This window comes from Scyliorhinus torazame, chromosome 22 (genome assembly GCF_047496885.1).
Source record: "Scyliorhinus torazame isolate Kashiwa2021f chromosome 22, sScyTor2.1, whole genome shotgun sequence".
Classification (NCBI taxonomy): domain Eukaryota; kingdom Metazoa; phylum Chordata; class Chondrichthyes; order Carcharhiniformes; family Scyliorhinidae; genus Scyliorhinus; species Scyliorhinus torazame.
In genome coordinates this window covers 69,848,573-69,953,799 of record NC_092728.1, presented here as the reverse complement: position 1 = coordinate 69,953,799, position 105,227 = coordinate 69,848,573, and the positions used below count along the sequence as shown (strand labels likewise).

General features: G+C 43.9%; 1 protein-coding gene across 3 annotated transcripts; it reads left to right on the top strand.

The window, feature by feature from the left end:
* Positions 1 to 26,038: 26,038 nt before the first annotated feature.
* On the top strand, positions 26,039 to 96,115 carry LOC140399117 (ER degradation-enhancing alpha-mannosidase-like protein 3). 3 transcript variants are annotated; one of them, XM_072488293.1, is made up of 21 exons: positions 26,039 to 26,512; positions 38,083 to 38,128; positions 41,333 to 41,433; positions 46,428 to 46,467; positions 49,540 to 49,731; positions 51,451 to 51,563; positions 54,020 to 54,173; positions 54,483 to 54,617; positions 60,892 to 60,997; positions 67,852 to 67,949; positions 72,978 to 73,103; positions 75,702 to 75,785; positions 77,567 to 77,650; positions 79,280 to 79,404; positions 81,250 to 81,415; positions 83,564 to 83,718; positions 86,848 to 87,010; positions 88,113 to 88,304; positions 88,960 to 89,125; positions 89,506 to 89,697; positions 94,386 to 96,115. In XM_072488293.1, exons 1-21 carry the CDS (start codon positions 26,415 to 26,417, stop codon positions 94,679 to 94,681), a joined length of 2,832 nt encoding a protein of 943 aa, XP_072344394.1. In that variant the 5' UTR covers positions 26,039 to 26,414; the 3' UTR covers positions 94,682 to 96,115. The 3 variants fall into 3 exon arrangements, with proteins under 3 accessions (XP_072344394.1, XP_072344395.1, XP_072344396.1); XM_072488294.1 differs by lacking the exon at positions 49,540 to 49,731 and having other exon boundaries at positions 26,043 to 26,512; XM_072488295.1 differs by lacking the exons at positions 26,039 to 26,512; positions 38,083 to 38,128; positions 46,428 to 46,467; positions 49,540 to 49,731 and having other exon boundaries at positions 41,332 to 41,433.
* The last annotated feature ends 9,112 nt before the right edge of the window (positions 96,116 to 105,227 follow it).

The following is a 105,227-nucleotide window of genomic DNA, read 5'->3' as shown; positions in this document are numbered from 1 at the left end:
AGTCACTATATTGGGGCTCCTGCTGGTAAACTACCATTTCTGCCCTTGCCATCTGGGAAGGGTCGTTCTCTGTCCAATTCATGTTATTACATTTCACAGCAGTAACCACTGAAGGTGGTAGGCAATGCATTAACATAGCACAATATTGAGGGGAATTCTGACCATTTTGATACAGCAAATCGCCTGACTGCCCCCGGTAGATTTCATTAAAACGCTCCAGAAATTCCTCTGGCTCTTCAGTCTTCTTAGGTTTTAGGTCTAAGATAACAGAAAGATTTATGGGCCTTTGAAATGTGCTATTCAACGCATTCAAGATCTGTGTCTTTCTATCGTCGTCTAACGCATAGGCCTGCTGAAGTGCGGCATGAGTAGCATAATTCAGGTGGTTAAGATAATTGCGGTACTCTGCTGGGGTTAAAATCTGCTGGACTAGGGCCCAGAGGTCCCTGAAATTAGCTTGATAAATTGAGATGGTAGTTCTCAAGGAATCCATGAAGGCAGCAGGAGATTTTTTCTATCTGGGATTGTAGACATAATAGCCATCATCTCACTGGGTGTCCATGGGAAGTAAACATCTATCGTGGGGTTCGCTCCCGCAGTCACTGCGTCGGGGTTTCGCATCTTCCTAATCGGTAACTGTCTCCGAATGTCACCAGGGGGCACTCTAGCTATTTCCCCTGGTTGTTCCAGGACTTCAACATCTCTCCCTGTCACTAGGGGGAGTTCTTTCTCTTCAAAATAATCTGTTTCAGCTTCCTTTGTTCCCGAACCTTGTGGTTTCTGCTTAGTTTGGAGAGACTTAGGTGGTATGCTTACTTTTCCAAATTATTGAATTTTTCTTTTTCTGTCAATTCAAGGCCAGCCATTGAACTACGTAGCTCATCTCTTGTTTGACCCGCGTCTTTCCTCTACTTGCGCTTTTTTAAAAAAACTTAAAAATGTTTGAAAATTCAAATTGAATTACTGCAACTTGCAAGCTTAGCTCTGATCTCAACTCAGAACTAAATTTACAATTTGCTTAACACAAACTTGTATAACATTTACAACTTAATTATTTCTTTATCTTAACAATTTTTCTTTTAACAAGTTTTTTTTCTTTTACATACACATAAGTATTAGCAAAATCAACTATCATCGCCAGATTTACACTTTTTAAAATGGTGTCCATGATCTTCTTTAAGTTTCTATTAATCTCCAGATAAAATGAGATAAACCTTATTTCAAGTAAGTAAAACTTAAGATTCTGGCAATTTCAATCAATTGCTTTCGAAAATAATAACTTTTATCAAAGAGGTGGAGAAACCCACTGGTTTCCATTAATTAATTCAAAACGTAACTTTGCTGGTGTTCACTGACTCAAAGGAAAGGTATCCGATTACACTACAGAGTGGTGCTGTTATCTCAAGGCCTGAGTGAGAAGCACTGTCAGTCTTTAACTTTGCCTGCTGCTGTTAACCCTTTGAGAGACTTCTGCTTCAACCAATATGCAGCATTCCCCACAATCTCAACTAGTCCTCGGAACTGCGTTTTTCGCCAATACAGTCCAAGGAGACAATTTTAGCTTAATCAACTATATATTTAAAACACTCACACATAGAGTTGAACCATCTTCAGATTTAAAAACAGTTATACTGGACTGAACCTTCAGTACTGAAGTCCCATCAGCCCCTGAACCCATATAATAGACTGAACCTTCATTACTGAAGTCCCATCAGCCTCTGAACCCTTATACTTGGAATTGAATCATCATTTGAGATGTCACATCAACCCAAAACCCTAACCCAAGCCGAAACAACAATATGAAATCCCATCAATTAAATTGCTAATCCCCAGACCTGTGATTTCGTCGAGGCGGTCTTTCTGTGCCAACCGCGAGTGACCAGACTAATCAGACGATAAGAAGAGGGGAACAATCAATGCGCGGTCGTTTTCCAGTTCTACATTGAGGGCCCTTTGTTCCCCATCTTCCTGTTCATAATCAGTCTAATTCTGATTTCGCAGTTGGATCAGGATCGCCCAGAGAAATCCCGGTTTTCGGCACCAAATGTAGATCTCCAAATTTCTTTCTCTGTCAGTCTGGCCTCAATAAAAGTTGAGACGGATTTGCAAGTAAAAAGAAGTTATTTTATTCAGCTTGCAAGCTACCTAGTCCACAGTGATACAGATAACATGTTGCTTTCTGCAGCCCCGGGAACTAAGTGAAGGTCCCAGACAAAGAGATCAGTACTCATACATTCAAATGGCATCAAGTTTCACATACTCGACACCCATAGGTCATCCTATGTCCCTCCTGACTTGTTTGATCTATTCTGATTGGCTCACTTCCAATCCCTTTCTCCGGCCCCTATCAATGCAGCATCACTCTCATAGACACACCTCTTCCTGCTTTTTCCATGCGGTCTAAAATCCTTTGTCTCTACTTGCCAAAATCAAAGTGGCTTATTTCTACATTACATTAACTAATATCTCTAAAGTAACTATTTTATATCACATTCGTCACTGGCTTTACGGTCCAGGAATCTCCCAGTCTCCCGCTGGCAGGAGGTCCTTCCGGATGCACTCCGCTCCATCCGATCACTGCTGTGTACCACGATCAACGAAAAACCTCACGAACGGAGGCTTTAGAGAGGGTGCAGAAGAGATTTACCAGAATGTTGCCTGGTATGGAGGGCATTAGCTATGAGGAGCGTTGAATAAACTTGGTTTGTTCTCACTGGAAAGAAGGAGGTTGAGGGGAGACCTGATAGAGGTCTACAAAATTATGAGGGGCATAGACAGAGTGGATAGTCAGAGGCTTTTCCCCAGGGTAGAGGGGTCAATTACTAGGGGGCATAGGTTTAAGGTGAGAGGGGCAAGGTTTAGAGTAGATGTACGAGGCAAGTTTTTTACACAGAGGGTAGTGGGTGCCTGGAACTCGCTACCGGAGGAGGTGGTGGAAGCAGGGACGATAGTGACATTTAAGGGGCATCTTGACAAATACATGAATAGGATGGGAATAGAGGAATACGGACCCAGGAAGTGTAGAAGATTGTAGTTTAGTCGGGCAGCATGGTCGGCACGGGCTTGGAGGGCCGAAGGGCCTGTTCCTGTGCTGTTTCTTTGTTCTTTGTCTCCTTGTCTTCCCTAGGAAGTCCTCCTCCGGGACCTCGTTCCCAACCTGGTTGGCAGCTCCTGGACCCATTCTGCTCCCCAAACACGTGCGGGCGCACAAGTCGGACCCATTGGTCGAGAGGGTCCACCTTCTTCACGCTAACCCTCAGTACATCTACGTGGCGTTCCCCGACGGCCGACAGGATACGGTCTCCCTACGGGACCTGGCGCCCGCTGGATCCCCATCCACACCCCCCCCAACCAACCTCACCCTCCCTCCCACCGGCACACCCCACGGCCGCCGCCTTCCCAGGTGGATCGGTTCTCCCACTGGTCCCATCTAGGAGCGATGAAGCTACCGAAGAAGCCGAAGTCACGCTCCCGGAGGCACGGATGCCCGAGCCGGTGCCTGCATCACCGCCGAAACTGCGATGATCACAGGGGACGACCAGGGCCCCCGATCGACTAATTGCATCATTTTGATATGTACATGTAAATAAATACTGTAAATAGTTGTGACATGTAACAAGGCAATACACTGTACTAATGTATAACAGGTACCACCATATTTGCAACCTCTACCACTGTATAACGTGACGCCAACCCCGGACGCCGGACTCCTTTTTATAACAGGGGGTAAGTGTGGTAGTCAGTATTAAGGGTATTACGGTACCCAGATTGATGCTGTAAGACCATTGGTGTGGGAGGTACCTGAGACAGCAAGATCATTGGTGAAGCCTGCTTGCTGGTTCCGCCCAATAAGGTGGAGTATAAGAGTCTGTGTCTCCCCAGCTGCTGCATTCTGTACCTGCGCTGCTGGGGGAAACATCTAGTCTGATAAAGCCTTCAATTGTCATCCAATCTCGCTTCTGGAGTCATTGATCGAGCATCACACACCCCCGGCCCAGCGCCACTCTCTCCTTCCCCGGCGCACCCAGCCGCAACCCCCGCCCCAGGACAATCCGTCCTCCCCCTGCTCACACCCGAGGATGGAGAGGACTTCAACACGCTCCCAGAGTCACCGAAGACCAAACCGACACCGGAATCGCCGCCAGCACTGAGGCGCTCCCAATGGCAGATCAAGGCTCCGGACCGACTGAATCTGTAACATAACCTGGAGTTTTAAAACACCATCCCTCTGTACATAATTCCCTCCCCACCCCGCTGTACTCAATTTTTTTCGCTCTGTACTTTGAAAAGTCTAACTGTATATAGTTCTCCACCACCCCCGCCGGACTCAATCTTAACAGGGGTGAATGTGGTCGCCACCACTGATGTATATATTGTATATAGAGGATGTTGGTGTAGGTGTTTTGTGGTAAGGCCCTATACCACAGGTACGGGAGTAGTTCCCTGCCTGCAGGCTCCGCCCAATAGACGGAGTATAAATATGTGTGCTCCCCGTACCGCAGCCATTTCGCCAGCTGCTGTAGGAGGCCACACATCTTAGTGTAATAAAGCCTCGATTGCATCCAACTCTCGTCTTTGTGTAATTGATCGTGCATCAGCCAAAAAATTGGATACACTCCAGTGTAGAATTATGTCACAATTCTCCCAATGGCAGGTTCATGGCGAGTCGGTCTTCGCACTGGCTGGTAGTGTGGTCGCCATTATCATTCATTTGCATCTCACGGATGTTCATTAAAACAGCTGCCCACTGGTGACCTGTGAGGCCTCCCAACCTTGCGTCAAGCCAGCAGGAAATCACATTAGCATCAAACCTGATTGCTAAAGAGTGGCGTGCATAAGATTGTCCTCAGGTGTCTAGAGACTTTGAGGTGACTGTGACAAAGCCTTTCTCTGCCATAATGCTGCACTATTCATGATACACTGTACACCACTCTGCCGGGGCAGACTGGTCCCTGTCCTCCATCTCCATGCCGAGCTAGACTCATTAACAGCACCATGCTGTTAGATTTGTGGACCTTCCTGTGTCACCTTCTTGGATCTGTACTGACCAGGGGTTGAGGAGTACAAGGATCTCCTTCCCCCTGGCACCACACACCACTATCTACCTGGACAGCACTCTGCTGTGATACTCATGCAGCCACCTCAATAAAAAGGTCTGAATTTCGACCAGGGTAGAATGTGAGGTGAGTACGGAGAGTGGCTGGCCTTACAAAGACAAAAGGAACAAAGAGGGTTGTGCACGGTGGTTGTGGGGGAAGGGTGAGGGCTCACGATGGCAGGCAGAGGGGCAAGGAGGTGGATGAAGAAGATGAGCAGTGAAAGGCAGAAGGAAGACTGAGGAGAGGGAAGCTGGACGGCGACATTGCTGCATGGAAAGCTCACAAAGGAGTCAAAGTGATATCACATTGTTTATTGGAAGGGGATGGATGAAGATTCCATGCTTTGGGTAGAGGTCCATGTGGGGCATGGCCGCCGCACAGGTGACGGACTCAGGGAAAGGTGGTTGAATCGGTGAACAGACTTTGTCTTGTTATCCTTTTCCCTCTGGGTTGATGACGTCCTGCAGTCTGATGAAGACAGGTGGGCTGGAAAGTGTGATATGACGGGTGGTTGAATCAGCTGCCAGCCTGCCGGGAGAATTGGAGGGGAACTGACCTGTGCATAATATGAGGTTCGAAGTGCAGTATGTGGCATGGGGTCCCACCATTCTGGTTGGTGGAACAGGCTCCATTGGAGCCACTTGCTCCTGGAGGCACTTAAGTGTTAAAATGGGAGAATTCCATCGCCAGTTTAAGTGAATTATGTTCAGACACACACACACACACACACACACACACACACACAGTCTCCACAAACGTGCTTCACAGAATGCCACCACGGACCCCCAATTATTTTTTAAAATACCCTCGTCTTCACACTTACCCACTTTTAATTATTAGTTCATGTAGTCAGTGGAAAGATATATGTTTCGTGCCATATCAGAAAATCAGCAGGACTGAATATCTGGGACAATCTAGGCAATTTTATTTTTTGGCCCTCTTTCTGATGCACTGCAGTGAGCATTTTTTTTGGAAACATGATTAAATTTATTCTTCATATGAACTACAAGTTGTATGAAAAGTGCTGAAACAAATACAGTGGCATTCCATTATTTGAAAAATAATGTACCTGTTATGAGTTGCTATACCACTATAATAGAGCTTAGAATTTGCTGGTTGAAACCTTTGTGCGAACATCAAGGGATGTGGTCATTGCTGGGTAGGTCAGCATTTATTGCCCATCCCTAATCGGCCTTGGTGATGGTGGTCTGCCTTCTTGAAATGCTGTGGTGCAGATACACTTTTGTGGGCGGCACGGTAGCACAGAGGTTAGCACTGTGGCTTCACAGCACCAGGTACCTGGGTTCGATTCCCAGCTTGGTTCACTGTCTATGCGGAGTCTGCACGTTCTCCCCATGTCTGCATGAGTTTCCTCCAGGTGCTCCGGTTTCCTCCTACAAGTTTGACTCATTGATATTTATTGTCACATGTACCGAAGTACCGTGAAAAGTATTTTTCTGCGGCCAAGGGAAGGTACACAGTATGTACATAGTGGACAAAAGAGTAATCGACAAATGGTACATCAACAAATAGTGATTGGTTACATTGCGGAACAAGGGCCAAACAAGAGCAGCATAGGGCGTCGTGAATAGTGTTCTTACAAGGAACAGATCAGTCCAAGGGAGAGTCATTGAGGAGTCTAGTATCTGTGGGGAAGAAGCTGTTCCTATATCTGGATGTGCGGATCTTCAGACTTCTGTATCTTCTACCTGCTGGAAGGGTCTGGAAGAAGGCAATGCCTGCGTGGGAGGGGTCTCTGATAATGCTGTCTGCCTTCCTGAGGCAGCGGGAGATGTGGACTGAATCAACGGGAGGATGGCAAGCTTGTGTGATGCGTTGGGCTGAGTTCACCACACTCTGCAGTTTCTTGCGATCTTGGGCCAAGCAGTTGCCATAACAAGCTGTAATGCAGCTGGATAGGATGCCTTCTATGGCACATCTGTAGAAGTTTGAGAGAGTCGATGCAGACATGCCGAATTTCTTTAGCTTCCATACGAAGTAGAGATGTTGTTGGATCAACTAGAGTGGACCAGGACAGACTGTTGGTGATGGTGACCCCCAGGAACTTAAGGCTAAAGTCCTGAAAGACGTGCTTGTTAGGTGAATTGAACATTCTGAATTCTCCCTCAGTGTACCCGAACAAGCACCCGGAGTGTGGCGACTAGGGTATTTTCACAGTAACTTCATTGCAGTGTTAATGTAAGACTACTTGTGACACGAATAAAGATTATTATTACAGTGCTGTTGGGAGGAAGTTCCAGGATTTTGACCCAGTGACAGTGAAGGAACAACAATATATTTCCAAGTAAGGATGGTGAGTGGCTTGGGGGGGAAACTTCCAGGTGGTATTGTTCCTATTATCTGCTGCCGCTGGATGCTCGTGTTCATGGGTTTAGAAGGTGCTGGCTAAGGAGCCTTGGTGAGTTCCTGGATTGTTTCTTGTAGATGGTACACACTGCTGCACTGTGCATCGGTGGAGGGAGTGAATGTTTTTAAAAATTAATTTGCTGGATGTGGACGTCGCTGTTCCACGTTATTGCCCGTGCCTAATTGTCCTTCAGCAGGTGATGGTGAGCTGCCTTCTTGAACTGTTGCAGTCCCTGAGGCAATATATTTCCAAGTTATCTGGTCTCTATCCAGGTATCTTTCACTCTTGTCCTTTTAAATGGTTGTAGTCATGGGCCCAGGAGCCTTGGTGAGTTATTGCAGGCATCTTGTAGCTGGCACGCATGGCTGCCACTGTTATTCAGTGCTGGAAGGTTTTAATGTTTGTGGAAAGGAGGGCTAGCAATCAAGCGGGCTGTTTTGGCCTGGATGGTTTTAAGCTCCTCGAGTGTTGTTGGAGCTGCACTCATCCAGGCAAGTGGAGGGTATTCCATTACACTGTGACTTGTGCCTTGTAGATGGAGGAGAGGCTTGGGGGGGGGGGGGGGGCGTCAGAAGGCGAATTACTCACCATAGAATTTGAACTGCCCTGGTAGCCACAGTATTTACATTGCTAGTCGTAATAATCCACAGGAGGCAGGGGTCCCGTCACTACACCAGTATTTATTTGCAATAACTATATACAAGAGCAGCTCCAAACTGTGCTGCTAGCATTCCAGTCAACCTAAGACTGCCTCACAAAGCCTACACAGGTGCTTATATGGGCCCCTTCAATGAGCTATCAATAATTGGATAGCAATGAGCTATCAATAATGCCAATTGGAGGTCATTACACCCCTCCTCCCCCTCCTCCCCAAGGTCCGAGGAATTCCTGACAGCTGGCATTCCTGAGCTTCTTCCTGCTCCTCGTGTCCGGGTCTGTCACCTGTGTCGTCCGCCGGGTCGTTCTCTGACGTGGGTGGGGTGTACCTTATAGGTGCTCGTCTTTTCCTTGACGACCTCCTTGGAAGTTGTACTTCCTCCTCCTCGGGGTGAAGTGTCGCGGCGGCCTCGTTGAACGTGTCCATCTCCGACTCTGACGACTGGATCTGGAGAAATTGCTCGGGGCTGGGGTGTGGGTATCTTTCCCGTCTGGGCTATCCCAGCTTGAGGCGGTCCTGCTTCACCTGCCTCCAGATGTGGTTCCGCTGCCCTTATTTGGTCTAGGTGTTTCTTCAGCACCTTACCTCCTATCGAAACTTCATATGATATGGGCCTTGTTGCTAACTTTTGGTTGGTTCAATTGGCTCCGTTTTATAACCTTTTCTCTCGAGTCGCAATGTATCTTTATGATACCACCACGAGGTTCAAGTTATGATCAATAACTCAATACACCAATTAGTAAGATTCAAATCAAAGTACATTTATTATACACAGTAAATCGCTACCCATGCATAAATTCTACTTCAAAGCTACTAGCGTTGACTTAAGGCTTACGGTCATTTGGCGGCAGCTGAACAGGTCACGGTCAAGGGTTGGTTCGGGTTGCTGAGTGACCCTGTCAAGAAAGAAGATTTGAACTTGGGGGCTTAACTTTATAGTCCCCAGGGGCTTCCCGCCTTTCGGGGTGGACCGTGTACCTGGTTCCAAGTGATTGGACTTCATTCCATTCGCTTGGTTCGATTTCTCCAATACTGGAGCGGTTCCCTGATCGATGGGCGGTCTGGAGGTGTCCGTTAACCTCTTTTGTGTTGGCTCCTGCTGGTGCCGAGGAGTCTGGCTTGGCCTGGTTTATCCCAAATGTTTCGATTGTTCCCGGGGATTGCTCATTAGTATGTAGATTGCTGCTATATTATGATGCAGATGGCTGCTTGTATTGATGCTGTCTGGGCTTTTGCAGAGTTTAATACACAGTAAACATGCACCTGCTAGTTTCTGCCTCTGTTGGCTGAATTTCCCTTCAGCCTTTGCTTTTCTCCATTTTACGTCGGGAGTTGGCCAACCCAGGTGGCTACAGCCCTGTTTGTGACTCTACCATGCCTTTGACCCACGTTGGTCCATTCCCATAATTCTTGACCCAAACCGGTGTCCCCACCTGGAAATGTCTCTGCTGCCGACTATTATCATGCCCCCTACGTTGGACCTCCTGTTGCTTCTCCACTTTCCCCGTTAAATTTGGGAAAAGGAGACTCAGCCTCGTTCGCAGCCGCCTTCCCATTAATTGTTCAGCTGGCAGTATGCCCGTTGTGGAATGCGGTGTGGTCCTGTAATCAAACAGCCAGCGGGAGAGCTTGGTGTCCATTGGCGCTGCCGGCTGCTTCTTGAGTCCCGCTTTTAGTGTCTGGACCGCTCTCTCTGCCAGGCCGTTGGACGCTGGATGGTAAGGGGCTGTTTTGATGTGGCGGACTCCGTTTCCCTTTAGGAATTTTCCGAATTCCCCACTTGTGAATGCCGTTCCGTTGTCCGACACCAATACCTCCGGAAGTCCATGTGTTGCAAACGAGGCCCTGAGCTTTTCAATTGTCGATGCTGTGCTTGACGCGTTTATCCGGTGGACGTCTAACCATTTGGAGTGGGCGTCCATTATTACCAAAAACATTGAGCCCATGAAAGGGCCGGTTGGTCATGGATCCACGGTCTGCCTGGCCATTCCCACGGTTGCAATGGCGCAGCTGGTGGCACTCTTTGCCCCTGTTGGCACTCCTGGCACCGACGTACCAAGGCTGCTATGTCGGTGTCCAATCCTGGCCACCAAACGTAGCTTCGAGCTAGCATCTTCATTTTAGACACCCCTGGGTGTCCGTGATGTAACTCAATTAAGATTGCCTGACGGCCCTGAGCTGGGACTATTACCCGGGCTCCCCATAGTAGGATACCGTCTTCTACGGTTATTTGGTCCCTTCTGCTCCAGTATGGGTGCATCTGGGGATCCACTGGTCTCTCCAGTTCCTCTGTTAGCAGTAAATGTTTCATCTTGGCTAAAACTGGGGTCTTTTTGCATCCACAACCGAATATGTTGTGCGTGCACTGGTAGGGTGTCCAAAACATTTAGAGTCAATACTGTCTCCTTTACTTTCGGTATTAGCGGCGGGGTGTCTGGGAGGGGAAGTCTGCTCAAGGCATCTGCATTTGCTACTCGCGTTCCCGGTCTGTGCTCCAGAACGTATCTATACGCCGCCAGTAGCAACGTCCAGCATTGGATTCTAGCTGATGCAATCGGGGGTATTGATTTGTCTTCTTTTAATAACCCTAATAACGGCTTATGGTCCGTCACTATGGTGAATTTCCGCCCGTACAGATACTGGTGAATTTTTTTACTGCAAATATCACCGCCAGTCCTTCCTTCTCGATTTGGGCGTACTTTCTCTCAGCCATCGCCAAGGTCCTCGAAGCATAGGCTATTGGCCGCTCTTCACCATTCCTTCCTCTATGGGCTAGGACGGCTCCTAGTAAGGTGATGTGTCACACGTGACCACCAACTCCTTCCTTGGGTCATAATGCTCTGGGACATTTTTGGAGGACAGCTATTCTTTAATGTCCCTAAATGCTCGGTTTTGGCGGGCGGACCATTTCCATTCTTGTCCCTTTTTTAGTAGCTGGCAGAGGGGTTCTTGGATGGACGCCCTATTTTGAATAAATTTGCCATACTATGTTACCAACCCTAGAAATGATCGTAGCTCCTGGACCGTGGTGGGAGCTGGGGCTTCTTTTATTTTATTTACTCGGTCTTCCAATGGGTGTAAGCCTGACTCGTCTACTTTATATCCCAGGTACGTCACTTGTGGGGCCAGAAAAACACATTTTTCTCTTTTCAGCCGTACGCCTGCCTTTGCGAAACGCCTGAGCACTTCCTCCAGTTTCCTTAAGTGTTCCCTGTTTGTCCTACCCGTGATTAAGACATCGTCCAAATAAATCTCCCCCTGTGGTAGTCCCTGCAGAATATTTTCCATCGTACGCTGGAATATAGCGCAGGCTGACGACACTCCGAAGGGTAGCCTAGTATAACGAAAAAGTCCCTTCAGGGTTTTGATCGTAGCGAACTTCTGGGCGTCCTTGTCCAGTTTTAACTGCAGGTAGGCGTGGCTCATGTCCAGTTTCATGAACAAAAGTCCACCTGCCAATTTGGCATATAGGTCGTCTATTTTCAGGATCGGGTATTTGTCCAGCAGTGCGTATTTGTTTACCGTCTATTTGAAATCTCCACAGAGACGTATCGAGCTGTCTGGCTTCAAAATTGGTACCACCGGCATTGCCCATTCCGAGAACTGTACTGGTCTGATAATGCCGTCACGCCGTAACCTTTCTATTTCGACATCTACTTTCTTCCTTAATGCAAAAGGTACCAGCCTGGCCTTACAAAGTTTCGAAAAGGCTTCTGGGTCCATGTGCAAAGTTGCTTTGGCGCTTATAATTTCCCCCAAACCTTCTTGGAAGACCTCCGAGTATTTTTGGAGTGCTCCACTCAACTGCCCGCTTCCACTCTGGCAAATTTTCATCCAATCTAAGTTTAGGTCTTTCAGCCAGTTCCGTCCTATTAAGTTCGGTGCGGAGCCCTCTACCATCGTCAATGGTAATCTGAGCAATTGTTTGTCATATTCCACGGGTACATGAGTCGTGCCTAGAACTTCCAGGGGTTCCCCAGTGTAGGTTTTAAGTTTCGTCGATGTTTTTGTTCGGGTTAGTGGCTGGAGTCCATCTTTGATTTTTTTTTAATGCTGCCACTCACATTACTGATACGGCCCCACCAGTGTCTATTTCCATTATTGTCAGCCGACCGTTCACCCGTGGGGTAATCTTAATAGGTTCTGCTTTCTTTGTCGCAATATTATATAACTGTTCCCCTTCGGAGGAGGATGGGGCTTCCAGGTTGTGTACTTCCCTGCCTCCCCACCTGCTATTCCTCTTTTGCCACCTTCTTCTAGGGTTTCTGTCGCTGTTACTCCACTCTGTCTGGCACCAGAAACGGTCCTTCTCTGTTGGGGGAGCCTCAGCCGGTAGTTCCCTCTGTCTCCAGTTAGTCCTTGCAGACTTAGGCGCAGTTCTGGGGTTTTCCTTTGGCCCTCTATTCCTCAGGCTTTTCCGGAGGGCGGCTGTCTGGTAGCTGGACCCATTGTGGTCGTCCCTCTCCCTGGTATCTACCTCCATTGGCGTGCCCTGTAGTTCCTGCGCCCCACTTGCTGCCTTTGAGGGACAGTGCGAGCTGTAACGCCCGCCTGCATTCGAACTGCGTTTCCGCCAACAGGCGCTTCTGTATTGTGAGGTTGTTTATGCCACACACTAGCTGGGCCCAAAGCATTTCATTTAGCGTCGGGCCGAACTCACATTTTTCCGCCAGGCTTCTCAGGCGGGTCAAGAAATTTGTGACTGACTCTCTGTCTTCACGCTTCGTTGTGCAGAATCTGTACCTACGTAAAATGAGGGGTGGTTTTGGGTCATAGTGCTGTTCCACCAATTTGTTAATTCTTGGAAAGGTATCGTGTCCGGCGTATCGGGATAAGTTAGACTACGTATAATGGCGAAGGCTGAGGGTCCGCACGCTGACAGCAGTATAACCCGTTTCCTTCCATCCTCCATTATCTCATTGGCCTGGAAGAAGTAACACATTCTCTCCAGATACTGGGACCAGTCCTCAATCGTCGGGTCGAATGCATCTAACTTCCCAAAAAGCGGCATATTTGAAAGAGCAAGGCTTACCCTCCGAGTGCGGCAGCTGGTCTCCGCAAGGTTCTTTGTTTACCTCGTCGCCACTGTAATAATCCAGAGGAAGCAGGGGTTCCATCACTACACCAGTATTTATTTGCAATAACTATATACAAGAGCAGCTCCAAACAGTGCTGCTAGCATTCCAGTCAACCTAAGACTGCCTCACAAAGCCTACACAGGTGCTTATATGGGCCCCCTCAATGAGCTATCATTGAGGGAGCTCATACTCCAATTGGCCAACCAATAATGCCAATTGGAGGTCATTACACTAGTCCAGTTCAGTTTCTGGTTAATGGTAACCCCCAGGATGTTGATAGTGGGGATTCAGCGATGGTAATGCCATTGAATGTCAAAGGGTGGCAGTTAGATCGTTTCTTGTAGGAGATGGTCATTGCCTGGTAACTTGCCATTTGTCAGCCCAAGCCTGATATTATCCAGGTCTAGCTGCATCTGGACATGGACTGCTTCATTATCAGAGGAGTTGCAAATGGTGCTGAACATTGTGCAATCACAAACATCACTACTTCTGACCTTGTGATAGAAGGAAGGTCATTGGTGAAGCAGCTGAAGATGTTTGGGCCTAGGACATTACCCTGAGGAGCAGCTGCAGTGATGTCCTGGAGCTACGATGACTGGCTTCTAACAACCATAACCATCTTCCTGTTAGGTATGACTCAAACCAGCAAAGAGTTCCCTGTTTCCCATTGACTTTCATTTTGCCAGGTTTCTTTTTTGTGTAGAGGACATACTTGGCCAAACCTACAAAAACACAAGCTCAGCACATTGATATTCTCTATTTTACCATAGGTGTTAACCCATAAATTTCCAACACCATTGGTCCTTTTTCTAGACTTTGTTCTCAATATGAATTTCAAGGACCCAATGGTGTTGAATTAAAGGAAGTTTCACTGTAGTAACTGCCACATAACCACATGATCTGTTGAAGATTGCCATCGATATTGCCTTGAGCCTGTGTTATATGCCATCTCGTGCTTCATGCTGTTAGAGCCAGGATCTGATTATTTCTTTGGGTCACACTGTTTTCTTTTTTGTTTTTTTTAAAATATTTTTTATTAAGGTTTTTTAACAACACAACTTTTTTCCCCTTACAAACAATCACCCCCCCCCCGTAACAAAATAGCGCAAATTCTCCCTGAGCACGAAAAATACAAAGCAAGATGGTATATTTACATATCTTTATACACTGGCTCTTGGCCGCGCGTACCGTTTCCCCCCACCCTCCATGCTATCTCCCGCTCGTCCATCCCCTCAAATAGTCTCTCGTTCCCCCTCCCCCCCCCCCCAGTGTTGCTGCTGCTGCTGAACGACCTTCTTCTAACGCTCCGCGAGATATTCTAGGAACGGTTGCCACTGCCTGTAGAACCCCTGTGCAGACCCTCTCAAAGCGAACTTAATTCTCTCCAATTTTATGAACCCCACCATGTCGTTAATCCAGGCCTCCAGGCTAGGGGGCTTCGCCTCCTTCCACAATAGCAAGACCCTTCGCCGGGCTACTAGGGACGCAAAGGCCAGAATTCCGGCCTCTTTCGCCTCCTGCACTCCCGGCTCATCCACCACTCCAAATATTGCTAGCCCCCAGCTTGGCTTGACCCGGACTTTCACCACCTGGGATATTACTCCCGCCACTCCTCTCCAGAACCCCTCCAATGCTGGACCACACCGATGCTCCCATTGCACCCCTGTGTCTTCTCCACTGGCCCCAGATCTTTAGTGTTGCTGCCACCACCGGGCTTGTGGTATATTTTGTCGGCAAGAGCGGCAGCGGTGCCGTTACCAATGCCCCCAGGTTCGTTCCTTTACAGGACGCCATCTCCATCCTCTTCCATGCCGCCCCCTCTCCCTCCATAACCCACTTACGGACCATCGCCACATTTGCTGCCCAGTAGTAACTCTCTAGGTTTGGCAAAGCCAACCCTCCTCGGTCCCTGTTGCGTTCCAAGAACCCTCTCCTAACCCTCGGGGTCTTATTTGCCCACACATAACCCATGATACTCCTACCTACTCTCTTGAAAAAGCCCTTGGTGATCACGATGGGGATGCACTGAAACACGAACAAAAACCTCGGAAGGACCACCATTTTGACCGACTGCACCCTACCCGCCAACGAGAGCGGGAGCATGTCCCATCTTTTAAAATCCTCCTCCATTTGCTCCAGTACCCTCGTCAAATTCAGTTTATGTAGGGCCCCCCAACTTCGGGCTATCTGGATCCCCAGACACCGAAAACTCCTCTCCGCCCTCCTCAGCGGCAGGTCCCCTATCCCTCTTTCTTGGTCCCCTGCCTGTAATACAAAAAGCTCACTCTTCTCTTCATTAAGCTTGTAGCCCGAGAACTCTCCAAACTCCTTCAGAGTCTGCATGACCTCCACCATCCCCTCCATTGGGTCCGCCACGTATAGCAGCAGGTCATCCGCATATAGCGATACCCGATGCTCCTCTCCCCCGCGGACTATCCCCCTCCATTTCTGAGACTCCCTAAGTGATATGGCCAAGGGTTCAATCACCAATGCAAACAAGAGGGGGGACAGGGGGCACCCCTGTCTCGTCCCTCGGTACAGCCGAAAGTACTCCGACCTCCGCCGGTTTGTCACTACGCTCGCCACCGGGGCGCTGTAAAGGAGCTTAACCCATCTAATAAACCCTCCCCCGAACCCAAACCTGCGCAATACCTCCCAGAGGTACTCCCACTCTACTCGGTCAAAGGCTTTTTCCGCGTCCATAGCTGCCACTATCTCCACCTCTCCCTCCTCCGATGTCATCGTTATCACGTTTAAGAGCCGCCGCACATTGGTATTTAACTGCCTGCCCTTTACGAATCCCGTTTGGTCTTCGTGAATCACCCCCGGGACACAGTCCTCAATCCTAGTGGCCAGTATCTTCGCCAATAGCTTAGCATCCACATTGAGGAGCGAAATCGGCCTGTACGATCCACATTGCTGTGGATCCTTGTCTCGCTTTAGAATCAGGGAGATTGTCACCTCCGACATTGTCTGGGGCAGGGTTCCCTCCTCTCTTACCTCGTTGAAGGTCCTCACTAGTAGCGGGGCCAGCAGGTCCACATATTTTCTATAGAATTCCACCGGGAACCCGTCCGGCCCCGGGGCCTTCCCCTCTTGCATGCTCCCCAAACCCTTACTCAACTCCTCCAACCCAATTGGTGCCCCCAAACCAACCGCCTCCTGCTCCTCCACCCTCGGGAACCCCAGCTGGTCCAGGAATCGCCTCATCCCCCCTTCCCCCCCTGGGGGCTGGGATCTGTACAGCTCTTCATAGAAGTCCTTAAATACCTTATTTATTTCCCTTGCCCCTCGAACCGTGGCTCCCCTTCCATCTTTGATTCCCCCTATTTCCCTCGCTGCTGCCCTCTTACGGAGCTGGTGCGCCAGCATCCGACTGGTACTCGTAAGTCGCCCCTTGCGCCTTCCCCCACTGTACCTCCGCCTTGCCCGTGGTCAGCAGGTCAAACTCCGTCTGGAGCCGTCGCCTTTCCCCAAGTAATCTTTCCTCCGGGGCCTCTGCAAGATCTCCCCCACTAGCCTCTCCCTTTCCATTCCCTCTATCTTCTCCCTATGAGCCCTGATGGAGATCAGCTTTCCCCTGATCACCGCCTTCAACGCCTCCCATACCACCCCCACTCGCACCTCCCCGTTGTCGTTGGCCTCCAAGTACCTTTCAATACACCCCCTCACCTTCCCACACACCACCTCATCGGCCAGCAGTCCCACATCCAGCCGCCACAGCGGGTGTTGGTCCCTCTCCTCTCCCGGCTCCAGTTCCACCCAGTGCGGGGCATGGTCCGAAACGGCTATGGCCGAATACTCCTTCCCCCCCACTCTCGGGATGAGCGTCCTGCCCAGAACAAAGAAATCTATCCGGGAGTAAGCCTTATGCACGTGGGAGAAAAAAGAAAATTCCCTGGCCTGCAGTCTTGCAAACCTCCATGGGTCCACTCCCCCCATCTGATCCATAAACCCCCTAAGTACCTTGGCCGCCGCCGGCCTCCTTCCCGTCCTTGATCTGGAGCAGTCCAGTGCTGGGTCCAGCACCGTATTGAAATCCCCTCCCATTATTAGTCCTCCTACCTCCAGGTCCGGAATGCGCCCCAACATGCGCTTCATGAATCCAGCATCATCCCAGTTTGGGGCGTATACCACCCACCACCCACGTCCCTTGCAACCTACCGCTCACCATCACATATCTCCCTCCATTATCCGCTACGATAGTCTTGGCCTCAAATGACTCATGCTTTCCCACCAGAATTGCCACCCCTCTAGTTTTTGCGTCCAATCCCGAGTGAAATACCTGTCCTACCCATCCCTTTCTTAACCTGACCTGGTCCGCCACCTTCAGGTGTGTCTCTTGCAGCATTGCCACATCTGCCTTCAGTCCCTTCAAGTGCGCGAAGGCTGTTGGGAGTGATTGATGACTGGACCAGAATGTTGCTGGGCGAATTCTGTTGAGAATGCTGAAACGGAGGGTAGCACGGTGGTTAGCATTGGTGCCTCATGGCGCAGAGGTCCCAGGTTCGATCCCGGCTCTGGGTCACTGTCCGTGTGGAGTTTGCACATTCTCCCCGTGTTTGCGTGGGTTTCACCCCCCACAATGGCGGCACGGTAGCACAGTGGTTAGCACTGTCGCTTCACAGCTCCAGGGTCCCAGGTTCGATTCCCGACTTGGTCAGTGTCTGTGTGGAGTCTGCACATTCTCCTCGTTCTGCGTGGGTTTCCTCTGGGAGCTTCAGTTTCCTCCCACAGTCCAAAGACGTGCAGTTTAGGTTAAATGGCAATGCTAAATTGTTCTTAGTGTCCAAAGGGGTTGGGTGGGGTTGCTGGGTTACAAGTGCAGGAAATAATGAAGCAGACACAGTTATGTCGACTGTAATGGAGGGGAATCCTTTGTTGCAAAAAAAGGAAGCACCGATATGAAAGGTGACCATAAGACATAGAATTAGGCCACTCGGCCCATCGAGTCTGCTCTGCCATTCAATCATGGCTGAGAGCTTCTCACACCCATTCTCCTGCCTTCTCCCCCTAACCCCTGATCTCCTTATTAATCAAGAACCTATCTATCTCTGTCTTAAAGACAGTCAGTGATTTGGCCTCCACAGCCTTCTGCGGCAAAGAGTTCCACAGATTCACCACCCTCTGGCTGAAGAAATTCCTCCTCATCTCTGTTTTAAAGGATCGTCCCTTTAGTCTGAGATGGTGTCCTCTGATTCTAGTTTTTCCTACAAGTGGAAACATCTTCTCCACGTCCACTTTATCCAGGCCTCGCAGTATCCTGTAAGTTTCAATAAGATCCCTCCTCATCCTTCCAAATTCCAATGAGTACAGACCCAGAGTCCTCAACCGTTTCTCATACGACAAGTTCTTCATTCCCGGGATCATTCTTGTGAACCTCCTCTGGACCCTTTCCATGGCCAGCACATTCTTCCATAGAAGCGGGGCCCAAAACTGCTCACAATACTACAAATGGGGTCTGACCAGAGCCTTATACATCCTCAGATGTACATCCCTGGTCTTTTATTCTAGTCCTCTTTACATGAATGCTAACAGTGCATTTGCCTTCTTACCTGCCGACTGAACCTGTACATTAACCTTAAGAGAATCGTGAACAAGGACTCCCAAGTCCTTTAGTGCTTCTGATTCCTAAACGTTTCTCCAATTAGAAAATTGTCTTTGCCTAAATTCCTCCTTGCAAAGTGCATAATCTCACATTTTTCCACATTGTATTTCATTTGCCACTTAATTGCCCACTCTCCTAGCTTGTTCAAATCCTTCTGCAGTCCCCTTGCTTCCTCAATACTACCTGTCCCTCTACAGACCTTTGTATCATCTGCAAACTTAGAAACAGGGCCTTCAGTTCCTTCTTCCAGATCATTAATGTATATTGTGAAAAGTTGTGGTCCCAGTACAGATCCGAGGTACAACGCTAGTCACCGGCTGCCATCCTGAAAAAGACCCCTTTATCCCCACGCTCTGCCTTCTGCCAGTCAGCCAATCCTCTATCATGCCAGGATCTTACCCTTAACATCATGGGCTCTTGAAATGAAATGAAATGAAAATGAAAATCGCTTATTGTCACAAGTAGGCTTCAATGAAGTTACTATGAAAAGCCCCTAGTCGCCACATTCAGGCACCTGTTTGGGGAGGATGGTACGGGAATTGAACCGCGCTGCTGGTCTGCCTTGGTCTGCTTTAAAAACCAGCAATTTAGCCCAGTGTGCTAAACCAGCCCCTGAACTTACTTATTCAACAGTCTCCTATGTCAAAGGCCTTCTGGAAATCTAAATAAATCACGTCCACTGGTTCTTCTTTGGTCAACTTCCTTAGACACGGCCTCCCTTTGACAAAACCGTGCTGACTCAGTCCTATTTTACCATGCACTTCCAAGTATGGGATGGTCTCCACCTGAACCGAGCTGGGACCAGTGTTCTGGCGAAAAGAATAAATAGGGTGGTCAATAGTACTTTAAACTAAAGATTGGGGGTGAAGGGAAAGTCAGGGAACCAAGAGGTGAAGTAATCAGTGGGAAGCGTAGCTGCTTAGGAATACAAAAAAGCACGAAAAGACAAAACTCAGGAGAGGTTACGATAGTCCCCATCCCACAAAATATGATACAGTGTATGGAAAGGCTCAGTAAACCAAGGTCCACCACACTAAGAAAACAAAAAGGGACGGTCAATAGAGAATTAAAGGTGCTATATTTAAATGCGCGCAGTGTACGGAACAAGGTAGATGAGCTTGTGGCCCAGATTGTGACTGGCAGGTATGATGTGGTAGGCATCACAGAGACATGGTTGCAGGGGGTTCAGGACTGGCATTTAAACATCCAGGGATTCACAACCTATCGAAAAGACAGGGTGGTGGGTAGAGGGGGCGGGGTTGCCTTGTTAATTAGAAATGAAATTAAATCAATAGCACTAAATGACATAGGGTCAGATGATGTGGAGTCTGTGTGGGTAGAGTTGAGGAACCACAAAGACAAAAAAACCATAATGGGAGTTATGTACAGGCCTCCTAACAGTGGTCAGGACCGGGGGCACAAAATGCACTACGAAATAGAAAGTGCATGTCAGAAAGGCAAGGTCACAGTGATCATGGGGGACTTCAATATACAGGTGGACTGGGTAAATAATGCTGCCAGTGGACCCAAGGAAAGGGAATTCATTGAATGTTTACAGGAGGGCTTTTTGGAACAGCTTGTGATGGAGCCCACGAGGGAACAGGCCATTCTGGACTTAGTGTTATGTAATGAGCCAGACTTGATTAAAGATCTTAAAGTAAGGGAGCACTTAGGAGGCAGTGATCATGATATGGTAGAATTCAATCTCCAATTTGAAAGAAAGAAGGTAGAATCAGATGTAAAGGTGTTATAGTTAAATAAAGGTAACTACAGGGGCATGAGGGAGGAACTGACGAAAATCGACTGGGAGCAGAGCCTAGTGGGAAAGACAGTAGAACAGCAATGGCAGGAGTTTCTGGGAGTAATTGAGGACACAGTGCAGAGGTTCATCCCAAAGAAAAGAAAGGTTATCAGAGGGGGGATTAGGCAGCCATGGCTGACAAAGGAAGTTAGGGAATGCATCAAAGCAAAAGAGAAAGCCTATAATGTGGCAAAGAGTAGTGGGAAGTCAGAAGATTGGGAAGGCTACAAAAATAAACAGAGGATAACAAAGAGAGAAATAAGGAAAGAGAGGATCAAATATGAAGGTAGGCTAGCCAGTAACATTAGGAATGATAGTAAAAGTTTCTTTAAATACATTAAAAACAAACGGGAGGCAAAAGTTGACATTGGGCCGCTCCAAAATGACGCTGGTAATTTTGTGATGGGAGACAAGGGAATAGCTGAGGAACTAAATAAGTACTTTGCGTCAGTCTTCACAGTAGAAGACATGAGTAATATCCCAACAATTCCGGAGAGTCAGGGGGCAGAGTTGAATATGGTAGCCATCACAAAGGAGAAAGTGCTAGAGAAACTAAGAGGTCTAAAAATTGATAAATCTCCGGGCCCAGATGGACTACATCCTAGAGTTCTAAAGGAGATAGCTGAAGAAATAGTGGAGGCGTTAGTTATGATCTTTCAAAAGTCACTGGAGTCAGGGAAAGTCCCAGAAGATTGGAAAATCGCTGTTGTAATCCCCCTGTTCAAGAAGGGAACAAGGAAAAGATGGAAAATTATAGGCCAATTAGCCTAACCTCGGTTGTTGGCAAGATTCTAGAATCCATTGTTAAGGATGAGATTTCTAAATTCTTGGAAGTGCAGGGTCAGATTAGGACAAGTCAGCATGGATTTAGTAAGGGGAGGTCATGCCTGACAAACCTGTTAGAGTTCTTTGAAGAGATAACAAATAGGTTAGACCAAGGAGAGCCAATGGATGTTATCTATCTTGACTTCCAAAAGGCCTTTGATAAGGTGCCTCACGGGAGACTGCTGAGTAAAATAAGGGCCCATGGTATTCGAGGCAAGGTACTAACATGGATTGACGATTGGCTGTCAGGCAGAAGGCAGAGAGTTGGGATAAAAGGTTCTTTTTCGGAATGGCAACCGGTGACGAGTGGTGTCCCGCAGGGTTCAGTGTTGGGGCCACAGCTGTTCTCTTTATATATTAACGATCTAGATGACGGGACTGGGGGCATTCTGGCTAAGTTTGCCGATGATACAAAGATAGGTGGAGGGGCAGGTAGTATGGAGGAGGTGGGGAGGCTGCAGAAAGATTTAGACAGTTTAGGAGAGTGGTCCAAGAAATGGCTGATGAAATTCAACGTGGGCAATTGCGAGGTCTTGCACTTTGGAAAAAAGAATAGAGGCATGGACTATTTTCTAAACGGTGACAAAATTCATAATGCTGAAGTGCAAAGGGACTTGGGAGTCCTAGTCCAGGATTCTCTAAAGGTAAACTTGCAGGTTGAGTCCGTAATTAAGAAAGCAAATGCAATGTTGTCATTCATCTCAAGAGGCTTGGAATATAAAAGCAGGGATGTACTTCTGAAGCTTTATAAAGCATTAGTTAGGCCCCATTTAGAATACTGTGAGCAATTTTGGGCCCCACACCTCAGGAAGGACATACTGGCACTGGAGCGGGTCCAGCGGAGATTCACACGGATGATCCCAGGAATGGTAGGCCTAACATACGATGAACGTCTGAGGATCCTGGGATTATATTCATTGGAGTTTAGGAGGTTGAGGGGAGATCTAATAGAAACTTACAAGATAATGAATGGCTTAGATAGGGTGGATGTAGGGAAGTTGTTTCCATTAGCAGGGGAGACTAGGACCCGGGGGCACAGCCTTCGAATAAAAGGGAGTCACTTTAGAACAGAGATGAGGAGAAATTTCTTCAGCCAGAGAGTGGTGGGTCTGTGGAATTCATTGCCACAGAGGGCGGTGGAGGCCGGGCGTTGAGTGTCTTTAAGACAGAAGTTGATAAATTCTTGATTTCTCGAGGAATTAAGGGCTATGGAGAGAGAGCGGGTAAATGGAGTTGAAATCAGCCATGATTGAATGGCGGAGTGGACTCGATGGGCCGAATGGCCTTACTTCCGCTCCTATGTCTTATGGTGTTATGGTATTTCGCGATCTCATCTTTAATAACACTCTAAAATCTTGCCAATGACCGAAGTCAGGCTAACCGGCCTAACATTTCCCATCTTCTGTCTCCCTCCCTTCTTAAACAGTGGTGTTACATTAGCCACTTTCCAGTCCTCTGGGACCCTTCCTGCCTCCAGAGATTCCTGAAAGGTCATCACCAATGCCTCCGCAATTTCCTCAGCTATCTCTTTTAGGACCCTGGGGTGTAGTCCATCCGGGTCCAGGTGACTTATCCACCTTCAGACCTTTCAGTTTCCCCAGAACCTTCTCACTGCACTCACCTCTGCCCCCTGATTCTCCTGGAACTCTGACATCCCTCATCAGCCATGGATGCCTTGTCCTCGCCTTAGCATGATTCCTCCTCCTTGGGATGAATTTCTGTTGTGCCTGCCTAATAACCCTCAAAAACCCCTGCCATTGCTGTTCCACTGTCTTCCCTGCTAGGCTTCTTTTCCAATCAACTCTGGTCAGCTCCTCCCTCATGTCTTTGTAGTTACCCTTATTTAATTGTTACATCTGATTGCAGCTTCTCCCTCTCAAACTGCAGGGTAAATTCTATCATATTGTGGTCACTGCTCCCTAAGGGTTCCTTCCCCTTAAGTTCCCTCATCAAGTCTGCCTCAATACACATCACCAAATCCAGAATTGCCTGTTACCCAGGAGGCTCGGTCACAAGCTGCTCCAAAAAGAAAACATCTCTTAGACATTCCACAGCTTCCTTTTCTTGGGATCCACTACCAACCTGATTTTCCCAATCCACCTGCATATTGAAGTCCCCCATGATTATTGTAATATACTGTTTTTTACATGCCTTTTCTATCTCCTGATTTATTTTCTGCCCCACAACCTGACTACTGCTAGGGGGCCTGTAAGTAACTCCATCAGGGTCTTTTTACCTTTTTACCAAAAAGAGATTGTTAACTTGGGAGAATAAATCAAGAAGCAGGTAGGAGAAAGTGGAATAATAATAATCTTTATTAGTGTTAAAAGTAGGCTTACATTAACACTGCAATGAAATTACTGTGAAAATCACCTCGTCGCCACGCTCCGGTGCCTGTTCGAGTACACTGAGGGAGAATTCAGAATGTCCAATTCATTTAACAAGCACATCTTTTGGGACTTGTGGGAGGAATTCGGAGCACCCAGAGGAAACCCACACAGACACGGGGCGAACGTGCCGACTCCGCACATGCAGTGTCCCAAACCGGGAATCGTACCCGGGTCTCTGATGCTGGGAAGCAACAGTGCTAACCACTGAGCAACGGTGCGGCCCACAAATCAAAGTATTTATAGGAGTCAGTGAACTTAGTAGTGGATATTGCTTGCCGGCTATTCCAAGAAATGGAGACAAAAAATTTTTTTTTAGGAAACATTTTATTGAGGTATTTATAAATGTAACATTTAACATATTAACATTCTAAATAACAGAACAGTCCGACACACGCAAAACCCCCACAGTAACATACCCAACTTCCCCCCCGCCCTAACTCCTAAGTACCCATATATTAGATTCCCTGCTCTTATTCTCCGCTTCCTTGCCTCCCCTCCCCCCCCTTTCTGCTGATGGTCAGTTTTCCTTAAAGAAGTCTATAAATGGCTGCCACCTCCAAGCGAACTCCTGTATTGAACCCCTTAAGGCAAACTTAATCTTCTCTAGCCTGAGGAACTCTGCCATTTCACTGACCCACACCCCCGACTTTGGAAGCTCCGAGTCCCTCCATCCCAGCAAAATCTATCTCCGGGCCACCAGGGAGGCAAAGGCCAATACGTCAGCCTTCCCCCCCAGGGTTCCCGGGTCTTCTGACACTCCAAATATTGCCACCTCTGGACTCGGAATCACCCTCCATTCCAGGACCTCTGACATGACATCAGGGAATCCCTGCTAAAATCCCCTCAGCTTCGGACACGCCCAAAGCATATGTACATGATTCGCCGGACTTGCCCCGCACCTCTCACACCTGTCCTCCACCTCCTCAAAAAACTGAGACAACAAAGTTGAGGAAGAGTAGGGAAGAGTCGCAGTTGAAAGACATGAAGGCAAGGGCACGCTCACACCATTGGTCACCCGACGCATTCTTTCTCAAGGTGCGTTATCTTCCCAGGTCAAGTGAAGAAACTCTTTGTTACCCAGTTGGATGATCCTATCCAACCGATTTCTCCTCATTCCCAATCACTTCAGCATGAAGCAATGAAAATGTCCCAAGAAAATTGAAGAAAAAACATTCAATATTTTCATGCCCTGGTTACCTTTCTTCTAAGTTACATAATGCCAAATCTAGGAGATTCAAGTATGATCCTGAAGGCATTCCCACTTGAAAGATAGGATAAAGTACTATAGAAATGCAAGTTCTTTCTTTCCTGTATCACTTAAACCCATACACTGCATTGCAAAACAATATAAAATGCTGGCATATTTATTTACAATGCAATGTGGAAATTCACTTTCGTGATCCTATTGTACTTTGATCTGTGGCCTGTGAAATTTACTGAGGCAAAAGGTTGTTCGTTTGGTCTTGTTCAACGCCCAAATTAAATTGGTGCGGACTTTGTCTTGTTGCTGTGAAGACCAAACAGTTCATGAACGTCCAGTGCCCCAAAGGTACCATCAGTCGTGAAGCACTTAATCTTTTTTGATTACAATGGCCTCTGATCTAACTGGCATTTTTAAAAAATGCAACCACCCACATGTCAAAAATCGATAATTCTCTAGTGGGATGGGCAGCATGGTGGCGCAGTGGTTAGCATTGCTGCCTCACGGCGCCGAGGTCCCAGGTTCAATCCTGGCTCTGGGTCACTGTCTGGGTGGAGTTTGCACATTCTCCCCGTGTTTGCGTGGGTTTCGCCCCACAACCCAAAGATGTGCAGGGTAGGTGGATTGGACACGCAAAAATTGCCCCTTAATTGGAAAAAATGAATTGGGTACTCTAAATTTAAAATAAAAAATTCTCTAATGCGATAAGGTACATGCTATTTTTCCCCACAGAGCAGACAAGTGGTTCACAACAGGAGAAGGTGGTGGACTTGATCAGAGGGAAGGCACTGGAGCCTGCATTGGGCGCGTGGGGGAGGGAAGACTACAATCCCGGCATGCTTTGTGCGCTCACGTCCGCGGCTGCGCGTGATGCGAACGCGCAAGTCCCGCCGGTCGTTGTAGTCCAGCCTCTGGCTGCAGGCCCAGGTGAGACTTTGCATTGCTTCTTTTCTCCCCCCCCCCCCTCCCTCCAGCCGGCGGCTGCCATTTGCCGCGGGAGCGTCTCCCGAGTGGGGAGTCAGGGATCGTTGTTGCCGCAGAAAAGCGTCGTCAGATGGAACTACAAAGACCAGCATGCCAGTGCTTTTAGGGTGGCCGCTCCGTGGGGAAGGGACAAGGCCGGATTTAAATGGACAGGATGCGGCCGCTGGTGCTTGCTGAGCAGGAAGAGATTGGATCAGTAACAGGTTCTAGGAAGGACCCGGTCACCTTTTGCACTGTCTGCTCGACCATGAGGGCGGCTTAGTGGGAGCAGCAGGCAGATTTGTGTGGCGGGGGAGGGGGAGAAAGTTCCTGTCAAAAGAAAAATGGAAGCTTGCAGAGTAAGCTGATGGTCAAAAGCCCTGTGACACAAACTGCTCCAAGCATCCCCAAAACCTCACCAACATGGGTTTCGCCCTCAGGCTGTTGGCATCCTTCACCCTCACCTGGGACTGTTTCCACCTGGTGCTGGGAATGACAGAGCAGGAGAAAGGGACAATCAGGTATGATTTCCCCCCCAAACTCTTGCTGTGAACTGGGCCTCTATGGCACTGCACTTTGGTACCAGCCTCTCATCCCAGCTGGCGTGCTTTGATGGTTGAGAGTTTATTTTGAACCAAATGATAACTGACATGGTCACGTATAACAGAGTGAATGTGGTACAGCTCCTTTCAATCGGCAGGGTAGCGTAGTGGTTAACGCTGCGGCCACGCAGCTCCGGGGACCCGGGTTCGATTCCAGTCTTGGGTGATTGACTGGGTTTCCGCCGGGTGCTCCGGTTTCCCCTCTCAGTCCAAAAGATGTGCAGGTTAAGGGTATTGGCCATGATCAATGCACAGGGTTACGGGGAGTGTCGGTGCAGACTCGATGCCAAATGGCCTCCTTCTGCACTTGTAGTGATTCTATTGTAATTCAGTTTTCCTGCTTCTGCAACTAAATTGCTTGCTGTCATTATTATAAAGTTTTATCATGCATTTCTCTTTGCAAAAATTGCTGCAATATATGATTTTACTGGTGTTTGTTTTTTTTTGCTTTCATCTGTTGTGTCAAATCACTGATTGTCTTTAAGACAGAGATAGATAGGTTCTTAATTAATAAGGGAATCAGGGGTTATGGGGAGAAGGCAGGAGAATGGGGATGAGAAAATATCAGCCATGATTGAATGGCGAAGCAGACTTGATGGGCGAGTGGCCTAATTCTGTTCCTATGTCTTATGGTTGGTGACAGAAAGTGAATAATTTTGATAACGTAACTTGGCATGTGCCTAACAAAAAGCCTAACAATCTCTGTGACGCAGGCTTCCTCTTTCCAAATGGCAGTTTAAATCTGATGTCAAATTGAGTGTTCTCCAGTGGTCCACCAAGCAGGGTAGCAGCCAATCACGCTGCAGTATTTCCATGCAGCAAAGCAGGAAGTTAAAATCAGTGAATGCCTTCACTTCTGAATTTAAGATTTCAAATAGCAAATTACATGGATTATGATTGGATTAAGGTAGTAGCTAAAATAAATTAAATTTAAACAAGTTTTCTAGTTTTTTTAAAAGTGGTTTTTATCATTGTGGGGAAATTTGACATTTACATTTTATAGAATCTCTGCAGTGCAGAAGGAGGCCATTCGGCCCACTGTGTCTAAACTGACACTCCGAAAGAGTATTCCACCTAGCGCCCCCCCCCCCCCCCCCCCCCCCCGGCAACTCCCGTAACCTGACTTACACATCCTTGAACACGAAGGGACAATTTAGCATAGCCAATCCACCTAACCTGCACATCTTTCCTGGGCAAGTGAGATTCTTTAGCAGTGATTATGAAGTTCGCACAGCATTAAAAACTCAGTTACACCTCCACCTACCACTGTCGAGTTTTTCTTATAGCATGATTAACAGTGTAAAAATGGAAGATTTTGACAATTCACTGATTTTGCACCCTCCCAACCCAACCCTTTCACAGAATGCTACCCATAGCAACGTACCCTCTAAATTTTATTTGTGAATGAGTTGCAAACTCCTCTAAACACTATTTCCTTGTTCATTGAAAGTTTACATTTTAAAAATCACTGGAAGTTCAGAGGATTGAGTGACCTGTTTATTTCAATATGTGATACATCCAGATTATTACAGTTGCACGGATGAGTGAAACATTGCTTTCCTTCCACTCACCCTATTCTTTCACTCATCTGAGGTCCCTTTCCACCTCCATATTTCACTGGCCCCAATCCACCTCTATTCAAATGGCAACCTTCAACTTCAACTCTTGTATGCCCCAATCCACCTCTCCTCACACATCCCACTCTACCTTTCCCCACAGATGTTCCTGTTCTCCAACTCCTCACAAATCCCAATCCATCTATCCTCTACAATGTTCCCATTATACCTCTGCTGTTGCGTGTCCCAATTCACACCTCTGCCCTCCCCGCTCACCCTGCCCCCAAATGTTCCACAATGGGACTGTCAGCTCCTCTTTCCCACATAAAAGCTCACACTTCAATAGAGTAGATGAAATGCAGAAAGAGCAGGGAGGATACACTTAGCTCTACAGTCCAGTCATGGATTATAAACAACCGGGAGCGGCATGGTGGTGCAGTGGTTAGCACTGTTGCCTCATAGCACTGAGGACCTGGATTCAATCCCGGCCCCAGGTCACTGTTCGTGTGGAGTTTGCATATTCACCCAGTGTCTGCGTGGGTCTCGCCACGATCCAAAGATGTGCAGGGTAGGTGGATTGGTCACGCTAAATTGCTCCTCAATTTAAATTTTAAAAAAAAGTTTATAAACAACCTGATGAAGCACTTCATCTCCCCAAGTGAAATAAAACTCAGTTCTATATTCATTAACTTAGCTTGAGTGAACCTGCTGTTTCCAGGCTGCTATATGGAGATCAGTCAATGCTAAAGCTAGGAGTTAATTGACAATGCTCCTTAAATATGTCAATAGCCCAATCTGTATCATAAATCTGCTCATCAGAAAGCATTAGGTGCTCACTGAAACTAACTCCATTAATTGATTTTTTTCCCAATCTGTTTTCTTTTTTCTGGCAGTGATGGGTTGTATCCAGTGCGATGTAATCATTAGTTGCTGTGGGCCTTTTTAGGCCATTTGGCTCCAGGTTGTGTTCGGGGCTTTTGAAAACTGCTGACTGTAAGGCACTCCAGAGTCTCGTTCTAATCCAGAGTTGGAAAACAGACGCTCCACAGGTCCCGTTGCTTTCATCCAGCTCAGCCTCTTCTCTCACAGGCCAACCGGTTGCTGAGGAATTTTCCCAAATTCTACCTCTCCCACAATTAATGGCCAAGGAATGCGGAGAGCTCTCACCTTTTGAACCTTGACCTCTCATGGGCTCAGAGACTTTGTCCAGGTCCTGGCCTTCTGCCGCCTTGTCGTGTGCTTCTCATTTCCTGAGACACCTGCCTTTTCCCTGCCCCTACCCATTCCCACTGGCTCAAGATCACGTGTCACCAATCACAGGTTCCCTCTCTTCCATGTTCACTGATGCTTCAATCACAGCGTCAGTTTTTCCATGCAGTTTCCAGATGCTTGTCCCTTTGTGACTGGGATGTGACACTCAGCCCCACCCCACTCCCTGTTCGAGCTTGCCACTGTTTAGAGATTATTCATGAAGGCCCGCCTTCTCAACCATGCCCCTCACCTGAAGTGTGGTGATCCTCGGGTTAAACCACCAGCAGTCAGCTCTCCCCCTCAAAGAGAAAAGCAGCCTATGTCACCTGGGACTATGGTGATTTTACCGTACCTTATTTCAATGTACAATCCATTCCAGGTTTCTGTGTGACCTTGTATGTACGCACCTTAGAGGGAACATTACTGGGTGACCGCTGAGGGAGCTTCTTGGAAACCTCTGGATTTCCACATTATTCTGCACGTCCACTGACTCCTGTAGCTGCTGTCAATTTCAGTGAAGTAACAGTGGTAAACACTGGCGGTTTCACTGTCATTACCATTGCAGAATTGGGCCTATGAAGCTAGTGTGAAATGAGTGATTTAACTGCTATGTACTGTGTAGGAATCAATTGTTCGGCCCGATTCCACAAAAATATTGTAAAGGTGTAGGGCAGAATTAGGGCAGCACGGAGGCACAGCGGTTAGCACTGCTGCCTCACAGCTCCAGGGTCACGGGTTCAATTTCAGCTTCGGGTGACTGTTTGTGTGGAGTTTGCACTTTCTCCCAGTGTCTGTGTGGGTTTCCTCCAGGTGCTCCGGTTTCTTCCCACAGTCCAAAGATGTGCAGGTTAGGTGGATTGGCCATGCTAAATTGCTGCTTAGTGTCCAGAAAGGTTAGCTGAGATTACGGGGATAGGGTGAAGGTGTGAGCTTGGGTGGGGTGCTCTTTCCCGGGGCTGGTGCAAACTCGATGGGCCGAATAGTCTCCTTCTCCACTATGAAGTCTAATTCTCGCCAGCCCATGCCAGCGGCTGTGGGGGGGGGGGGGGGGGGGGGCTGCGAATACGGCGGGAGGCCCAGAAATCAGTTTCACACTAACATAGAACATAGAAAAATACAGCACAGAACAGGCCCTTTGGCCCACGATGTTGTGCCGAACCTTTGTCCTAGATTAATCATAGATTATCATAGTCGAGTCTGCACCGGCTCCTGGAAAGAGCACCCTACCCAAGGTCAACACCTCCACCCTATCCCCACAACCCAGCAACCCCACCCAACACTAAGGGCAATTTTGGACACTAAGGAAAATCTATCACTGCCAACCCACCTAACCTGCACATCTTTGGACTGTGGGTGGAAACCGGAGCACCCGGAAGAAACCCACGCACACACGGGGAGGACGTGCAGACTCCACACAGTCAGTGACCCAAGCCAGAATCGAACCTGGGACCCTGGAGCTATGAAGCAATTGTGGTATCCACAATGCTACCTTGCTGCCCTTAAGAACAAATTAATCTACACTATATCATTCGACCAAAATCCATGTACCTATCCAATAGCTGCTTGAAGGTCCCTAATGTTTCCGACTCAACTACTTCCACAGGCAGTGCATTCCATACCCCCACTACTCTCTGGGTAAAGAACCTACCTCTGACATCCCCCCTATATCTTCCACCATTCACCTTAAATTTATGTCCCCTTGTAATGGTTTGTGCCACCGGGGGAAAAAGTCTCTGACTGTCTACTCTATCTATTCCCCTGATCGTCTTATAAACCTCTATCAAGTCGCCCCTCATCCTTCTCCGTTCTAATGAGAAAAGGCCTAGCACCCTCAACCTTTCCTCGTAAGACCTAATCTCCATTCCAGGCAACATCCTTGTAAACCTCCTTTGCACCTTTTCCAAAGCTTCCACATCCTTCCTAAAATGAGGCGACCAGAACTGTACACAGTATTCCAAATGTGGCCTTACCAAAGTTTTATACAGCTGCATCATCACCTCACGGCTCTTAAATTCAGTCCCTCTGTTAATGAACGCTAGCACACCATAGGCCTTCTTCACAGCTCTATCCACTTGAGTGCCAACTTTCAAAGATGTATGAACATAGACCCCAAGATCTCTCTGCTCCTCCACATTGCCAAGAACTCTACCGTTAACCCTGTATTCCGCATTCATATTTGTCCTTCCAAAATGGACAACCTCACACTTTTCAGGGTTAAACTCCATCTGCCATTTCTCAGCCCAGCTCTGCATCCTATCTATGTCTCTTTGCAGCCGACAACAACCCTCCACACTATCCACAACTCCACCAATCTTCGTATCGTATGCAAATTTACTGACCCGCCCTTCAACTCCCTCATCCAAGTCATTAATGAAAATCACAAACACCAGAGGACCCAGAACTGATCCCTGTGGTACGCCACTGGTAACTGGGATCCAGGCTGAATATTTGCCATCCACCACCACTCTCTGACTTCTATCGATTAGCCAGTTTGTTATCCAACTGGCCAAATTTCCCACTATCCCATGCCTCCTTACTTTCTGCAGAAGCCTACCATGGGAAACCTTATCAAATGCCTTACTAAAATCCATGTACACTACATCCACTGCTTTACCTTCATCCACATGCTTGGTCACCTCCTCAACAAATTCAATAAGACTTGTAAGGCAAGACCTACCCCTCACAAATCTGTGCTGACTATCCCTAATCAAGCAGTGTCTTTCCAGATGCTCAGAAATCCTATCCTTCAGTACCCTTTCCATTACCTTGCCTACCACCAAAGTAAGACTAACTGGCCTGTAATTCCCAGGGTTATCCCTAGTCCATTTTTTGAACAGGGGCACGACATTCGCCACTCTCCAATCCCCTGGTACCACTGTTGACAGTGAGGACGAAAAGATCATTGCCAACGGCTCTGCAATTTCATCTCTTGCTTCCCATAGAATCCTTGGATATATCCCATCAGGCCCGGGGGACTTGTCTATCCTCAAGTTTTTCCAAAGTGCCCAACACATCTAGTGTGAATTTACAGTGGGATCTTCCATTGGTGCCCACCATGGCGGTTTGGAAGACCTGCTAGAGGAAAACATGCCAGCATGAAACACATTTGGAATAACGTGGGGTGCAGATGGCAGGACTGAACTGAACAATGCCTGGAGATGCCTCTGGCGTTCAGGCTGGAGACCTCCTGCAACCCTAGACCCTGGAACACCCCAGCAGTGGACCTTCCATGTTCAGTGACCTGGAGGGGGTTTATCTTCCAGCCTCAGAATCTTCCAGAGGTACACCTTCGTTCTCAGACATCCACCTTCTGGTCTCTTGAGTGCTACCAGGGATCTATCTTCATTTTCAGGAGCTCCACCTTCTTTCTTCAATCATGGATCAGTGATGCTGGGTGCCTTTTCAGTATGGCACCTGGATACAATGGCAGGCTAAGTACCATCCAAGCCTGCCTGCCACTGAATATGGGATAAAATACCCAGGTACATAATTAATAAGGTCGGGGCTGGAAGATTTGGTATGTTTTCCTGCCGGCCTCCTCGAGGAACACGCCACATTCCCACCCCAGCAGGATGATCAGCACAAGCATAAGGTGCCGTCGAATTGAGGAATTACTGCCATTACCAGGATTTAACTAATTTTGACAAACATACTCTATGCATAAGTACAATCCTGTTTCTGGCCCCCTTCTAATTTGCAGTCTAATAGCTGCATATTAATATTTGGATGCATCTTAAATGGAACTAGTTAGGTATAAAGCTCAATGACAAAATGATAAATCAGTTCTTATTTTGTGTTAAGTGATAACAGTTGCTATAATTTGTCCCGAGTTCTTTTATTTCTAACATAAATCAGTTCTGTTGATTGAAAACTGAATTCCAGTAGCTTTTTTAACCTGTAGAAAGGCTTTCAGTTCAAGTATTTTGCTTTTTCTCTCTCTGACAAACCTAATTAGTTCACAAAGTTTCACTGTGCTGGTAAGTAATGCTGCATATTCCATAATGTTAACTTTTCAAATTCTTCAGGGCAATTGTGAGAGCTGATTTTTTATTTCTAACCTATATAGAACAGAGAACATTACAGCGCAGTACAGGCCCTTCGGCCCTCGGTGTTGCGTCGACCTGTGAACCCACTCTAAAGCCCATCTACACTATTCCCTTATCGTCCATATGTCTATCCAATGACCATTTGAATGCCCTTAGTGTTGGTGAGTCCACTACTGTTGCAGGCAGGGCATTCCACGCCCTGACTACTCTCTAAGCAAAGAACCTACCTCTGACATCTGTCTTATATCTATCTCCCCTCAATTTAAATCAATGTCCCCTCGTGCTAGACATCACCATCCGAGGAAAAAGGCTCTCACTATCCACCCTATCCAATCCTCTGATCATCTTGTATGCCTCAATTAAGTCACATCTTAACCTTCTTCTCTCTAACAAAAACAGCCTCAAGTCCCTCAGCCTTTCCTCATAAGATCTTCCCATCATACCAGGCAACATTCTGGTAAATCTCTGCACCCTTTCCAATGCTTCCACATCCTTCCTATAATGCGGCGACCAGAATTGCACGCAATACTCCAAATGCGGCCGCACCAGAGTTTTGTACAGCTGCAACATGACCTCACGGCTCCGAAACTCAATCCCTCTACCAATAAAAGCGAAGTAAGAAGTCTTACACACCAGGTTAAAGTCCAACAGGTTTGTTTTGATGTCACTAGCTTTAGGAGCGCTGCTCCTTCCTCAGGTGAATAAAAGCTAACACACCGTACGCCTTCTTAACAACCCTCTCAACCTGGGTGGCAACTTTCAGGGATCTATGTGCATGGACACCGAGATCTCTCTGCTCATCCACACTGCCAAGAATCTTACCATTAGCCCAGTACTCTGTCTTCCTGTTATTCCTTCCATAATGAATCACCTCACACTTTTCTGCATTAAACTCCATTTGCCACCTCTCAGCCCAGCGCTGCAGCTTATCTATGTCCCTCTGTAACTTGTAACATCTTTCCGCACTGTCCACAACGCCACCAACTTTAGTGTCATCTGCAAATTTACTCATCCATCCTTCTACGCCCTCCTCCAGGTCATTTATAAAAATGACAAACAGCAGTGGCCCCAAAACAGATCCTTGTGGTACACCACTAGTAACTGGACTCCAGTCTGAACATTTCCCATCAACCACCACCCTTTGTCTTCTTCCAGCTAGCCAATTTCTGATCCTAACTGCTAAATCACCCTGAATCCCATGCCTCCGTATTTTCTGCAGTAGCCTACCATGGGGAACCTTATCAAAAGCTTTACTGAAATCCATATACAACACATCAACTGCTTTACTCTCATCCACCTGTTTGGTCATCTTCTCAAAGAACTCAATAAGGTTTGTGAGGCACGACCTACTCTTCACAAAACCGTGTTGACTATCTCTAATCAAATGATTCCTTTCCAGGTGATTATACATCCTATCTCTTATAAACCTTTCCAAGATTTTGCCCACAATAGAAGTAAGGCTCACTTGTTTATAGTTACCGGGGTTGTCTCTACTCCCCTTCTTGAACAAGGGGACAACATTTGCTATCCTCCAGTCTTCTAGCACTATTCCTATAGACAAAGATGACTTAAAGATCAAAGCCAAAGGCTCAGCAATCTCCTCCCTAGCTTCCCAGAGAATCCTAGGATAAATCCCATCCGGCCCAGGGGACTTATCTATTTTCACACTTTCCAGAATTGCTAACACCTCCTCCTTATGAACCTCAAGCCCTTCTGGTCTAGTAGCCTGAATCTCAGTATTCTCCTCGACAACATTGTCTTTTTCCTGTGTGAATACTGATGAAAAATATTCATTTAGCACCTCTCCCATCTCCTCGGACTCCAAGCACAACTTCCCACGACTGTCCTTGACTGGCCCTACTCGTACCTTAGTCATTTGTTTATTCCCAACATATCTATAGAAAGCTTTAGGGTTATCCTTGATCCTACATGCCAAAGACTTCTCATGTCCCCTCCTGGCTCTTCTTAGCTCTCTCTTTAGGTCCTTCCTAGCTAACCTGTAACTCTCGAGTGCCCTAACTGAACCTTCATGTCTCATCTTTACATAAGCCTCCTTCTTCGTCTTGACAAGTGTTTCGACTGCTTTAGTAAACCACGGTTCCCTTGCTCGACCACTTCTTTCCTGCCTGACAGGTACATACTTATCAAGGACACGCAGTAGCTGTTCCTTGAACAAGCTCCACATTTCCATTGTGCCCATCCCCTGCAGTTTCCTCTCCATCCGATGCATCCTAAGTCTTGCCTCATCGCATCATAATTACCTTTCCCCCAGATATAACTCTTGTCCTGCGGTATATACCTATCCCTTTCCATCACTAAAGTAAACATAATCGAATTGTGGTCACTATCACCAAAGTGCTCACCTACCTCCAAATCTTAACACCTGCCCTGGTTCATTACTCAGTACCAAATCCAATATGGCCTCGCCTCTCGTTGGCCTATCTACATACTGTGTCAGGAAACCCTCCTGCACACATTGGAGAAAAACGGACCCATCTAAAGTACTCAAACTATAGCGTTTCCAGTCAATATTTGGAAAGTTAAAGTCCCCCATAACAACTACCCTGTTGCTTTCGCTCCTATCCAGAATCATCTTTGCAATCCTTTCCTCTACATCTCTGGAACTTTTCGGAGGCCTATAGAAAACCCCTAACAGAGTGACCTCTCCTTTCCTGTTTCTAACCTCAGCCCATACTACCTCCGTAGACGAGTCCTCATCAAACATCCTTCCTACCACTGTAATACTGTCCTTGACTAATAATGCCACCCCTCCCCCTCTTCTACCACCTTCCTTGAGCTGACTGAAATATCTAAACCCCCGCACCTGCAACAACCATTCCTGTCCCCGCTCTATCCATGTCTCCGAAATGGCCACAACAGCGAAGTCCCAGGTACCAACCCATGCCGCAAGTTCACCCACCTTATTCCGGATGCTCCTGGCATTGAAGAAGACACACTTTAAACCACCTTCCTGCCTGCCTGTACACTCCTGCAACTTTGAAACCTTACTCATGACCTCACTACTCTCAACCTCCTGTATACTGGAGCTACAATTCAGGTTCCCAAGCCCCTGCTGAACTCGTTTAAACCCTCCTGAAGAGCATTAGCAAATTTCCCCCCCAGGATATTGGTACCCCTCTGGTCCAGGTGTAGATCATCCCGTTTGTAGAGGTCCCACCGACCCCAGAATAAGCCCCAATTATCCAGAAATCTGAAACCCTTCCTCCTGCACCATCCCTGTAGCCACGTGTCCAGCTCCTCTCTCTCCCTATTCCTCGTCTCGCTATCACGCGGCACGGGTAACAACCCAGAGGTAATAACTCTGTTTGTCCCTGATCTAAGTTTCCACCCTAGCTGCCTGAATTCCTACCTTACATCCCTATCCCTTTTCCTACCTATGTTGTTGGTACCTATGTGGACCTCGACTTGGGGCAGCTCCCCCTCCCCCTTAAGGATCCCGAAAACACGATCCGAGACATCACGCACCCTGGCACCTGGGAGGCAACACACCAACCGCGAGTCTCTCTTGTTCCCACAGAATCTCCTATCTATCCCCCTAACTATGGAGTCTCCAATGACTAATGCTCTACTCCTCTCCCCCCTTCCCTTCTGAGCAACAGGGACAGACTCTGTGCCAGATCCTGTACCTCATGGCTTACCCCTGGTAAGTCCTCCCCCCAACAGTATCCAAAGCGGTATACTTGTTACTAAGGGGAACGACCACAGGGGATCCCTGCACTGACTGCTTCCTCCCAGCCCCTCTCACCGTCACCCATCTATCTTTATTCTTCGGAGTAACTACATCCCTGAAGCTTCTATCTATGACCATCTCTGCCTCCTGAATGATCCGAAGTTCATCCAGCTCCAGTTCCCTGACGCGGTTTCTGAGGAGCTGGAGATGTTTGCACTTCCCACAGATGAAATCAGCAGGGACACTGACGGCGTCCCTCACCTCAAACATTCTGCAGGAGGAACATTGCACTACCTGCCCTACCATCCCCTCTAGATGAAAAAAGAAAGAAAGAGCTTACCTGTTCTTCACTCTCCTTCTCAGCAAGCTATCACTCAGCAAGTGTCACTTGACAACAGCTCCTCCACAAACCACCTTCAAGTTAGGGTGAGCACACAGATGTATGCAAATTTCCCCCGCAACAGCCAATCAGCAGCTCTGCTCTACTGCCCTCTGCTGGATGCTTGTCTTCACTTGAACAGCTAGGGCCTCTTGCTCAGGTACTCCTTCAAGTTAGGGTGAGCACACGGACGTATGCAAATTTCCCCCGCAACAGCCAATCCGCAGCTCCGCTCTACTGCCCTCTGCTGGGTTTATTGATAAGATTTTGGACTCTGCACAGTCCCTGGCTGCTTTTTGATTCAATACATCATTTTCAAAAATAGTAAAATATTACAGTAAATCCCATGATACATGTTTAGTTACTGAATATTCGTATGCTTAATTTCTTTGTAAAAAGACTTTCATAATTCAGACGTGGCCTGATGCTTTTAACTTTATTTAGTAACCTCTTGGCTAGGCAATATATTTATCAAGATCAGCACTATAGACAATTGGTTATGTATGTTGGAGCAATATTTTGAAGCAGGCCTTGATTTGCCGATCTTATTTTTTTTTTCTTTACAGGAACCAAGTTGTTGAAATGTTTGAGCATGCCTACGATAACTATATGGTAAGCATTTGTTTCGTTTTTATTTCAGTTGTGTTTGATCGTTGTCCCGTGTTTGCATTTTAGATTTAGATTTATTGTCACGTGTACCGAGGTGCAGTGAAAAGTATTGTTCTGCGTACAGTCCAGGCAGATCGTTCCATACATGAAAAACATAGGACATACAATAAATACGCAATGTAAATACATAGACATCGGGTGAAGCACACGGAGTGTAGTGTTACAACAGTAGCACTTTCCTTTGGTCTTTTCAGAATGAGTCAGGATGGACATGGAACCTAATAACAGGAGTAGACCATTCAGACCTTCGAGCATGCTCCACCATCCTATAAGGTCATGGCTGACCTGGTTATCGTCTCAACTCCAATTTCACATCTGCTTGACTCCCTCGCAAGCACAAATAAAAATCTAGACTACTTGAGTCGTAAATCCCTTGCTTGTGTGTGGCAATATAAATTCCAGAAAAATGTCTCCAGCTTTCAGTAAACAAAGTCCAGTTTTCTGTTCTGTCCTTCAGGTATTATTGCTTTACATGGAATTAATGAGACCCACTATTCTGAATTTTATTGATCCCAACTGTTATCAACGACTATCAGAACTAGTGAATACTGTAAGATTTTGTTCTATACCTTTTCAGATTCCATTGAAGTCAATTAATTGCAGGCGATAGTACTCTTCATATTATTGTGTTTCAATCTGAAGATAATCCTATGAAATATTAATGATAGGTCAGCATACATAGAATAATTTTACAAATCTGTGCTGTTCTTTTTCCAGCTCATGATGCAAATTAACAATGTGGACGTTTGTGGTTAGCACTGCAGCCTCACGGCACCAGGGACCCAAATTTAATTCTGGCCTTGGGTGACTGCCTGTGTGTGAGTTTGTCTGTTCTTCTCGTGTCTGCGTGGGTTCCTTCCCACAGTACAAAGATGCGCACGTTAGCTGGATTGGCCATGGTAAATTGCCCCTTAGGGTCCAAAGATGTGCAGGTTGGGCAGGGTTTTAAGGCTAGGGCAGGGGGAGTGGGCCTAGTTGGGTTGCTCTTTTGGAGGGTTGTTGCCAACTTTAAAAAAAAATATTTATTTATTTTTTTAAATTGAGAGTTCCCAAATATATTTTGCTAATTAAGGACAATTTAGTGTGGCCAATTCTCCTACCCTGCACATCTTTGGGCTGTGGGGATGAGACCCACGCAGACACAGGGAGAATGTGCAAACTCCACTTGGCAGTGATCCGGGATCGAAACTGGGTCCTCGGCGCTGAGGGGCAGCAGTGCTTATTCTATTTACAATGGTCAAAAAAATCATGGAAAGCATTTGACCAAATTTCCAATGTGCGCAGTGCAGGCTGGCAAGGCACCCCATCAGCAGTGCAAACATAAAACTTTCCCTTTCCTGTCTTCAGGATATTTTCTGGTCACTTTTGATCATGTCGACTAAACATTATCAGCACAAAACAGAAAATCCATAGAATCCCTACAGTGGAAGCAATGCAGAAAGATATATTCTTTTCTCATGACTGGCACCTGTTAGCCGTGGTATTTGGTGTATAACAAATAAGCCAACACGACCAACATTGCAATTTCTGATTTTATGGTTGGATTCTTACAACATCATCTGTTTGTTACACATTCAGGCTTTTCTATTGACTCATTACTGTGATTAAAAAGCAGAAATACAACAGGAAAAGCAACCTTAATCATATTGAAGGACCTGTATTTGAGGCATGTAAAGTCTGAACCAGGAAGTGTCAGTTAGGATAGCTGATTCAACACCAAATCATGCAAAACAAAAGTGAAATAACGAGATATTAAAAGACAGAGAAAGAATTTTCATTTTTAACAACCTACAACAATAATTAAAACACTAAGAGGATACGTTTCCACACTGTAAATGTTAACTTTCAAATTTGCTTTTTAATAATGGTGAGTTGTGTTAATCTCACTGTTTCTCACACAAAATGAGGCAATATGTTTCTGTACATTGCGTATTTTATCTAAATGCTATTGTTGATTTTTTTTTTCTGAGTTCAATTCTTATTTCGCAGCATAATGTTTTTTAGCCATTTTTCTGTTTTCATTATACTCGGAAAGGAAAAACACATTTTTGCTGTGGTTGAAAGTAGCCTTGTTAAGTTACATGTAATACACAACTTGTATAAATGGACTTGTTTAAAATTGAAGTTGCCAAAAGGTGAATCATTCAGTCTCCTTTTTTGTTAATACAAGAGCTTCCTTGGAAAGATATTTTAAATAATTCTAATTACTGAGCACCATGAGAAATTTGTGTAGTTTTTATCGATTACAATTGCCTTGTTTGATTTTCTTGGGGTTCCATCTCAAAAGCCTGCTATGTGATCAGTGCTGTTAAATTGATTTAACTACTTTCCCATAAAGTATAATGAATCACAACAATGGATTGAAATAGTGTACTTGTAAACAGTGAATGTACTGTTTATAATTGCACAAACTATTCCTGCATGAAGACAGCTTGGCTGGATGGTAGTATCCTGGTTGTTCGAAGTATATGAAAAGCTATGTTTCCCCGATTACATTAATTATGATCATTTCAGGTTGTATCCCTTTGAAGCAACGGCACTCTACTGTTGGCATTTGTTCCCCTCAGCATAGCATCACAGCTGGCAAATGCTCACTTTTTTGTGAGCAAGCAAAGTCCTTGACATATTGCTATATAATGTATAGATTTTAAGAAAGGGGCTGGGAGCTAGCTAGAGAAGAGCAGGGATTAGCATTGCTGTCCATTAAGTTCTGGACTTGCAACAGAGATAGAAGACTCAGTTAGCTGAAAAAAAAATTGTATCCAATAAGTGTGTCCACTATTCAACCCAGTGCTCAGTGAGTATGAATCCATAAGCATGAAGTGGGCTAGAGATCACTTGGCAATCCTAGTTGCAGAGATCATGACTACAGAGATGGGGAAATGGGAAATTCACAGTAATGTAATGTAACAAATTGGGGAAAACTCAATGGAGCTTCATTCTGCACATGAACCTGCTGTGGTTGATCCACAATTATTGCATTTTGTGCCAAGTGTTCCATTCACAAGCACATATACTTTTAGATGAATTAACATAAACATATTTCTGAGTTACATGAACCCACTGGTATTTCATACAATCTCTGAATCCTGTTAAGAAAGTTATGATGTTTGGCTTTCAGTTTATTTCCTTCATCTGTCCATTTAGGAACATGCATATCCTGCTGATGAGTTGATGCCACTGAGCTGTCGAGGAAGAGTTCGTGGATTGGAGCCAAGTCGCGGAGATGTAGATGATGCCTTAGGAAAGTATGTTCCAGAATTGCACATTCATAAGTACTGTTGTTTGCAATTATAAAATAGTAAACTGCATAAAAATAGTGAGTATTCATTACGCTTTTATTAAGTTTTAAATGAAGGTTATGAGCTGACTACATCCAATAAGTGTGTACACTACAACAAAAGTCTATCCTTCCATCTATTATCTCCTAGGTCTAAAGAACAATCTGAAATAATTTCCATAGTTTGTGTATAAATATATTTTGCATACACAGGCCTTGATGGTACTCACTCCCAAGATGACTATAAACAATATTAGGCAAAATTGCTGAATGATTAAAAACAATATGAGGCAAAATCTTTACTCTGGATACCTTGTAAATAACTTAACGTTGCTCAAAATAACTATTCGAACAAGGTCAACTTTGGTTCAGCATTTTTACCTGAGTCAAAAAGCCACAGGTTTAAGCCCCATTCCGACACCAATGGACTTAATTTACACCAACACTTTTAGTACTGAATGAGTCCTGCGCTGTTGCCAGTGCCTTTGGATGGCATAGTAAACTGAACCCTCTCTTAGGCTGATGTAAGCAATCCCAAATGGCATTCAAACAAGACCAGTTAAGTTCTATTGATGCCCTGGAGAACAACCACCCCTCAACCAACATCAAAGAAACAGATGATCTATTTCATCGCTGTTTTATGACTTGCCGTCTGAAAATTGGCTGCACATTTCTCCACTTTGTATGACTATCTGCACTGTAAAAACAATTTATTGGCTTCAAAGTGTTCTCGGGCATCCTGTGAGCTTAAAAGGTGCTGTGCAGGTTCAAGTTTTTTAGCTTTATGTTATCTACACCAGAGAAGACTTGAAGCTGCTGAGAGAGTAATGGCTACATGAATCCCATAAGACATATTTCATAGAATTTACAATGCAGAAGGAGGCCATTCGGCCCATCGAGTCTGCACCGGCTCCATGAAAGAGCACCCTACCAAAGCCCACACCGCCACCCTATCCCCATAACCCAGTAACCCCACGCAACACTAAGGGCAATTTTGGACACAAAGGGCAATTTAGCATGGCCAATCCACCTAACCTGCACGTCTTTGGACTGTGTGAGGAAACCGGAGCATCCGTAGGAAACCCATGCACACACTGGGAGAACGTGCAGACTCCGCACAGACCGTGACCCAAGCCGGAAATCGAACCTGGGACCCTGGAGCTGTGAAGCAATTGTGCTAACCACTATGCTACCGTGCTGCCACCAGCAACGAGCAGCTCGTCACTGACCTCAAATAAAGCTGCTCATAAACATCTAGCGATCTGTGTGGTGTGGATAACCCCTTTCCAAATGGCAGTTTAAATCTGGCACCAAGTCGAGGGGAAGTCATGGTGTGAAACAGCAGTGATGTCAGCAAGCAGTTAAGCTCCAAACACATAGAAGTATTTGCACACAGCAAACTGGGAAGGTAAGAACACTTAATAGCATTCGCTTTTAAATTTTCAAATTGTGGAATAAATATTTACAATAGGAGTAAAGTAGAAGATAAACTAAAGATAAATGTTAACATTTGAAAAAACATATGGAGAAATTTGACATTCCACAAATATAACATTAACTTTTCAGGGCAGGAAGATTTTAGCTGTAAGAATGAATTTAGTACACTGTTAAAATTCCAGTATCAACGCATTCAACAAGGCGTACGTTTTTAAAGGTGTTTTACAGCGAGACTAATAGCAAACAAGGAGAAATTTTCAGCAGTTCAATTATTTGTGGTCTGAAGAACCTGGATTTAGTCAGTCAAGGGGATTACCAGTCAGGCAGGCCCAATGTGAGTGAGGGATAGGGATCACAGGATGTTGGCAGAAATACGGGGCTTTAGCACAGCGGGCTAAAAAGCTGGCTTGTAAAGCAGACCAAGGCCAGCAGCTTGGGTTCAATTCCCGTACCTGCTTCCACGAACAGGCGCCGGAATGTGGCGACTAGGGGCTTTTCACAGTAACTTCATTTGAAGCCTACTTGTGATAATAAGCGATTTTCATTTCATTTTCAGAACAGGGGGCTCAGAGGCAGAAATGGGTTAGCTTTCAGCAGCCCCCCCTTACTCCACTGCCCCTCTTCCCAATGCCCAGTTCCTCAATCAGGCACAGATTGCTTAATAAAGGGAGCGACCATTCTGGACGGTCGCTGGCAAAGCCCACATATTAGCTGGATGGCCTTTGCCAGGCACAGAAAAATGTCCTGTTCCCATTTAATCCATGATCCACCATTGAATTGCAAATGGGCTCAGAGATAATGGGTGCCAATTGGCTCATTAATGAGCTTAATTGAAGTCTCACTGTCGGTGATCAGGAAATTCCATGTCACCCCTTCCACCCGACTCCGAGTCAATCAGGAGAGGTTTTACCACCACAGAGGGACCGATGTTGCCTCTCCGGTGATTAAATGGCCTGGCTGCCTTGATTCTTGCTGCAGTGGGCTGCATTATATTCAACTTGGGTTGCTGGAAAGCAGGCAAACTGGGGAAGAGGAGAATCATTGACCGTAACCTCTGGATTACTGCATTATTCTGCATCAGTGCAAGTTCCAGAAATTGCGATCGATTTCAGTGGAAATGACAGTTGACACTTTCATTGCCATGACCACCTTAAAATCTGGGGCAAGTATAATGAAAAATCCCAGCATTTGTATTGGTGAAGCAACATCAATTGCTAATTGAGTAAAAATAGCAATTAATAATTACCTGTGGCTTTTAAACCTTGTTCTTTAACCATTAACTTTTAAGTAATTAACCTCAAACTTTTGTTCCTCGCAGCCAAATATTGACACTATAGTGGCTATTTTTGTCAATTGGATTTGAATGTTCTGACGTTAATCAGGTTCTGATAATCCAAAGCCCAAATTTAGTTTACAAAGGCCCACATATGATCTGACAGGATAGGTTCATAAATTTAAGGTGATTGCTTTTAATTTGGCTTGGATCTTCTCAAAATGTGAAGATGCAGCTGAATATGAAGTAATTTCAACCAAAAGGACAATGACAATATAAACTGAAAATGTTGGAATTTAACCCTGCCAATACCAAAGGAAATATAGTTTGCTGATTTAAAATGGGAAACTTGAGTCCAGCCAAAATAACAGTTAGACCATGCACTACATTTCGGATTGAATTTTTTTTTCTGCCACTGATATATTGTCTCGACAAAGCTCCTGCTAAGTAACTCCAATTCGATTTCCTCAAACACACAATAAAAATACAGTAGTCATATAGAAATGTCCGTTATACCAACTACTACATTTAGTGATCAAAATTTTCACTTATTTTCTTTCCAATCCCTCTTTCTTTCAGCAGTGAGTACAAATTAACACATACACAACAAGATACGTTATTTAAATTACAGGTACTAGAGCCCATATCTGGGAACTTCGGAACTGGACATGTGCCAGATTTGGGGATTTGATGGATTTTGGGTCCCAGGCTACCATGTACTTAGAATACATAGAATGAAGTGTGAAAATTAAAGCATAAAAGGGTCTTATTGAAATTACTATCCAGGGCACCAACTTCGACTGTACTCAGTTTTCAGGTCCTTTTGGATTTTGGTATGCTGGATAAGGGGACCCAGTACTTGTAGAGACTTCACATATGATTGATTTGATGGGAGGCATATAATCGCTAAATTCTATGCATCAAAATGCCCAGCTTCAGGGCAGCATGGTGGCGCAGTGGGTTAGCACTACGGCCTCACGGCGCCGAGGTCCCAGGTTCGATCCCGGCTCTGGGTCACTGTCCGTGTGAAGTTTGCACATTCTCCCCGTGTTTGCGTGGGTTTCGCCCCCACAACCCAAAGATGTGCAAACCAGGTGGATTGGCCACGCTAAATTGCCCCTTAATTGGAAAAAAATGAATTGGGTACTCTAAATCTTTAAAAAAAGTGCCCAGCTTCCTTTGGTAAGAACTCTTCTATTAATGAATCATGGAGACCTAAAAAATCCTTTATATTCTCTCCAAATTTTCAAAGTTTGAATTTGGATTGCAGAACAAAGTGTTAGTAAACTAAGTTTTCTTTGAAAGATTGCAGGAAGTTTAATGCTTCAGATCTAAAATAAAACTGTTCTGAATTGGTATGACTTAGATTGACTGGTTCAGCCTTTTGAACACTGATGTTGCAGTTTCAAATTCCTGAAACTGACTGTCTTTCACACTTAAGGAATGTGAAGTTTGTACTCAGAAGTACAAAGTCTGCACCCAAACTTTTGTGATGATTTAGGATCACTTGACGAGGCTTTCCTTATTGAATATTGTTTATTTTATGTTTTAAGTGCTCCTTAAATACATTATTACTTGTTGAATGTTACTGTGAACATATTTCTCAACTGCACTGAAAAATTGAATATTTTTGGCCATGTTCCAATTAGAACTATGGGCGGCACGGCAGCATAGTGGTTAGCACTGTTGCTTCACAGTGCCAGGGGCCCAGGTTCAATTCCTGGCTTGGGTCACTGCCTGCGGAGCGTGCATTTTCTCCCCATGTTTGCGTGGGTTTCCTCCCACAGGTCCTGAAAGATGTGCTTGTTAGGTGAATTGGACTTTCTGAATTTTCCATCTGTGTATTCGAACAGGCGCCGTAGTGTGGCGACTATGGGTTTTTCACAGTAACTTCACTGCGGTTTTAATGTAAGCCTACTTGTAACACTAATAAAGATTATTATTATTAGAACTCTACTGTAAGTTGCAAAAAATCATTAACCCCAATTGTGATCCGCTGCCTTCAAACAGTTGTATGTTTATTGAAATAGGACTTCGGACTGGTGTACAATCCGTTTGCATTGTACAGTAGAACATGTATTAAAGCAACCTAGCTGAAATTTTAGTTCTAATTATATTATAACTTAAGAAAATGAAGGTTCACAGACAACAGAGGAAGAAAGCTCAAAGTTTAAAATAAAGAGCAATTGAAATTTTTATCCATGCTAAACTATTTTTCACCTTCATCATTTTAATTTTGTTTTCATTTCCAGGTTTTCACTCACTCTTATTGATACATTAGATACACTTGTTGTAAGTATTGTAACTTGTTCTGATTTCATGGGGTGGGGAGGGGGGAGAGTTGGGTAAGGAAAATTATCTCCATTTTTGTTTGATCGATTTAGATATACTTTTTGTTTTTCTATGAAAATCAGTACATAAATATGTGAAAGTATTGGGCTGCTGGTCTAATGTGTAGTTCAGTGTATACCAATAGCCAAAGTTTATAAATTGTTAACACTGGACCCATACATCTTGGGCATCCATATTTTTTGTGAGATCTGTCTAACCTTAGTTCCTTTTGTAGCAATTGACAGAATTCCTGCCAGTTGATGAACAAGTAATTTAAATGTGGATTCTGAGACTTTAAGGGTTAATGTAGGACTGGGGAAATGGGAGACTCACATGATGTAGAAGAAAGTCACATGAGAGTAGTAGAATGTAGGAGTGAGTCGTGAGAGAACAGTATACTGGATATATGTCTATCGTTCTGTGTTATTAATTGGTTGTTATTCAACCATACAACCCACAGACCTCTTCAGGAGACAACATACAACCTTACAACACTTTCATAGTAAGATGTTTGCAGTTGTTTTTCCTTTAATTTGTTACAACAGGTGGAGATGGAGTGAACTGTCTTCCCTTTATTTCAGCTCGCTCAATTGATCACAAAGCTTTTTTGTTTCCCCATGAATGCCTTTTCCTATCCAAACGTATTTCATTTTTAAAAGAAGGAGCCAATCAAACCAGGCTTTCTTGACTCAGCGAGTATGTTTATTAGTTACAAAGTCCGAGGAAAATATAACAAAGATGCAACAACACGTGCAGATATCAGAAGAAAATTGAAGTCCAAATTAAAAGAATATGTGATTATGTCCTTTCTCTTGTCCGTGGAGCATAGTTTGTTGAATGTTGTGGCCGTTTGAGGTGAAGTGGTATCCTTTACAATCCTGGCATCGAATTGAAGTTCAGATATTGCAGTCTAATGGAGGTACTGTTCGCTTCAGAGAGAGAGGGAGACCTCTCGCTGCTTTTTTCAGCAGTTCTTTTCCAGATGACATGAATGATTTCTCTTGGTTTCTGACTTTGCAAAACCCGTTCTTAAACCTCCAGTTTGGATGTTCCCAAAGAACTTTTGATTCACATGCCTCGCAGTTATTGTTGTAGACGAAGGGCAGAATTTCCCCCCCCCCTCTGGCGGGTCTTCCGGCCCGGCCAATGTTTACCCTCGCCAGTGTTCCCGGTGGCAGGATGGGCGCCATAAGACATTGGAGCAGGAGTAGGCCACTCGGCCCATCGAGTCTGCTCTGCCATTCAATCATGGAAAATATTTTTCCATCCCCATTCTCCTGCCTTTTCCCCATAACTCCTGATCCCCTTATTAATCAAGAACCTATCTATCTCTGTTTTAAAGACACTCAGTGATTCGGCCTCCACAGCCTTTTGCGGCAAAGAGTTCCACAGATTCAGCTGAAGAAATTCCTCCTCATCTTTGTTTTAAAGGATCGTCCCCTTTAGTTTGAGAATGTGCCCTCTGGTTCTAGTTTTTCCGACTAGTGGAAACATCCTCTTCATGTCCACTCTATCCAGGCCTCGCAGTATCCTGTAAGTTTCAATACGATCCCCCCTTATCCTTCTAAACTCCAATGAGTACAGACTCAGTCCTCAACCTTTCCTCATACAACAAGTTCTTAATTCCCGTGATCATTCTTGTGAACCTCCTCTGGACACATTCCAAAGCCAGCACATCCTTTCTTAGATACGGGGCCCAAAACTGCTCATAATACTCCAAACAGGGTCTGACCAGAGCCGTAGACAGCCTCAGAAGTATATCTCTGCTCTAGTATCCTAGCCCTTTTGACATGAATGCTAACATGGCATTTGCCTTCCTGACTGCCGACTGAATCTGCACGTTAACCTTAAGAGAATCTTGAACAAGGACTCCCAAGTCCCTTTGTGCTTCTGATTCCCTAAGCATTTCCCCATTTTGAAAATAGTCTATGCCTCCATTCCTCCTTCCAAAGTGCATAATCTCACATTTTTCCACATTGTATTCTGTCTGCAACTTCTTTGTCCACTCTCCTAGCCTATCCAAGTCCTTTTACAGCAACCCCCCGCTTCCTCAATACTACCTATCCCTCTACAGATCTTTGTATCATCTGCAAATTTAGCAACAGTGCCTTCAGTTCCTCCTTCCAAATCGGTAATGTATATTGTGAAAAGTTGTGGTCTCCACACCAACCCCTGAGGATCACCACTAGTCACCAGTTGCCATCCTGAAAAAGGCGGCTTTATCCCCACTTTCTGCCTTCTATCAGTCTGCCTCTATCCATTCCTCGATCATGCCCTTAACACCATCAGCTCTTAACTTATTTATTTAAGAGCCTGCTATGCGGCACCTTGTCAAAAACCTTCTGGAAATCTAAATATATCACATCCTCTTGTTCTCCTTTCTCTAACTTCCTTGTTACCTCCTCAAAGAACTCTAGCAGATTTGTCGGACATGAACTCCCCTTGACGAAGCTGTGCTGACTCAGTCGTATTTTACCACGCACTTCCAAGTACGCCGCGATGTCATCTTTAATAATGGACTCTAAAGTCTTGCCAATGACCGAAGGCAGGTTAACCAGCCTATAATTTCCTGTCTTCTACCTCCCTCCCTTCTTAAACAGTGGTGTTGTATTAGCTACTTTCCAGTCCTCTGGGACCCTCTCTGCCTCCAGTGATTCCTGAAAGATCACCACCAATGCCCCCGCAATCCCCTCAGTAATCTCCTTCAGAACCTTGGGTTTAGTCCATCCAATCCAGGTGATTTATCCACCTTCAGACTTTTCCATTTCCCCAGAACCTTCTCCTTAATGATGGCCACTGCACTTACTTCTGCACCCTGATTCTTCTGGAGCTCTGGCATCCCACTGGTGACTTCCTATCTTCTTTCGTATTACTAGCTAGCTTGCAGTCAAATTTCATCGTCTTCCCCCTTGCTTTTTTCGTTGTCCTCTGCTCGCTTTTAAAGGCTTCCCAATCCTCTGGCTTCCCACTAATTTTTGCCACTTTGTATGCTTTTTCTTTTGCTTTTATGCTGTCCTTGACTTCCCTCGTCAGCTATGGATACCTTGTCCTCTCCTTAGCATGTTTCCTCCTCCTTGGGATGAATTTCTGTTGTGCCTCCCGAATAACCTCCCAAAACACCTGCCATTGCAAGCCATGCAAAATCCCATTGAGTTCGGTGGGAGCAGAAGATTCCATTGGCGGTCAAACCACTTTTGCTGTGGGGTCTGGAAAATTCCTGCCCAGGTAATCACAGTTTTGTGATCTTTCATCTCAGAAACATTTTCGCACATTTTGAGATAATAGAATTTCATCCTTCACTGGGGCTTTTGAGTGTCTGGTGGGGTGTAACTGACTGGGTCGCTGTTGTCTTGACTGAATTACAGTGAATTAAAAGTCCAGCACTTTGTATTTTTGATGCATTCCTTTCAAGAGTCCTTGTTTGACGTGGACCTTGATACCCCCCAGGTGTGAAATTCCATGCAGCACCTCAGAGCAGTGCAATTCATCTAGGAAAGTTGTCACTTACAATATCAGACATCAGGGGCGACATTCTCCGACCCCCCGCCGGGTCGGAGAATCGCCGGGGGCTGGCGTGAATCCCGCCCCCGCCGGTTGCCGAAGTCTCCGGTACCGGAGATTCGGCGGGGGCGGGAATCGCACCGCGCCGGTTGGCGGCCCCCCCGCTCTATTCTCCGGCCCGGATGGGCCGAAGTCCCACCGATAAATTGCCTGTCCCGCCGGCGTAAATTAAACCACCTACCTTACCGGCGGGACAAGGCGGCGCGGGCGGGCGCCGGGATCCTGGGGGGGGGCGCGGGGTGATCTGGCCCCGGGGGGTGCCCCCACGGTGGCCTGGCCCGCGATCGGGGCCCACCGATCCGCGGGCGGGCCTGTGCCGTGGGGGCACTCTTTCCCTTCCACCTCCGCCACGGTCTCCACCATGGCGGAGGCGGAAGAGACTCCCCCCACTGCGCATGCGTGGGAAACTGTCAGCGGCCGCTGACGCTCCCGACCATACGCCGCCCCGAGATGTCATTTCCGCGCCAGCTGGCGGGGCACCAAAGGCCTTTTCCGCCAGCTGGCGGGGCGGAAATTCCTCCGTCGTTGGCCTAGCCCCTCAATGTTGGGGCTCGGTCCCCAAAGATGCGGAGTATTCCGCACCTTTGGGGCGGCGCGATGCCCGTCTGATTGGCGCCGTTTTGGGTGCCAGTCGGCGGACATCGCGCCGTTTCCGGAGAATTTCGCCCCAGGTGACTGCTGTTATCCATCTTTGGTTAGTGTCTTTTCTTGTATTTAAAAAAAAAAACAGATCCTCTTTATTGGGCTTGATATGTCTTTGGTTAGTTGGTGAATTTATATGTTGCTCTCATTCAGTCACTATTTCCCGTCGTGACAAACCTCAGGAAGAACTTTTGTGTTTTTAAGTTGGGGGTGGGGCAAATTACAGTATGCATTTAATGAATCGTTTGTTAATTTTAAATACATAATGAGAAATGTAAAAATTAGGAATAATTTAGTTGAAAATAAATTAATAAACAGATTATGTGGATTGCGGCAGAATGATTTATCTGAAGTTCAGTGGTCCTCTTCATGCTGTAACGCACGTTGAGTTCAATGAATACAAGCTCAGTGAACTGTTACTTTACAGGGGAAAGAAACAGCAATTAGGTTGAGAATAACTTTTATTTTATGTGATTATGAAATCCCTTTTGTTTTCTCCATCGCTATACTCGGCCAAAAGGGCAGGTGGCCACTTCTAGGCTTCCACTTGGGCTGTTGCGTTGGGTAGCAATACTGAGCTAGGGATGATCACCCATCAAATTTGTATTTTGTATTTTTTACCTCCACGTTTTGATTTTCTAAGTCTCATTTTGCCATTTGCTTTGCCCAAGTTGTTATTTCTGAAAATTAGATACAGTAGTATTTTATTCTGTTTAGTATTTTCTTCTGTTTCATTCAAAGGTATTGAACAAACTGGATGAATTTGAAGATGCAGTGCAAAACGTGATACTGCATGTACAATTCGACAATGATGTTGTGGTCTCAGTATTTGAAACAAACATCCGTGTGTTGGGGTGAGTAAAGCTCTGCAGTGGTGGCCATTTATCTGAATTTGCAAAATTGGCCAGTTACAACAGTGGATATCACTGGTTTGATGCCTTTCTAAAGTGCTTTCTTTCATACATTGCATTTCTCAGCTTTTTGTAAAGCAGTGTGGCAATTGAACATCCTTTCTCGCTGAGATTGGCACATGGGCTTCCTATTCGGTGATTTTTAAACTATGTAAGAGAGGAAATATTCTTGGACAAGTCACTTTACACTATGCTTATCCACTTTTTAGCTTGATTAAGGCAAATATTGTCTCAGGCCACTTTCAAGGTGCTTGAGCTTTGAGATCGGAAAATTACTGTGTAACAGAAAATAATGTATGTAATCTTTGGCTGCTATACTCTGAATTATGGAATAACAGGCCACTAAGTGTGCCAGTGTAACTTTTTCTTAACTGGAAGGAAATGCCTTTTCAAGAGCAGAGCATATTGATGCCATCACGTTACGTCATTAAAAAGTGTAACAGTCTCGCTCCACAAAGTTTCTGCACAATATTCTTCAAATGTCACACCGATCATTGGAGGAGGCACAAAGCAAAGGCTTAATATATTTCCTGAAGTCAGCTAAAGCAACTCCAGTATACTTCATAGTCTTTGGCTAAAACTGACATTGGCAGACATTATGTTATGGGCGGCACAGTGTTGCTTCACAGCGCCAGGGACCTGGGATCAATTCCCGGCTTGGGTCACTGTCTGTGCGGAGTCTGCACATTCTCCCCGTGTCTGCGTGGGTTTCCTCCAGGTGCCCGGGCTTCCTCCCACAAGTCCTGAAAGACTTGCTGTTAGGTGATTTGGACATTGTGAATTCTCCCCCAGTGTACCAAACAGGCGCCGGAGTGTGGCGACTAGGGGATTTTCACAGTAACCTCATTGCAATGTTAATGTAAGACTAATTGTGACTAATAAAGATTATTATTATTATGTTCAATGATCGTATGTGGCACGAAGAATACATTAATTACCAAAACAAGTAAGAATAGCAAATTGGATTAAAGCAACATTTCATTCTAATTTAAAAAAAGCTTTGAATCATAGAATTTACAGTGCAGAAGGGAGCTATTCAGCCCACCGATTCTGCACCGGCCCTTAGTAAATACACCCTACTTAAGCCCATGCCTCCACCCTATCCCCATAACCCAGTAACCCCACCTAACTTTTTGGACACAAAGGGGAAACTTAGCATGGCCAATCCAGCTAACCTGCACATCTTTGGACTGTGGGAGGAAACCGGAGCACCCGGAGGAAACCCACGCACACACGGGGAGGATGTGCAGACTCCGCACAGACAGTAACCCAAGGCTGGAAGTGAACATCGGGTCCCTGGAGCTGTGAGGCAACAGTGCTAACCACTGTGCAATTGATTGAAGAAAAATGAAGTGGGAGATGGTGGTGTAGTCGTGATGTCACTGGACAAGCAATCCAGAAGCCTGGGTTTATGCTCTGGGGACATAGGCTCTAATCCCACCTGGTGGAATTTAAAGTACTATTTTTTAAAATCTGGAATTGAAAGCTGGTCTCAGTATTGACAACAATGAAACAAATGTCGATTGTTGTAACGTCCTTCAGAAAAATAATCTGTTGCCCTTACCTGCTGTAGTCTATTCTGCATAATAATCTTTATTATTGTCACAAGTAGGCTTACATTAACACTGCAATTAAGTTATTGTGAAAATCCCTAATTGCCATACTCCGGCGCCTGTTCGGGTACATGGAGGCAGAATTCGGAATGTCCAAATTACTTAACAGCACGTCTTTTTGGGGGGACTTGTGGGAGAAAACCAGAGCACCTGGAGGAAAAGTGCAGAAGGCAGTTACCTAAGCTGGGAATTGAACCTGGGACCCTGGCCCTGTGAAACAACAGTGCTAACCATGTGCTACTGTGCCTGCACGTGACTCCAGATCTACAACAATGTGGTTGACTCTAAACTGCCGTCTGAAATGGCAAAGCAAGCCACTCAATTCAAGGGCAATTGGGATTAACACTCATTAACACCCACCTTTCCTCAAAGAATAAAAGAAGTGGCAATTATTCAATCCACAGACTGTCTTCTGTGTTCCAGGCAGATATCATCATCTGTGTCCTGTTCTGTTTTGTTCGATGCTTATACACATTTTGTGAGTCAGATCTTTGTTTTAAATCTGCATTTCTGGCACCTGTAAATTAGGGTTTTACACATGCTTATCAACTAACAATTATTCACTTTTAAGGGGTGGACAAATCATAGGTTGGTAAGTACAGACATGGAAAGTCCTGGCTCGAGAATTCTAGTTTAATTAAATAGGACAAGTACCAGAAATACGATGAAGCGCTCCCAAATGCTAATTTAAAATAATAGAGGTTAGTAATTTTGAAGTTGCCCATAATGGGGAATCATTTGTTACAAAACTGCAATACGTTTTAAACATATTTACTTCTGTTGCAGTGGGTTGTTGGGAGGTCATGTGATGGCAACTATGTTGAAAAACAATAAAAACAAGATGAATTGGTATAAAGATGAACTTCTTTACATGGCTAGAGACATAGGATATCGACTTCTGCCAGCTTTTAACACCACAAGTGGACTACCATATCCACGAGTAAGTATAAAGTATAATTAGGATCGTGGGAGATCGTTTCAACCTGGCCCCTTTTATTTTTAGAAACTCTCCAACTGTAAATATGATTTGTCTTTATGTTTCATACTACAAGCAATAAGAAAAAAGCGAGACCACAGATGCATTTAATTTACAGTTCTCCATCTTTTTATTGCCTATATTCTTTGACAGGCTGAATCATGGTATATCACTGATATCATAGAAAATAATTCCTGAGGTTCTTTTAAACCATTGGTGAAACAACCGTTATAAAGGTTAGAGGAAAGTATTAAAATTTATTTTTAATTGTAGGTAAATCTGAAGTATGGAATCGTAAGCCCTCTGTCTCGAACGGGCACAGAGTCGGATACTTGTACAGCCTGTGCTGGAACCATGATTTTGGAATTTGCTGCGCTCAGTCGCCTGACCAATGAATCTATTTTTGAGGTAATGCAGATGTACTGAAATGCTAAATTAACTTTGAATAATCTTTACATTTTGCTGACACCATGATGTCTTTAATTTTCTCCCACTCTCTAACCTAGTCCCATGTACATAGTACATCTTTGTCAGATTATTTAAAGTTTGATTATTGAGAAGTGCGATTCAATTCAAAGGCAGTGGAAGCAGAGCCTTTGAATGTTTTCAAGGCAAAGGTAAATACACAAGAAGGTGAAAGGTTACCGTGGTACGTGGAAGGTTATGTTCAGATCAGTCATGATCTTATTGAATGAGGGAGCAGACACGAAGGGCCAAATGGCCTACTCCTGCTCCTAGTTCAGATGTTCATAAAGTGCTCAAAACTGTATTTCATCTTATCCTGAAATGTTTGCTGACAAATGTATTTTCATTTCTCTGAATGACTTGTATTGAACTTTTGATGGTGCTTGTTTCTGAGCTTGCTCCAAGGTTTCTCTTAAAAGCTTTATGGCTTACTTAAAGTTTTGTAGATCTTTCTTGGTGGTATACAGAAATACTGTCCTCTTGTTGGCTTTACCGGTGATGGATTGACAGTATTCCGGGGCCTTGAGAATTTTCAGGAAAGTTCCACTCTTCACAAATATCACTGTGGAATAATTAATTTATAGTTGCAAATTGACTTGAAAGAATCTGCTAAATATGGCTTAGCTCTATTCTAGTTGTAGATCAGAATCAAATTTCACCCTCTGTAGGAAATAAAACATGTTTCCTGCTTTTCAATTAAACTCTACATTTGCAGATATTCCTCCAGTATTTGCAGAGGTAAGTAGCAGAACACATAGACATTTTATTCAGTCACAAAATGTGGATCTTGCTGGCAAGGCCATCTGTATTGCACATCCCTTCAAGGTGATGATGAGCGCTGTCTACTTTAACTGATGCAGCCCATATGGTGAAGGTGCTCCCACAGTGCCGTTAGGAGAGAGTTCCAGGATTTTGACCAAAATGGAAAAATGGTGATATATTTCCAAGTCTGGGTGGTCCGTGATTTGGAGGTAATAATAATAATAATAATCGCTTATTGTCACAAGTAGGCTTCAATGAAGTTACTGTAAAAGCCCCTAGTCGCCACATTCCTGCGCCTGTTCGGGGAGGCCGGTACGGGAATTGAACCCGCGCTGCTGGCATTGTTCTGCATTACAAGCCAGCTATTTAGCCCACTGTGCTAAACCAGCTAAACCAGTGGACTTGGAGATGGTGGTATTCACATGCCCCTTCTGCCCTGGTCCATCCAGCTGGGAGAGACTGCCGGCTTGGAAGGCACCATCTGACAAGTCTTGGCAAATTGGACTGGATTTGTTTATTGTCACGTGTACCACGGTACAGTGAAAAGCATTTTTCTGCGAGCAGCTCAACAGATCATTAAGTACATGAAAAGAAAAGGAAATAAAAGAAAATACATAATAGGGCAACACAATGTCACTCGATAACACCGGCATCGGGTGAAGCATACAGGGGTGTAGTGTTAATAGGTCAGTCCATAAGGGGGTCGTTTAGGAGCCTGGTAACAGTGGGGAAGAAGCTGTTTTTGAGTTTGTTCGTACGTGTTCTCAGACTTTTGTATCTCCTGCTCGATGGGAGAAGTTGGAAGAGTGAGTAGGCCGGGTGGGAGGGGTCTTTGACTATGCTGCCCGCTTTCCCCAGGCAGTGGGAGGTGTAGATGGAATCAATGGATGGGAGGCAGGTTTGTGTGATGGACTGGGCTGTGTTCACGACTCTCTGAAGTTTCCTGTGGTCTTGGGCCGAGCAGATGTCATACCACGCTGTGATGCAGCCAGATAGGATGCTTTCTATAGTGCATCTGTTAAAGTTGGTAAGAGTTAATGTGGACATGCCGAATTTCCTTAGTTTCCTGATGAAGTGTATATTTGTTGATAGTGTACACTACAGCCAAAGCATGTCAAATGGGGTTGCCGTGTCCAGGATGGTGTCAAGCTTCTTGAGTGCTATTAGAGCTGCACTCATCCATGCATGTAGAGAGTATTTATTCACTCTCTTGACTTTTATCTTCTAGATCATGGAAAGTCTTTTGAGGAGAAATATGGCAAGACATTTGACTCAAAATTCTCATCTTTTCATCTGCTGTTGTGGCAGTTGAATTATTGTGGCAGGTCTGATTAAGATCCTGATTAATGGGGTCCCCAAGATGTTGATTCAGTGTTAGAGACCATCATTGCCTGCACTTGCATGATGGGAATGTTACTTGCCACTTATCAGGGGAGGTTGTGGTGTAGTGGTATTGTCACTGGACTAATCCAGATATCCAGGGTAACACTGAGGAGGTGGATTCGAATCCCACCTTGGCAGATGGTGAAATTTGAATTCCACGTAAGTCTGGAATTGAAAGACTTAATGATGACAGTGAAAACATTGTTGATTTTTGTAAAAACCCATCGGGTTCACCAATCTTCTTTAGGGAAGGAAATCTACCATCTTTACTTGATCTGGCCTGCATGTGACTCCAGACCATAGCAATATGGTTGACTGTTAAATTCCCTCTGAAATGGCCGAGCAAGTGTGATGAATGTAGACATTGTTATACATTATATTTTCAATTTGTAGTAGTAATGTTATTTAAAAACCCTGGTTCAAAATACATACAAGCAGTGCGTCTACTGAAGCTGTAATTAAGGTGCCATAAAAGGTGAGGTAATGATTGATTTTAACCATTTACTTGTTTACACAAAGATGGGTAATGTGTATTTTTGGATATCTGGAGATGCCTTGGCGAATAGATAGATCATTTATGGAGATTGTATTTAGTCCTAGCTAAGCAGATGATGGGATATATTCGTGGAATACAGATGATGTAATTAATGGTAGGAATGAGGTTTGTCTGTAGTTTGCATTTTTGCCAAATGCTGTTAGGTTAAGCAGAAGGATCTAACAAGGCAGAAGGATTTTCAAGTTATTCCTGAAAAGGATCTCTTTCTTGTTACGACACCCTGGCCTAGTTCACTAAAATAATAAAATTCTTTGTTTCAGATGGACATCTTCCAGTAGTTAGATTGTTTTAGCCTAGGCTTTCAGTTGGACGTTCTTGTTTTCAGACTGCTAATGGTTTTCAGCCTATAGATTCATCACTATCTCAAGACTTCTCTGCAGTCTCAGAAATAGCAAGCAGGAAACCTTTTTTTTGCGAAAGAGAAAGAACCCGCAGCTTCTTCGCTTAGTATCTGACACCTTTCTCCCTGGGATCTCTGAAAACACTCCACCTGGCTGAACCTGATCACTGTCTGTTGCTGGGTAGGATACAGTCCTTAGCCAATCCATTGGCTACCAGCCAATCATCAAACCAAACCCCTCCGATCTCTGCCAAAAAGTCTGAGTTCTTCTGTTCAAAATCTGAATCTTCCATATATCAAAAATGATAACGGCAAAGTAAAAAAAATGAAAAATAAGGGAATCAACAGGAAGAGGCCTTACACTCTCCAAAGGTCTGCAGGTCTGTTTTGTTAACTTTATATGTGGCATTTGAACTGTATTGGGTTGCTTAATTGGAAATAGTGGCAGGTGTAGATAGTAAGTTAAATTTTTCCTTTTATTTATAATAATCTTTAGTAGGCTTACATTAACACTGCAATGAAGTTACTGTGAAAGCTCCTAGTTGCCACATTCCAGCGCCTGTTCGGGTACATAGAGGGAGAATTCAGAATGTCCAAATTACCTAACAGCACGTCTTTCAGGACTTGTGGGAGGAAACCGAAGTGCCCGGAGGAAACCCACACAGACACGGGGAGAACGTGCAGACTCCACACAGACAGTGACCCAAGCTGGGGATCGAACCTGGGACCCTGGTGCTGTGCTACCGTGCCACCCTATAGAGATAGTGGATGCATTGATGGTCAACTTCCAGAATTCTGGTTCTGGAACAGTTTCTGAAGATTATAAGGTAGCAAATGTAACCCCACTATTTAAGATAGGAGAGAAAACAGGCGACTACAGAACTGTTAGCCTGATATCAATAGTTGGGAAAATGCTAGAATTTATTATAAAGGATGTGAGAACTGGACAGTTAGAAACGAATGATAGGGCTGAACAGAGTCAATATAGATTTATGAAAGGGAAATTATGTTTGAAAAACCTGTTGGAGAGTTTTGAGAATGTAACTAGCACAGCAGATAAGGGGAAACCTGTGGATGTGTATTTGGATTTTCAGAAGGCTTTTGATAAGGTTTTGCATAAGAGGTACGTCAGGAAAATGAGAGAACATAGAATTGGAATAATATTCTGGCATAGATTGAGAATTCGTTAACAGACAGAAAACAGAGTAGGAATACATGGGTCATTCTCAGGTTTTCAGGCTGTGATTTGTGAGGATTGGATTGAATTGAATTTGTTTATTGTCACGTGTACCGAAATACAATGAAAAGTATTGTTCTGCGTACAGTTCAGACAGATCGTTCAATACATGAAAAGAAAATACATGGGACAAACTACAAATATAGACACAGGCATCGGGTGAAGCATACAAGAGTGTAGTACTACTCAGTAGAGAAGATGTGTGACGAGATCAGATCAGTCCATAAGAGGGTCATTTAGGAGTCTGATAACAGTGGGGAAGAATTTGTTAGTGTGTGTTCTCAGGCTTTTGTACCTCCTGCCTGATGGAAGAAGTTGGAAGAATGAATAAGCCGGGTGGGAGAGGTCTTTGATTATGCTGCCCACTTTCCCAAGGCAGCGGGAGGTGTAAACAGAGTTAATGGATGGGAAGCGGGTTTGTGTGATGGACTGGGCTGTGTTTATGACTCTCTGTATTTACTTCCGGTCCTGGGCCGAGCAGTTGCCATACCAGGCTGTGATTCAGCCAGATAGGATACTTTCTATGATGCATCTGTTAAAGCTGGTAAGACTCAATGTGGCCATGCCGAATCTCCTTAGTTTCCTGAGAAAGTATAGGCGCCGTTATGCTTTGTTGGTCATAGCATCGACATGGGTGAAGCAGGACAGATTGTTTGTGATGTGCACACCTAGGAATTTGAAGCTGTCAACCATCTCCACCTCGGCCCTGTTGATTCAGGCATGGGATATAATACTTGGCTTCCTGAAGTCAATGCCCAGCTCTTTAGTTTTGCTGACATTTAGGGAGAGATTGTTATCGTTACACCAGTCCACTAGGTTTTCTATCTCCCTCCTGTATTCTGACTCATAGTTGTTCGAGATCCGACCCACTACAGTTGTGTCATCAGCAAACCTGTAGATGGAGTTGGAGCCAAATTTTGCCATTCAGTCGTGTGTGTGTATAGGGAGTATAGTAGGGGGCTAAGCACGCAGCATTGTGGGGCCTTGGAATTGAGGATTATCGTGGAGATGTTGTTTATCATTACTGATTGTGGTCTATGGGTCAGAAAGTTGAGGATCCCGTTGCACAGTGAGAAAGCCAAGTCCTAGGTTTGGAGCTTTGACATGAGGTACCACAAGGGTGGTTTGGATGATTTGCATGTGGGGCTCAATTTTAATATTCCCAAGTTTGCTGATGATGCAAAACTTGGTAATGTGATGCAAAGAGGCTTCAAGGCGATTTATACAGGCTGAATGCGCAAGAACATGCCAGATAGAATTTAACATGCAAAACTGTGAAATTATCCATTTTGCTAGGAAAAAGCAGAAATGCTGAGTATTAATTGATGAGAAATTGGGAAGTGTTGATGTCCTTGTTTATAAGTCACTGAATGCTAACAGAAATGATTGACAGGCAGCCACTTGGGCATGGCTGAGTGGAGTGCAGCTGGTTCAATGAGAGTGTGCCACTATGTTGAGGTGGAGGAGATGGACTCCCCCTCTCGCCACCAACCCTGATGCACAGTGGTGGCCTTGCTGCAAAAGCCATTTTTTATTTCAAGTTTAAAAAAGGTTGGAGAGAGAGCGCCTCAATTCTAAAGTCTGCTGTTGCTTTCAAGTTGAAAGCCCTCTGGCTTGCCCAACGACCTTAACTACATAGTGAACCTTCCATCTGGCTATTAATTAATTGCTCCAAGGAAAATCACATTGAGCCACTGCTTCCCACCAGTTCGAGCCACTGACCTCCATTTGAGCCTGACAACAAGGTTCAGCAGCCCATAGTGACTATCCCGATTTTATCTACATTTTAGAAGATTATGATCTGACCCAGTGGAATATTTATTGGAGTTTTGGTGCTGGGTTCTTCACTTTGTCTGGCAGGGTGGTTTAGGAAATTTTAAGTGCTATCTATATTTTTAAATTTCCTCTCCATTTAATGATGATTGTTTTTTCCCTGTAGGAATATGCACGGAGAGCAATGGATTTTCTGTGGGATAAGAGGCAGAGAGGCAGCGATCTTGTAGGGACAGTGATCAACATCCACAATGGTGATTGGATCAGACGGGGTAAGCATGGCACATTATTTAGCTCATCTCTAGGATACTGATGTAAATTGATCTTTAAATTATTTTTCTACTATGTAAATCTCATTTAAATTATTTAAATAACTGAGAAAACAAGAAGTGCACACTTGGGGAGGGGGGGAAGAGCTTATGTGGAGGGGGCGTCGTGTGCAGCGTGGGGGGGGGGTTATTTTCTGTGCCTTTTAAAGGGTGCCCTGATCTCGGGAGGGGGGGGAGAGAAAGAACCCCCATAACACTTATGTGTAGGGGGGGTCACCCGTGTGCAGGGTGGGGGGCGGGTTATTTTCTGTGCCTTTTAAAGGGTGCCCTGATCTCTGTGCTGCCGGCCTTTCTGGCTCTATTAGCCCCTGTCCCGCTACAGTGACAGTGCTCACCAAACCCCTTGAATTTATTTTCAGAGAGGTTCAAAACCTGAAAACATGGTGATTTCAGTCAGAGCATGACACCCTGGAAAGAATATGTAAAAATTATATCCATTTTGTTTGTGTTTTTATAACATGTCCTCCACCCTGACCCATACTGTGCAACGTTTACATAAATATCAATAGAACGTTGGTAGCACAGTTGCTTCACAGCACCAGGGACCCAGGTTCGATTCCTGTCTTGGGTCACTGTCTGTGCGGAGACTGCACGTTCTTCCTGTGTCTGCGTGGGTTTCCTCCGGTTGCCTCCCAAATTCCAAAAGACGTGCTTGTTAGGTGAATTGGACATTTGGAATTCTCCCTCATTGTACCCGAACAGGCGCCGGAGTATGGCGACTAGGGAATTTTCACAGTAACTTCATTGCAGTGTTATGTAAGCCTACTTGTGACATTAATTAAAAATTATTATTATTAAGGAATATTACAGGCCAGGGTTTAGAGAATCCCAAAGTGTATCATGGAGTTCACCTGACCCATAACTTTAAATAGATGTTGGTTATGGGGAGCACACTTTACAGGTGTGATGCAAACAGAGACCTAAAGTACTTTTAAATTAAAACAATGTTTATTTATGAAACCAGTTAACACTTTATGAACCTACAGTAAATATCCTAACAACGATCAACACCCATAATCCCCCAAAGAATACAGTACTCCTTAAATAACCCTTAATCTTTCCTTGCAACATCCCATAAGACAAAAGACCCTGGGGGCGATTCTCTGAGCCCCGTGCTGGGCCGGAGAATCGCCGCAACCACGCCCCGACGCCGGCGTGTCGAGGTGCGGAGAATTGGCGCCATTTGCACCGGCGCGTTTGGCGCGGCGCGGGCCGCTAGAATCGGCGGGGCCGAGCAGCCGCGCCGATACAACCGAGTCCCGCCAGCGCCGTTCACCCCTGGTCACTACCGGGGGGAACTCTGCGGGAACGGTCGGGGGGCGGGGGGGCTCCTTCACCGGCGGGGCCTCCGATGGGGTCTGGCCCGCGATCGGGTCCCACCAATCGGCGGGCCGGCCTCTTTCTCCCCCCCCCGGGCCAACTTTCTGGCGCAGCCGGACCCTGAACACTGACTCCATCTTGAGTCGGTGCTGGCGCGCTAAAGAAGTCTCCCGCACATGCGCACGTTGGCGCGGGCCAACCGCATGCACAGGAGTAAGCTGGCCCAACTGCGCATGCGTGGGTTGGTGCGGCGCCCATTCGGCACCGCGAAAGGAGGCTGGAGTGGCGTGAACCACTCCAGCCCCGTGCTGGCCCCCTGTGGGGACCAGAATTGTACGTAACTGGGCCTGGTTTGCGCCATTGTGAGACGCGATGGCGTTCACGATGGCGCGAACTCTTGGGCCCAATATTGGAGAATTGCCCCCCCCCCCCTTTAACACAGAGACCAGATTCAAATTCTCCACTGAGAGCAGTTATCACTTTGAAATCACCCAAATGATCTGGAGACAGTCTTTAGATTGCAGAGAGATCCTTATACAGCTGCTTGCTTTTCCTGCAGCTATCTAGCTCTCAAAACGAAACTAAAACACATCCTTTAGCAGACAGCCCAAAGCGAAAGTAAAAGCAGACAGTCAGCCCAGCTCCACCCACTCTCTGACATCACAGAGGCTATCTGACAAACGCCCATTTCTTAAAGGTACATCCACTACAGCTATTCGATAAACACCCATTTCTTAAAGGTACTCGCATATGACAGGAATCAAAGGATGCCGTCTATAATTGGTTCTGCACTTTGTACCCAGTTAACTTCCTCCCTGGTGTTTGTTATGACATTCTGGGCCAGTGTGCGGTCAATCATGGCCCTACTTGACCTGGAGTCACAACACAGTTGAAATTAACTTTTATTTTGAAGTACCCGAGATCTTCAGCTGCCCGATAACTACAGACACCAGGTTTGTAAATTTAAACACAATCGACTTCTTACTATTAACAGTAACTATAATTAAATAGGCAACAAATATAACTACTATCTAATCTCGAACAAACCCCCCTTCCCTTTTAACTCGCTCCACCCTCTGCACACATGGATGCAGACAAACACAGGGGAAAGAGAGATGTAATGATGAAAGTAAAAGATAAGAATCTTTGTTTCAGATGGATGTCTTCCAGTTAGTTTCTTCTTCATTTTAGGTTTTCAGATGGATGTTATCTTTTCTCTGAGCTTGTAATGGTTTTCACTGTAGATTCATAGAAACAGCAGGCAGCTAGCATTCGAGAGAGAGACAGCTTCTTCTTTCAGGGTCTAGAAACGTCTGCCATCAGACAGTAGGCAGCAGAGCAGAGTGAGAGCTGCCTCCATCTAGAGAGTCCAATGATTACTCCTGGCTTCGCTTCGAAAGACCCCACCTGACGGGAACCAATCGCTGATGGACGCCGGACAGAATAGTCTCCCTGGCCAATCCGTTGACCATTACCTAACCAATCGAAACAAACCCGCTCCAATCTCTTGGGTGCTATAAAGCCTGGGTTCTTCTGCCAAAAATACAATACTTTATAACACAGTGTACTATTTTGAGTTCCTTACTTTCATGGACCAATAAAGACAATATGAAAGAAATAGGAACCAAGGGGATCAACAGGAAAGGCCCTTGCACTTTCAAACCAGTCTTTAAATGTTAAAAAAGTACCATAGTTAGTTACATTATTTTAGTTGGACCGCATAATATGTAATTAAACAGGGTTAATTATAAAAGTAAAAAGATTAATTAAAGACACCATTGTAAAAGATCCTCTAGACAAGAGTGATCATAACGTCTTAGTTTGAAAGTGAGAAATGTGGGCCCATGCTTCGTGTATTAAACTTAAATAAAGGCAATTATAATGTTATGAACACAGAGTTGGCTAAGGTGGACTGGGTAAATAGGTTAAAAGGGAAGATATAGAAGCAGTGACAGGCTTTTCAGGGTGATATTTCATAACTCTGAACATAGATATTATCCATTGAGGAAGAAAAATTCTACCAGAAGGATGCACCTTCTAAGGACGTTAAGGATGGTATCAAATTGATAGCTACATATATTTGTAGCAGGCCAAAGATTGGGAAAGGTTTTAGAAACCAGCAAAGGATGCCAAAAAATAAAGAGGGGGAAGTTGGAGTATGAGCGAAAACTAGCCAAAAACACAAAATAAGATCATAAAAGCTTCCACAAGTTGATATAAAAAGGAAAAAAGTGGCTAAAGCGAGCATTTTTCCATTAACAAGTGAGACCATGGAATTAATAATGGGAAACAAAGAAATGGCAGAGGTCTTGAACAAGACATTTTGTATCTGCCTTCACAGTAGAAGACACAAAAAAGCATCCTATGAATAGTAGAAAATAGTAAGAAAGCAAATTCAATGTTGTCATTTATCTCAAGAGGCTTGGAATATAAAAGCAGGGATGTACTTCTGAAGCTTTATAAAGCATTAGTTAGGCCATTTAAATACTGTGAGCAATTTTGGGTCCCACACCTCAGGAAGGACATACTGGCACTGGAGCGGGTCCAGCGGAGATTCACACGGATGATCCCAGGAATAGTAGGCCTAACATACAATGAACGTCTCGAGGATCCTGGGATTATATTCATTGGAGTTTAGGAGGTTGAGGGGAGATCTAATAGAAACTTACAAGATAATGAATGGCTTAGATAGGGTGGAAGTAGGGAAGGTGTTTCCATTAGCAGGGGAGACTAGGACCCGGGAGCACAGCCTTAGAATAAAAGGGAGTCACTTTAGAACAGAGATGAGGAGAAATTTCTTCAGCCAGAGAGTGGTGGGTCTGTGGAATTCATTGCCACAGAGGGCGGTGGAGGCCAGGACGTTGAGTGTCTTTAAGGCAGAAGTTGATAAATTCTTGATTTCTCGAGGAATTAAGGGCAATGGAGAGAGAGCGGGTAAATGGAGTTGAAATCAGCCATGATTGAATGGTGGAGTGGACTTGATGGGCCGAATGGCCTTACTTCCGCTCCTATGTCTTAAAATCAAGAGCCCAAAGGGAGAGAAGAACTTGAGGCACAGTGGTTAACACTGCTGCCTCACAGTGCCAGGGACATGTGTTCAATTTCGTCCTTGGCAACTATGTTGAGTTTGCACGTCCTTCCCGTGTCTGCATGGGTTTCCTCCAGGTACTCTGGTTTCCTCCCACAGTCTAAAGATGTGCAGGTTAGGTGGATTGGCCATGCTAAAATTGTCCCTTCATGTCCAAGGATGTGCAGGTGAGATGAGATTACGGTGTTAAGAGTGGGGGAGTGGGCCTAGGTGAGGTGCTCTTTCAGAGGGTTGGTGCACTTGATGGGCTGAATGGCCGCCTAATGCCCTGTAGCGATTCTATGAATCACTAACACAAGAGAAAAGGTACTGAGAAAACTAGTTGAACTTGAGGCTGATGGGCCTTTTGGACCTGATGGCCTGATTCTGAGGCTCTTAGAAGAAATGGTGGATGCATTGGTTATGATCTTGCAAAATACCCTGGATAATGGAAAGCTCCCAGTGGACTGGAAAACTGCAACATCTCTGTTCAAGAATGAAGGGAGACAGAAAGCAGGAAATGATAGGCCAGTTTGCCTATCCTCTATAATTGTCAAGAATTAAAGAGGTAGCAGCAGGACATTCAGAGTTTTATGTCCTTATCGTTCAGAGAAGGTTTACTCGAATGATACCTGGGATGTGTCGATTATCTTATGACGAAAAGTTGAACAGGCTAGGCCTGTATCCATTGGAGTTTGGAAGAATGAGAGGTGATCTTATTGAAAGGATCTTATGAGGGGACCTGACAGAGTGGATGCTCTTGTGGGTGAGGCGAGAACTAGGGCAACGTAGTTTAAAAATAAGGGGTCTCCCATGTAAGATGGAGATGAGAAGAATTTTTTCCTCTGAAGGCCATGAGTCTCTGGAACTCCCTTCCCTGGAGAGCAATGGAGGCAGGGTCATTGAACAGATTTTGGGCGGAGGTAGATAGATTCTTGGCCAACAAGAGTATCAAAGTTTGTCGGGGGTAGGTGAAATATAGAGTTGAGGCCACAATCGGATCAGCCATCGTCTTATTGAACGGTGAAGCAGGTGCAAGAGGCTGACTGGCCTACTCCTACTCCTGATTCGTATGTTTGTGTGACATTTTTAAAAAATCATAATACGATCAGAGCCAACATGTTTTGTGAATTTGACAATTTATTAGAGTTCTTTCAGGATATAACGAGCACAATGGATAACAAAATTGATGTAGGGCATTTGGATTTCCAAAAAACATTGATAAGATGCCACATAGGATTAAGAACTTGTAGTGTTCGGGCTACTGTTTCAAAATAAGGGGTCTTCAATTTAAGACAGACACGAGGAGGAATTTTCTCTCACAGAGGCTGGTTAGTCTTTGGAATTGTCTTCGCCAGTGAGTAGAGGGGGCAGGCTCACTGAATACATTCAAGGTTGAGTTGGGCAGGCTGGAAAGTGGAGTTAAGGCTACAATCAGATCAACCATGATTGTATTGAGCAGCCGAGCAGGCTTGGGGGCTGAGTGGCCTACGCCTGCTCCTATTCCTTCTGTTTGTAAATTATTCAACCAATGTTGTTGATCTACAGGTCAATGACTAGGCTGCCAACATGAAATAAGCAGCCAAAGCTTGATATGTCAACAGTTTGCAAAAAGTTATTATGTTCCCTAGTGGAATGCCAAATCTTTGTATCCCCGTAGGCTGATTGTCAGGAATTTATATGGATAATTAGACCTCGTGGTAGCTTAACATGGCACTAGATAACCCGCAGTTATACTAGCACGTGCATTTTGATGGGAAAAATAAGATTCCTAAATTTACCAAAAGCAAGCATGCAGCAGATTGTGGACATCTGAAAAGGAAGTGCTAGAATAGGGCGGCACAGTAGTTAGTACTGCTGCCTCACGGCTCCGAGGACCCGGGTTCGATCCTGGCCCCGGGTCACTGTCCATGTGGAGTTTGCACATTCTCCCCATGTCTGCTTGGGTCTTACCCACACAACCCAAAGATGTGCAGAGTAGGTGGATTTGCCATGCTAAGTTGCCCCTTAATTGGAAAAAAGAATTTGGTAGTCTTAAATTTAGATTTAAAAAAAGAAAGTGCCAGAACCAACTATGTATAACTTTACAGCCTGACTCCCAAGTGAACCAGAACCAAACGATGTGGAAACCCGCCCTTGGGGAGCATGATGTACAGTATTTTAATAGTGCTCAGGATGTACCGTTATTCCTTGTTACTTTATAAACTTGTTTTGCGATATTTTCACACTGAGTAATCGCATGTGTAAATTAGCACCATGTTGCTGAACTATGAGTGTGCACAGCTTCTTTGTCACTGTCCTAGTTACTTCTTCTGCATTACTGATGTACTCTACTTACCAAGCAGTAATGCCATGGCATCTTTCCAATCACTTTTTGAGGTGGAACTAACAGATTTCATTGTATTCTAAGACAGTGGAGTGGGTGCTGGAATCGACTCGTACTATGAATATCTGTTGAAGGCCTACATCCTGCTGGGAGATGAGGTGTATTTGGAGAGGTTTAATACAGTAAGTCTTGTGCATTTATTTTCTTTTTGAAGGTATTCAGTCCTATGATCTTGAAATACTGAAGGAAAAATCTGTTATTGTGTAGCTGACAGGCATGGAGAGCTAATGTAGCAGGTGACACATCAGACATCAGACCTAGGGCCTTGGTACTGACCCCAAATCAGCTGGAAAGTTGCTGATTGTGATCACAGGCCAGACACTTTACAGATAATTGGCATATGGATAACTGTAAAGTATTGACTGAAGATTTCCATGTGGATCATTTGTCTATCCTCTGGCTAAGGAGTAATATGTCTTAACTGGAGACCAAAAAGGGGTTTAAAATTTTACTTGCCGGCAGAGCTCCCATGGCATTGTCCGGTGAGTTTGGAAGTATGTAACGTTGCAAGATGCAAGTATAGCACTTGAACAAGGTGCACGATATATGCAAAACACATCGCAAATAGGATGGCAACCTACAGCAACAGTCACTACATTACATCTAAAGCATCATTTTGTACTATAAGTAGAAAAGCATCGGGTTCTCCAGGTGTGCTGGGGAATATTTGTCTTTCATCCAACAGTAGTAACAAAAAAATAGACTGGAACAAACCACTGCCGCAATGAATAGACGCAAGTTGCAATCCAATCTGGATTGTTCATTTAATAGAACAGACTTGTTCCAAATTTATCAATAAAATAATGTTGGAATTCTACCAAAGGTTATTCTTCAGATTAAAGTAATGGCAATTGATTCAACTGGCATCTTCAGATTTTTAAGTAAATAAAAGGGAGATCATCGTGCTGTTTTATCAAAATGAAAGCCAATGCCAACCTTTTGGCAATGTAATTCAAAGGGGCTTTGCTAACATGTTAATTATGTAAAAGCAGAGGGTCTGGTGGTATCTCCTATAGGGCACACTCAAACTAACACTGCATTATATTGTTGCTGCTCTTAACATTAATGACACATGTTGCATATATGTCACATGATATTTAGAACCAGGTGCCAACAATTGGTGTCAGAACTTTTACTCTGACCTTTCTGTTTGGGGAATTGATTGTTGAATCTTGAAAGGGGGTTAAGGACGGTAACACAGTGGTTTGCACTGTTGCTTCACTGCGCCAGGAACCTGGGTTCAATTCCCGGCTTGGGTCACTGTCTGTGCGGAGGCTGCACGTTCTCCCCGTGTCTGCGTGGGTTTCCTCTGGGTGCTCTGGTTTCCTCCCACTGTCCAAAGATGCGTAAGTTAGGTGGATTGGCCATGATAAATTGCCCTTAGTGTCCAAAAGCGTTAGATGGGGTTATTGGGTTTACATAGAATTTACAGTGCAGAAGGAGGCCATTCGGCCATCGAGTCTGCACCGGCTCTTGGAAAGAGCACCCTACCCAAGGTCCACACCTCCACCCAATCCCCATAACCCAATAACCCCAACACTAAGGGCAATTTTGGACACTAAGGGCAATTTAGCATGGCCAATCCACTGAACCTGCAGATCTTTGGACTGTGGGAGGAAACCGGAGCACCCGGAGGAAACCCACGCACACACGGGGAGGATGTGCAGACTCCGCACAGACAGTGATCCAAGCCGGAATCGAACCTGGGACCCTGGAGCTGTGAAGCAATTGTGCTATCCACAATGCTACCGTGCTGCCCAAAGGGTTACGGAATAGGGTGGAGGTATGGTGCTCTTTAGTTAAGCAAGGTGCTCTTTCTAAGGGCCGATGCAGACTCAATGGGCCGAATGGCCTCCTTCTGCACTGTAAATTCAATGATTGAGAGGAGGGGGAGGGGGGGGTGAAGAAAGTTGGGGCGGGGAGATAAAAGGGGCCAGAAACAGGGGAAGCACTGGGGCCTATGATTTCTCTCCCTGGCCCTGGTTGCAAATACCGGTGGTTACATGATACTTACAGGTTTACCCAGGTTGCGGTGCTCTGCCTAACTTAATTTCCTTCTTTTCTCTGTTGTGCACTTACCTAACTTAGTCTGATGATAACATTCCAGTGTAGGTCCCAGTGAGATTTGAACTCCCGACCCCTGGTTTACAAGACCAGTTCTTTTTTTTTTAAATTTAGTGTACCCAATTAAGGGGCAAATTAACATGGCCAATCCACCGAGCCTGCACATCTTTGGGTTGTGGGGGCGAAACCCACGCAAACACTGGGAGAATGTGCAAACTCCACATGGACAGTGGCCAGAGCCGGGATCGAACCTGGGACCTCGGTGCCGTGAGGCAGCTGTGCTAGCCACTGTGCTGCCCTCAAGCCCAGTTCTCTAACCACTGAGCTATGGAGCCACTGTGACCCAACTTACTCTTAAATGCACTCCTAATGCGGTTCATTTGGTACAAAAATGTCAAAGTATTGAATGGCACAATTTCTGTTTAACTCAGTCAGATGTTTTCCTACTATCATTCCTGATCTTATGATGAGGAAAATTCAAATCCTACCAATCCGTTTTATCGAAGGAACTGATCAAATTGATTTTATTCTTTTGACGCGCTCATTAATCTGACAACATTGCACAGGGTCACTGCATAGGATAGTGTAGACCTACAGTTATTTTTATATTAGCTGAAACACCTTGGGCAGGATTCTCCTGCCATTGGCGGGGCGGGCCGTACCAGTGCCAAAGAGTAGCGTGAACCACTCCGGTGTCGGGCCTCCTGGAAGGTGCGGAGAATTCGGCAGCCGGCGTCGGAGCGGCGGGTCGGGATTCACGCCGTCCCCCGGCGATTCTCCAACTTGGCGGGGAATCGGAGAATCCCGCCCCTTGTACCTAGAAAATGTAATCCAAGAAAAATCGTTCTCTTATTGAATATTCTCTTCAGTAGTACAATCAGCATTGTAATAGTTTGTGAATTAACATTAAAACATGCCTGAAATTATGAGTTCCATTCAGATTTTGTGCATTTCTTTTTAATGCCTACTTAAAACACTAATAATGTATTTTTCACATTCATTTAATCTATTTGAAATAGGCTTAATTTAGTATTTTCAGTTGCCTAATTTGTTTACCAGACAGAAAAATGATTCAGCCAAAATATTGGTGTATGATTGGTTTAATTTGTATCTGAATGTTCTTTTTTCAATGTGGGAAGATGGATATTCGAAATCCAGAAAAGTCCTGTTATCTTCTTTCTGGTATATTAAATAGTGGTTCTGTTTAAATGAAGAGGTGAGTGAAGGAGCAGATTCTGTTTTGAAAATTGGGAAAAAGGGAAATGTTATTTTGACTTCTCAGAAAACAGTTTAGATTAATTAGGCTCTGAGAATTCTAAGAAATTCTAGAGGAAAAAAACTGTTCCACTTTGTTCATACGAGTTCCATTTTTATTTTGTCTGCCTGAGGTTTATTGGAATGAGTGTCTGCTATCAACAAGGAGAAACTTAGTGCCAAAAGTTGAAGAGAGCAATGGAAAGCTGTGTTGCTGGGGGTTGAGGAATGAGAGTTGAACGTCAGAGAAGGATGTTGCAAAGACTGAGGGTCACTAAATTGTAACCAAATTCTGGCAAAGAAATTTGTGCCACATAACAGATTAGAAGTAGGAGCTAAACGTGATGTTATTTTAATAATATTAGATGGGGCAGCACGGTGGCTGATTAGCACTCTTGCCTCACAGTGCCAGAGACCTGGGTTCAATGCCGGTCTTGGGTGATTGGCTGTGTGGAGTTTGCACGTTCTCCCCGTGTCTGCATGGGTTTCCTCCTGGTGTTCCGGTTTCCTCCGACAGTCCAAAGATGTGCAGGTTAGGTGGATTGGCCATGCTAAATTGCCTTTAGTGTCCAAAATTGCCCTTAGTGTTGGGTGGGGTTACTGGGTTATGGGGATATTGTGGAGATGTGGGCTTGGATAGGGTGCTCTTTCCAAGAGCCGGTGCAGACTCAATGGGCTGAATGGCCTCCTTCTGCACAGTAAATTCTATGTTCCGGTTTCCTCCCACAGTCCAAAGATGTACAGGTGGATTGGCCATGCGAAATTGTCCCTTCGTGTCCAAAGGTGTGAAGTTTAGGGGGAGAGGGCGGGGGTGTGGGTCTAGGTATGGTGCTCATTCAGAGGGTCGGTGCAAACTCAGTGGGCCGAATGGCCTCTTCCTGCACTGTATGAATTCTAGGATGTTGTTCTGTGATGTTGTAGGACATTGTTTTAAACATTCTTAGACCATAAGACATAGGAGCGGAAGTAAGGCCATTCGGCCCATCGAGTCCGCTCCACCATTCAATCATGGCTGATTTCAACTCCATTTACCCGCTCTTTCTCCATTGCCCTTAATTCCTCGAGAAATCAAGAATTTATCAACTTCTGTCTTAAAGACACTCAGCGTCCCGGCCTCCACCGCCCTCTGTGGCAATGAATTCCACAGACTCACCACTCTCTGGCTGAAGAAATTTCTCCTCATCTCTGTTCTAAAGTGACTCCCTTTTATTCTAAGGCTGTGCCCTCGGGTCCTAGTCTCCCCTGCTAATGGAAACAACTTCCCTACGTCCACCCTATCTAAGCCATTCATTATCTTGTAAGTTTCTATTAGATCTCCCCTCAACCTCCTAAACTCCAATGAATATAATCCCAGGATCCTCAGACGTTCATCGTATGTTCGGCCTACCATTCCTGGGATCATCCGTGTGAATCTCCGAATCTCCGCTGGACCCGCTCCAGTGCCAGTATGTCCTTCCTGAGGTGTGGGACCCAAAATTGCTCACAGTATTCTAAATGGGGCCTAACTAATGCTTTATAAAGCTTCAGAAGTACATCCCTGCTTTTATATTCCAAGCCTCTTGAGATAAATAACAACATTGCATTTGCTTTCTTAATTACGGACTCAACCTGCAAGTTTACCTTTAGAGAATCCTGGACTAGGACTCCCAAGTCCCTTTGCACTTCAGCATTATGAATTTTGTCACCGTTTAGAAAATAGTCCATGCCCCTCTATTCTTTTTTCCAAAGTGCAAGACCTCGCAATTGATTTTGTTCCATCTCGGTGAGTGAAATGTACATCTGTGAACACTTTATAAAAATATCCTTCTCAATTTTTATCCTGTTTTATCTAGCATTATGCAGCCATTATGAAGTACATTAGTCAGCCTCCCCTACTCCTTGATGTTCATATGCATAACCCTACAATTAATACCAGAAAATGGATGGATTCCCTTCTTGCCTTTTTTCCAGGCTTACAGGTATGGCTTACATTTTTCTTTGCTTGAAACCGTTGACATGTATGGAATTAATATTAAAAATTCATTGTGGCTTGATGAAAATCAACATAACTTTATATTGTACATTTTCTTTCAGAAAAAATCTTAACTTTGTTGATGGTTTATAGGATTATGTACACTTAAGTATTCTTAGGCTAACCTTTATGGAAAAGCACATACAAGATAAAAAATGAAGATTGCTTTGATTTTCTTGAGTCAGTCTTTTGAAGAAGACCGACCTGTCATTACTTGCATCCATAATCACTTCCCACATACAAAATGGAGCAGCGCTTGCGCTCTGGAACAGCTCCATCATTGTGTTAAATCATGATTGTCACCTCAGTCTGGCCTGGTAGTTCATCCTAAAGCTGATTAGATGATAGTATGCATAGGTTTACATAGAATTTACAGTGCAGAAGGAGGCCATTCGGCCCATCGAGTCTGCACCGGCTCTTGGAAAGAGCACCCTACCCAAGGTCCACACCTCCACCGTATCCCCACAACATAACAACCCCACCCAACACTAAGGGCAATTTTGGACACTAAGGGCAATTTATCATGGCCAATCCACCTAACCTGCACATCTTTGGATTGTGGGAGGAAACCTGAGCACCCGGAGGAAACCCACGCACACACGGGGAGGATGTGCAGACTCCGCAAAGACAGTGACCCAAGCCGGAATCGAACCTGGGACCCTGGAGCTGTGAAGCAATTGTGCTACCCACAATGCTACCGTGCTGCCTACTACAGTGAAGAAGGTCATTCGGTTTATCGTATCTGTGCTGGCTGTTTGCTATAACAATGAAAAACTAATCATACTGCTCTACCCGTGTGTATAGTCCTGTGTAGCCACCTAAAATGGCTGATTCCCGATTAGAATGGTCAAACCCCGATCTAAAATGGTGAACGAAAGAGGCTGATGGGAAAATCAGCCAACAGGACTCAAACGGACAGCTGTAGGTAAAACAGTGTATTCGGCTCCGGGGAAGTCAGTCCAGACCGATACCTGCAACCATTAACAGCACAACAACCCAGCCATCTGCATACTAAGCAGCCATCCCGGGAACAATTGCTACACATTAGCAACATAAAGCCGATCCAGACTTTTCAGTGCCAGCAGTGGCTGAGACAAAGAAAGGTGGACGACCACCCACCGATTAAGGAATCGCCCTATTATTGGAGCATATCGAACCAAGTGATTGGGACCAAGTCCAATCACTTGGAACCAGGGTCAAGGTCCACCCCGAGAGGCGGGAAGCCCCTGGGAACAAGAAAAATAGGGGCCAAGTTCAGATCGACCCTTCTTCTCCTGCTAGCAACCTTCGAGATCCTTCGACGAAGAGTTGTCAAGTAAGTCTTACTCCAGCGATCGCTATCAGATAGGTGCTCCAGACTATCGACCCGTACCAGCCTTTTTGAATCCCGCAGGTCAGACCCAATTCGATAGACCATTCGTTTCCACGACCTGGTGGGCCATCACTAAAGTTAAGTATTGGCCTTTAGTGGTAGGTAATAGTCTAGAAGTAGGATTATTGTATAAGTATTTATTGCTGTATATAATAAATGATCATTGATTTAACTTTTACTAAGCGGTGTGCTGCATTATTAATCATTACTTGAGCTTGAACCACATGGCGGTATCAGAAAGATACCTGGCGACTCGTGAGCAAAGGTGACAGAATTAGAGCTAATAAAACTAAGGCTAATAAGAGCAACACCTGCAGCATTCTCAAATGCAAACATTTACTTCCATTTCTTCAGTAGAACGTTGTTAGAAAATTGAATTATTTACCACAGGAAGTAGTTGGGTAAATATTAATTAATGGTGGGAACACATTTACACAATTTTTAAATTTGTTTGTCTTATTGATCTTTTTCTTATTTTAGTGCTTGATAATATTTTATAGTTTTGAATTGCACACATCCACCTTTTGTACAATTATAACTGTGGCTCATTCACACTTGTTTTTAAACAATTTAGATTGGTTTGTTGCCATTTTTAAGGGCCTTGGTAACAGAGTATTGCGGCAAGTTAAAATAGTCAATACTGAAGAGAAACTTGAAATTCTTTCTTGTATAAATAATAATAATCGCTTATTGTCACAAGTAGGCTTCAATGAAGTTACTGTGAAAAGCCCCTTGTCGCCACATTCCGGCGCCTGTTCGGGGAGGCCGGTACGGGAATTGAACCCATGCTGCTGCCTTGTTGTGCATTACAAGCCAGCTGTTTAGCCCACTGTTCTAAACCAGCCCCTAGAATACAAAATTTAGAAAGAACTTTTTTTGATGCTTATAAAAAATAAAGCTAAAAATCTGACTAGACTATTTTTTTTTAACATCCAATTCCTGTTTCAGACTTCTATCTGGACTTTATTCAACCAACTTCCATCAAATTTGAAACTTTGATGTTGATTATTAGTTTATATCTCAGAAATTCTTCACTCATGCTTAAAATTATAAAACAGAATAAGTGAAAAAAACAGCTTGCAGAAAACATTTCGAGTTTTCCTGCTTTGCATATAGGTGAATTCATCCAACTGACACCACAAAAACAACTATCCGGTATATTTTTGTCTTTAGGTACTAAAAGGGGACTTGCAACCTGCAATAGAAACTCATGAAATGTTATACCAGGTTACACAGCGACACAAATTTCTACCAGAGGTAAGGAGATTTCTGAAGCTCATGGCATAAATAGATGTTAGTATTAACGCATAAAACCTACATTCTTGCTCGTCTTTAAAATTGCCTCCATTCTCCCTTCCCTACCAGCTGACCCTCTTTGGAAACCACAAATTAGGTTAGCTGTCCTATAATGTAGGAATTTTCAGACGTTTGTCGCTTATTAATGACTTAGTCCCTTGGATTTCTGCCTAAGCTAAAATATTTTGTTAAATCATTATGTGGAAAAGGCTTTCTTGACGGTGAATTTTTAAGATGTCATTGCAATGGTTTTTTTAAAAAGTATAAACCACAAGCAGTCTTTAGCAGATTAGGCACGAATGACAACATAAAGCAGTAAATCCACAAGTAGATTTTCTTCAATTATTATTGCAGCTGTTATGGTCAACCTTTTGTTTGAAAGATGAATGTTGAACCTGGTGCTCATTTTCACAACATCCTTACAGTGCAGAAGGAGACTGTTTGGTCTATCGTGTCTGCACCCAACCATCCGAAAGAGCACTCTACCCACGCCCAGTCCACCACCCCATCCCCATAACCCCACCTAACCTGCATGCCTTTGAACACTAAGGGGTAATTTAGCATAGCCATTCTAACTAACCTGCACATCTTTAGACAATGGGAGGAAACCAGACATGGGGAGAGCATGCAACTCTGCTTAGACAGCCACCCAAGGCTGGAATTGAACCTGGGTCCCTGGCACTGTGAGGTAGCAGTGCTAGGCACTGTGAGGTAGCAGTGCTAACCACTGTGCCTCCATGCTGCCTGTGCCATCTTTTGATAAGCTAGTCAATAATTTTGAAGAGTTTTAAAGAAATCCAAAATTACTATAAAAGTAAATCAGCATTTCAAATTCAAATTGGTTGGTGTTGCATGTGCAATGAGGATAGAGGAAGTCTGGGTTTTCCCCATAGTCTTTTGGCCCTGACCAATTTTCCCCGCTACAAGTCAGCCTGATTGATGGGCTTGATTTCCCGCCGGCTGGAAAGCATTTATGGGGAGAAGGCAGAAGAATGGGGATGGGAAACATATCAGCCATGATTGAATGGTGGAGCAGACCCGATGGGCTGAATGGTCTAATTCTGCTCCTATGTCTTATGGACCGGGTAGATCCAATCCTGGACCCTGGAAGGTGAGCGATTGGTGGCGGGGAGAGAGTCCAATCTCAAACCCCAGGAGTGTGGGGTGGGGGGGGTGGCGCATGTTTCTTTGTATGAGAGGGGAATCTGGAGGACTGGGCGAAGGACTGCTGCTCTACCTGGCCCACAAACAAGACACGTGCCTTCTTCTCTTTGTCCTCGCTTTTTCTTTCAGCTCTGGGATTCCCTGGGAAATCCAGTCGCCCACTGTAAACCTGTGAAACAGGTTAAATCTGGGGTTACCAGCTTCATTAACATATATAAAATGTCAACTGCCTCTTGGGAGTCCATGCCCTGCTCTTGTGCCGCATGGAAATAGGTGGGTTGGGTGGAACAAAGATTATATACAGTCTGAGTATGCATCCAGGAAGTAGGATGAAGTTGGCAGCAAATATGCGCTATAGCAGGGAATAGAATTAGTGGCTTCAATCTTCTTGATAAATCACAGAAAATTCTGGATCGTCAATGACTTAATATTGAGCAGTCAGTCTAATAGCATATCGCATATCTCTGAAGCTGGTAAGAGAATTCGTGGAGAGAAATTTTCACATACGTGCAAGATTTTATTTTGCTTCCAGCTGGTGTTGCTTGTGATTTAAGTTTGTCTAACTTGTATTTTCAAAGGCTTTTACCACTGACTTTGCAGTCCATTGGGCTCAACATCCTTTAAGACCAGAATTCATTGAAAGTACTTATTTCCTTTATACGGTTAGTAAGCTCCTTTAACCACTAAATTCCTTACTAGAATTTAAAAGTAGCCAAGATATTCTGCAGTTAAAAAAGAATAAATTCTACTCTCCGTCAGTATTAATTTCTGTTATCATTTACTGTCCGTTATTTTGCTTAATGTCTCTCGTATCTGGGTATTCTTCATTTCTTTCTTACCATTCTTAAATCTTTCATCTTCTCACTTCCATCTCCAGAAAACAGATATATCCAAAATGGTACCAGAGGCCTCATTCTGGAAGTCCCGCCCCTTAACCCAACCCCCACTATTTTCACTGGGGGGGTGAGGTGGGGAGCAGGGGTGAATTATAGATTTCCCATCTGTGATTCACAGGGACAGCTGCACATGGTAAAGTGCATCTGCTTTTAGTCAGATTCAATTTTTGTAACTGGGATGCCCAGTTTAGGGGCGACTCTATAACTAGTGGTTATTTGGAAGGGTAGGGTACCCTTTTGGAGACATCCAGGGACACCTTTTGGAGAGGTATGTTGTCCTTTTGGGATTTTTAAAAATAGACATGAGTGGGCATGAAAGGTGGATTTCCTCTTGGGAGCTGTCAAGGAAGCTGACAAGGAATTTAAATCTGGCATTTAAATTTTTTTAAAATGCAGTCTGCAGTTTTAAAAAAACAGTGTTTGCTATTTTCCTCTTTGTTGAAATAAGCCTGAGGGTTGCATGATTGATTTCGCAACCTGCCATTATCACAGTGGGGTACCTGTGTTCACAGTTTGATTGACAACTCCCAAGTGCTTATAAAGTCTTTGATGTGGGCTGTGAATACTATTATTTTACTTCCTCTCAACATGGGTCTTGAGATCAGCCCATGGTAGATACTGGTTGAATTGGCATCGAGGATGTAAGGACAAAAGGTGGCGGCTGGAGGGCAAGTGTTTCGTGGGGGCACTATGTTGGCATGGGCTATGGGGGTGAGTCGAGTTGATGGATACAAGTTGGAATGCAAGATATAAAGGACCGTGGGGTGGGGGTGGGGGGGCGGAATTATGTTAGCATGGAGGATACGAGGGTGGAGGACTGAGGAACATGTGTTGGCATGGATTGGGCATGGAGAGACATTTTGGGTGAGGAGGTGTGAGAAGGTGGGGTGTGAAGGCTGAGAGTTGTTTTTTGTTTATTTCTTGCATCTAGGACCAAAGTGCCAGATCACCAATGTGAGCCTTTCACCCAGCCCATCAGCCCCTGTGCTGCTTCTGAACGGTTTCCAAGCTCGGCAGACCCAACTTCTGCTAACACCACATACCACCCCCTGCATGTGCAAAACTCTGTTCTTAAGGAATCTCCCAAATATGTGCTCCTGACCCAAGAGCAAATTCTCAGGCATAGGTTTGCGAATTACCAACTACTAAACTGAAAGTCTGATGATGTGGCTGTTGGCAATGGAACTTGTCGCTAATATCTCTCTTTATTTAATATTGTGTCCATCGCACATTTCTTCCAAAGCAATAATTACCATTTATTTCTGCGTGGAAGTTTATTAGAAATTGATTAAGGTGAATTATTTTTCTCCAGTCATTAAAGTCAAAAATGCAGTTTCCCTGCTCTCCTTCCTATCACAGCATCTAATCTGCTTTTACTTTTTTTTTTGTAATCAGGCCACCAAAGACCCTTATTATCTACACGTTGGTAAGTCGGTTGTGGACAGTTTGAACCAACATGCACGAGTTCCTTGTGGATTTGCTGCTGTGCAAGATGTCCGGACTGGCAATCATGAGGACAGGTACATTGGCGCCAGAAGTGCAGTTTAACTTGCATCATTCAGTCCAAAAATGCCCTGAGTTATTAGCTTTTTGGGGTCAGAACAGTCTGACTAAGTGAACTGAATGGCAGTTCAAAGGATGAGATTTCTTTAGTTCACGTTATATTAAATAAAAGTAGCCAATAAAAAAATACCATCATGTGCTCATAAAACAAATGAAGTATTAAAAAATCAATCTTAACAAAAGATAGAAATAACTTTGAAGGTAGAGATAGCTTATCTTTTAACTTAATTTATACAAGACCTGGGGTTAAAATATAAATTTGTGTACCAGAAAGCCAAGGGTGTAATCTTTTAATAAAAATGGGTAAACGTCTTTTTCCTTCCACAAAAGCATCTAGGTATTGAAAGTCTCTACTTTAAAAATACATCTTTCAGTTACACAAGTCTTGTTATTTTTAGGCTATTAATTTTAGGAATTCCTTTTTAGGACCTTTTTGTTTATCCTGAGTTGATTGCCTATATTAATTGGTTAAAAAATAACATCAAATCTTGATGATCAACAGTAAATATTTACTGCTGTTTGCTGTTCACAAAACTGGTTATCAACATCTCAGAAGCACAGATACACAATAAAAGTTTAACAACGTGAATACAACCCTCACAGCCTTTCTTACTTTCTGTGATTTAACCAAGATTCTTCCAATAGAAATAGAATAATTTCCTTCTGGTAAAAACTTCCAACTTTTGCCCTCAGTACAGGAACACACGGTAAAGTTTAACATCGGCATTTGGCTGGTGTGATCTCTCACTAACTGGACTCAATTCTTGGCAAACTAAATGCATCTGTGATGCAGGTGAAGTAATAAACTGTGAATAATTGTATTCAGTGCTGGGTATGCTTGTTCCAGACAGACTGAGATCATAATCTCAGCTACACAAATGAAATGTTTGCATACTTTGAAACAGTTAATAATTTGCCATCAATCAGAAATAGAATCATAGAATATACAGGGGCTGTTTAGCGCAGGTCTAAATCGCTGGCTTTGAAAGCAGAGCAAGGCAGGCCAGCAGCACGGTTCAATTCCCGTAACAGCCTCCCCGAACAGTCGCCGGAATGTGGTGACTAGGGGCTTTTCACAGTAACTTCATTGAAGCCTACTTGTGACAATAAGCGATTTTCATTTCATTCATTTCATTTTTCAATGCAGAAGGAAGCCATTCGGCCCATCGAGTCTGCACTGGTCCTTGGAAAGAGCACCCTACTTAAGCCCACACCCTATCCCATATTCCAGTAACCCCACCTAACCTTTTTGACACTAAGGGCAATTTAGCATGGCCCACCCACCTAACCTGCACATCTTTGGGTTGTGGGAGGAAACTGGAGCACCCGAATGAAACCCATGCAGACATGGGGAGAACGTGAAGACTCCGCACAGCCAGTGACCCAAGCCGGGAATCGAACCCAGGTCCCTAGTGCTGTGAAGCAACAACGCTGACCACTGTGCTACCGTGCCGCCCTTAACCCCCCTTTCAAGATTCAATAATCAATTCCCCACAGAAAGATCAGAGTAAGTTATTACACCCATTATTGGCACCTAGTTATAAATATCATGTGACATATATGCAGCATGGGTCAGTAATTTTAAGAGCAGCATCAATATAATGCAGTGTTAGTTTGAGTGTGCTCTATCGGTGATACCACTGTGACTAAAGTACAATTTTACTTTTAACAGTATTGTGCAAAAATCTAATATTGTTTGTTGTTTCTTTTTAGTGGAAATTTTGAATAACCAGAATTGAAGTTGCAGGAATGGAGGAATTACTATTCTGTACCTCAAAGTAGCACTTTTTTATTTTTTCAAGGATGGATTCATTCTTTCTGGCTGAAATGTTCAAGTACCTCTACTTGCTGTTTGCTGATGACAATGAGCTGCCCTTTAACATAGATGACTATGTTTTCACCACCGAGGCTCATTTATTGCCTCTTGTACTAGCCACAGTCTGTCAAACATGTAGTAAGAATATAACGGTAGGTCATTGCCTTTTTTGCATTATATCTCATACATGCCATCGTATTTAATGAAATAGTTAAGACTCTGGTCTATGAATTGGATCCCATTCTTGTTTGGATTGAAATGCTACAAACTGCACGCAGCAGATTGTCCAATGGCCTCATTAGTTTAGTACACGCAGACTGTAGGTGACATTTGCTACCAAGAAGCACCAGATTGGCTGGCTGGGCGCCTTCCGATGTTTTGAGGTGAGTCTGGTTGGGGAGTGAGAAAATTGGGGTTGATCGGATGGCAGGCAGAGCTGGCAATGTGGAGTTGGGAGGGGCATTTCTTTTCATATTCATCTAAAAGTTGTTTTAAACTTTGATGGCAGCTTCCAGCAATCCCGTTTAAGGTCTGAGGGAAATTGGTTGCAATGGGGTGGTGGAAGGGGATGGGGGTGGTTCTCCTTCAGTGCTGTAATGACTCTCTGGCAGAATCTTATCAAATATTCGGAGTCCAGACAGTAGCCAGAAGTGCATGTTGGCAACACGCATGTCTTCCCCTTGATTTTACAGGTGGCAGCTCATGAATTAGCTGCCGCCAGGCATGCTGTTCCGTGCGGGAGACCTGCTCACCCCAAAGAGTTGCTGGTCCAATCAGAGGGCTGGCAGCTCACCAAGCATGTTGGCCACTGCTGAGGGTTGCACTGCAGCCTACACCAGGTATAAATGTTAAAGAAAGACTTAAAATTTCTATTGATGGAGGGCAAGACCCTCTCATTAAATCTGCAAGGTGGCGTAGAGTACCTTCCTTGCCTGTGGCCTCCTTTTTGAATGGAAGATTGCTGCCCCACCGGCCTACCTTTGGGATGCTGTCTGAATTCAGCTGGTGGCCACCTGATCCAGCAGGTGCTTAATCTGCCCTCGGCCAAATGCCGACGATCGATAAAATGGCCATTTATCATCCATTTCAATGTTTAAATTTGCTTCTTGCCTCTGGCACCTGTCTGAAGCCAGTCCTGCTGTGAGTAGAATTCCCCAACCATGGGACTTAGTAAGGAAGCTGATCCCCCACCGCTCCCCATGATTTGACCACATCACCCCCTTGTCCCTCCCCACCATGATTCAACTCCAGTAGACTGGCAAAATCATGATTATGAATATGGTTCTTCTGGCTCATTCACCACTCAAATTGTTTGGCAGAGGATAAGCATAGATAGTGACTATTTCCTCTAACCCCTCAAAAGAAGTCATGGGGCAAGTGAATTATGACATAAAATGTCCTCGCAGTTATCATCTTATGTATAAATTTGTTCATGGAACAACATGAGTGCCAGCATTTATTGTCCATCCATCATTTCCTTTGAGGGGTCATTTAAGAGTCAACTGCATTGCTGTGGGTCTGGAGTCACATGTAGGCCAGACCAAATAAGGATGGCAGATTTCCTTCCCTAAAAGTCATTAGTGAATCAGATGGGTTTTTCTGACAATGGTTTCATGGTCATCATTAGACTTTTAAACTCCAGATTTTTATTGTATTCAAATTTCACCAACTGCAATGGTATGATTTGAACCTGGGTCCCCAGAGCATTACTCTGGGTCTCTGGTTTACTAATCCAGTGACGTTACCACTATGCCACCGCCTCCCCTGAATTAAATGAATGAAGCTAAACTCCATCACTGTTTATAGAATTACGAAGGGGGAAACCAACTCGTGGAATCAGCTGTTAGCAGGATGAATTATGGTCCCAGATCTCCCAGTTTCCGGATAGTCGGAGACTGGATGTACCCTGGCCAGACATGGATTTGGTCAAATCATGTGACTATTTCAGCGTGTGTACTTTTGAGCTATTCGACACACATGCGTTTTTATTGTTCACATTTTGACCAGAGTGGTTTTCTTTGTGATTATCCGGGGCTGGTTTAGCACACTGGGCTAAATAGCTGGCTTTTAAAGCAGACCAAGGCAGGCCAGCAGCACGGTTCAATTCCCGTACCAGCCTCCCCGAACAGGCGCCGGAATGTGGCGACTAGGGGCTTTTCACAGTAACTTCATTGAAGCCTACTTGTGACAATAAGCCATTTCATTTCATTTCAATTGCATTAATTTGGGAAAAACAAGAATAACTTGCAATATTAAGTGCTCCACATCAATTTTTTCAATCTATGTTTTCTTTTGCCTAGAGTGTGGAATTGAAAAACAAAGAAGATAATGTCCTTTCCCATATGTGCCCCAGTGCTCAAACGATGTTTCCCAATAACCCGGCCTACGCACAGAAAATAAGAGAAACCTACAGAGATATAGTTTTAGATGTAAGCTCACAGACCTCCACAGAAAGGTACGTTCCTTCCACAGATTTTGCAATTTAATCATATGAAATCAAGTGATTTTTGTAACTCCAATTTTAAAAAATAGTTAATAATCTTGATTGAAATAACACAAAAAACAATTTTCTAAACATGTGAAAAGCATTTGTGCATTCAGAGAGCCTCCTTATAAGCAATTAAAATAGAAGTCCTGTTGTTTTTTAATACGGTATCCTCTTAGCATTTCAAAAAAAAGAAAATTGTTAATTAACCCTTTAATCCTAGATAGAAAACTGCGGGTGGAATTTAATAGCCCTTACGGAACAGACTGGGGGTTGGGGGGGTGTGCAGTTGGAGCAAGAGAATTTTTGTGCGACACAGATCAAGATAGCTGAGGGTAAAGGGTCTGCCTTGCCTGCCCAGTGGTCGACGGAGCACCTGGTGGACTTCTTAAATGAGAAATTTAGCCGACAGAGGAGGGAGGACCGAGCTAAGGCGATGGAACCGTTAAAAGCGTGAATTGACCACGTGGAGCAGAGTCTGGAATCCCAGGGTCAGGCTATTTGGAAAGTGGAGGAAGTGGTGGCGGAGCACGAGGAGAAGTGAGTCTGATGCGAGAGACCCAGAAACGGTTAAAGGAGAAGGTGGTGGACCTGGAGAATCACTACCGGAGACAGAATCTAAGAATCGTGGGGATGCCCAAAGGCATTGAGAAAGCGGATGCTGGCACGTATGTAGCCAAGCTGCTGAAGAAGTTGATGGGGGTGGGGGCCTTTGACCAGCTCCCGGAGGTCAGGCTGGAGGATAGGCAAAACCACGTGTATGCAGGACGCTTGATGTCAGTACATACACTGACGTCAAGCGCCCTGCATGTGCTGACCTGCTCTCTGCCGCTGCTTCTGGCCAGATGTTCCATTTTAAAAGCTGATCTCGGCTGGCATTCTGCATTGACAAGCCAGTCGTGACTGCTTGGGGGCTTCTCCTGCGATCAGGAATGCCACAAGCGATCGCTCCGTGACCCTCCTGACACCTGCCTGCAACCCACTTGCGGGTCACATTTTGAAAAACCCTGCTCTAAGGCACGGTGTGTGCTTAGAATTGGGAGAATAAATGTATGAACAAAGGCAAAAGGCAGCATATCGACCATAAGAACCTACTGATGATTTTGAGAACCATGTCCTAACTGAACTTGCCTCGCTGGATTTGAGATGACTGTCAAACATTCGTACATAAAGAATATTCTGACCTTGATGCACAGAAACATGACATTGTAGTGCCTATCTCTCATCAGTCATGTTTGCTTTGAAGAACAGATGAAAGTAAATTTTTGAGTCAGCTTAGAGTTTTATTTAAAGCTATCCAACCTATCCTCTGCTTTTTGGAAGGCATTTATTAGGAAAACTCCCAAGTGCCACTGAGAGTAAAGACAGCTTGCTGGATCAAAAGACTTACCAAGCAGAACACGGTAATGATTATAATGTGCTCAGTTTCAAATTAATCATCCAGCGAGACATTCTGATGATTTCCCTATTTTAAAAAAAACTTGAACTGGGGCTGTTGTTCTGAAACTCACAGCATCCAATTGCTCAATAGCATGACCAGAGATTTGGGAAGTTGTTCCCTGACTGCACTTTTCAACCCACAATTCTTAAAGTGATACAACATAAGTGTGAATAGACATTATTGTGCTTTTAATACTGCTATCCGTACCTGCATCTCTTTGTTTTTTTTTTAAATGCAATGTTGCTGGATCCAAAATATGTGAAATGATGTGCACTGAGGCATCTGTCCCATTGTAATCTGCAGTGTAAACTAAGGAAGGGCTTGAGCTCACCCCGGATGCTCATTTAAAGAACGAGAACTTGAGTTGAAGAGCCATTTTTTTTTTCTATTGTCTAGTTTTCAGATCTGCAAACTCATCCGCTTCAAAACTGAATGCATTATTTCCCCAGTCTCAGCTCCATTCTTGCAACCCGAGCATTCATGGTCCCTGGCCCCTTGTTCTTCTTAATAGTCACCTCAACAACAATGAATGTATTTTTTTTTTTTTGACAGCTGGTTGTCTGACATGTGGAAAAGTATAGCCTTTTTTGACAGCCCCTAAACCAAGTTACTATTAGTTGTAGACTTTGTCAAATATGGAATGCGCACACTGTTCCTGTAGGATTGTAACCAATAAGCTTAAGATTGGACAGACTGAATTATTCAGGAGCATGTAAATAAAGGAGCATTGTTGAAGTCTGAGGAACTAAAACTGTGCATCTTAACAACACTTCTGAACTTCCCTTTGTGTAGATATCACCTGTAGGTCAGTTAGTAGCACATTCACCTTTGAATCACAAGGTTCTAGGTTCAAGTCCCATTCAGGCCTTGAGCACAAAACTCAAGGCTGATACCCTAGTGCAGTACTGAGGGAGTGCTGCATTGTCAGAGATGCCATCTTTCAGGTGAGACGTTAAACCGACGTTCAATATCTCTGCTCAGGTGGATGTGAAGGTTCCTGTGGCGCTATTTTGAAGAAGAGCAGGTCTTCCCAGTGTCCTGGTCAATGTTTACCCCTCAAACAGATTACCCCTGGTCATTACCACATTGCTGTTTGTGTGCAAATTAGCTTCTCTGTTTCCTCCATTAAAACAATGACTACATTTCAAAAATAAAGTACTTCATGGGGCTGTGAAAGCGCTTTGAGATGTCTGGTAGTCCTGAAAAGTGGTATATAAATGCATGTCTTTCATTCTTTTATAGGCTTCCTTCACTAATTGGCAACCTGCATTAAGACGTTTGAAATATATTTCCGAAATATTCAGCAGTACAATGTTTTTTTGCCTCACTTAAATTTCTGTTTGGTGATTCTAAGTCCTGAAGCATTGATCCCCCTGAATATATGCATGGCTGTAAAAGCGCTTTGAGATGTCTGGTAGTCCTGAAAAGTGGTATATAAATACATGTCTTTCATTCTTTTATAGGCTTCCTTCACTAATTGTCAACCTGCATTAAGACGTTTGAAATATATTTCCGAAATATTCAGCAGTACAATGTTTTTTTTGCCTCACTTAAATTTCTGTTTGGTGATTCTAAGTCCTGAAGAATTGATCCCCCTGAATATATGCATGCACGTATGTGGAAATTGTCTTTCTTTACATGTGATTTCCCTATTCCAGGGAAAGGTGTATGGAACCTTCCCAGCCTAAAGCATTCCCTTCACTTCAGACAAAAGATTTTGTTGCTAATGGCATGGATCATGTAGAAATCCTGAAACAAATGGGGTTCACTGTAGTGTCAACAAATGATGGACGTATCCAACTTACACATACACCTGATCAGGTCAGTACCCGGGATGAAGATGGACAGAGGAAAGAAATATTAACTGGATTCAGCCTCATAAAAGCAAAGAAAATGGTGTTAGTACAGTGCTTGTTTTACATTGTTCTGCACTTATACATTAGTCATTGATACATTTTCTCTCTGGGCAATCTATATTAATCCATGAGCTAGAATCACTTTTTTAAAAAATTGTAAACATCACAATCAACTGGATAAACAGTATTATTTTAGTTTGATCGGGAGGCCACGCCAGACCTGCCCTTCACTTTAAACAGCTGGCATTTTATGAAATGTTGGGATTTGCCTTTAGAGTTTTGTTTTAAGAGGCCGGCACTACAGATATTCGCTTTTCCTTCTACTCTCTCCAAATACACTTATTCAATTGTTCCCTGCTGGAAAGTATCAGAGTACTTTGCTCAAGACATGTACCAGAATTTTGCGTTGCTCAGATGGGCGCACACCCAACCTGGAAGCATGTGAAATCGCAGGAGAAGACATCAAGCCTGCCTCCCGACATCATTGTGCGCTCGCACAATATTTCAGTCGGCAAGACTCAGAAGTGCGCCCTCCGACAATCACGATCAATCTGTGGAGAGAGAGGGGAGCTAGCTTTGCACTCGAAACGTTAGCTCCCCTTTCTCTCCACAGATGCTGTCAGACCTGCTGAGATTGTCCAGCATTTTCTGTTTTTGTTTCAGATTCCAGCACCGGAGTAATTTGCGTAATTATCTTCTGTTGGATTGTGATCTGTTTCCTAGATTATGCATAACGTTTGAACTCTAGGATTCAGTCAAGAGCTAGATAAGTCATGTTTTTCCCCTCTGCCCAATACTTTTTGGTGTTGTTGTCCCCTTCCATCAACACCACTTCTGCCTTATCCTATTTGTATCAATGAACCTGGACAAACAGATATTCAACAAATGCAACCTGATGCAGTTGCCATAACCTTCCTTTTACTCTGATATTGGCTTAAACTGAACTGATAATAGATCAGAGTGAGTTGGGTGATGCTGACACTTCAGGAAAACGTGCACATATTAAAAATGTAAAATGAATGCTTGGATTGTATTTGATTTATTGACATGTGGAATGTCTTACTCAGGCTGCAAGTTCACAAAATGGTCAGAATGGCTTAAAGTTTATTGCAGAAATCATTGAACTGGCTCAGGCTCAGACGAGAGGCGAGATGACATCGTTTGCTGTGCAGATTATATCTCCCCCATTTTTGGGACAAGTGGTTTTAGCTGCAGGTCCAGCTCATTTTGGAATGGACCTCAGTAAAGAGGAACATGGGGTGAGTGACATGTCCTTGCTATTTAAACATAAAGATGGATAGTTGGAAGTACAGCTAGTGGAATTTGTTTTGGGAAGGTTTGTAATTTGTACAGAGCATAAAGTTGCGCTGTCGAACAGGCTATCTTATTCTTGGCACTTCTCTGGGATTGTCTTAAATTAATTGAGTGATATTTCTTTTATTAATTATTGAGGTTCAAAAACCAATGTACTGTGTCGTCAGTCGGCCACTTGGCGGTTGGTCTGTAGCTCACTAATTTCTCACATAGTAAGTTTCAATTCTTGGTAGCCTTTAATCATTTCTTCATGAGATTTAACCTGAATTCTTTCTGCCATCCATTTTGTAACTACTTACTGTGTGTGTGCCTTAATTACATTTTTTATTTTGCTAAGGGCAAGTCACGCCCTCAAACAGATAAGCCACTTGCTCCAATAAATCTACTGATGCACCACCAAAAGTCCCGATGGTATTTCTTACCCTGATTAGTTTTGTATTCTTTGCTCCTTGGATGTATAGAGGCCAGCCAAGTGTAGAAACTAATTACCTGTCCAATCGGGGCTACAATTCTCTATCACATTGGCCCTTTATTTTCCTCTTCTGCATTCACGTTAGTTATGTTGGATTGTTACTGCATCAGCTATTTTGTCCTTTGTAGGTTAAAGGTACTCTGACGAAAGCCACCCCGTACACTGCCTGCTTGAATGTGGTTAACTCCGATGAGGTCCATGGTAAAATTGTCTTAGCACAACGGGGAGACTGCATGTTTGCAATCAAGGCGAGGAATTTGCAAAAGGCTGGAGCTATTGGTGCTGTCATTATTGGTGAGTGTTGTTTATTTTTAATATGTTGATATAATTTATTGTTTTAAAGTGGGGGGGAAATGCTACAGGTTTCTGCTTCACCTTTTTAAAAAAAAAACAGACTTCCTTCACAGTAACTTTGTATGTTGTCTGAAATAGAGCTGTACAGAAGCCACAGGATTTGAGTACCTTTTCCTTTCTAAATGAATCACCTTGTGCTGGATTGTCATTTTTGATGAATTTGGAGGCACACAGTAGCTTAAAAATTATTCACACAAGGATATTTTTAGAATAGGCCATTTGTGTATTTCCAAAAGCTGGGTGAATTGTGTCTTATTTGTCAGAGTACTTCATTTTGTCTGCATCTCAATTATTTAATTCCTTTATATTCCCTTCTTCAGATAATGTGGAAAGCAGTAGCAGTGATTCCTCGCCTGTGTTCCAGATGGCTGGTGATGGAGAAAACGCCAGTGATATCACCATACCTCTCCTTTTCCTCTTCCACAAAGAGGGCACAATCCTGCTGGATGCTTTGAATGAAAATAAGAATGTGGATGTATTGTTAATAGATAAATCCAAGCAGCTAGGGCAAGGTATGTTTTTTTTACCTTAGTCAGTCCTTACCAGGAAGTTTAAAAAAAATTCTGTCTGTGTAGTTGTTAACCCATTTCATAGAATTTACAGTGCAGAAGGAGGCCATTCGGCCCATCGAGTCTGCACCGGCTCTTGGAAAGAGCACCCTACCCAAGGTCAACACCTCCACCCTATCCCCATAACCCAGTAACTCCACCCAACACTAAGGGCAATTTTGGACACCAAGGGCAATTTATCATGGCCAGTCCACCTAACCTGCACATCTTTGGACTGTGGGAGGAAACCGGAGCACCCGGAGGAAACCCACGCACACACTGGGAGGATGTGCAGACTCCGCACAGATAGTGACCCAAGCCGGAATCGAACCTGGGACCCTGGAGCTATGAAGCAATTGTGTTATCCACAATGCTACCGTGCTGCCCATTTAGCATGTCAAAGGCCAGCAAAATGCTAAGCAGGAAGAAAGAACTTAGTCAGTCATGCAGGATGGCGTTGAACATGAGAACTAGGAGCAGGAGTAGACAATTCAGCCCCTCAAGCCTGCGCCGCCCTTCAATATAATCATAGCTAATGACATCTCTGCCTCTGTTCCACTTTCTGGCCTGTTCTCCATAACACTTCACCCCATTATGAATTAAAAATCTCTCAAACTCTTCAAATTTACTCAATGTCCCGGTATCGACAGCACTCCAGGTAATGAATTCCACAGATTCACGACCTTTTTAAAAGAAGTAATTTGCCCTCATCTGTGTTTTAAATCTGCTACCTCGTATCCTAACACTGACCTCGCGTTCCATATTGCCCCACAAGAAAAGGCATCTGCTCCATATTACATTTTATAATCTTATATATCTCAATTAGATCTCCTCTCATTCTTCTAAATTCTAGAGAGTAGAGGCCTAAACTGCTCAACCTCTCTTCATAAGGCAAACCCCTCACCTCAGGATTCAACCGAGTGACCCTCCTCCGAATTGTCTCTAATGCAACTAGATCCCTCAAATAAGGGGACCATAACTGTACACAGTACTCCAGGTGTTGTCTTATCAATGCCTTGTACAATTGCAGCAACACTTACCTGCTTTTATACTATCTTCCTTTAGCTATAAATGCCAAAATTTAATTTGCCTTCCTTATTACCTGCTCCACCTCTATACTAGTTTTCTGTGATTCGTACATGAGGACGCCCAGATCCCTCTGCATCAAAACACTCTGAAATTTCTCTCCATTTGTACAATAAGTTGACTTTCCATTTACCCAACCAAAATGGATAACCCCATTCTTATCCACGTTAAACTCCATCTGCCAAATTTTAATACACCCACATACCTATCTTTATCTTTATTTGTAAATTTCTTATTTCCTCATTGCAATTTACTATCCCACCTATTTTCATATCATCTGCATATTTGACTATGGTAACTTCTATCTCTGTGTCCAAGACATAAATATATATTGTAAATAATTGGAACCCGAGGTCTGAACCCTGTGACACCCCACTAGTTACATCTTGCCAACCAGAAAAAGATCCATTTCTTCCAACTCTCTGCTTTCTGTCTGTCAGCCAGTCTTCTATCCAAGCTAATAAATTACCCCTAATCTCATGTGATCGTGCCTTGTGTATTCACCTTTTGTGTTGCACCTTATCAAATGCCAACTGGAAGTTCGATATATTCCATTTACAGGATATCCATTATCCAATTAGCTTGTTACATCTTCGAAGAACTCAAGCACACTAGACAAACACTAGTTATCCTTCATAAAACCAAAATTTTATGAAATTCTGGTGTTTTGATTTTTTAAATATCCTAACAATTTCCCAATGGCAGATGTTAAACTAAGTGGTCTATAGTCTCCTACTTTCTGCCTCCCTCCCCTTTTTAAAAAAAAAAAAAGTATTTTATTTCAAACATGTTCAACATAATAACACAACCTTAACAACACAACCTTAACACCCAACAAAGTGCACAGTTTGTACATGTCCCTCCCCCACGACAAACGGCTCCTTGAATATAGTCATAAACGGCCTCCACCTCGAAACTCTACACTTCGAAACCTTTTTTACTGTACAGATGAACATACTGTCAAGATTTCTGTTTATTTTTCAGTCCCTCCCGATTTTCTTCCCCAAGGCCTTTTTCGTAAGGTAGGCAGGTTAATCTTGGAATTTGTGTGCGAAGGCAGGGTGTCGAGGGTTAGTAGAACTCTAATAGAAAAGCAGAGGCGGGAAGGGGGACTGACGTTCCCGAATATGCTCTGTTACTATTGGGCAACGAATGTAGGTGTAGAAAAGCTGAGACAATGGTGGTGGTGGTTTGCGGGGGGGGGGGGGCACATTGGCTCAGGTTAGAGGAGGGATCATGCAAGGGGACGAGCCTGAGGGCCCTTGTGAAGTCCGCAGCATTCACCCCGAGAAAGTACATGAGTAGCCATGTGGTGGAATCGCCCATAAAACTATTGGGATGGTACTAGTATGAAACCTGATGCAAAATATTGATTTAGCGACTCCGCCATTTCTGTGTTCCCTGCTATTAACTTCCCAGTTTCATCCTCCAAGAGATCAACATTCACTTTAGCTACTCTTCCCGTTTGTATTCTTATAGAAGCTTTTGCGATCCTTTTTTATATTTTGTGCTAGTTTTCTTCCATAATTTATCTTTGATCTTTTTATAACTATTTTAGGAACCCTTTGTTGATCTTTAAAAGTTTCCCAATCTCCCTGTCTGCCAATGGCCTTTGCAATATGATATGCCTTAGTTTTTATCTTTATGTTATCTTTAACTTCATGCTTAGCGATGCATGTTTTTTTTCCCTCTTACCACCTTTCTTCCTCCCTGGAGTATATTTTAGTTGGGAGGAATTGAGTATCTCCTTAAACAACTGCTACACTTTATAAAAAAAAAAAAACAATTGCCACTGCTCATCAACTGTCCTATCTTTTAGTCTTCCTGGTCAGTCCACTAGGGCCAAATCTGCCCTCACACCTACTTAATTATCTTTGTTTAACTCCACAACACTAGTGTGGGACTCCAGTTTCCAGACCTCAAGCTGAATTTGAATTTTTACATGCTATGATCACTCTTCCTCAGAGGATCCTTAACTATGAGGTCATTAATTAATCCCTCCTCACTACACAATAGCAAATCCAGAATAGCCTGATCCCTGGTTGGTTCTAAAACATATTGCCCCAAGAAACAATCACTAATACATTCAATGAACTCTCCCTCAAGGCTACCCTTGTCAATTTGTTTAATCAAGTCTATGCATATTAAAATCACTCAATATTATTGTTGTGCCTCTCTTACAAGCCCCCAGTATTTCCTGTTTTATACTATGCCCCACTGTGGAACTACTGTTGGAGACCTGCAGATTACTCCCACCAGGACCTTATTTCCTTTGCTATTTCTTATTTCTACTTAGACTGATTCGATATCTTGATCTCCAGTGTCTCTATTATTTTTCACTACAGCATTGATCCCTTCCTTTACCAGCAAAGCTACACCATCTCTCTTACCTTTCTGCCTAATCTTCTGAAAGACTGTGTACCCTCGGATATTCAACTCTGTGACCAGGTCTCCTTGTAACCATGTCTCAGTATTCGTCACCAAATCATACCCCTTTGTCTCTATTTGCGCTGTTAACTCATTAACGTTTTTCTGAATGGTTCGCGTATTCAGACACAAAGCCTTTAGGTTCTATTAACAAATTTCCCTACCCGTGTACGATTCCTTGGTGCCATATAATGTTCACATTTCCACCTCATCACTAATCTCTCCGACCTTCTCCTTTAACTTTGACTTTCTAATTTTCCATGCAATTGAACAACCCCCCACCCACTATTTGGTTACATTAGCACTTTGGAGGGATTGAAATGATAATCGGAGAGTAATATGTAGAGAAGGGACAGGCTAGAAATTGGTGATCAGAATGCAGAGGAATCCTGTAGAAGTTTCTTTAAGAGGAGGATTGATAGATTTTAAAAGCCAAGGAATTAGCCCGGAGGATAAAGGATGGTTACTGAAATAGGCAAGCGTAGGACTCGATGGGGAAGTTAGGTCATCACAAGCTGGGTCAGAAAGATACGTTGAGAAATTATGCAATGTACATAATTGAAGTGATTAATTGATGAATGGCCCGATGAAGAAAATATTGGATATGATGAAGGAGAATAAGGAGCAGGGAATTAGGACCGATCGAGGATGCAGATGCAACTGTGCGGTTGGTTTTATTTTGGAAACCGAGCACTTGAGGAAAATCCTCAGGAATAGAGTGGATGAAGACCATGGGGGATGGAATGAGAGAGGATGGTTTGTGACGGAAGGGGCAGAATTTTATTTTGTCTTGTTCTTCAAGGTAACCTTGGCCGGGATTTTCTAGTCCAACCCACCAAGATCCTCTGGTCCCGTCAAACATCAGTGGACTTTTGACTGGCCTGCAGCAGATCCTGCCATGGCAGGGCCAGACAATCCCAGCCCTGGAATAATAGAAGGATTTGATCAAGTGACCTGGTACACTATGAAGTGTTAAAGCAAGATCTGGCCTAATAAAACCATTTGGCATATTTCTCATTTGAGTTTTCATGGTATTTCAGTAGTTGATTTTGCTAGTTGATTTTGTTATTATAAGTAATTATGTAACCCTCTTCCTACTTGGGGCAGCGATTCCATTGTTAAATTGTAATTTATTCCAGAAAGCAGAGATGTGGAAAAATCTACTGGAGAAATAACGATCCATATCCAAATTGAGTCAGCGGACACCCAGGTTGCTCAACTAGAACTTGGCGTTAGCTCACAAAGCTGTCGAGGGCCAGAGTCGAGAGAGAATTTGGATGAGAACACAGGCAGACTTGAAAAAGTCCAAAGTCAGAGAGCTGTTGGACTTCCATCTGATGCAGAACAGGAGGAAATTGAAGACTACACATCTGTACCATTGGACCGTAAGGAAGAAGTGAATACTTCTGAAGAAAGAGACAAGGATGAGCTATAAATACTGGTTTCTTTCAAAATGAGGTTTCATCTTCTATAACTCTGTTTAAATTCAGAGGGATTGTGCAATCCTAGATTTTTCAAAAACAATGCTGCTTATATTGAATCTAGAATTCCACCATTTGTTACCAGTTTTGCGGGACCGGTCCTTCAGGGCTAAGGAAATGAGCTATGAATTGGGAAGGGAGATTGCATTGCCTTAACTGATGTACATATGCTTTTAATTTATTTTGAAGGTGGGAAATTATCATCTTTTTAGGAAAGTTTCTAAATACATTGGCATAACTATATTAGGAATCTGGATTTATGCCAGTTATTTGACAATATTGAGGATTATAGTTTTCAGAATATAGTAAGATGGTGCTCATTGAAATGAGTGTTTTGTAGATTGCTTCTTCCATAGTATTTTGGTCTAAAGAATTGCCTTTCGTGATGCAAAAGGAACTAGCTGTTACTGCTGTACGCTAGTGGTATACGTGAATATCAAATTAGAGGACCACATTTTTAAGTGATTTTCAATTTGGGTTTGAGATGCACCCAGCAAAATTGGTCTGGTTCAATTAACCATAATTTGCCAACACTGGCCACTGCATCAATGAAAACCGTTCAATCTACCTACAATTTTTTTCTGTAACACTGACATGGCATAAAATTGAACTACACTTTCAGGCTAGCAATAAATATTTAATCAATCATTTATAATGGTGGAAATGCATAGATAGAAATTGAAACTGTTGACCATGTAATTTATACAATATACAGATATGTTTATGAACAGTTTGCAGGTTCTTTATAAGAAAATGTTCATCCAGCAGCTACAGAGTTAAACTGTATGCAGGTTAATTCATTCATATATCAGGGACTTTGAAGAAAATTTGGTTATAAGTCTTCAGCTTTTTGTTCCCAGTGGACATGAATGAATTTTTACTACATAAAAGCAAATACAATAACGTCCAATATTGAAGTTAATTTAAATTCAATGTTTGGTATATTCTAAGAAGTACAGTAAAATATGGAAATCTGTTGGCAATTTCTGATGTTTTGGATCTGAATACTTGAACCTTTTTTTGGTTGGTGGGACGAAAGGAAGTTTCAAAAAAAATCTGACTGATGAACGAAACTCTGAGAGGAGCCTGAAGTCAGAATCAGTGCAATCTGAATGTTGGTTGTTACACAGTTAGAATTCAGCAATGAGAGGCCAAAAGCTGTGAAGAATCTGGTACATGTTCAACCGATCAAACCTTCATCAGCCAGGAAATAACCTACCTCCAAAACAGCGTGTATAATGTCTGATCTTAAAGAGGCATTCATCGCTTGCATGCGTGCTTTTTTAAAGTATTTGGAGCGGCTTTGAAGAAACAAATTGATTTTTAAATCCCGATAAGTGAGTGGTCTGGAAAGTTGGAGCAGGAATTAAATTATAGGATTGAGTGTATGTTTGTTTATTGGATCTCATTGTATTCAGTAGTATAAACACCAGCAAGCATTATTTAACCAGATGTCATTTTTGGGTGTTAGGGCATTTAGTTCCATTATAAAATGAAGCAATCTGTGAACGTACGGGTACAGAAATACTGCAACATTGACTTTGCTAAGCAATTTTAGGTGCCCGATAATATGAAAATGATTTATGATTTAGATGTCAGATGCTGATTGAATCCTCGGCGCATTAGATATGAAACCGCCTGTCGGAGTCATCACCGCTTTGAATGCTGTACAACTCTAGGTCAGTGGAAGACAGCATTTTAAAATACCATTGTAACTCCTCTTAAAATCTTTGCATGAAGTCTTTGTTAGGATAAAGCAACACCGTAACTCATGTGCCAAGAACGAAAATGATGGAGGAAAGAGCAAAGCTTTGCATACACATCAAAGCGCACATGCAGAGTTTCATTGTTACTCAGACTGAGATTAGTTCACAGCATAAGCATCTGACAGTTATCTGACTCCAATCAGAAGCTGCAGCTTCAACACTACACATCTTTATGTGCTCAAATGCAGAAATGTCTCATTTAAACTTTATTTTACATCAAGCCTCGACCATGGAATGCTAAGTCACACAGTAAAACAATGAAATCCAATTATCATTTGCTCAAGGCAGGAGTAAATGTTAAGTTCCTTTTTTGGGGTTGAAATGGTTGTTGACGCATTGGCCTTGATTCAAATTTATTTCAATTTAATACTCTTCAAACATAATCCTGACTGAGGAGATGTTACTGTTAAGTATTCAAATCTAATATTTACTCGCTATACAATCCTCAGTGTTTTTTAAATTTAACCATTAATTGATTATTTGTGTTAATGAAACACTTTGAGTCTTGCCCACTGGCCAGAGAGCTGGCGAGGGCACTGCGTCACCTTTTTTTGGTCAGGCCTGCCTTATTAAATGCTAATCAGGTACTTAACTGGACAGCAGCGGGCTCAAGAACCCACGAGGGAAGATGTCCCACCAACCGAGTGCTGTTGCACAGTCAGAGGCCATCAGCTCTTCTTTGGTGCCTGGTGGCACCACCAGGGAGGCTGTGGTTGCTGCCAGTAATGGAACCATCCGAAGCCCAGGATCACGGAGGGTCCCAAGCCGTCCCATTGGATGCCATATAATCCCTACAGTGCAGAAGGAGGGCATTTGACCCATCAGGTCTGCATCAATCCTCTGAAAGAGAACCCTAACCCTGTAACCCAACCTAACCTGCACATCTTTGGACACTAAGGGGCAATTTTAGCATGGCCAATCCACCGAACCTACACATCTTTGGACTGTGTGTGTGGGGGTGGGGGGGGGGGGGGGGGGGTGGGGGTGGGGGTGGGGGGGGGTGGGGGGGGGGGGTGGAGAACGGGATCACCCAGAGGAAACCCTCGCGGACATTGGGAGAACGGGCAAACTCCACGCAAAATCATCCAAGGTCAAAATCATACCCTGGAACTGAGAGGCAGCATTGCTAACCACTGTGCTAATGTGCCGCCCCACCACAGATGAATGATTGTGGGAGGGGGATCACAAGGGAGGAGGTGTAGGGACGTTGGCAGCAAGTAAGCTCTCCCCTCCCGATGCTGGGTGCCTCAAAGACTCTAAGTGCCTTTGAATGAGGGACCTGCCCTTCCCTGGAAGCCCACGAACAAACCTGATAGTGTTTGCTTTACAGGCTTCCAGTGTGGCAAGTCACCACCCGCCGCCTAGGTGAGTACCAGCAACGGGGATAAGGTCCTGAAATCATTAATTACCCACTTCAGAGCTTCAATTGGCTGTGGGGGGTGGAGACGATCCATGAGCCTTACTGCCATGAACTTAATTATGGCAGAGGTCAGAAGGTGGCGGGGTCCCTACTTGCCACCCTCCCGTCTGATAGAATGTCCCCCACCACTAAACTTCCCATTGGTGAAGGCCTTAAATTCCACTTGTAACTTCCTCCTATGCGTGCTGTGCGTGGCATATTAGAATGCAATTTTTATCAGATTTGTATTTTTTCTTCTTGCCTGCCACATCTTTTCCTGTAGTAATCCCTGCATGTCCAGGGGAAGGGGACCTGGGGGAGAAAGGGAAGGGAGTCATTTGATAATCCTGATTAATATGCAGTCTGCTTCTGTGCAATTTATTTTTATTGCATTGTTTATTTTATTTTTTTAATTATGGTCCCAAACCTGTATTACTTGTATATCCAGCCAGGTCTCTATTGCAATTGAAGCCATAATTTTCAATTTTAATATTTTTAATTTAAGTAAGTCAGCCATAATACCTTGTTGACGCTGCTGCTGATATTCCTTTAATTTATCATACATTAGCTTAAAATGTGCATTGTATAAATGGTATTCAATTAAATTTGTTTCTAGGATGCAAGGTATTTTCTTTTCTAATCTATCAAGAGTAAAGAAAGATTTTAATGATGCAGGTTAATTTAAATATATTGGGATTGAAGTTGATACCTACTGCAGGCCAGTCACTTAATCTTAATAATTTAACACTATATCGTACTTGAAATAGGTTTATAGTATTCATATATGAATTTTAAAAGTATGTATTAAACAATATTCAGTTCTGGACCAGGAGCAGGTTGGAGGTTAAAAACAAATATGCGTATTGAGATTAATTTATATGCAATACATACATTCAAAACTCTGCAGAACAACATTTTTCTAGTTCCCTATCTTATTTGGATGCACACAAGAAAATTAAGTTGAAATATTATGCAGATAATCTAGTTAATGTTTTAAATTTTTTGCCAAGAATATTGTTGGCTGTTCTCATAAAACATTATTCCTGCGTTAAAGTGTTTTCAAGTTAATAGTTGAGTTGGTGTTTTTGATGGGTAAAAAGCCTTCCTTTTTGAAAACAAAGGTGGGATCCAGCCTTCCTAAAATAGAGTAGACAAAAAAGCATTGATTCTGAAGGGTGCTTTGTTGCAGTCTGTGAGATAAAGTTAAGAGCAGTAAAGTGCACCAAAATAGCTTAGGCTTCGTTTATAACTTCTGACCAACTTCAGTAGATTAGGTATATTTACTGACTTTAATTCATATAGACCCTTTCACAACTTCAGGACGTCGCAAAATTTGTTCCAGCATATAGTCATTGTTGCAATATAGGAAATACAAAAGTTAATTTGCGCACAAGGTCCCACAAACAGCAGTGAGAATTGTTTTCTTAATCCATTCTCAGGATGTGGATATTTCTGGAAAATCAGCATTTACTGCTCATGCGTAGTTACCCCAGGAAGAAGGAGGTGAGCCACCTCCTTGAAAAGATAGTCTATCAGTTGGCTGGAGTTGCAGGATTTGGACCAACTGAAATAAATGACCAGATAATTATTTTGTTATTGTTGTCTGAAGATAAAACTCCTCTGCTGTTAAAATAGTACCATAATTTTCATACACCTGAAAAATCAGACTGAGCTTCTGTTTAACATCTCAGCTGAAAGACTATACCTCAAAACTGGCTGCGTAGATTGCATACTCTAATCTTGTGAGGTGGTACTTGAATCTTCTAACTCTGAGGTTAGAAGATACCACTGAGCTAAGGTTAACATCTAAATCTTGTATTTAGTTTAATGGTACTTTGGAAAGTTTATGCAAAGAAACAGTAAATTTGTAGGTGAGTATTTGATAAAGCTGCTGCTAGACTGAGTGTACTGACTGCAAAACTTTATTTATATTGCCCTGATTGAGTATTTTTGTAGAATGAATGAAACTACTTTTTAAATGTTTGGGAATTACTTTTTCTATGGAAGTAGGAAGGCCTTGGCCCCCAGTGGAACATGGTTCTAATAAACCTGAGACTTGGGATTAGTCAGAAAATGCCATTGTTGCACGATAAGTTATGTCCTGACTCTTTATAATTGAGTAAAACTCACATTTGGCATTAGTAAGATTTTATTTTATTGAGATTTAAATATCCAATGAGGTTGTGATCTTTATGCAGTAGCTTGTGGTGCAGACATTGTGCTGTTCAACAGCTTGTATAACGCTAAGTACTTATCAGCATTTCTTTTCCATTCAGAAAGAGAATTTATGAATACTGGGAATGTGAAAGGGATTTGAGTGCCTTGTAGATAAGCAGAGGAACAGTAAAGTTATGAAGTGTTATGAAACCATATTGTAAAAACAGTTAAGGAGATAAAATATGATATTTCAGAGCTTGCAACATAAGTGCTATTTCAAGCATAAATTACAGGACTGCTATCCTGATATCATTGTATTGGTCACTTTGCACGTTCCAGAAACATGAGTGGGTAAATGCAAAGTAGAATTTGCATTTGTCTTACTGAAAACTTGAAGATCATAATTTTACATGTATCCAGGGAAATTGTGAACAATTCAGCACATTCTCATCAGTTGTGATTGTACCATTACAGTTTAAATTACCATTTGTGAAATGTTTTGCCATTGATTTAGTAGTGCACTTTTTTTTTGTGCAGAACCTTTTTCATTGGTTGTAAAGTCAATATGATGCGCAAACCTTTACCAAGCATCTAAGTAAGCTTGTCACCTTTATCGTGTTAATTTTCTTTACTGCCCCACACCTTTCTTCTGGAGAAATTCTCATTCTCCCATTGTGCCTGAGAATTGAGGATATAATACTCTGGAATGGACCCAAAGTTCTTCTCTCTCTCTCTCTCTCTTCTCCCCCCCCCCCCCCCCCAGTCTTGTTATTAAAACAAATCCTTAAAATAAGCATATTATATCCACCTGTCTTGATTGAGTTGATTTTCTTTCGCCTATTTGTAGAAAATGGACAAAGAATAGCCACAAACAACTTTTGTTCTAAAAAGAACTGATCGATATTTTACTGGCTTCAAAAGTTGATATTTGGCACCATTAATAATTGGAATCTTAAAATTAAATTTAAAAAATAACCAGGGTAAGATATTAACATTAAATCCTAACAGGAACAAAAAGTGCAAAATCAAATGGTTAATGGGTACAGCTATTAAACCTAGCAGTTATTTACTACTGCAATTAGTGTAATTGTGGTTGAATTATATGAATAAACCTGTTTGTTTTTATATAACTGTCTAAATTTTAATGTACATTTTCAGGGAAGTTGAATCATATTTCAATGTTCCAGAGAACCTGTGAATGTTCTAATCTATAGAAGGTGCTTCACGGTTGTTTTATTTTGATTGAGGTATATTGACAATATAAAAGTATGCACAAATAATGAACTTTTATAAATATTTTGTCTTGACAGTGTAGATGTTGGATAATTCTAAACAATATCCCGTCACTGTGGAATTTAAGATATTTTTAAACTGGAGGGTTGGGGTGTTCATGCAAAACACAGACCAATTATTGAGAAGCACTTGCCTGTATTTTCTCAGTTTTGACGCATGACCACCACTTTCTCAGGACAAAATTGCTTAATTGCTCTCTCAAAAGGTGTTTTCAACATTGTACACGGAAAGGAAATATTGTTAATTTACTCTCTTTAATTATACCTCTTTTTGGGCCATTCTACTTTGATAAGTGAGCTGTAGGATGAAAAATTAAGCGGCACTATTGCTGATTGACTGACCATCCTGGGCTACAAGTCAAAACCAAAATGCTTCTAAACCTTATCCAAGATGTAATCAGCGACTTGTAGTGTTTGCATATCAAGGATGATGTGGACGCCATGTAATATGTCCTGCATTAAACAAGAAATCCAAACACCTTTTGAACGGCAAGCAAAAGCTAAGGAATGAAGAAAAGTGTAGGTGTTTGGGAATTTACCATTTGCAGCAACCAGGATAGTTCACACAGAATCCACTACTGCCACAATGCTTTAATATATGTATTTTGAAAGTCTCATGTGCTCTTTAAATATTGTTATTGGATATAAGCAACAGTTGTAAGTTGTCAATTAATAATGGACACATTTAATGTTTCTGTACTTTATTTGTAATTGTACAGCACAAGCTTGGCAGGGCCAATACAAGTTTGTCATGAAAACCACAAATGTGTCTTGTTCGTTAATTTCAAGTAACACTGGAAAAATGTGAAGTTTGGATTTGAATTCTATCTGCTGGGGAAAAAGTATTTAACTCCCTTTAGGTAATTAAATTCTTTGATTTGAAGCAGGTCATATTTCGGAAAGGTGCTGGCACCAGAACAATAGAATCCTCAGCTCAATTCATTTGATGACTTAACGTTGTCGTCGCCTGCTGTACTGACCAGCAGGCTACATGTTGAATTCCTGGTCACCATTCAGTGAATAGCTTTCAGCCACACAGCAGTGTTGCTGGGTTTGAGAATAAAAATCAGGAGAAGTTCTGTTTTCTGTTTAGTGATTGCCATTGGAAAAGGGCATTACATCGACATTGGATGACAATAAGTGAGCTGCATTGTCTGCTTAACAGTTTAACGGTCTGTTGGCATCAAATGTTTGAAGCTCATGCATGGAGATTGAGCAATGGATACGCTGCTAGATGTCTGTGCTTTTAGATCGATACTCCAGCAAATGTTGACGTCTGGAGAGAAAAATTGGAAAAATAAAGAAATCCACAGCAGCCTTCACAGCATGTTGACAATGGAGACTTTGATCAAATGACAGAAGGCACTTACTTGCATTACCTAACCGGAAGCATTTACTCATGGCCTTAGTTGGGAAGTGCTGAACACTGGGATAAGAGCTCGAAATGTGTCTAGTTTGTGCCGTAAGAGTGACTAAATGTTCTTGGCATGATCATTGGAAGATACTTTGTTTCTCTGGTGGAAAGATGTCAGAGCTTCATATGCATACATATACAACTGCATAAGGGAGAAGGAGAAGAAAATTGCAGGGTGAGGGAAAGAACATGCTCCCGTCAAAGTATGTTATGTATGTTTGGAGGTTATTGTACCTGTAAGTTTTCCCCTTTGTAACCTTACTTGCTGCTTTTGCCTCTCTTTTGTCAAAATCACTGCCCTCTTTACCTAACTTGTATATCTGAATATACCTGCTCATTCCTCTCTCTCATTCTCCCGTAGCCAAGGACCACTTTTTAATTGCCATGAGACATTAAAGATATTTAATGTAGATAATCAGGTATGTTTACAATTTATGATGTGTGTGAGGTTTTCAACTTGTGCCAGATCCAAAATGGGATTGGCGGAGCAAAATGTGATTCATCTAGTGGTCAAGATTTGTTGAAAACATTAATAGGCCATTTGGCCCATTGTGCGTGTGCTAGCTTTGAAAGAGTTACGAATTAGTCCTACTTCCCTTCTCTTTTCCAAAATTCTACAATTTTCCCCCTTCGAGTAATCAATTTGCTTCTTTTGAAGATTATTATTGAATAAGCTCCCAGCATCCCTTTAAGCTGTGCAATCCTGCGCATTTCTCGTGTTTTAAAAAAGCCTCCGGTGTGATTTTCCATGCCCCCCTGCAGTGTGTTTGGTGGAGGTGGCCAGGACCTTCCAGTCCTGCTGCTGTCGACAAGGTTTCCCATTGTTTGCTCCCTCCAGCGTTTGGGAACCCACAGTGGGGACTCACCGGTGGCGGCGGGACCAGATGATTCCACCAGCAGGAATGGCCAGAAATCCCTCCCCTCATGTCACCTCTGGATCTTTTGTCAATGACCTTAAATCTGCGTCTTCTGGTTACTGATCCTTATACCGCTGAAAACAGTTCTCCTTATTCCCTGTAATCTCCCGGTAAACTGAGCTTTAAGAAGAACCCCCGTTCCTCTAGTCTCTCCCTGCGAAAGACGTCTGTCATATTTGGTACCATTCTAGTAAATCTCCACCATGTGCGTATTGAGCTTTGAACAAATACTGAACTGTAATCGTCAATGCAGTTACTGTTGAGAATGCTTTAAAGGATTAGGAGTAATATAATGAGGAATTTCAAAGCATTGCTGAAAGCTTAATAATAATAGTAATGGCTTACATTAACACTGCAAAGAAGATACTGTGAAAAGGCCCTAGTCGCCACATTCCAGCACATGTTCGGATACACGAAGGGAGATTTCAGAATGTCCAAATTACCTAACAAGCACATCTTTTGGGACTTGTCAGAGGAAACCCATGCTGACACAGGGAGAACTTACAGACTCCGCATAGACAGTGACCCAAGCCAGGAATAGAACCTGGGACCCTGGTGCTGTGAAGTGACGGTGCTAACCACTGTGCTACTGTACTGCCCCAAATCACTGATAATACATGGAGGAAGCAATGTTTTTTGAGCCAGCAGAGCATATATTGTGTTGGGACATCGGGCTGCAAGAGGACTGAGTGGTAGGTAATACCAGTTTGAATAGAAAACACTATCTTGGAGAGGCACTCAGCACATGGTGAATGTCTGAGTGGCTTGCTGTGAGCTCTGTGCCCTGAGCTGCCTCCTGCTGGGAAGAATCGGAAGTGTTGTGTTCCCCGTTTTATAGTGTGTCTGCGCTTGCTTGTGATTGGCTGTGATGTTGCGTGTGTATTGATTGGTCCGTTGATCTGTCCATCAGTGTGTATGTGTGTTTGCACCATGATGTTTATCTGAATATCATGACATCCCCCCTTTTTTTACAAGAATATGTGCCTATGTGGTAATAAATATAGATGTGGACTGAGTGCAGCTGAATGTGTGTGTGTGCAATATCTACAACATGTACATAGGAAGGTGTCAGGTGCAACATAGCAACAAGGTTGTACCATCAACAAAACAAGTGTAAACATCAAGCATCAAAAACGAACTCCTGTAACGACAAAAGAGAAACTCATTAACATAGTGGCATAAAACTTTTAGTGAGTCCAATGTTCAAACAGGCTCAGAAGTCCAGCCTAGTAGGTGGGTGACGAATTTGGGTTGACCGCCTCAAGGGTGGGTCAGGAACCACCGGCTGAGGAATGGGCTTAGCCACAGACAGCAGAGGAATGGGCATGGTGGCAGGAAGCTCCACGAATTTGACATCAGGACCAACAGGAGGGCGTGGCACCGGTGTATGATCACGTAGCGAGCGCGGAAGCAGGCGAAGAGCCCGGCGATTGCGCCGGCGAATGGAGCCATCAGGCATGCGAACCAGGAACGAGTGGGGAGCCACGCGTCGGAGAACTTCGGCAGTTGCCGACCAGCCACCCTCTGGTAGGTGGATGCGGACGTTGTCTCCAGG

Excerpts from the sequence above, each read along its gene's own strand:
- LOC140399117 (XM_072488293.1), top strand. The coding sequence starts at position 26,415 with ATGGGTTTCGCCCTCAGGCTGTTGGCATCCTTCACCCTCACCTGGGAC. Across the intron at positions 67,950-72,977 it reads ATTTGGAGAGGTTTAATACA|CATTATGCAGCCATTATGAA; the intron begins GTAAGTCTTGTG and ends TGTTTTATCTAG. Across the intron at positions 89,698-94,385 it reads ATCCAAGCAGCTAGGGCAAG|AAAGCAGAGATGTGGAAAAA; the intron begins GTATGTTTTTTT and ends AATTTATTCCAG.